Raw genomic sequence first — 141,534 nt, 5'->3', positions numbered from 1 at the left:
ATTTGCCGTCACGATATGACCAAGAAAGTTCACTCGAGTCAACTAAAATTTACACTTACTAAACTTGGCATAAAGCTTCTCCCTTCGTAACGTTTCCAACACAGTTTGCAGATGCCTTCCATGTTCCTCCTCGTTCTTTGAGTATACTAAAACATCATCGATGAACACTAACACGAACTTGTAAAGATACTCATGGAAAACTCGGTTCATCAAGTCCATGAAGACGGCCGGGGCATTGGTCAGCCTAAATGGCATCACTACGAATTCATAATGGCCATAACGAGTGCGAAAAGCAGTCTTAAGTACATCATCTCGTCGGACCTTTAGTTGATGATATCCCGACCTCAAGTCCATTTTTTTTTGAAAATATTCCCGCTCCTCGAAGTTGGTCAAACAAATCATCAATCCTCGGCAGTGGGTACTTATTCTTCAGGTCATCTTGTCGAGCTCACGGTAATCGATGCACATTCTCACCGTTTCATCCTTTTTTTCTTTACGAACAACACCGGCGCTCCCCACGGTGTCACACTAGGTCGGATAAAACCCAAGTCTAACAATTCTTGCAACTGAATCTTCAACTCTGCCAACTCTTTAGGGGCCATTCGGTATGGCGCCTTCGATACTGGCGCAGGCCCTGGTTCCAAATCAATAGTGAACTCTAATTGTCTGTCGGTTGGCGGTTCAGACAAAGCTTCTGTAAAACACATCGAGAAAAAAAATCTAGTACTACTGCCACTTCTTCCACTCTCAATTCATTCCTTTCCTTTCCGTTCAAGTACACAAGATACGCCGGACGCCTTTTCCTTATCATCATGGTTGCTTGCAATGCGGAGATTATAGAGGTTTGTCGATTTAAAGAAATCCCTTACAAAAATAGTCGGCTCGTCGCCAGGGGTTTGAAAATAAATTTGCCTCTAGCTGGTGCATCACTTTTACGCATGTCTGAGTATAGAAACTTATTCCCCCGTGTGCATTCGAAAAGCTCAACCCCTCCCTTTTCTCCAAGTCTAGTATCAAGAACTCGAAAATTGATCATGCAGTCTTACTTGGATATGAACTGAATTCAAAATTGTAGCAACACTGCTGAAGGTGTCTTAATCAGAAAGGTTGTAGAATTAATCAAGAAAACAAGAACAACACTTCTAGTTCGACTCTTTTAGATCTCATCACCAACTTGCAGAAATTGGTTTGAAAAAATAAGGCAGGGTCTAAGTTTCATTGATCTTGATCATGTTCATTCTGGAAATTAAGGTTTCAAATAAACTCATAAAGGTTGAAACTTTACTTCTGACGAGAGCTCGAAAGAATATGAGATAGGCCTTGAAAACAGGATGAAACTGAATCAGGTCTCAAATTACATAGTAGACTGCCAAATAAGATATTTCAATTGTCAAATCAAATTTGCAAAATCAATGAATGATGGTTCACACATGTCATGACACGAGATGGTCAATCGTGGGAGGATTTAGAAGCATAGACAAATGTCATGAGGTAGCACTGATCATGGTTCGACGACATCATGTTATTGAATAATGATGTCACATCAATGGATTCACAGGGTTGCAACCAACGTGAAGTGAACTTTTTTTTTTAGGAAGATCGGCTAGATCAACCACGTTAAGGAAAAAGAGACACAATAGCCTTAACTTGGTGTTGCAGAAAGAAAATCATTGAGCATGAAACAATATGTGTAGTGAAACTGAGCTAAAAAAAATTTCACTTCTGCAAGGAAGAACTTGCCGCATGCATAGTTACGAAATAAAAAGGTGTACAAAAGTTCCAAGAAGAATATTCCATCCTTTGAAGAAACATGTTTGGGAATGGGATCGTACTGAAAGTCATAACTGCAAACAACTTTAGAAATGAAGCTCAAAGGCGGAAGTTCATAAAGTCAAAATATTGTCCTTACAAAAGATGAATCAAAGAAGACTACTAATCAAGATGTCCAAAAATGACGAAGGCAACCACAAATTTTCAAGAACTGAAAGTGAGTCATGACTCGATATAGGAAAAGAAATAACGTGCAATAATTGCGAATTGTGAGTCAAACAAGGTCGTAATTAGACAAAGGCTCACCGTTAATTGAAAGATTCCAAAAAGAATTTCTTATAATCCAAGTAAGTACTGTTGATTAAAATCATTCATTCTAGCTACGGGGTCACACTCTCACGTTCATCTTTCTGAGGCCGAACATGGTAACATCGTTCTACGAAACTGTTGATTCCAAGTTAAGATTCATCGTGTCGTTACAACTAATAACAGTATTCGAAAGCCATATCTTCATATATTCCTTGCACGTGATAATCGTCATTTTCTTAAAGCGTTGTAGTTATACTCGCGCTCTCAACATGATATAACGGTCGTTTTCGCCGCATCGCCACTTTTGACCAAAGATCGGATTTATCTACTAGATCGCAGGTATGATCTCTACATCCGTTGTAGGATTACATCATTTCGCATCTCTTCTTGCCTCGAACATTTCTCGTTTGGAACATCTCTTCAGTTTGCACTTCTTCTTTTCTTAAACTCTTTATCATATGCTACGTCTTTTCGCATTCTCCTTGTTCTCGTCATTCAGGAAAAAAAAAACAATTCTGAATTTGTAATCATTCGATAAAGTTCGAGTTCACACCACATATTTCCATTTGTCCTATCACTCGGAAAAGTGATATTGCAGTTGTCACCAACCAACTTCGATATCATTCAATCTAACATACTTCTTAGGCACTCTATGTTCGCATGCAAGGTTCATAGCGTCATTCCAAGAAATAGAAAAATTTCATGGTCCACTGGTCTCCATCCTCTATCTCGATACTCTAGTCTCATATCTCGATAATTTGGAAATTTCGCCCCACTTTTCATTCTCGTTCGTTTTCATTGCTCGGGAAAGCAATAGGTGAGTTTTCAAATTAGAACTACGGTCCGCGTGGTCAACTAGGTCTACATCTTCGGCACTCTAAGTTCACGACACATTTCATCATCTCGTAGAGAACAAAATATCACAACAAGTACTATAACACACAACATTTTCACATATCAAAGCAAAACACTTTCTCACTTCACATTATCATTCAAAACTTTTGAAATAAAATTTTCTTCAGACTCTCACACTTTCCTCAAAATTTTCACATTTCAATTTCAACTTTAGAGTAAAAGTTTTGACTCAAAACTCAAAACATACATTCACATCAACTTTCATCACTCGTATAAAACACTCCATAGAGTAACGCTTCATACTTCGCACCTCATAACATATATAACATCACACTCCATAGCTAAATTTTCCAATCGAAAAGGATTTTTTTTTTTTTTTTAATTTTTTTTTTTCAAAATTTTTTTTTTTTCAAATTTTTTTTTTCAAATTTTTTTTTTCAATTTTTTTTAACAACTTTCCACAACATAAACATTTTTTTCCTCAATCAAACTTCACTAGACAACGAGTCATTAATATTACAAAACATCAACCACAAAATCCTTTTTCCATTTTTTTTTCTACATATCAAACCATGCAAATCTTTCAAAACTCATAACACATTTGTATTCCAAACAAAACACTCATGCACTTCACATATATGTTTGAAACAACATTCTTAGATTACTCATTTATTTTCTAAAAATTTTAACATTCTCAAAACAACTCATCAACTTTCGTCCTTCATGTAAAACACTCCATCATCCTATGTTGACATGCTCACGTTGTAGTACTTTCACACATATAAAACATACTTAGTCATCATACTAGTCTTGCTCATGCTCCATATAATCACATCATAACAATATCATGATCAACATACCACACGTGCTTAGATCATCTTGTCAATCATGTGCATACTTCACATGATCATACTATCACAACATCGTGTTCACATATATAACACGTGCTTAAATTTTCATGTCAATCGTACTCATATTCCACATAATCATATCATCAAAATTTAGCTTCACGTATAACATTCATTCACATGCGTACACTTGCCAAAACATCCTCATCATATCATCATCAATTTCATACATCGATCTCACATTCTTTCAACAACTTAAAACATACCTCACTTTCTTTAGTTGAGCGTGATGCTTTGGATGTTGAGCCTTCGTGACACTTCCAGTTTAAGGTTTACCATTCTAGACTTAAGGTGAAAGAAGACTCTCGGACCAGAGCGAAAGAACGAAGCTCTGATACCACTCTGTCACGACCGCCCACCCCAGGGGTGTTACAAACGAGGCGATTGTGACCAAGGGACAAACATTTAAGAATATCATTTAAGGATTTTAGTTCATAAGAAAGACTCAAGTAGCTTGAAAGAATAGTATTTTAGTTCAAAAATATAGCAGCGGAAATAAGGTTTTAAAGAGAGTCAAGGATGACGCCTATGTATGAAGACACAACGCATCCATATTCCCTATGCCGACTCAACATCCACCGCAACATCCCGCTCAACCTGCACATAGGGAAAACACATGCAGGGCTGAGTACTTGATGTACTCAATGGGCTCATGCCGAATTTTTTTTTCATAAAAACAGTTATGTCATCCATATCAGTGATCTCGAGTTTTATGTGTAGTTAAGAAATATCACGAGAACACAAAAATATTTCAAAGTCTGGCCAGACAATCAATCTCCCCACTTTCTCATCAATCATTCAATCACATTCTCTTTCCATAGTGCGACGAAAGTGTGGCCACACTATTCGCCCACGAGACCGGCCGACTAGCAAGGACGACTCACGATCCCACTTGTGTACACAGCCTGATAGGGTTTGCGGCCCTATTCAGACCCGAATTCGTTTCATTCATAGCCATATAGCCTAACGGAGTAAACTCATACGAACTAGGCATCAGGCACATAATCTCAATCAAAACAATCCATGGCATGACATAACACTTTTAAACCACCCTTATTACACCATAATCATACTTTTGAAAGCGTAAAAGAGTTTAGTAAAAGAGAGCCCACCTCGTTTGCTTAAACCATTCAACATCCATTTAAGGCAACCCTCGTTCCTCGAGCTCACGTATACTCAATCACCCTTGCCAACGACAACACAAATCAGTCTTTCGTAAACTTATATTATCATGCATGTCCTATTGTTTCTCTCTCATCGTTATTCTCCATTTACCCAACCCAACGTTCGTCACAAAGGTGGAAAAATAAACCATAATATATTTCAACGTATAACACGTGATCGCATTGTTAAACACGTTCCTTGGACATACATGCATCATATAATACTTTTAAACTTGGAAATAAGTGTCATTTTAATAAGACAGAAAACCGGCAGAATTGCGCGACCGTTTTGTAAAAATTACTATAAAATCACCCAACATCAAAAGATGCTAAATTTTGGTCACAATACAGAGGACACATTCAAGTTCATCCATGAAAATTTTCATATCGAAATCACGCCATTTAGTCAGTCATTTCACATATTGAACTCTCTGGTCAGAACATATAGTAAACTTCAAAAATTCACCAAAAATTCATCCTTCCTCATATGATGCTAAAATTTGGTCACAACACATTAGACACATTCAAGTTCACCCAGTTAAAATTTCACACCAAAATCGTGTCATTTGGTCAGTCAAAACATTTATGAAACTCTCTGATCGGAACATAAAATTCTAGCAGCACTGCGCAGTTCATTTGAAAAATTCACCGTAAATTCATACGATGTCCAATTAGGCTGAAATTTTCACAAGACTCAGAAGACACTCCAAATTTTCATCTAGTTTAAGAATCAAATCGATCGGAGGTCATTTGGTCGGTCAAACAGATTCGAAACATTCTGGCCGAGAACACATGTTACTGGCAGAATTGCGCAGTCGACTTCAAACATTTTTCAAAAATTCATTTTTCGACAAAAAGGGCTGAAATTTATACGAGACACAGAAATCACCTTGAAATTTACTCAGTAAAATTTTCGTATCAAAATTCGACCGTTTGGTCAGTCAAATACACGTCGGAATCCACTGTCCGAACACCACAAATTTCATACTCAAAATTTCGAAATTTGAGTTTCTTCCACAATCATCCAAATAAAATTTTCTCATGCTTATAACACACAATCATGCTTGATAAGACTCTCTTAACATGTTTGCACATAAACTTAGATCATTTACCAAGGATTCAAATCAAACTTCACACAACTTAATCAACAATAGCATAACTATCAAAGTTCTCAAGCAAACTCACTTTCCCACCGATTAACTTTGCGATCTATGATTCCTACACCCTCTATATGCATGTAGGATTCAAGAATAAAGTTTCAATGAAGGAGATGAGAAGGAAATCTTAGTTATACCTTCTTGAATCAAGAAAAAGAACGGTAGAAACAAACGTTGACACGATTCGTCCCTCTCCCTTCACTGCTGCCGCCGCTGCCACGAATCCGCCGTCGCGGATCCGCCGCCATCGGCTCCTCCTCTCTCTTCTCTCTCTCGGATTCTCGATTGCGAAAGAAATGAAATGAAATGAAAGGAGGTTGTATTTATAGAAAATATTTTCATAAAAGACAAAAAATTCACGTCTTTTCGTTTCGATGTGACGCGTAAATAATGCGGCGTTGAAAAACGTGCCTGATGTGACGTGGTTCTTATCCACTTGGAAAACGTGCCTGATGTGACGCGGTTCTTATCCAACTTTTCGTCTCGATTTGTTGTCGAAAGTGTATTTGATACGTGGTTTATTCTTTCGTGTAGGTAACGATTTAACGGGTCGTTACAAATTATTTGACAAATGGAACTCTAAAATAGTTATATTCTATACATGGAAATTAATGGATGTAAATCTAAATTCAATTATTACTTTAAACTATGGAAAGTTTCCAAATTATTTTGAGCTTGTCATATACATACTCCCAATCTAATGGGAGTACTATAGTCGTATAATTATACATGTACCTATTTTATTTATTATTTTAAATTTTTATGTGCTATCAAAAAAGTAGAAAACATTAATAATATATAAATTATGCCTACAATTATACATGCCTTTGCTATTTTTTCCTATTTTAAAATTTCTTAAATTTGTTCATGCTGAAAAAAAAGTACTGCTACTATAAAAATTGAAAATAATAATACAGTAACTCAACTACAAACTGAATCAAATTGGGAGCGATATATGCGAACAATTATACATGCCTTCTTTTGCGATTTTAATTTTAAAATTTCTTAAATTTGTTCATGCTGCAAAAAAAAGTATAAAAAATTAGAAATAATTAATACATTAATATGTTAATAAATTTGAAATTAATAGCCACTTCATTATTTATGTAGGATACACGTGATATTATATACAAAAATATATATTCAACATAAATAATAAAGTTTGCCTATTACTTTAAATTGTATTTATATATTATTAATTTTTTAAAATTTTTCTACTTTTTTGATAGCACATAAAAATTTAAGAAAAATTTAAAACAATAAAATTAAATAGGTACATGTATAATTATACTACGAATATATTACTCCCATTAGATTGGGAGTATGTATATGACAAGCTCAAAATAATTTGGAAACTTTCCATAGTTTAAAGTAATAATTGAATTTAGATTTACATCCATTAATTTCCTTGTACAGTTATGCATAGTTGGAATATAACTATTTTAGAGTTCCACTTGCCAAATAATTATTTGTTGGGCATACCAACTCACTAGTCAAATGGTATGTCTAGACTAGGGAATTTTTTTCTCGGTATATAAGTCTTTCGATAGTTTTCTCAACCCCTATTAACAGTGTTTTAAAATCGGGTCGGTCAGGTTCGTCCGCGAACAAATGCTTGGTGCGACTAAATGTGAACATTAAAATCAGTGGATTAATATAGCCATAGAAAATTGAAAAAAATCTAGCGAGTTGACTGTGAACGGATGATCAATTAAAAAATATTTGGAACTTTAAATATATCTCATATTAATGAGCTGCCTCTAAATGAAAAATATTGGACTAAATATTGTGCGTATATACTTCCTACATTGTTTCGGTTGATCAATTGTCAAATTGGCCAGACCAATTAAACCATAAAACAATAGCTTCATCGATTTGCTTATCAGTACGATTTTAAAACATTTCCAAAGTAGTAGTATATTTCTGCTATCAAAAACACCATTTATGATCACATATGGGTAATTCTTTACATAAGTTTAGAAATAATAATAAAAAGGGGTCGAATCTTACTTGGTCGTAATTCCATCAAACCTTAAACTCTGGGCCAAATCTCTATTTGTTAGATTTTTTTATCTAATGAGAAATATAATAAAAATCCTTAAGACAAGAACATTCCCTTCACATGCAGATAAAAATTTCACATTCTACATTACCCTCAAGTTTAAAGATATTTCGAAATATAAATACTTAATTAAATCATAAACACCACATATAAAAAAACATAATCAATAAATCACCCTCACAATCTCCCTCGTATAGAGATCAAATATCATTATCACATTCTCCACATGAAATATCATTTTCACATCTCCACATTATCTCAACTTTTCAATGCGTATCATAAACACTACATATAAGAAAGAATTGGAATTGAAATACTAGTGCTAACTAATTATATATAGTTGGCAATGTTGAAATAAGAAAAATAGTGGAAGCAAAAATGAGACAAAATAATATAGAAATATAAATGATGTTGGAAGAGCATATAACACATGATAAGTTGTTTGTCTAATCAACAAACCATAAGAATGGTAAGCAGTGAGGAAATCAAAGGTGGGTGTTGCCATGTGATTGGCTTTGTGGACCAGTTCCTTTTGCTTCTCCTTTTCGACCACTTCCCCTTAGAGCAACCACAATGGTTAGGCGCGGCTAGCTCGGGGCGGTCCATAGTGGCGGAGGTGTCCGCCCACGGGGCGGACGACGGATAGGCGACGGGGGGCGAGGACGCGGCTGCTCCCCTGTGCGCCGCAGCTATAGCCGCGCCTCCCATATCGGCCGGCGATCGGCGCGGCGGTTGACATTTTGTCGATTTTTTTTACCTCTATAAATACCACTCACCATCCCTTATTTTTTTCACAATTTTCACACAATCCCTACATTCACTATCTACACTTTCACTCTCTAAAAATGGACGGTCGAGTCGACGAATCACCCGGCTCACAGGAATCGGGCTATGGAAGGAATCCTTCACAGCCGTCGACGGGCTATCCTTCACAGCCATCGGGATTTAGTGCCTATGCTTATCAGCCGTCGGGCTTTGGCGGGGCTCCGTCCCAGCCTTGGATTTCTAATTATTTACACTGCGATGATTTTAATTATTCGTTGTATAATTTTACCCGTTTGCAATACAACGAATATTAGTCCCCAATTACCTCGTTTTCTAATTATTTACACTGCGATGATTTTAATTATACCTGATTAAAACTAAAAATATTTTAAAATGAAAATGGATTATAAAATTTGGGGCTATTGGAAGTGTCCACCATAGTGGACGGAAACAAAATTTTTGGGCTATGGACAAAAAAACTGGGGCTATGGACAAAAACTGGGACGGGGCTATTGGGGTGTCCGCCTTATTGTGGACACCCTTACATTTATTTTACTTTCATTTCTCTCTCCATTCCTTTTTCATTCCATCACACTTAATAGAGTACTATAGTAGTTTTGTTTCTTGATTTTGAGTGAGGGCTCTCAATTTAGTAAAATACTATAAAAGTGTATTGTAAACGTGTGTAGTTGTGATGTAAAAGCGTGTGGTTGGATCATCCAAATTTTGAAATAGACAAAGCACTTAATGAAATGAGACAAAGAGAGGAAGATATAGTACTAATTGAATTAGCATGAGCTAATTAAGTAGGTAGATTATATCGATTAGATGTGAATTATGGAATATATATAATCCATATATATAGTGAAACATAAATAGTTGGTTGAAGATGTGAAAAGGGAGACAGTTGGAATCTTTGGGCGTTGAGTGGAAAAGAAAAAGAGCTGACGCCATCTCAACTATACAATACAACTGTTACCTCCACAATACATATATGTAATGTAATGTAATGTAATGTAATGTAATGTAATGTAATGTGTTGAGAGACATGAAGCATCAATAATTTGAAGTCACATCCATCAATTAAACTGAATTAGCTCCACAAACAGTACAAGCCACCCAAATAATTGTCTACTTTAGCCTGTGTTTTGGAAGTACGACGTCGCTTCATGTCCATTTTACGTCGGTGTGGGTGTGCCCATTACTTTTTTTTATTGATTTCCCAATCCAACATAATACAACTCCATGTTCTTTGGCCATACAATTTCAGGCTGGCCTCACAGTCTTCCTACGTAGATATGGCAACCTATGATAAAACAAAAAAAAAATACAAATTTCAAGTCATTTTATGTTCGATAACTCCAAGATAACAATATCTACCCTAACAAACGGACCCTTAATAGATCCGATTCTCAGTATTTTTAATAAACATACCTCGATTAGTAATAATCATAGGCAGACATAATGGTTGGGGCTTAAGGGTATACAGTGGCAGCTTTGAATTCCAGGAAAAACCACATTCCTAAAAGCCTTGGGCTGGAACGGATGATTGGAACATTGTGTCGTGGAACACGATGATTGGGAACTTGACTCGGAATTGGCTTGCAACGGATGCTTTAAAGAGATGCAAGCTCATGGTAAAGTTCCTAATTCCATAACTCTGACCAATATGTACGAATTGCACACTAGATATGTCTGTTTCAGGCAAGTGTTTGAGTTGTCTCCAATGCTTTGACTGACATGTATGCCGAGTGTGGTCAGCTCGATCTTGCTTTAACATATCACCCAGGGATGAGATGTCTTACATCTGCAGCCTAGTGGGGAAGGGGAGGGAACTTTTGATGATATAATGGCTCAAGGCATGCTGCCCTCGGAGAAGATATTTGCAGATATCACACATTTAATTAACTTATTCACACAGAAAATAAAACCTCAAAAATTGGATATATTGGGAGAAAAATATAATTCATCTCATCACTAGATAAGAGGATGAACTCATGGCATGGAGACGAGTTATATCAGTAGATAGCACAAGTTAGAAGTGTGAATACCCGACACACGAATTCAAGCAGAGACAATCGGGTTTAAAACCTGCAGAAACCTATAAACGAATTTACAGAAGCTCGATAGTTGATGGAAACCAGTAAACTGAACTTTCTGGAGTTGCCTATCTTTTTTAATCTTCATTTTCGTCATCATCTTGGTCATCATCATCATCATCATCTTCAGAGCCATCACCGTCCTTGTCCTGCACAGATGTTAACATGACACACAGAACATGACTAACTTGTCTGGAACGATTAGCTGATTTGTTCAGCAATGTGTGATGACATGCTTAAATAATTATTCATTGAAGTCTAATTTGAGAAGGGATAAAGAAATCCCACGCCTGATAAGAAATTGATAGAATCTAATGAAAAGAAGGCAGCCACAGAATATAGCCAATCCACCCTGTAATTTTAGTTGGAGACTCACTAAAATCAATAGCATTCTGGGCATCTGGCCTTTGTATCATTTAACGAACTGTAGAAGTTATAACTGCTGAGCCTAAAGCAAGTCATCTAAGAAAGTTACATTGAGTGCAGGCGAAAGCTTTGCATTTTAGGACACAGTACACACAGGACTCAGCACTACAATGCCCAAATTATCAGGAGACTAACTTTCTACTGACAAGACAATATTTAGTTTCATGTATATCCACTATCCAGAACAGGGCTGACTTTAAGATTTCTTGATAGGTCCTATATCTTTCAATGCATAAAACTTATCTTTCTTAACTACGTGAATAGATTTGGGGGCAATGACTGAGGAGCATCATAAAGCAGTCAAATTCAAGATTTTCAGTCTTCAACATTACGCACTGTTATAGGATCTCTGTCAGTAAGAGGCCTAGGAGCTATAAATATATTAGCACCTGGATAGTAGTAGTACCACCAATGACCACACCAGAGTTCACGCAAGTACAAATCCATAACATTTTCTTAGTGCTAGTGATAGTGATAGTAAGAAACCACTAATAAGGGCCCATTTCCTTGACCAAAAAGTATAATTGTTGGGGAATATGATTGTATTTTGATTTCCGGGAATATGATTCAAGATAGATTATTTATCATGTGTTTGGAAATGATTTCTCAAATTATATTATTTAGTTAACATCGATTGACTAATAGACGTAATAGTCAAAGTAAAATTTTCTTAAATAAATTATTAATTGAGAAAAATAATAATATAATAAATACTACTACAACTTAAAACATGATCCAATAATAATAATAATAATAATAATAATAATAATAACAATAATAGTTAACAACGGAGTACATAATAACAACAATTATCATTTTTATAGTTATTATTGTTATAACAGTATGATCCACAATTTAAAAAAATTACATTAAAATTTGCTTAAGTTATTAACTAATACTCCCTCCGTCCCAAGATAAGTGAAACACTTCTTTTGGGGCACGGGATTTAAGGAATTGATATCTAAAGAATTAAAGTAGAGAGAGTAAAGTATGAGAGAGATGAAAAGTAGAGAAGTAAAGATAGAATAAAGTAGGTGGATAATAAAGTAAGAGAGATGATTTTTTGCTAAAAAGAGAAATGACACACTTATAGTGGGACTGGGACATCCCAAAAAGGAATGTGACTCGCTTATCTTGGGACGGAGGGAGTACAATATAACATAGTTATAATTATTATCATTATAGTTTGTAATAGTTTAATAAATATCTAAATATGTAACCATCCTGAAATGAGAAATGAATACCTGAAAAGAAAGGGAATAACAGTTCTAAAACGTTGCACAACTTCCTTGTTTTCAAGATTCGTATTACTTTTCGTGTTACTTAAAAAAAGTCAAACAAGCATGAGAATTTAAAAATCAGGAATTAGTGCAGAATTCTGCCAAATAAACAGGCCCTAGAGGCTAGATGCATTCAAATCAGCTAACGAACAAACAAATAAAAGCCTAGAACTAGGAAGTCCTAATAAAGACACCAGTTGCAAAAACTAAGCAGTAATTCAAAGGAATCCAGTTCGATAGCAGCAGCAAGCAAATGCTATGACCCTATGAGTTTATAACTTATCTACAGAACCTCCTCCAGAAGAGGCAAGTTGTATAGGGCATTTTCTTACCTCATCATCATCCATTTCAGATCCCTCTTCATCAGCTGCCTCCTAAAGAAAGATCAATTTAGGAAAAAGTGAAGAGTTAGAAAATGGACTAGAAGTATTTGGAAGATGGATGAGTTTGTAAAACCTAAAAAGAAGAAATCAGGGAGCAATGAATACGTTGTTAAAATATCTAAGGGGATTGGGCCATAGATCATCCTTGATAATTTCAGCAACCTGCTGTACAAGGCAAGACACAAAATACATAAAAATGTATTCTTTGTTTAAAAAGGTATGTAAATAGCTTAGGCTCATTCAACAATATGCTTGAGAAGTTAACCTCATCATGTATCTCTTCCAAATTACTACTATGCTGGATGTTGTTGAACCAGGAAAAGAAGCTGCAATTTCACAGTATATTTAATGTAAGAAATAAATAACACAGTGAAAAACTGAGGATAATCACACAATTTTCAAAAAGAAGCTGTATTTTACAGTGTATTTTAAATAATTGTTACAGTGAAAAAGGGGGACACTCATTCAGTACAATCACACAATTTTAATTTTCACAGTCTCCCACAGAACTAATGCTGATATACTTTTTCTTTTGCATCCTTCCACATTTTCCTATCTCATCCTTCTTTCTTCTCTATATTCCCTTTCCAATCATTGCACCAATGGAAGGGGGTGAAAAGAATGGTGAACAAGAGAGGACTGATTGTTTAAAAAAAATGAGGGGTTCCTGCTGCTATCACAAGGGAATACCAGGTTGATGGTAAATGCCGAGGACAGTGTTTATTCTACAGGCTTATGTTTTTCATGCTTATGAAAAAGCCAAAAGGGTTCATATGAAGCTACAAGAATATAGTATTATAACTTTCTTAAACAAAGACTAAGAAGTTATACCATTATCTATATCAGACAATCCATTTATTTTTTAAGTTATATAGGAATCATCTGAAGTGAATAAGACTTTAGATGAGCATATGACAAGTTCTACCAGTTCCCATAAGCATTGTAGAAAATATGAATAATAGAAGAGGAAAATGGAAGGTACCAACCTCTCATCAGCTTTAGGCCGCTTGTTTCCTTTCTTCTCTTCAGCAGCAACACCAATAGGAATGCCCTTCAAATGCCAGAGTTTCACAATGAACTCAATCTGTATGCAAAGAAGAGGGGCATATTATTCAAACTATAAATGGAATCTTACCATGCCTTCTTTCCATGTTATTGCTGTTGCTGAGATTTCGGTTGTTCCTTCCTCAAAGAATGTAAAGGTCTTTGTGAGAATAGCATCTTCAAAGTAAGGATTGGACTCGAAGTGCTGACATAAAAAAAACACAAGGGATTGACCAACAAATTTATATAAATCATACTTTTCAACATCAGACATCATCCAGATCTGGCAAAGATGAAAACTCACAAACGTAATGGAGTAACCAGATTTCACATCTTTGCAATCCTCAACTTCAAGCTTACTCAAATACTTGAATATCTGGCACAAGAAAAAAGGAAATAACTTAAATTGATCATACAAAAGCAATGATTAAATGTAGTCCATTCTTAATAAATGAATGAAAAATATGAAAACCTTTTGGTCCTCATCAGTCAAAAGTTCACTGAGTGCAGGATGACTCATAAACTGCAAAAGAAAATGGAACGTTAGTAAGAAATGAACAAATTTCAAGCAATGGAAGGATTTGCAAGCTTAGAAGCCACACTTAATTAATCCATTAAATCTGATAAACCACTCACAGCAGTCAACCAAAAATCAGGAATGGATTTAATGATGTCATTTCGCTTATCATAGACAGGCTTCCGTATTTCATTGTACTTCTGTTCAAGTTCCAGGACCTTTTCACTTGCTTCTTCATTGACCTGAAAGCATATAGAAAACAGAAAATCATGTTACTATTGTATCCCTTTGGGCTGTATCTCCGTCCAGCAGATCAACAGGTTCAAGTGAATGAATATGAAATCAAATCAAAGAACGAGTTCAGTAATCCCAAGAAAAATATTTCATGCACCACATCAAAATAAATGGGATAAAGCTACAAACATTACCATCTTCATTCATATGAAAAAAGTAGCTTTGCAGCTGCTGACAAGAATGAGCATAATCCCGCATACACAAGAAAATTCTATATACTTGAACCAGGATTCAAAACAGGTTTCAGATAGTCAAAAGTACAACTGAAAAGAATGTCAAACACAAGGAATCTCCCTTAAACCTAATATCATATCAAGATCATCATAAGTAAAGGCTCTAGGTACATGGCCTCTCAATTATTCAATAGGTGACATTCTAAAAAACTGAAACTATAACCTCACTTATCCTTTCAAGTTCGAGAAATGTTCCATTTTCTTGCAGAAAACCAAAAGAAGAACATAATTGAAAGTCTCTCTTCACAACTTTTGCACTTGATAATCGGCTAGGAATTACCAAAGATGAACGTAATTGTAAATAGAAGTTTTGGCTTTCTGAAGCGTAATGCAGAAGGCACATGAAAAACTGTAATAGTGGCGCTAGTACACCTTATGTGTGTTTAGTTTCTCTTATTACTAGCTTAGTTAATTCTACAGTATATTATTTCTCTTTAACCTCACTTTGGAAAGATATGTTCTATGCACTACACCTTGCTCCAGGCTCCGAAGACCTTAATGCACCTTGCACGTTTAATAGCCATGCCTCAAAAGCAAGTAATTAGCCAAAGTCGGAAAAATTGAGTAACCAGCCTTTGTAATACTCCTAAATATATTAAAAAAATGAATTACAAAACCAGCTTAAGAAGGATCATTTATCTGCAAAGTCATTTCCGGTTTCACAGAGCAGTTTAAGAATTTTTAAATTCACAAACAAAAGATGAAGACGTGTATGCATAATCAACACATAGATACACAGAATGCCGCAATTCTCGTATGATTTAATCCACATTCCAAGTGACCAACGAATCAACTCCCCCTAAAGCTAAAACACGTCAAATAACACAGCCATTGAATCATTCCTACTCTCTCCACACCGATTCATCATAAACAAATCATAAAAGATAAAACAATACATTCACAAGAGGAGAATTGTGCCTGAAATCAACATGAGAAATTGGACTCACCTTATCAAGCTCGTCCTGAAATTCCTGAAGCTTTTCGATTGAGAGAACGAGCTCCGCGTCAATCTGCTCGGTTCCATTGTTCTCATTGTCCGCTCCTCCCAGTTTTGGCTTCTTCCCCTTGTCCGCTCCCATTTCTCTCTCAAGGCCTAAAAATTTACAGTTAAACCCAAAGAGAAAGAAGACAGTTACATAAAACACAAAAAGATGAAAATATAGTACGGGATTAGGGTTCGCCTGAATAAACAAAATTAATTATCATCATTTTATAAAAGCTAAATTAAATCAACCCTGTTGACAGTTGACTCTCATAATCAAAACTCTATGTTACCATTTTGTTTGAATTGCATTTTATGCCCTTAATTTCTCATCAACGTCATAATCATTATTTAAAATGAAAAAAAAATAATCATGTTACCATTTTGCTTGAATGCCCTTAATTTCTCATCATTGTCTGTAGTATATTATTTAAATTTAGAACAATAACCATGTGTAGGCGGGATTAAATTCAGTACATCTAGCTACGAAAAATGTTGTCATGTTGTGTAATTGTGTTGTGTAACCTTAGCCACTTGGAAATAGCTCATCAGTATTTATAAATGATTTTTGGTGGATTTCGTAATTTATAGTAATTTAAGTTTGACCATGATTTTGTTTATTATACATAAATAATTATACCTGTTTATATTTTTTTATAAGAATCAAACGCCGACTTTCTTTATTGTATCCTCTCCAATGAATGTTGTTTTTAAAATCTGTCATGAATAGAGTATGCATGGTGCAATTTGGAAGAAGTATGCAAAGAGGAATGACTGTCTCTAACTCGTTGCAAAATTCTAAATTCGATTGTGATGTTGTTTTTATTGCCAAAGGGAGTACATGAGAATACTCTTCGTGACGAAAAACAAGTGTTTACCTATTCTTTGCCTATGGCCTTCTCCACATTAAATAATCAACATCCATCTTAATATAGTAGTATATGAATGAATCAGCGGTTTGGGCTTGCCCGTTGATTCGAAAAGAAAAATAGCCCAAATTTGCTTGGGTCAATAAAGCAATATACTGCATTCAATTTTTTTTTAACATATTGATCCATTGAGCTACTTATATTAATATGCGTCTAATACTTTTAGATGGTGTTCGGTTTCTAGATAAAATAATAGTAAAATATAATCTATAATTGAGTTTTGAGATTATTTTAATCACATGGGATTGGCTATATCTAATTATCTCATGATTATATATCTAGGATTGAATCTCATGACCAAACACAATATATATTTAATTTCGAGATACAATCTTACAAACAGAACACCCCTAATCAGATTAATGTAAGTAACTTCCCTACCCAATTATCGCATGTACTACCTAATAAAGAAGCGCTAACTGTTTAATTGAACTATTTTGACTATTAGATTTATGCAAACAACCACAGTATTACCGACACGGCGACACACTATCAAGAATTCTAGCCATTGAGATTTAGAGCATGCACAACGGTGAGCAGGACGGCGTCCTTCCGTCCTTGCCAGCGGCATGGAGACGCTGTCTGCCGCTGTGCTCGCGCCGCTGGCACGGAGCTGCTCGATGCATCGAGCACGTCCGTGCCAGCAAGCAGGTGACGTGGCAGGCGTTGATTGGGCAACGGCATAGCCGTTGCATTTCAATTTTTTTTAAATCGGTTTTTAATTAAAAAACGATTAAAAAAAATATATTTTCCCACTTCCCAAAAAAATTATATCCGTTTTCTACCCATTTTCAATTTTTTTTTCATTTCCCCCCCAAAAAATACACATTTTCATCTATAAATACCCTCATTTTCACACCCAAAAATTCACACTACACTACACAATTCCCATCTACATTCTCTCATTTTCATTCTCATCTACATTCTCTCATTTCCATTCTCATCTACATTCTTTCATCTCCATTCTCAATCTTTCTTCCACTCCTACAACATAACAATTCTCATCTTGTAATTTGTAATATTATTCCGGGTATTTTTAATGTATTTTAATTTTGTGGAAAGGTTTTTATTTAAATTGAATAATAGAATGGTAGGACTCTTGTGATCGTCCTTGCGGAAGAGCACGACTGTGGGTGTTGTGCTCTTGCCTAAGAGCAGGCAGAAAAAGTAGGGCCAGACCCACAACCGTGCTCGTTGGCAAGAGCACAGTTGTAGGTGCTCTTAGTTCTGACGTGGTCCTAGTATTTAGTGTGTGTTTTGATCAAACCTAGAAGTAACTATATATACCTTCACTATGAGATTGATGTTCCACCTAAATTTGGTCCCTTGAGAAACATTCCATTCCGGGACCTCTTCTTTGAGTTGTTACTTTCTACAATAATAATGTATCCAAATAAAAAATAAGATTATATATCTAAGTATCAATTTCAAACCTCCAATATTGATCGAGTTTGTTTCACAAAGTTTTTACTATTGGACTCTAAGAGCGAAATTTACTTATCTGTTTGTTTTGTGTATCGTGAGAAATCTCGATCGTTTACAAACTATACCACTTGCTATTAGTACAATAATGAATGAATAAAATAATAAGTATAAACAATACCATTTGCTATTACAACAAAGGAATAAAACAAAAAAAATTAAGTGGAAATTACAATGAAAAATACAATAAACCAGTGTAAGTTGACTCAAGAAAAATCCTCGCAAGACAAACGTGAATGCAACTAATGAACTCAAATTGGTGTATGACTCTAGGCACCGGCGAACTTGAAGATGGGAAACTTGGAAGGTCTCGCCATCAACACGCCTCATAAAGTCAATGGCAGCTACGACAACCAAAAGGCCAAAGGTATTGGCATCCGAAAAGCCAAAATTATGCCATCAATCGCATCTTCATTATGTCTCATAAACACGATGACAGTTATGATAATCAAAAAATCAAAGGCTTCATAAAAAATGAAAGGCCAACGATTTCTTTTAATGGCCCATTTCCAACTAGAGCATCAACAACAATAACAATTAGGTTTGTGTCCCTACAACAAATTAATTATTCCATATATTTATCTTTATCTAGGTTTATATCTTTATACAAAAAGTAAATGAATTCCTTATCATATTGTAAGATAAAAGCTAGCTATAAAAATGTAAAAAAGATAAATATGGATATTTTTTAAAATATGGAGTATTATAAGTATTTATGTATGCATAATTAGTTTCTTGTAAATACATACACTATCCATATTCAAATTTTGTTTTTCTAATATAGTCTATTTTCTTGATCAACAAATGCATTAACTTTCAATATTCACCAAAAATGCAATAGAATATCCGAAATTACAACCTTGAGATCATTTTTTTTTTCGATCACTAAACCCATATAATATTAGAAAGAGTATGGTTGACAGTCATATTCACGTATTGGTCATACACATTTTTCTTGTTAAATCAGCACTTTGCTAGAAATGATTCATAGTAGTTGGAGTACTATACATAATATTATAGATAAAACATATAATAAAACAAAATAAAAATGTTGAGATGGCCGAGTTGGTCTAAGGCGCCAGATTAAGGTTCTGGTCCGAAAGGGCGTGGGTTCAAATCCCACTCTCAACAAATGTTTTTAATTTTCTTTTTCTATTTTTACATATGAGTAATATTTCATTTTTAGACTTCTTTTCTCTGTCAGTTTTTACATATGATTAATATTTCATTTTTAGTTTTCTTTTCATTTTACATATGATATGACTAATATTGACAGATTTAGTTTCTATTATGGAGTATAAATTAATCAATGTAACACAATATACGAAAATAGAGATATTAAAATTATAACAGAATTTAAAATGTGGAGAACAATGAGTAAGCATTTATAAATACATAAAATCGTATATTACATAATGGAAACTAGAATTTATACATGTTGGTTCATCTTAGTTCAATGTATAAGTATTATTACATTAATAATTATGGATATATTTAGAACAATAATCTTATTATATGATGCTCAATTGAAAAATCACTTGACAATAATAATGAAGATAAAAAAAATCATTGAACAGTTGAGTCACTTTAGAAAGAAAATAACATTGTTATAAATGTTGTCGACATTTGACTTTTATATAGTGAATAAAAATACTAGTACTACGAATTAAAACCTATATCTACTAGTAACATCATTATACATGGTTCCCACATTCCATGTCAGTACAGTTACGGTATTCAATGATGCACACCAACTTTATCCACAAGACCACAACCCATGCAGTTGGAATTCTTCGTTTTTTCCGAACTACTACAACAAATTTAACCATGAAATATGTGTAAATTCACAATATGAGTATTACTACTAGCATTTAATACACGAATATTCTATATAAGTATTTTCTCATTAAAGAAATACTTCTCCTCATAATTATACTCCTGATTCATGAATCATCTTATTATTGCTCCTATGTATTTTACCTAAATTCAAGCATTTTCTCGAACATGAACTTAATAATCTAAATTTAAACTAGGACCTTCAACATGCAAATTGCAAATATTGGAATTGTTGGTTTCAAAATCAACAAAATACTATTTATGCCATAAAAACAAACATTTTTGGTGACCCCAACTCAAGATCTCCACAGTATTGTAGTAAGAAAAAAAACAGACAAAACTCAAAGCATCAAATCAACGAACTCAGATTTTTTATATCAATTTCCTCAGACAAGAAACGCCCTCTACATATCTACACATGAATCTTTTCAGGCCAAAACACACACAAAAATTAATCAAATTAAACTCTCCGATAATGGCAATCACATACATACACATTGTATTTGATGATTAATTAATTAATTAATTAGGGTTTTTAACCTTAACACAAACATTCTGATTAGCAACATCCACAGCTTTAATGCTCTTGCACCCGAGCAATCCCGTCGGCCTACTTTTCTGCACTTGATTAACAACCTTGGTGCTGACGCTGTCGTTGTTGAACTCCGACAAGGCGGAGAAGTCTGCGGCGCTGGCCGTCACCACGCTCCACTGTATGCTGGCCTCGCTCGGCGCGTACAGCGACGTAGCCGGGCTCATCATACAGCTCGGCTCGTCATCGTCGTCGTCCGCACCTTGCATAAGCGGGTAGATGCTTCCAGAAACTTCCTCGATCTCGAATAAATCCGAGCTGGCCTCGCTCACCACGTCACCAACTCCGCTAGTGCTCCCGATCGTTGAAGTTGGGAGATTTTTATTCCCCCCCTTCGGAATCGCGTCCCACGTCAGCATCGACAGCTTCCGCTCCATGTTCGTCGCTACTTCGCTTCCTTTTGCGTCCTTAATTTTCCTGGATCCGAACACCTCGATCGATTTCCGCGACTCTTCTATGTCTTGGATCTTCTTGATTTGATGATTTTGATGGTGATCTTTAATTTCGTCGATTTGGACGGATTTATTGCCGAAGCAAGGGGTTTTGCAGCCGAATCCGGTGAAGATGCGGGATGCGGTTTTTTTCTGCTTTGATGATTGGTTAGAAGGGAGGAGAGTGGTTTGGCTGTGGCAAGTGGTGGGGGCGGAGGATTCTAAGCAGCGGCGGGGGTGGGTTTTGGTTTGGTACTCGAGCTTCATGTTGAAGTAGCGGTCGGCGCCGAAGACGCTGATCTCGCCGGCGGCGTGTTTGGGGGTGAGGTGGGAGAAGGTGAAGGCGGAGTTGGGGTTGTGGTCGGAAGATCGGGAGGAGAAGGAGTCGACGCGGGTGGGATCAGCCGCCTTGTGGGATAATTTGATGGTCATGTTGGTGTGGTCTTGGGCGGAGACGCGGTGGACTAGGCTCTCTATGCCTTTGTCGATGTAGGACGAGAACGAGGCGACGCGAAGGCTGCTGCCGTCTTGAGTCTCCATGGAAGGGATTGGATGAGAGAAAGAGAGGGGTGGTGAAGTGAAGTAAAGTGAAATTGTGGAAGTTTTGGTATGAGGTGTTTGATGAAAGGGTGGGGTTTAAGTAGGCATGGGGAGGGAGGGGGTAGATAACAGCATGGATCCTACATTCATGCTTGTGAGTTGTGGCTTTACTTATTAATTCATTTTGTTTCTTGTGATTTTTAGGGTTTAAGATTAAAATTTTATCATCTTGTAATATAGATATGTTTCATGTGAAATTGATTGACTCTAAGAGCATCCCCATTGCTGCTCGATGGGGCGGACGGCGTCCGTGCCAACGGCGCGACACACTTGTGTTCGCCGCTGTGCTCGCGCCAACGGCACGACGCTGCTCGATAATAAGAGCACGTCCGTGCCGCTGAGCAGGTCGCGTGGTAGCCTCCTATTGGCCAACGGCAATGCCGTTGGTTTTTTCTATTTTTTTATTTTAATTTAAAAAATCTTTTTTAAATAAAAAATATTTTTCCACTTCACAATAAATTATATCCGTTTTCTCCCCACTTTTACTTTACTTTTCATTTTTTCCCACAAAATTCACATTTTTTATCTATAAATACCCTCATTTCCACCCAAAAAAAATCACACCACACTATACAATTATCATCTAAATTCTCTCAGCTAAATTCTCAATCTTTTTACTCTTGCAAAAAAAATGTCCGGCTCCGGCGATCACTCCTCCGACTCCTGCGGATGAAACCACGAATGGTTCAACCCAACACCATTCCCTCATCCGGATACGGAATTCCCGGCCCCTCCTCAAACCCAAAGTTCTCAAATTTCGAGTGGCTATCGGCCTTATCCGGTGGACGAGCAAGATGCCACCGATGGGCGATACGGGTGGACACCCGAACAAGGATCGGCGGCTCTCGAACTCCGGAGGACAACCCCAGCGCTTCTCGTCCTCGTAGTGTTCCTACTCATAGTCGTGGCGGTGACGTTCACGTCCGCACCTCGTACACTCCGCCGGAGATGGAGAAGATGTTCACAGCCTATTTCGAAATATCTGAAGATCCGGAAATCGGCACGAACCAAACCGGAGAGAGGTTTTGGTGGCGCGTCTCTCACCGGTACAATGCCAACCGACCGGAGGGAACCATCGAGCGCAACGAGAGTATGGTGCGCAATGCCATCTTCAGAGCCAACGAAGAAATACAAAAGTTCCAGGGGTATTACCTCCAGGAACAGCGGTCGGTGGGGAGCGGCATGAGCGAGGCCGACATCATCATGGCCACCATGTCGACCTACCATTCCATGTATTACAAACCATTCAATCACTTCGGCGCTTGGCAACAGTTGCGTAGAAATCCGAAGTATAGAGGAGGCTTATCATCCTCTTCCAGGTCCTCCAGCAAACGGTCGAGGTCGTTATCCCTATCCGACGGTGGCTCCGATGAGGTGGCTAGCCAGCTTGCCGGGGCTAACTTGGGTAGCCCCGACGCCGGCACGAACATTTCCCAACGCCGGCCGCAAGGAAGGAAGAAGGCGACGACCAACCGCCTTCGCGCCGAGACTCCATCCGCCCCCGCTCCCGCTCCCTTAGTGCCACCTCAAACCCCCCCCCACTTACTCGTTGTGGACCCTTTTGGCTCAACTTAATTTGGCCGATAGGTCTCGGATGACTCCCGAGCAACTTGATTCACATTTGGCAATGATACGGGGTCCCCGAAAAATATTGGGGATAGGGCCAGATGACTAGTCTTCCACGGGGGTATTTTTAATTATGTAATTTTTAATTTGTAGGATTTTAATTATGTTATTTTTATTTTTTAGGATTTTAATTATATAATTTTTAATTTTTAGGACTTTAATTAAGTAATTTTTAATTTTTAGGATTTTAATTATGTACTTTTTAATTTTTTTTGTAATTTGTAATAGTATTCCGGGTATTTTTAATGCATTTTTATATTGTGAAAATATTTTTATTTAAATTGAATAGTAGAATGGTGAGACCCTTAAGCATGTCCTTGCAGAAGAATATGGATGTGGGTGTTGTGCTCTTGGGGAAGAGTAAGGAGTAAAAAATGAATAAAAGTGGGTTTGGGTCAACTTCCATGCTCTTGCCTAAGAGCATGGATGAGGATGCTCTAAGTAGCTAGGGACCTTTGAATAGCAATATGCATATATTGTAGTAATAGTAATGAATCAATAGTAACAGAACGTAACGACGAATTAAACAAAATGCGTGTCTACACATACATTCTTTGCACATTTTAAAGTTTCAATTGTAAAGAAAATAAATTCACTTATTTATGCATTGTAGAAATCATGGAATAAATATGTCCGGTCAATGGATTTTGACCAAATAATAAATATGACGAGACATCTAATTTTGTGAAATTAAATGATACAGCGTCGATCTACATTTTACGTAGATAAATGTAGTATATTCACTTTCACAAAATCGATTTCCGGTGAGTGAGAAATAGTGGATTAAAGTTGGACATAATTAGCTTTTAATTAAAGCTTGGAGTTGGAGCTTAGGGAATAATTATTGGAGAAGTGACACATCTTTTAATGTGTTTAAATTAAGTGACTTTATGTTACTTAATAATTATAGTGGACCAAGATGGGTGAAAGAGCTCACACGCGTGCGCCGCCGCCACATGCCCGAGCCCGCGCTCGCGCTCGCGAGCCTCGGGCCCGATCTCGATCTTGGCAATTGGTCTTTGGGTGGTCTTTGGGCTTGGGTCTGGACCAGTAGTAATCTTTTAGACCACCGCTGAGTCAGCAATCCAAGTGGCTTGACACATCATCAAGCATGGCACAGTCTGAGCCTTCATGGCTTGGTTGACCCTGCATGGTAGTTTGGCCTATAAATAGGCTAGTCATTCCACTGCATTAGACACAATATTCACAAGCATTTGCATCATAAGCTCTCTCCCTCTCTCTACATTGTTTTTTCTGTCGAAAGCTCTGCCCTCTCCTCCATCCAGTTCGCCGGAGCTCTGTTGATTGCGGTGCTGCTTCGCCAGAGACGTAGCCGTTTTATCTTTGGGGATGAAAGGCCAATCCGAAGAGCACTACCGGGGCGTATCTCGTCTTGCGGAAAGAGGACTCCTCGACTCGGCTAACAAATTTCACGGTTTAGTTGTTTCGATTTTCAGTTGTAATTTCAGTTCAGTTTTCATTTATATCCCTTCTTTTAGGTTGTATTACGCCCGGTTGTATCTCTTGTAATCCCAGAAACCAACATGCATAAGATCGTGTTTGCTTTCCAATATTGATAATAAGATAGGAGTACATGATTGCCTATATATTTGTATTGTACTTTTACTGGAATTTCTTCAATCTAATTAACTGTTTTAACGGGACATGAATCAAATAACTTTAGTTTAAATAATTGAAACTATCACTTTCATTGGGGTATCACAAAATTCAATTCATCTAAATAATTGTATTTTACTCATTGATGCTAATTCTGAAAAGCAATTGTTACAAAGTACTACTCCCTTGCTTGTATAGAAGATTTAGGACTCTTGTTTAAAATTGTGATTGTGCAAAAGTATATACTTCTGATAAAAAAAATCCAATATTTGGCAAAAATGATTATATACCATTTCATTTTAATGTCACAGCTTGCATATACCTGATCTCTCTTGTCCAATTTGTGAAAATATCAACATCAATAAATGCAAAAGTATAGAAAAGTGGATTAATTGCAAGAATAAAAAAGAATGCAGGCATGCATACTATAGTAGTTAGAATGAATATGATATCTGCATGAGTATTTATTACATTCTATTGAGTTTAGAAGGAGTCATTTAATAGGGAGGGGCTGAAAATTCTGAGGGAGGCTTCAGTGGAAGTGGTGGCTGAAAAACAAGGTTGAAGGGCCTCCATTCATTTAACAAATTGTAGGGACATATATCAGAATAATATTTCTTCATTTAAACCTCCAAATACTTTATTCTCTGAGTATGTCTTGCACAGAATTTGGTGGATGGTGTGTGATCATGCCACTAATTAATTGGAAAAGAACATACATTAATTTCGAATTATATACATATTATATGTGTGTGTGGTTGCACATATATTGTGTTTTTTATAGATAAATGAATTAGACATTTAAAAACAGCCATCAAAGTAGACTCGAACCTAAAACTTTTGATATCGGATATTGCTAGACCGATATACGCACACAAATATTGTGTCTTTTATAACATAGAGTTGTGAGTGTAGATTAGGATCTTCACTCATTGGGCCAGACAATTTTGTCAATTTTGTGAGTGTAGATTAAGGATAGATAGATATTGTTTTCTTTAGTAAATGGAATGAGAACGAAATGACGAGTTTTACGTTACGCTTTCTAATATCGTTGGTCATTACATATTGAGTAGTAGCAATTTACAGAAATGCATCCATGAGTTGATGTATTTGTTAGGATCGTCGACTGCGACATTAGTTTGATATTGTCCGCTTTGGGTCAATCCCGCATAGATTTGTTTTTGGGTCACTCCCAAAAGGCCTCAAACTAATTGGGGTTGGACAGGAATTATATACACCTTCCAACTTCCCCTACTCATCCGATGTGGGATGGGTTTGTACCCCAACAAACCTCCCCTCAAACCGAGACCACATCGGGAACGCAGTCGACACGAACATGGGTCGTTCAAGCCCTGGCCCCTGGGTCATCCTGGGCCCGACTCTAACTTTGAGTCCTTCAGGGCCCGACCCTAACCGGGGCTCATCCAGGCACAACTCATAGCCACCTGGGCTTTGATACCACTTGTTAGGATCGTCGACTGCGACATTAGTTTGATATTGTCCGCTTTGGGTCAAGCCCGCACGGATTTGTTTTTGGGTCACTCCCAAAAGGCCTCAAACTAATTGGGGTTGGACAGGAATTATATACACCTTCCAACTTCCCCTACTCATCCGATGTGGGATGGGTTTGTACCCCAATAGTATTGACACTAAAATATGATTTGTCATTTGTCTTAATAAAAATACCTCTATGATTTGTCACATTGTCCTCTCATGTGAGATAAAAGTGCATGTAAATCTATCTATATGTAGAAATTAAAGAGGTTACAAGTAATTTTAATAATGAATAGTATAACTAAAAGGTAAATATTTTGACCAATGTCAAAAACTTTTCTTGCATCAATAGATTAAATGTATAAAAATAGAAAAATAATTGAGTTGAGCTTTTTTTTGTTGTTGCATATTTTTATAGGCAATAGTAGTAGTATGAACTGTTTTGATTTTTGAACTTCCCATTCAACAGAAAAACTCCATAAACCCCAAAATTCATGAATTATCATCTTCCCTTAGCTCGATTGATTCTTCACAAAGGCTCTTCCAATCTCCTTTCCCCTCTGCAACTCTTTCAGCTCCACTCTCTAGCAATAACCACAGGCCTCCAACTCCAGCATCCCTCGATTCTCCTCTCTCTCTTCAAGCTCTATCTCACTAACCAGTCAACTCTCACTCACGCAGAGACACTTTTCCCCAGAGTTCAACAACCATATAAATGGAATCTCATGATCAGACACGCATCAGCTACCCGCCCTTTAAAGGCTCTATCTTTGTTTCAAAAAATGCGTATTGATGAACCAAGCACCCCTTTTTACAACGACCCTTTTGTTTATGCTTCTCTAATTAAAGCTTGCGGTAAAGCTAGGGCTTTTCGTGAAGGTAAATCGATACATTGCCGGATGATTACGCTTGGATTGGATTACAATGTGAATCTGTCGAATAGTCTCGTTAGCTTTTATTCAGGGTCGGCGAATTTGATGAGCTACGCTGATGTGTTGTTTGATTCGGTTTCGGAGAAAAATGTGGTTGTTGTTAATGGCTTGATATCTGGGAATGTTAGGAGAGGGAATTTTGATGTGGGATTGAGACTGTTTGTTGAGATGCTGCGTGGTTGTTTCGGTTTAAATGTGAAGCCTAATTGTGTTTCTTTCGTGATTTTGATATCCGGTTGTGTTGAATTTGGGGAATTTAGAGAGGGGAAGGCGCTTCATTGTTGTAGTTGGAAGATAGGATTGGGATGGAGTGTTGAAATGTGCAATGTGCTTATTGATTTTTATGCTAAATTAGGGCACATTGGTGATGCTTCAAATGTGTTTGTGGAAATGCCGGAGAGAGACTTGATTTCGTGGAACTCGATAATTTGGGGGCATGTTAAGAGTGGAGAGTATGTGAAAGCATTTTCCTTGTTTAGAGAAATGAGGAGAGAAGGGATTGGAGTTGATAGAGCGTCGTTTAGTTGCTTGTTGTCTGCATGTGCTGCTCGTACAGATCTTTGGTTGGGGAGGATGGTTCATGCTCGTGTAAAAGCTATTGGGATGGAGTGCGATGTCTCTGTAGGGACGGCTTTGATCAACATGTATGCAAAGTGTGGAAAGTTGAACTCTGCAAGGAAACTTTTCGATGAACTACCAAAGCAAGAGATTGAGTATTGGAATGCAATGATACATTCTTATATTGATGCTGGACTTGCTAAGGAGGCTTTGAAGCAACTTGATGAGATCAAGTTTAGGCATTTACGACTAGATGAAGTGACCGTTTTGGGATTGATTATGGCTTGTCGTGATGCAGGGGATCTGCATCGCGGTAGGCTTATGCATTCTATTGTGGAAAACGATGATTTGTTCAAAGGAAGCGTGGTTTTAGGGAATGCTCTTGTAGACATGTATGCAAAATGTGGGAGCACTACGAGAGCTAGGTCGGTCTTTGATAGGATGCCCCGGAGAGATGTGATTTCGTGGACATCTATGATAGTAGGCCATGCTGTTAATGGTGAAGGAGAAGAGTCTCTTGCTACTTTTCAGCAAATGTGTGCGGAAAAATTAGTTCCGAATTCTGTGACCTTCTTAGGAGTTCTATCAGCATGTGATCATGCTGGTTTGATTGATGAAGGGATGAGATTATACAATATGATGAGTGAAGATTACCATATCAAGCCACGGATCGAGCACCATGGCTGCGTGGTCGACATGCTTGCTAGAGCTGGCAAAATCGGAGATGCTCAAATGTTTATTCAGAAGATGGACACAAAGCCTAATGCACTTGTTTGGAGGATGTTGCTGAACGCGTGTAGGGTTCATGGCCACATCGATCTAGGGTTGAGCTTCGTTACTGGCTTAACAGAACTGGATACGCCTCCTGAAGCAGCCAATTTTGTGATCTCGTCTAATGTATACGCGGAAGCTGGAAGATGGAACGATGTTGCTGCTCGTAGAAACACAATGGTTGTTGAGAGAGCTTCCAAAGAAGCAGGAAAGAGCTGTGTTTCTTAGCCGACAGAGTGATGTGGAACTGATTATTCTAAAATGGGTTCCAAATTTTGTAGGCATAATCTTTTTACACATTTTGAGGTAAGTATAAATTATTCTACACACTGAAATAAAAATAATAATTTTCATGACTACCAAAGTTTGAAGACATATTTAACTTGTTGTACTACTTTTCTATATTGAATTACTTTTAAATTTAATTTTAACAACAAGTCAAGATTGCCGAGCGGTCTAAGTATCTAGTTTCAGGTGCCAAACTTAATGAATTTTTATGTTTCTGAATGTATAACTTTTTTGGGGTCTCTGAGATCTACAGAGCTGAATGTTGCTGTTATTGATGGGATAAACCATGTGTGAGCCATTTTCCTTTCGTGCATTTGACAAATATATGATGCTGTTGATGAGCCTGTTGAAGTATGATATATTCATCCCAAACCTTGTTGAATTTGATAGCTTCATCCAAGACCTTGCTATTTAGGTGATTACTTCCCAAAGTTAGTGTATTGCATTTGTTTAGGAGATACTCAAATCAGGCTTGTCCATTGCAATCTGCACTGTGGATCAGTGTCTGCATTTCTGCAAAATGTGTACTAGTACTATTTAGGAATCATGACAATTATCTAGAGTCCGAAAGGTCCGAAGATGAATACGACTAGCCTTTACTGTACGAAGTGGCAATATATGGTTTTTTTTTCTGGGCCAGCTGTTTGTTAGTTGGTATCATGAGTTGGATTAAGAGTGGTGAAATGGAAGGGAAAAGATCTATATAGGACTCAGAGATTACAAGTCATACTAAGGAGACACAAGATTTAACATAAGTTACAATTCAACTATGCGTTTTTTCATATTAAGTTGCAATCAGCAATGTGTTCCCTCTTCTGCAACACAATTTCACCATGTTTAATTTGTATTTGAAATTATTTTTGGTTGATTTCTAGTATTTTTGTTGTGTAATATGTATCTTTGTAGTTAATAAAGCCTCTGAGTTTGAAGGAAGTTTGTCTGTTTGTACTCCTCTATGACCAATTGGTCTCATCGGACCCTGCTTATCTTCACTTCATGCTCTACTAGGCAATTATCCTCTTCTTCAAAATTTGTTAACCCGAAATTGCTAAAACAGAAAATCGTCGTATTTACAGAATTTGAAATTTCATTGTTGCTAACTTGGGGAAATCTATCCACTTGGCATCCACATGTATTTGAAAAAATCCTTATAGTTATATAAGATGGATCCAAAACATGATATTTTAATCTCTTTATAAAAATGAAATCAAGGGCATTGCCGAAAGAATAGGGGCAGATGAAAGCAGGACGTCTAGATCACTGAAGCAGTTCTATAGAGTCTGTCTAACTAGTGATGCAACTTTCCATTTCTATATTGGTTACAGTTTAGAAAGGAAAAGGACCTTAGAAGTGCTAGTTTTAACTTGACCCATAACATTACACCAAACTAATACATCAGATTGTGAAAATGTATGAGTTTGAGTATAATAGGTTACTGAAATAACTTAAGTATTGCAGGTGTATTTACCAAGAATGTACAATCTAGCAGAACCTACTACTAGTACTGACATTACCGTTATAAACGATGCCTTGAATCTTATGTAAGCACATACTAGCATATGGACTGAGAAATAGTCCATACGGATAGACTGATAGTACGCCATCACGAACCAGTCTTAATTATGTGCATGATTGATGGTATTGACTGTGGATATTGGAGTTTGTTTGAATTGATTATATTGGAGTAATGATTAGCTCAATAGTTTTTATTAGAAGCATAGGATCTTTGATTTATCAATTTTCCAAATCCTGTTGAGTTCATGGTGACCACTTTTTTGAAGATATGGTTTGGATTGTCTTGCTGAACATTTTAGAGAATCTTAACCATTTCTCAGAACATGAACATGCTGATGCTGCAATAGTAGTTGTTCGGGATTTTTGAAGCCAGAGGCCGTTGCACCGACCTGGGCTGGCCCCCTTCCTATTGTGTTATGTAAAGATTCCAATACGGAAACCAGGTATAGACTAGCTCCTACACCTTCAATATCTTGAAAACTTATACGAAATATTTCTATTTTGAGGGCATTATTTGTCAACGGTACGTAGTTATACAACAGGACCTAAAATATTCAGCACTTTTATCCACTGATTACAATTCAATTTTAAATGTGCCACTGAATTTGTTTGCTACTTGCAAACAATAAATCTTGTGAAATTACAGGTTTGTGAATTTTTTAATTACCGTTGTAAAATAATGCAAAACTTCACATCTAACACTTATATTTAGTTTTTTTCAATTTTTTATGCAATAATTAAGATACACAATAGCATAGTTACACCATGATTTGATATGTGTGTTATGATGGGAGGGGGGGACACTTGTTGGTTAAGTTAAGAATAGGGACATGTGACCAATTCTTAGTTTAATGAATTTTCTTTTCCAAGTGTAGAACTAAGTTGCAAGCAATGAAGTCGGCCCTCCCTAATTTGTATATGGATTATGTATGTATGCGTATAGATACCACGTGTCTTACTTCGTTATAACCCATACTACTAAATGCTCTATCCATATTGATTTCAGATAACTTTTCTTCAAAGCTCTTATGCTTTCTAGAATTTATAGTCTTATAGATGCATTAATACACAGTCGAGTTTCTTTTACTACTACAAAGAATTCTTAGTAAATAGCACAAAAAATGAACTAGTGCATACTATACTTATATCTGAATAAAATGAAAAGATAATCTGCACTTAGTTAAGAATCTAAAGTTTATTTAGATAAAGTTGTAGTATTTGATGATGATCAGACACCTTTCTCGAAAGAGTCGTTGTTAAAATACGTTTGATGCATTTATGAATGTTGGCAAATTAAAGGTTGATAGCAATATATATTACTCTTCCTCCCTCTGTCCCATTAGAAATAAAACGTTTTCCTTTTTGGATTGTCTCAATAAAAATTAAACATTTCTTAAAATGGATACAACGCTATCTCTACTTTTTCTTCTCTCTTAATTTACTCTCTCTTCATTAACTCACAAAACAACACTGCATAAAATTCCATGCTGGAAACCAAATGTTGTATATTTATTGGGACGGAGGGAGTATATTTTTAATGCATATATGAAAAAATTTCCCCATATCTAACTAACCTCGCTCCTTAACTAACATCCAATAAAAATTTAAGGTTTTGTAAAATTTCAATGCCGCCAAGGAAATAATATGTGGTACATATTTAACATGGCCACACAGAAGTAATTAATACCAAAAGTTGTAAAATATCGAAAACGATTGATACAAATACAATAGCAATATGCATATATATACAAAACATTGTTTGCCTATTTATGTTTCTTGTGTGTATGCAGGTCGACGGTTTCGTTTTTTTTTACTCTGGTTGCCTAAGGCCATCCGCAGCGCTGTCACTTATCCGTTCCTTAAGCGTCGCTTAAATTACTATTTATGGGTCTCACTATACTTTTTTACTCCATCTCTTAACTAAGGAACATGAACCTGCAACCCTCCGTCCCTTAAATTACTATTCATTCAATTTCATTTTTTATTTTTATTTCCAACCAAATTCAATTAAAAAAAAACACACTTCATTAAAAATAAAATAAAATTACAACATAAAATAAAAATACAACTTAATATTCAAAAAAATAAAAAAATACATAATTAAAATCCTAAAAAAATAAAAATGACATAATTTAAAATACAATTTTATAGAAAATAAAAAAAAAAACTACTCGTCCGCCTCCGCCTCCGCACTGGAGCTTCCACCGTCTCGGCCTCCTCCCCCGCCTCGGCCTCCTCCACCACCTCGGCCTTCTTCCGGAGTGGGTTCAACGGAATAATCCTCCAGAATCTGGGATAATCCTTGTGAATTCCTCGGGGCGGAGGGACGGGCTTATGCATCCACATCAAAATGAGGTGGTTGGTACCCCCGGCGTCGATGAACCCTGGGTGCCCGGCGTCGACGAACCGGAACCACCACCGAGGACATTGTACATGCCCCCCAGTCGCCGAACGCGTTGATGTCGAACCCACCGGAGCCGCCACCGCCAGAGTTCCCGTCGCCGGACATTTTGTGATGAGAGGTTAGATGAAAATTGTAGAGGAAATGAAGATAATTTGGGAAGAATAGATGTGTAGTTGTGTGTGAAATGAGGATGAATTAAGAGTATTTATAGAGTAAAAAAAATAAAAATTAAAAAGGAAAAAAACGGTAATATAATGGTAATATTACCGTTTTTCATTTTAAAATTTTTTTTTATTTAATTCAATTTTTTTTAAAGAAATGATTTATTGCGTCAGCGTGACGATGCCCACTCGCGGGCCGACGAGTGGGCGTCACGCATGGCGCCGGAGCGCGCCACATCGCCTCGGCGCGTGGCGAGACGTCTCGACATTCATCACGGCGGGACGGAACGCGGAACGGGCTGGGGACAAGACGGGGCGCTGCAACGCGTCACGCCGCCGTCCCGTCCCTTAGTGACGGAATACGGGCCACCCACGTGACGCGTTGCGGGTGGCCTAATACCAACAATTTAGTTGTGTGCGAATTGTAATCTTTGGCCCTACTATACATTATGTTTTTTGTGATTGTACTTGGCCTATACGATTTTGATGACCAAATTCGAACTATATTTTATGCCGTACAATCTTTTGGCATCATGTTCATTGAGATTACAATTTGTAACTATATACTATTTGGGCGTTCGGTTTGCAAGATTGTATCCGAGATTAAATTTGTAGTGTGTTTGGTTCATGAGATTCAACCCCACAACTCAATACTTAATGGATAATCATGAGATAATTAGTCATAACTAATTTCCTATAAAATAATCTCACAAATCAATCCTAAACTGTATCTTGGTATTATTTTATCTTAGAAACCGAACACTACCTTTGATTCTACATTATTTATTGTGGTTCAATGAGAAAATAAAATACTCGATTGAACTATTATGCGGAAATTTTGAATGGATTTAAACTATACGACATTAATGAAATCACTCGACGAATACGGCAAATTACTTCAACGGATTCGTTCAACTCCATCGATGCACATTTTAAGTTGTACAACCATTTATGGAATATTCTAATTGTGACTCTTAACGTGGGACATACTAAAATGGAAAATCGGGACTCCTAAAGTGAGACGGAGGGAGTAGTATTAATATTTTAATCTTGTATTGTTTATTATTATCTCATCAAAAAATTAAAGTATTACGAATATGATACGAAAAAAAGAATAACTGATTGGGTCCGGAACCATACTGGAGGTAATAAATTAGTCACTGTATATTCTCTCACAATTTTCAAACTATATTAATTGAATTTCGACTAGTACTTAATTAAGTCAACCAGTATAGTAAGTTGATGGATTAAGATATTAATGTTTCTACTACACAATTGGACTCGAGTTCTTCTGAAAGTAAAAGGTTTCAACTTTCAAGGTTTCGGTTGATGGATTAAGATATTAATATAATGATTGAAATTTTCAATCACAGTATTGACAAGTTTTCATTGCATATCTGGATTGCACAAGAAAATGTAGAATTAAATAAAGAGAGCAACATACCGACACAAATCTATTACTATTGTGTATATGTATGCTTACAAATTTTGATATACTTATAGTAATTTTTTACTTATTACAATTATAATTTTTGTCACGCATTACATACCATCGACTAGTGTTTATAATAAAGCCATGAAGTTAATTGTTAATATAGGGATGTCACTGTTAGTGGCTAAATTGCGCGTGACCATTAGATGCATGCATCTATTGTGATAACTTTTTTTTTATGAAAATCAAATGTTATCTATTGTGATACTTTTAAATGTTACTATAGGTGTATAACCTATTAAGTTACCTATGAAGACATATATAAGTGTCACAATAGTTGGCGCCACCACACAAATTCCCTATCTTGCTAGTATTTTTGCTAAACACAAACTCCTCAACTTTTAATTTTTCTAATTTTGTGCTTCTTTTAAAGTTCGCCTAATTTCAATCTGAGTTGGAAATCGAAATTTTCTACTTGGAGACTAAATCGACAATTTGGAAAAACAGCATCGTTTTATAATTAAAATATAAATTGAAAGTTGAAAAATTATTTAGGCTTGCAAGAATTGGATTTAACTAATAGATTTGAGGAAAATTGACGCCTCTTAGCGAAATATGAACCAGAGAAACAAAGTGAGATGGAAGAAGTGACGACATTTTTAATGGGAAAAATTTCTTGTTTTTTAAGATCATCACCTCATGGACCTCACCTGAAACCGCTTCATAGATGGTTATGGAACATATGCCATTTTATAAACAGGACGTATCACATATAGCATGCTCCGTTTAGTATGTTAAAATCACAAAAACTTATGTATATGGTTCGCTTCATCTATTATAACACTTTTATATATACTGTTTTATACCATATTATAACGTTTTTATAAGTATTGTGCATTATCTAATTTGTTTACACATTCTCAAATACTAATGAAAAATTTATCTATCGTCATGACATTTGATTAGTTTTAACTTTTAACAGGAGTATTTGAAATTGGTAGTATCCCATTAGATAGCACACGATAGTCAATTCGAGTAGTACTAATTGACAAGCCAAAACTCTTAGAACCAAAGTAAAAACAGATTTTAAATTTATTTTCATTTAACTATAAAAATAAAATTAAAAAAAAAAACAGATTCAATCATCTATTAATAAATACCCTCAGTCCCATAAAAAATGTCTCATTTTCTTTTTTAGTTTGTCCCACTAAATATGTCATATTTTTACTTTTAGAAAATATTTTTCTTACATTAATATAAAATTATATTTTCTCTATTTACTTAATACACAAATAAAAGCTCCAAAATTCTATATTATTCCACTGGATGTAATATTTGCTTTGGAATGGAGGGAGTAGTTAGTATTCATCTAAATATTTAATGTGGAAACTACTACTATCTTTTCGATGTATTCTTTAAAATAAAAAAGCAAACCTTTTTAAATCGACATCATTGTCGTCTGTCGATAAGATGGGGAAGAAAATCATTTTATTATGTACATAGAATAAATGAATCTAATTTATAAATAATAGTGAACTACATAAATAGTACCTAATCTTTCACTTTCGTACATAAATGATACCTGATCTTTATTTTATATCGTTTTGGTACATGTTAATAACATTTTTAGTACCTGATAAGATTTTCACCCAAAAATGCCCTTTAAACAAATGTATTTTTCAATTTGTGTCATGGAGGATATTTTGGGCATAAACAAAACTAGTACCAAAAGTGATATTATAATATCTTCTTTCATTCTCCTCACTTTTTATACTATTATTATTAATCAATATTAATATTATTATTTTAATATTATAAATTAATAATTAATTTATTTTTTAATATCATTCAAATATACTTAAATATAATTATAATTATATTTTTTTATTATAATAATTTTATTATTATAATATAAAAACTAGTAGTAATTAATAAATAATTATAGTATAATTATTTAAATTATGAATCATGTAATATTATATAATAATAACAATTATTTTTATTATTTATATTAAATTAATAACTAATTAATATAGTCTTAATAAAAATTTAAAATTGTGAATTGTATTCGTAATGATATAAAGAGTTGAATATTTTAGTTAGGTGTTTCAACTCTAAAATGAGTATAAAATAATTTAATAAAAATATTCAATTGATTTAATTACTTTAAATAATTAATTTAATTAGGTGTTTTGATCTTGATTTCTATTATGAATACAATAAGATGTATGCATAAAACACTAAAAAGAAAGAAGAGAAAAGAAAAAAGAGGAAACATAAACTAAGGAGAAAAAAGAAAGAAGAAAGGAAGATAAAATACTAAAAAGAAAGAACAAAATGAAGAAAAAGAACGAAGAAGAAACTAAAGAAGAAAAAAAGAAATAAGAAAGGAAAAAAAAATCACATTTTTAGTACTATTTAATTGAAATTTCCAAAAATGTCATCCATAACAAAAAAATCACAAATTTGGTCATAGGGTTATTTTTGTCACGGAGTACTAAAAACGATATAAAATAAAGATCAGGTACAATTCATGTGCGAAAGTGAAAGATCAAGTACTAGTTAACTCTATAAATAAACATAAATGTAGTTAACTCTATAAATAAACATAAATGTAAATGCATTTATTTTGAACGCCTTACATTATCTACAGCGAGAAACTTGGCGGTTTCTGATTGGGTGAAAAAAGCGGGCCCACCACCGACATACTGTGTAACCTCATATCATATTATACAATGACCATGTAATGAACCAAAACCTTACAGCAGTGCATGATGTTTGACTTCCAATTATACAGTTATTAAATTTTTAATCTTTATTTTTAATTTTCTTCAATTCGTTTAATTGTGAAAGTGATGATATCATCTGATCACTTTCAATCCCAAAATTGTTCACTCTCCAAGTCAACACCGCAGCCTTGTATGTTCACACAGTCATACATGCATAATTTATTGGGATCAAGTCTCTAGAATATAAATATTATTAATATAAACTAAATATATTTATAATTTTGTACTATATGATGAATTAATTATACTAGTATTTTCTTTAAGATGTAATTTGAATCGTTTAGTAGATAGTTTAGCCTTCTACCGTATAAACGATATGCATACACCGTATTTGTATTGTAGATGGCCAAGAATAATTTGATGTTCGTGGAAAATATAAAAAGTAGAGAAAAGAATGACACCACCACTTAATTATGCCCTAATTCTAAGAAGTGATTTTGAAATGTTTTAATAGGAGAATTAATACTAATCACGTTATTATAACACGAATAGATTATGAAATAGTGAGAGTATTGATAAAATGCAAACTCATATATGGTACAAACTTTAAACTATGATCTGGATCATTAAAAAATATCAACATATGACAAAATAGTAACAACAGAAAATGTCAACACAATGTCAACATAATATCAACACAGCATCAACCATTGACATTGTGTTGACATTTTCTATTGCTACTATTTTGTCATCTGTTAACATTTTTTAATAGTCCAGATCATAGTTTGGAGTTTGTACAATATATGAGTTTTGCATTTGATTACGTTCCTTGTGAAATATTTATATGTTTAGATGTTGAAATAAATGGTTTTGGATTGAGTATATGTTTGATGAGGAGTACCAGATAAGTATATATAATACGTGTAGCTATCATTCTTTATACAAAAAATGTATTTAGGGAATTGAAGTACTATTTAATACTAGTAGTGCTAGACTATGTTTTTAAATTATTTGTGCGTATATACATATAATCCAAATTTATGTCACCAAAGTCACTAAAATCTAATGAAACCAAAATGTTATTCAAACATCCACTACATTATTTACATAACAATACGTATATTTTGCAGCACAAATTTATTTGGGTAATCCTCCATTTGCCGCAAAATCTTTGTTTTGCATTGCGTTTGAATTTGATGGCTACTAAATCCAAAAAAAGATGAAGAAGATTGAAAATCATTTTAAAAAAGAAATATGATTAAAGTAGGCATTTAACAATTATATATATGTAACATAATAAACGATTCAGCATTGTAGGAGCAGTCCATCTGCCTCACACAAAAGATCCTAATAGAGTAAAATTTACAAACAAACTCACAAAGAGAAATAAGAACAAAAATTTGAACAAATAATAAGAAAGAAAAGAAAATATAAAAATTAGGGAGTGTGATGAATCAAACCAATTAATGATGTTGAACCCACACTTGTACCTTGGCATTTTCTTTTTTCTTTCTTCCAGAAATTTGACACTTCTAGAAGATGATGATATGACAGTGAGAACAAAACTACTATGTGCAGTGTAAATTAAATTATTTTGAAATTTTGTTTTAAGGTTAATTCTTAATATCAAGCTATATAGTTTCTTAGCTAAAAATAAAAAGACAAAAAATAGCATGATTTACTAGACATCTACATTTCTTAACAACTAAGAGAAAAAAAAATATATCTTATACTTTATTGAATTATATTCATATTCAAGTAATAACATTTATGAAATCATGCCCATCATTGATATATCATTATATGTTACACAATAAAACTGGAATGATCATCGGACTCACCTCCTCATGCCCACAATATGTGAGCCAAAATGATTATCAAACTTCCTCACTTACAACAAAGAAACTCATTATCGATTTGGCTGAAATCATTTATAGAAATAGGTCACTACACCTCAACACACACACTCAATCTATAATTACTATACTAATTTGGTATTAATAATGCTATGCTCAATATGTAAGATGAGCTAATAAAAAAAACAAGCCAACTTTAATGCTCCCCCATGCCTATATTTGGCAGTCGGGCCGGGCTTAGTTAAATATGTGAAAGGAAATAAATAATACAGTGCCTTTTCTATTGTGGGCTCAATGGGGACTATTCATATGAATCATCACCCCCACATTTTTTGTCATCATGTGTGTACGTGCCCATCAAAACTCCACGTGGTGTACCATGTGCCTCAGATGTCGTACATCAAAGCCCGATTAGGAGGGCCCGCGAAATTAAGCATGGGTCGCGGGCCCAATGGGCCCACAATTTGACACCTGTACATGATACTCCCTCCGTCCGTGAATAGGAGTCTCGTTTTTCCATTTTAGTCCGTTCGCGAAATAGAGTCTCGGTTCACTTTTACCATAAATGGTAATAGGGTCTCACCTTCAACTAACTCATTTTACTCACATTTCATTTAAAACTAATATATACAAGTGAGACTCATATTCCACTAATTTTTTTCTACCTACTTTTCTTAATATTTCTTAAAACCCGTGCCACCAAGGAATGAGACTCCTAATGACGGACGGATGGAGTATTTACGATGATTATGCCTCGAATATGTTTAGCACTATCGTTTTCAATTGTGCGTGGCAATGAAAATAGTCCAATTTATTTTGAAAGAATTAATTTTTGGTGACAGCAGGTTCCTTATGGATCTTTGCAGAAGGTTATTTTTTGCCGAAAAAAAAAGAAAAAGGAAATATACATTTATGGGGAAAATTATTAAAATACTGTAAGTGGTATTAATATTGGTGATTGGGTGGCAACTCTAGAGTGATGGTTGGTCTGAGAATTCTACCGAAAAAAAAGGAAGAATGGCAAAATAGTGGAAACATTCAACCAACCAAGACGACGTGAATTCTATAATGCGTAAAAGTATTAAATTATTTATTTATATTTATGGTATACGGCTCATTTTAAAATTTTGTGACATTATTATATTGGCTATCGCCTTTACTTAATTATATTTGTAGTTATGATTGATTTTTAAGATCTAGAAGTTTTCAGTTAAGAGGTTCGGTTTACTATTATCTAAAAGTTGTTTTCGATAGAACTTTAAGAGTGTCCACAATGGGGAGCCGCGGCGCGCGGCCCCCCATTGCAAAGGCCGAGAGCCGGGGCGGTGAGGCGAGAAGCGTGGCTAAGCCACGGCCGCGGCCTTCACGCGGCTGAGCCGTGTGAGCCGCGGCCCTCCCATTGCAAGGGGCGCGAATCGCGGCTGAGCCGCGGAAATTAGTTTTTTTTTTTTTTTCAAAATTTTGTTATAAATATACACTCTCACTTCCATTTTTTCACTTCATTCTACACTTCAAATCCCTTCATTTTACACTCTCAAACACTACAAAAAATGCAAGGTGGAGATGGTAATTCCCCGGGGTATGGAGACTCGGGATACGGTAACTTCCCCAATCAGACGTGGAGTCCGCACTCGCCCCAATTCCGGGTCCAGCCATCCCAGCAGAGGAACTTGGTTCGCCAACCATCGGGGTTCGGGGACTACCGACCGAATATGGACGCGATCAACAACCCATCCTTGCAATTCCAATCCTCCCAATTCCAATACTCCCCGTCTCCTCTGTCTGAATCTGATAGATTCACATGGGAACAGTTGATGGGTACACCGGCGACCCCGACATCCGGTAGTGTGGAGATGGAGGCCCCCACCGGGGGTCGCCGAACCGGCGGTGGTGGGGGGCGAGGTGGCGGCGGTGGGAGTGGGAGGCGAGGCGGCGGCGGTGGGAGGCGAGGCGGCAGCGGCGGTGGAAGGCGAGGCGGCAGAGAGCATGTGCCCACCGGCGGCGGGCGAGGAGGAGACAGAGAGCCGGCCACCGGCGGTGGCCGAGGCGGTGGTGATCGGCGTGGCGAGAAGTACAACGACGACGAATCCCTCGCTGTTGCGCGGGCTTGGGAGGCGGTCACGACGAATCCGGTCATCGGCACGGATCAGACCGACATTTGCTTCTGGAGGCGCGTCCTGACGGTGTACAACGGCTTCAAACCAGAAGGCAGTGCCGGACGTGATGAAGGCCAGATCCGGAAGAAGTTCGGCCGGATCAGTAGCGCTGTGAAGAGGTTCAGGAACATTTACGAGAGACAGCTCCAGAATGCCGAAAGCGGCCGCAGCGAAGGCGACGCACGGGCGTTATCGTATCAGTTGTTTAATACTGAAAACTGGCCCAAGTTCACCTACTGGAATGAATACATGCTTCTCCGAGACTCCCCTCAATTCAAGGCGATCTGCGACGATGAGACCGGTCCTACTGGGAAGCGGACAAAAATCGGGTCCGACGGCACGTACAGCAGTGGTACCGACTCACGTGCATTCGACCTGAATGACGATGTGAGGGATGAGCCCCCCTCGACAATGTCGAGGCGCCAGCGCCCGCAGGGCCAACAATCCGCCATCCGGGAAGCTAGATCCGCTTCCCAAGTCTCTCGGGCGAGCGCGGCGACACCGCACCCTTCAACACCGACCGCGGCGTTGACTCAAACACTGGAGGTGCAGATGATGAAGCAACTCCAGGATAACTTGTCCTTGTACGAGAAGTCGACGGACCCTATCACCAAGATGATGTACTACGACCTCATTCTTAGGTTGAGGTCGAAGTTGGGCTTCTCCGATGGGTCGGCGACGGGCGAAGCAAGCGGCAGTGGGGCCGGTGTCGGCGGCGGTGGAGGAGGTGAAGATGATGTGCCGGATTCCGATGACGCCACCGAGTAGGAAGCGGTGGCGTTTTTTTTCTTTTTATTATTATGTTGTGTTTTTAAAATATTTTCGTTGTAGAATTTTCCCATATTAATAGTACGACGAAAATTTGTCTCTACTTCTCTCTTTATTAAATTGTTTTTATTATCCAAATTATTAATCTACTAAAATTTAATAACATTAAATTAAATTAAAAAATAACATTAAAAAAAAGCAAAAAAAAATTAACATTTTAGAGGGCCACATTTGGTGGCCCTTTGAATTTGCATTGACTTTTTTACATTTGCCATTACAAAGGCCACATGGGAGCCACAATTGGTGGCCGGACCACAAATGATGGCCTTTGAAGGCCACCATTGTGGAGACCCTAAGAATGAAGAAAAGCATGTATATAATCATCTATATATGAAAATTTTAATTATGATAAAAATTAATTGTGTTTTTTTAAAAATAAATGCTCTTAACAAAAAAGTTCAAAACATACAAAAATCCCAAGCCAACAAACAACAAAAATCAACAACACAGAAACAATCGCGCCTAACTTATGCACCATAACATCTTCAATATGTTAGCACATCACACAAATTTAGGTTCGCGACAGAAAAGAAAGGCCAACAATGTGACAGAGTGTCGACTTGTCTAACTCCCCTGGAAGTGAAAGACGAGTCAAGAATGAACTTTGATATCTTCTTTATACATTCTATGATCCATGCCCAATAACGTTACTTCAGGAATCTCAACGAACTACGTCATACTCCCTCCGTCCCATAAAAATAAGATATTTGGGTTTAACACGAGTTTTAATGTGTAATGGTAAAGTAAGTGATGCACTATTTATTAGCACTAAAATACCTACAAGTTTACATGGTAGATCTAATATAGCTAAAGGTCAGTACCGGGATATCGAACACATGGTATAAGATTGCAACTGACTACCATATAGTAAGCGTCATATACTATCTAGAGACGCGGAGTTTTTTTGGTTTTGATTTTATAAACTAGACATAAATATAAACAAATAAAAGGAAGTATAAAAACCAAGAAAAACAAAGCAGGCGAATGAATGTAGAATTTTAGGATCCAACTACTACAACCTAGTGATAAAACCCAAGGTTGAATCTTCAATCTTTAGTCTTTTCTTGCCTGGATCTGCAGAGCTCGGCTCCAATAGACGATGGATGGATTATGTGTGGAATATGGGATGGAAGAATGTGTAGATGTGGAGAAGGATTGGAGGCTCTACGATGGAGAATGATGAATTATGAATTAGGTTAAGAGCTATTTATAGGTGGGAAAAAGGTTTATTTTTATAATTTTCGCGCTCTACAATAAATGGGAGAGATTTGGCAACAATTTATTTTCTTCCCTGAATTTCCGCCTAATTTCTGTCAGCATTGACTACACTACGCAATGTTCGTAAAATAGTCATAATTTCTCCACAGAACTCCGATTGAGACGTGCAAGATATCCAGTGAAGCCCTTTCGAAGATGAAGAGAATGGTATGCATTAATCACTTATTGGACTTCAACACTTCCGGGAAACTCAGCTTGAACTGAGGCTGTTGCACCTTGGCCTTTTTGCACATTTTTCTGTCTTTTTCTATCATTTATCAACAAACATGTCAAAAATACCGAATGTATAACATATGCAATCTAAGAACATAATTTGCATGATTGACATTTAAAATGAGTCAATTATAGTCCTCAAACACATGCAAAATCCATGTTTGTTAGTAAGAGAGAAAGAGAAGAAGTGGTTGAAATGGTATAGTGGATAGTGGGGGCCATAAATGATAAAGTAAAAGAGAAGGAGAAAAAGGTCACATTGTTTTATTTGTTTTCTTTGTAGAAAATCAAACTACAAATCTACTTAATTGGTAGTATTAAAAATGCTCTCTCATATTATACTCCATTAGTTTCCTAAAAATAGAAATTATTTTCTTTGTAGTCTGTTTCTTAAAAATAGAAACTCTTCATTTTAGAAAAATAGACCTTACAATCCACTAACACTAATTTTACATTACTTTTTCTCTTCTTCTCTCTTACTTTATCTATTTTTTTCTTTTTTTTACTCTATCAATTTTGTATTAAAATTTGTATAGTTTCCAAAGTTTATATTTTTAGGGACGTAGGGAGTATATATACCATGAAAAGTGCTCATTTAATTTGGCGGAAGAATTAGCTAGAACGGTAGGTTCATGTGGTTCAACAATTATTATAATTAATTTAGTTAGGTACATTGTTTTATCATTTTGTAGGTCGCACAAATACATTGTTCAGCCTTTTACTTATAACAATTCAAACAATCTCACTAATATCCATAGTCCATTGCACCATATAATGAGTAAATTCGATTTTCTTTGAATTCGTTTCAAATTGTTAATTATATTTATTAGTATGGTTATTCAAAGAGCTAAAGCTATATATTAGTTTTATAGGTATGGTTAATATTTCATTTGTTTTAAATACAAGTTTCATGTTTTGTTCCTCACTTTATCGCTTCCGAAGTAAACTTATTTGGTGGAATTTTAGATGTATTAATTGTATTATATTCTAAAATAATCGCAGTCCACCTAGCTAGGGCGAGGGTGGAAGGTCAAGATTGCTTAAACTTAATTAAATGGGAAATTGATATTTCAGCGATGGATATTTTATACTACTATCCAAGCTAGACTGCTTAAAATTCGAGTATATAAACTTGATTGAAAAATAGTTCATACTCCTTTTTTTATTCAACAAAATCCAGTCAAACTTAACTGAAATATGATTCAAAAAATGAGTAACACATTTTTGAAAATCCAAAAATCTGATAGTTAAGCTTGTGGATCGAGAGACACATTTGACGCTATTATAATATTATTCGAACGACTTACGTAAATGGGTGATTTTGATTGATTTATATTTTGTAATCATGTAATCAGTAAAAGTACATGAAAACGCATTAATAAAAAGTCCTATGATTCCTATCTATTGGTTAAAAAGACAAAATTTCTATCTTTTTCCATCTCAATGATCTCATAATCATGTGCTATATCATTGATTAGCAACGACAGAGAAGAAAGAAAATTAATAGTAGTAGTGTATAATGTGGAGAAATTTTCTGAATATTGGTCTCCAGTCTTAATGCATACTATATAATTAACAAAATAGGAGTAGTAGTTTAGTTTTCGTCAAATTTCTCTTTTTCTTTCTCTTTTCTTTCTTTCTTCTTCTCCTTTTTCTTTCTTTTTTTGTTCTTCATTTTATTTTTGTAACACCCGTAAAAAAATAAAAAAATAAAAAAAATCAAATAAATCTAATTAAATCTTTTCCTAGTTGACTTGGTCAAATATATTTCTCTAAACCATATCACCAAACGATTTCCCCATATCTATACTCCCTAAAATCTCTCCAACCACCAAATCCATCAATATCTATCAGTTTTGTCTATATATATCCAATCAATCCCACGATCTTTCTACACATAAATTCAATACCAAGAAAAACCAGGAACTAAAATTTAGAGAAAGAACCGAGTTGGAGAAGAGAGTTTTCTGCCGCCTAAGAAGGTAATCACCGATCAATTCCCAGCCTTGATTTCCTTGCATTCATTTAGGATAACTCGAATTTTGGAGCATGAAATCTGTAGTATTCGGACAGTAGGTTCCGATGCATGTTTGACCGACCAAACGAACTCCTTTTTATACGATTCTTTTTTCTGAGTAAACCTTAAGGTGTCTTCTGTGTGGTGTGTGAATTTCAACCTATTTGGACGAAAGATGTTTTTTTGGTGAATTTTTGAAGTTGACTGCGCAGTTCTGCCAGAAATTGTTTTTCTCGACCAGGGAGTTACGTTTTCGATTTGACCGACCTAAAAAGATTATTTTGATGTGAAATTTTAATTGAATGATATTTTATGTGTCTACTGTATTGTGGAAAAGTTTCAGCCCCAACGGAGACCGGATGAATTTTAAATGATTTTTACAAACCAACCGCGCAATTCTGCCAGTTTTGTTGTTAGGTGAAAATATCACTTGTTGCTAAGTTTTAATGAATTATATGATGCATGTATGATTTAAGAAGGTATCCTATGGCATGATTATGTGTAACACGTTGAGAAGTATTATGGCATGTTTTTTCTTATGTTGATGAACGTTCGGGAATGGGCAATCTAAGAAAACGATGAAAGGAACGATAGGACATGCATGATAATTGTAATAATGGAAAACCTGATTGTGTGGTGATATTGACAAGGGTTGTTGCACGTACGAGGGTACCAAGAGTAAAAGGTTGCGTAAAGTCGTGATTGTGTGGTATAAGCAAGCGAGGTTGGCTTTCTTTTTAAATATGGGCAATGCCCCAAGTATATTTTTATGTGAAAATGATACGAATATTTGTCATGCCGTGTTTTGTTTTATTCTATGGAACCTATCTGATGTGGCTTTTGCCATCAATGGATAATCGAATTCGGGTCTGTCTAGGGAGTGAGTCCCTATTCAGGCTAGTGTACACCAATGGGGATCGTGAGCCGTCTTTTGGGTCGGCCGGTCTAGTGACTTGGGATGTGGCCACATTCCTTGTCATCAATGGATCAGATATGGTAGACATCTATGGGAAAATGACTGATCAGTCGAGTTTTACGATGGAAATTATTTTAGTGTCTTGGGCAATTTCTAAAGTTAAAACCCCAAGGTCACTCAATGGTGGCATGATAAATACTTTTTATAAAATGTTTTCGGCATGAGTCCACTGAGTGCATCAAGTACTCAGCCCTGCTTTTCTTTTAAAAATTGCAGGTTGAGCGTGACGGGTGCGGTGGGTGTTGAGCAAGACCGTTGAAGAAATTTAAGTGTTTAGAATGTGTCATGTCTTCACACGTGGCATATTCCTTCTCTCAAATGCTTCCGCTAAGTAGTTTTCATTCTTTTGAGCTCTTGTATCGCTAAATATTGTTTCTTTTGAGTTGTTGATCGTTGAGACACTCTGATTTTTTTTATTCGAGCTATTCCCGTTTGTTTCGAGCTATGGTCGAGTTGTGTTGTTTTCCCCCTTTCTTCCCCGCTTCTTTAATCCTCCCCTAGTCGCGATCAACCGTGTTTTCTATCCTTAGAAAATGCGGGCGTGACAAAGTGGTATCAGAGCAAATTTTCTTTCCGCTCTGGACCCGAGAGTCTTTTTCAGTCTTAGTCTAGACTTGTTTCGCTAGACTAAAATAATAGTGATAATAATAATAATGATAATAATAATTATGCATTGAAGGCTCAACATCCCGCTTCGTCACGCTCAATCAAGAAAGAGGTAATTTATTTTTATGAAAAATTTTTTTTTGAGAAAGTTTTCATGAAAGGAGATGAGGAGCTATGGTTATGAAAACAAAGTATGTTTTACAATGGGATAGAAGAGCCATGGTTATTAAAACAAAGTATGTTTTACAATGGGATAGATGAGCTATGGTTATGAAAACAAATTATGTTTTACCATGGGATAGAGGAGCTATGGTTATAAAAAATATATGTGTGTGTTTCGCGATATGTTATGCAATGGGGTGACTTGTCTTTTATGAAAAGATTTGATCAATGGAAAATGTTGTGTTTATAAATTGTTCGAAAATTTTTGAGTTTCGAGAAAAATAGTTTTAACTTTTTCTTTGGAAAATTAAGCTATAGAAGTGTGATGTTATTTATGTTATGAGATGCCAAGTATAATGCATTATTCTATGGAGTGTTTTATACGACGGATGAAAGTTTATGCGAAAGTATATTTTAGTTAGAGTCAAAACTTTTACTTTAAAAGTGAGATGTGGAAATTTTAGGAAAGTGTGAAGGAGTTTGAAGAAAGCTTTTGTGTCAAAATTTTATGAATGCAAATGTGAGGTGCGAAAGTGTTTAGCTATGAGATGTGACAATGTTGTGTGTTTATCTTGTGGTATGAATGACGTTAATTGTGGTAGATGTTGAGATGTGAGATGATTAAGTATGTTGCGAACATTGAGTGCTTATGTTGTAGGTTAGGTTGAATACGCGCAAACCGTAGTTTTAAGTTGAGATAATCTATCACTTTCCCGAGTGACGAAAACGAACGAAAATCTGAAAGTTTGGGAAGAACCCCTAATTTGTCAAGGCACAACGAGGCAAGGAGATCGAGAGTGCGAATGGATGCCGGTGGACCATGAAACTTTTTCTTGGAATTGCATGAAACGTTCGAGCAAGCTTGATGTGTGAACTATTTTACTATTTCCTACGTTTTCCATGAACGACAAAAACAAAAAGAAGACGAAGAAGATTTCAAGAAGTAGAAGATAGCGAAGACGAAATGAAGTTCAAATGCAAAAGAGGGTGCAAGACAAGGAGGGATGATGCGAAGTGCGCATTTTAATTTAATATAGTCTAATCTCGCGTAATTTATTAAAAGTGGCAGCGATGTGACTTTCAACTACAATGTTAATTAAGCGACATGAGGAAGCTGCTTGGAAGACAAGATGATGGAGAAATTCTGTATTCGAAGGACGTAAGCAAATTTCGGGACGAAATTTTTGTTAAGATGGGTAGATTGTAACACCCGTAAAAAAATAAAAAAATAAAAAAATCAAATAAATCTAATTAAATCTTTTCCTAGTTGACTTGGTCAAATATATTTCTCTAAACCATATCACCAAACGATTTCCCCATATCTATACTCCCTAAAATCTCTCCAACCACCAAATCCATCAATATCTATCAGTTTTGTCTATATATATCCAATCAATCCCACGATCTTTCTACACATAAATTCAATACCAAGAAAAACCAGGAACTAAAATTTAGAGAAAGAACCGAGTTGGAGAAGAGAGTTTTCTGCCGCCTAAGAAGGTAATCACCGATCAATTCCCAGCCTTGATTTCCTTGCATTCATTTAGGATAACTCGAATTTTGGAGCATGAAATCTGTAGTATTCGGACAGTAGGTTCCGATGCATGTTTGACCGACCAAACGAACTCCTTTTTATACGATTCTTTTTTCTGAGTAAACCTTAAGGTGTCTTCTGTGTGGTGTGTGAATTTCAACCTATTTGGACGAAAGATGTTTTTTTGGTGAATTTTTGAAGTTGACTGCGCAGTTCTGCCAGAAATTGTTTTTCTCGACCAGGGAGTTACGTTTTCGATTTGACCGACCTAAAAAGATTATTTTGATGTGAAATTTTAATTGAATGATATTTTATGTGTCTACTGTATTGTGGAAAAGTTTCAGCCCCAACGGAGACCGGATGAATTTTAAATGATTTTTACAAACCAACCGCGCAATTCTGCCAGTTTTGTTGTTAGGTGAAAATATCACTTGTTGCTAAGTTTTAATGAATTATATGATGCATGTATGATTTAAGAAGGTATCCTATGGCATGATTATGTGTAACACGTTGAGAAGTATTATGGCATGTTTTTTCTTATGTTGATGAACGTTCGGGAATGGGCAATCTAAGAAAACGATGAAAGGAACGATAGGACATGCATGATAATTGTAATAATGGAAAACCTGATTGTGTGGTGATATTGACAAGGGTTGTTGCACGTACGAGGGTACCAAGAGTAAAAGGTTGCGTAAAGTCGTGATTGTGTGGTATAAGCAAGCGAGGTTGGCTTTCTTTTTAAATATGGGCAATGCCCCAAGTATATTTTTATGTGAAAATGATACGAATATTTGTCATGCCGTGTTTTGTTTTATTCTATGGAACCTATCTGATGTGGCTTTTGCCATCAATGGATAATCGAATTCGGGTCTGTCTAGGGAGTGAGTCCCTATTCAGGCTAGTGTACACCAATGGGGATCGTGAGCCGTCTTTTGGGTCGGCCGGTCTAGTGACTTGGGATGTGGCCACATTCCTTGTCATCAATGGATCAGATATGGTAGACATCTATGGGAAAATGACTGATCAGTCGAGTTTTACGATGGAAATTATTTTAGTGTCTTGGGCAATTTCTAAAGTTAAAACCCCAAGGTCACTCAATGGTGGCATGATAAATACTTTTTATAAAATGTTTTCGGCATGAGTCCACTGAGTGCATCAAGTACTCAGCCCTGCTTTTCTTTTAAAAATTGCAGGTTGAGCGTGACGGGTGCGGTGGGTGTTGAGCAAGACCGTTGAAGAAATTTAAGTGTTTAGAATGTGTCATGTCTTCACACGTGGCATATTCCTTCTCTCAAATGCTTCCGCTAAGTAGTTTTCATTCTTTTGAGCTCTTGTATCGCTAAATATTGTTTCTTTTGAGTTGTTGATCGTTGAGACACTCTGATTTTTTTTATTCGAGCTATTCCCGTTTGTTTCGAGCTATGGTCGAGTTGTGTTGTTTTCCCCCTTTCTTCCCCGCTTCTTTAATCCTCCCCTAGTCGCGATCAACCGTGTTTTCTATCCTTAGAAAATGCGGGCGTGACAATTTTATTTATTCCTAAGATATGAATTTGAAAGAGAAGAAATTAAAAGAAAGAATCATAAACTTAAAAGCAAAAAAGTACTCCCCATGCAATTTTTTGGGGTTGACTGACCTTTGAAAATATTTCGACTTAATTATGCTAAAATGTGATCAAAAAATTAACTGGAGCAAAGAGAAACTGATGCAAAACATGTTTATGATTGATAAAGCAAATTTGTCACTTAGAAATTTAAATAAACGAATTAGAGAAAAAAACAATGAACAAAGCTCATAACTAGAAATATATTCTTCAGATATAAAACTCCCTCGTCTGCCAATAATCATTCCAATTTTCCATTTTCGTATATCCGTGGGTAATTGTCTCATTTGATTTTACTAGTAAGGAGTACTACTATTGGTAATAGACCTCACATTATACTAATTTTATCTTACTTATATTTTATTACTATAAACTAAGTATATAAAAGTAGAATTTACATTTTATCAACATTTTTTACTCATTTTCTATTACATTTCTCAAAATCTGAGCCGAGTCAAATTGAGGGAGAGTAAATCCGTAACAACGGTAAAAGAATGAGAGAAAGTGGAAAAGACAAAAATGACATTTTCATTTAAAAAAAGTGAAAGATGACTTCATATGGTTTTCTATAGCGTAGTTTAGGGATTAATTACTGGGGAATTTTTAAGGGAGTGCAAATTGTGCAACGGTGAGAGCGCGATAATTTAGTAAACAATTATAAAGTTCACTATATTTAATGTAATTTAAAATATCCTAAAATGGTGTATGTTAGCATTTAATGAATACTTTTGTTCCTATAGTAAAAGAAAAGAGCGAAAAATGTAACTTCAAATTAATAAGTATGATTAGCCTTGCGAATTGCAAAATGAGAACACCATTTGTAATTCACTCTTTTAATCAATTACTTCAAAATGTTAATATTGATTGCCACGCGTTTGCATCTTCTCAAATTATGATAATACAAACAAGAATAGAGAGAGAAGGTGCTGACTTTTGCAAAACATGAGTAAATGCAGTTTGCTGTCTGCATTTGACTCTTTTCATGATCAAGATAAAGCCTAATACCCTTTCCATACATCTCCCTTCTCATCATACTCTATATATTCCCTTACACTCATCCCCTTCAGTTAGACTCTTGTCTCCTATCAAAACACAATTGATCCTCCAACCATCTTCTGAAAAAAAAGAAGATTTCAGAAAACCCTTTTTCCCAATTGGAAACTTCAAAAGAAAAAAAATTGATCTCCAAATTTTCTCACATGGGAAGACCACCTTGTTGTGAAAAAATTGGTGTGAAAAAAGGGCCATGGACTCCTGAAGAAGACATCAACCTTGTTTCTTACATTCAAGAACATGGCCCTGGAAACTGGAGAGCTGTTCCTTCTAACACAGGCAAGCCAAACACCAACTAAAAAAGAAATCACTTTTTGCCTTCCCTTTTTATCCTTCCTAAATTTATTTTTGTTTTTGGGTTAGTTGTGATCATTAATACTAGTCTCATAAATATTCCACCCACCCTCTTGAAGAATGCTCCTCTTCTTTTTCCCCCTATTTTTGTTATAGACAATGTTAACATGTTTCTTTGTAATTTTATATTTCAGGGTTGCTCCGGTGCAGCAAGAGCTGCCGTCTCCGGTGGACTAACTATCTCCGGCCGGGAATCAAGCGCGGTAATTTCAACGAGCACGAAGAGAAAATGATCATCCACCTCCAAGCCCTTCTCGGCAACCGGTTTGTATTTTTTTTAATAGATAAATGAATAGAAATTTAAAGGTGGCGTCAATGAACTAGCTAGGGTTTGGTAGCTAAACTGGAAAACCGTTATCTAATTCTAGAGTGGAATTGAAATCGCAGATGGGCGGCTATAGCCTCTTATCTACCACAGAGAACCGACAACGACATCAAAAACTACTGGAACACGCATCTCAGGAAGAAGCTCGGAATCCAAGGGCACGATCACGAGAGTAAAGAAAATGGCGGCGCCGCCGCCGTTTCAAAGGGAAAGTGGGAGTGGAGGCTCCAAACAGATATTCACATGGCCAAACAGGCCTTATGTGAGGCTCTCTCTCTACACAAATCCGACACTACCTCTCTCTTCCCGGCGCCGGCGCCGGCGCCGTCTACCTACGCTTCGAGCGCCGAAAACATCGCTCGGTTGCTCCAAAACTGGATGAAAAAGAGCCCTAAAACGGCGGGATCGTGCGACAGCAGCGATCAGAACGCCTCGGTCGGGCTCAGCTCGAGCCCGAGCGAGGGGGCGACCTTCGCCGGCGGCGGCTTCAATTGCTCGAATTCGGACATCTCGGTGGAGGATGCATCGGCAGAGAATCCTAGCTCTGTGGAGACGGAAATGCCCTTCGGCTTGCTAGAGAAGTGGCTGTTTGATGACGCGGCAGTGCAGGGGCAGGATGGTAACTTCATGGAGATAGCCTTGAGTGAAACTGCTGATTTGTTTTGAGGAAAAATTATAGATATGTGCACTAAGCCTTAGCTTCTTCAAAACAACTCACCAGTTTTTCATTACTAACTAAGATATTATTATGATATCTACTTTGAGGGGGATTTTAATTTGTAGTGCCAGTTTCAAGCTCTTTGTGATAGTATGTCAAGGAAAAAGAGCTAAAAAGTGTAAATTATTTAGTCCTGTAGTTTCATAGTCATCTGGGAATAAGCTCCCCTCCTCTCCTCCTCACTTTCATTGTGGAGCAAAAAGTGTTTGTACGTTGTGCATCATCTGGTGTACATTCCTGATGTAAGAGAATTAGAGTTTGACTTCTTATAATTTGTCCGGGGTTTGGCTGCATGGATTGGCTATGCCTATGCAGGTAAATTTGTGTTGAAAAAGTTCATCTAAAAGCGCCGGCTGTTCCGTCGTCCGCGTGCGCCAGACGGGAATTTTAAAAAAATTAAAATTAAATGCATTATTCTATCTTTAAATACCCCATTCTTCTTCTATATATCATTCTAGTATTTTAATCTATGTTGGAGTATTTGTTTTCTAAAATTAACAATTAAAATTACAACTCACTCCATCCTTGAAAAATATGATTTGGTTCAGCATAAATTTTAATGCACGTTTGGTAAAGTAAGAAAGAGGCAGAGAGAAAAACTAATAAAAGTTTTGTTAGTGGAGATAATGAGTCTAACCTCTTTAGAGAGAAAATACTTTCCACAATTAGAATGTTCATATATATTTTTCAGGGATGGACTAAAAAGAAAATTGTTCATACTTTTCAGGGATGGAGAAAGTATAAAATAAAAATAGTGAAATAAATTGTGGGGCTGGCACTATTGCAGGGTTGAGATTGAAATTTAAAATGATAACATAGCAGTAGAAAAATGAAATGTGGTAGATTTTAGAGCGATTTTTATGTCTAGCACTATAGATGCCCTTAGAATCCTTCTTCTATGAAGATTTCAATTAAAAGGCCCAATCCCAATAGCAAAGTGCCAAAGTAATTCTTCTTGGTTTAGTAACTTTGACTGATTTTATTAGTAATTTTTAATCAAATGCATGCATAGATCAATGATGAGAAAGAAAACTTAGCAGCTGTTGTTAGTGCAGATATCATCACCCTATCGATCGATCTCAAGTTCCCTATATATAAAGAAAAGCTCTATATGTAGTCTTCATCTTCCATTCATTTTTATTGCCAAGTTTTATACATGAACCTTAGTAGTATAACGTAGTACTAAGTTTATAGATTGTGACAAATGTAGTATAGTAGAACAAATTAAATTTTTTAGGGACCTTAGTCGGTTGCTTCATCCCTCTCATGGACCATCCGGCCTTGGGTAATTAGGACCATATGTAATGAGACCTTATAACATACTAGTACTACAAAAAATTTAATAATTAGATAGAATCATTTTGAAAGACATTGAATGCAAATTATAATTTTAGGACAAACTGTCTCCATTGCCAAATATTCTCCAATATTTGTATATTGTCAGTTTGTCATCATATATGGACATGTATGAAGAATTCATTTCCATAATAAAAATAGTTTATTTGTTCGTTTCATTTAATTTTGAATATCTTTTTTACGGGGATTTTATTATGAAGAATTCTTCAAAAAGTAAATATTATAAATCTGAAACAAAATAATTTAGTGCATGATAATGTAGTATAATTGGGTGTTCGGTTGGCAAGATTAAATCTCATGATTAAATATGTATCATGTTTGGTTCATAAGATTGAACCCTTCAACTTAATCCTAGATGGATAGTCTCATGATAATTAGTCATAGCCTCTCTCCTCCAACTATAATAATCCCACAACTTAATCCTAGATGGATAGTCTCATGATATTAGTCATGGCAACCGAACGCCACCTAAGTATCATGTTTGTTTGGCCAATTTGATCTTCAAACATGTTTGTGCAGTCTCGTCATTAATTTTGACCGAATACATACGGCTACACTCTTATAGACCAAACCCCTTTTTCGCTTTGCATATTTCAATTAATAAGCAAAGATAATCGTTTTTCACATTACCTATATATCGTTCGAAAATATTTTTGTAACCTAAAATTGGTCTATGATTTAAACATTTACTCCCTCCTCCGTCACTATCTAAGTGAGGCATTTCTTATTTGACACGAGATTTTAGCAGTGTTATTTTATGAGTTAGTTGAGAGAATAAAGTAGATAGAGTGATAATACTATTTTAAAAAATATGTCATTTAGAGTGGGACATCCAAAAAAGAAAAATGTATTACTTAAAGCGGGATGAAAGAGTATAATATATTACTATAAATTATTTCAATAAATGCTAATGATTGTATTATCTGTGATTCCAACTATTATGTAATATATTGATAACTAAGATTAAAAAAATAAAACATCTGATCTAGAGAATATTCCTTGTATAAAGAATTTATTCATTTTGAAAATATCATACTAAAACCGGTAAGAGTGAAGAAAAAATTTGCAGGGTTGATTTTGAGAGTTATTAAAGTGGTCGTGAAAAATCCAATCTTTTTCCACAATTCTCATTTGAGTGATTGATAATCAATTAATCATCCATGGCTGCAAGTTGAAGAAATGTTAAATAACATTACCCGATTGATGGGGGCGGTGAATATTCAACAATAATAACTCAGCCATGTTGGACCATAAATAAATTAAACGACTATTTGATGCAATGTGATTTTTCATTTTTTATAAAGAATAAATTATCTGTCTCCAGCCACATCGAAATTCTGTAAAGGCATAAAGTTTCTCATGAATAACAACATAACCATCAAACAATTAATACAAGGTTAAAAAAAAAGTGCATGTAAAGATAGCCATTCCTTTTCTTTAGGACAGAATCAGAAATAGTTTATTGAAAACCTGCATTAAAACAAAAGGAATTAAGTTATAATATATCATTTCACAATCTTTAATTACACCATCACATGTAGAAAACTGGCTTATTATCACTCTGTTTTGTTACACTTTTGAACATATTCTGTATACAAATCCTTAATTATCGTATTGATATGAACAAGCTGAGGATGTGTCTTAACTCCTCGCACTCAATGTATTTGAAAGACAAAACAGAAAGACTTTAAAAAAAAAAAAAATTTAGACACCTTTTTTTTCAAGGAACTTTTGTTTCTAAACACAAAAAAGTCATTGTTTGATCTCTTTTTAATTCAAACATCATTTATGATTGTAAGCATATTTTGCGGGAAGAGTGGAATGAAGCTGGCTCTCTATCTACCTCGCTATTTTTCACCGACATTATATTGATTTGCTTTCATATATTCTATTAGTAAATTTTACAAATGATATAATGGTTTCTGTTTTAGCCATCTCTTGGTTGTAATAAAATAAACGCATGTTGTTGTTTAAAAATAATGTGGTGTTTTTGTGATTTTTTGTGGATGGGACATGAGAGATATAGTAGGGTATTTTTGTAGAATTAATGGCGTGACTCTCTTTTGTGGAAAATGCTTGGACATGAATGCACATTGTAAAAAGTAGAAAAGAAGACCAATTTGAGGGAATCATGTGCATTCTGGATGACATTGATTCCAATTTTAAAGCTTGAAATTGTGCAGCCTGTACAAATTCAACTTGATATTACATCTGTAATTCAATTCCAAAAATAAGTCCATATTTTATTTCACTAGAGAATGGATAAAGTAACATGGAGTATGTTATAATGAGAAGCCCAACATGTGTAATTGGGCTTCAACATATCATCCAAAATAAATCCTTTTAATTTCCACAATATACTATAGTAATTTCCCAAACATGATTTGAAGAATCAAGCTATGCCTATGCATATGCAGATATTAACCGGTTTGATATTGTTGCTTAGGGACAAAAGGTGATTCGCTCACCCCAGGCGCCCCCATAACCCGGCCCGACATCGCTATGGAGGGGTTCAAACACGGTACCTCAGCGGCCCATTAGGTGGGAGGAACTTACACTGGTAACCAGCACACAAGGAGCCACCACAGTGGTGAAACTCCCACACTGCGGCTGCCAGCATTCGATCCTGTTTGCTTAGGGACAATCTACCACCCAGGAACCAACTGAGTTAAGCCCGTGTTTTGATTACCATGGTAAATAAATGAAAAAAAAACAGCATACTAATGCCACTATGGATTTGTGGTAAAATTAAGAAATATTGGGTGCGTTTGATTCTTTCATAAATTAGTCTAGTCACCAATCATTCATGTTTCTTTGTCTCCATCAACTTTACGGTTCATTCACTTCTACTATCGATTTTCTAGTTAGGTCAACCACACTCATATTTACCTTTCTTTCTTTCATTATAGTTATGTAGTACCACTTTTTATCTCATTCTTTATTTAAATGCAGCACCTACAATTATGACCCACAATCTTTTTCCCCTAATTATATTTATGGATCCAACTATTTTATTAATTTTTTTTTCATATTTTATTTTAATTGTTAATTCTAATTAAATTGAATTTATAACTGAATTATAGTAGTATGAAATTGATTAAAATCCAAAAATCATTTTTATTGAAAGCCAAAATATATTACTACTCCGTAATTGAAACTATGGAATTGCATATAATTGATAAACCATGTCCAAATATGTTCGACTAGATCGTTTTGGAGTAGATTGTGGGAAGCGACATCGCCGTCACCTCACTTAGTATTTGTAGGAGGGTTTAGAATAACAAATTAATATAATTAAAATTTTGAATTGCGGATGTTGCCCAACGCACAATATAAAAAAACAAAATAAAAACAATTAAAATTTGAACTAAACTAATTGGAGTAGACAACACACCTGCACATAATTGGGTGAGAGCAAGGGGGCCTGGCAGGATAGCCTGCCCCCATTTGCCTCAACACGTGATAACTGTCCCGCCACTCCACCCTCATCGCTTGCTTTTTGCAAGCGTCCCATTATTGGGGACGGGACAGGTGCCTCACATTGGGGATGCCCTTATACGGACTAGTGATCAACAATATTGTGGCACGCATGATGCATATGACATCTTCTCTTTCCGAAATACAATTAAATTGATGTAACTTTTCACCACATCCTATTGAAGGATATATGTCTATCGATTTTCTCTATCTATAAATGCTGATGTACAGCCTATTGCGGAAACAACAAAAGTCTCAAAATTTTGAAACTTTTACCAAATCCTCTTCATAAAATTTCTATCAAATCAATTGGCGAAATGTTGACTGTATGTATGTATACCATAGAAACTCAATTCAAATTCAAATTCTCTTAAAAGATCGACATGCCAAAAAATCAAAGGTAATGCACTTGCAGCCTTCCTTCCACTAATATATGCATGTATAGATTTTTCTAAATCTCCACACGTGGTACATATGATATCAAATTTACTGTACTAAACTGTTGATAAACCCAATGATTAATAGTAGAATTGTTACTTTTTTCAAACATATTCCTACTTTAACTAGGGTTAGGTTTCGGCCTTATCCTATTCAATTCCATTTATCTCTATATAACTAATATGTGTGTGTCTATCTATGTCCAATCCTTTTCATGATAGACACTACACGATCATTTTTATAGTTTGCAACATTAACTCCGGAAAGTTGTTAAGGTAGAAAGCAACTAATGACGAAAAAAGTAGTAGTGATGATCAAGAGAGAATGTTCCAAGAGAAGATGGAGTCGCATTCGCCACCGCGAGTGCATGAAGAACCATGCAGCTAATATTGGAGGATACGCCGTCGATGGATGCCGGGAGTTCTCGGCCGCCGCCGAAGGTCAAGAAAGGCTGGAGGCGGAGCTCACCTGCACCGCCTGCGGCTGCCACCGGAACTTTCACAGGGTGGAAGTAGTGGATTCTTAATTAGATGAAGTGGAGTATTATACTAGCATACTTGTATTTTGTTTAGCGTTATTGGAAATTTATCAATAAGGTTGGATTGATTCTCCATTTAATTTGTAGATGTATCGTGTTTATCAATAAGGTTGGATTGATTCTCCATTAAATCTATTTTACAACATTACTATAGTAACATTTGTTCATCCGAGTTATACATAATTGACATTCACAAAAATTTTTATGATATGAACATCAAATTGGACAAAAATCCGTTAATCTTACTCAACATTTGTCAAAATCACAGCCAAATCGAGGAAAATAAAATTTTCACAACACTAGCTGCACAATTTTAGTTCATTTTTTTAAAACCCTGTAAACACTTTATTCAATCGGTGTTATTGCTGTAAAATTTGAATTAAGTGAATAGAAAAATATGGTACTAATAGAGTTGGTTGATCAGAATTTAGTGGTATTTCACGAATTTGGAGCCTTCAGCTCGTGAAGAAAGGATAGGAACTGTGTGAGAAAGCTGCACTTCAACTAAAATCAGGTTGTTAGTATGCTTTGAATCTGTATAGATTATGTTTCCTAATTAGAATAGGATTATGTTTCCTAATTAGGATACGATTTCATGTGTGCATATTTATATGGGAGTAGGGCACATAATTCTGTGATTTGAGATCCAATCTGAACTATGCCATAGACCGAAAACACTCTGAATAAAATCTGTTATCCGTTTACTGCCAGTGGACGTAGCCAACAACGTTGGTGAACCACATAAATCTGTGTCTTCTTTATGTTTGTTTACCTCGATTACACAATTGCTCTATTCTGTCACAACACAGGTAGCCATCTCTCTCATTCATGGTGATGGAATTTGAATAAATTATATAAATTCCTGATGACCCAGGCGAGAAAAATTGATGCTTAGCTTTTCTCTGTGTGTGTTTCACATTTCCAGGTTGAATTTGGGTCAATAGTTACTGTGCAATGAATTATTTGAGGTGATCAAAGGAAAAAAGAATGAGTTCTAGGGCTTATTGTTTATTTATGCTCTTTATTTCTGAGAGCTGTTGCTTTCTTTTTTTGGAAATTTCCAACATAGACTGCCAAAACATGTGTATATGATTACCAATTAATGAGGTCACTGCATAGAATTGTGGTTTGGCATTGAATCCCGTACTGTTTCCATTTAACTGAATCTGGGAACAAACTTGGAAAAATATCTCAGACCAACTTTGATGTGTTGTTTATCAGTTTCAGAAAATAAGATTCTGCCATCATGGCGATCTTTCTTGCCTTATAGAGTTCCATGACAGTTCTTTGACGCCTAGCTCGGTTTTCCAGTTTATAAATTTGAGCAATGCATCATCAGTTAGTTCGAATTAAGATTGAAAAGGCGGCAGACAGGGTAGTCGTGTTCTTGATGTTCATAGGTTGGAGAATAGGATGGATATAGTTAGTGAGGTCGATTCACAAGGCTCTGAGCCCAAGAAGGCCAAGGAGGAGCTAGAGAGATACTACAAGAGTTCGTCTTGTGACGATTGGCAGGCTCTTCTTCTGGTATATATGTATGATTTGCCTCTTGAATTCTATTTCGGGTTGTCTGGGAATCAAATTTGGCCCGGTGTTGGTGATCGCAGTAGGATCACATCTTAACTTGGGGCTAATTTACAACACAGTACTGCGCATTGGCTAACTCTCGATCTTCTTGCTTCAGATACGAAAAATGTGAGCAGGCCGTGTAGACGTGTAGTGCAATCAGAGTTCATGACTCGAGTAAAGCTGATGTGGTTTTTGTGCCCTTTTTCTTGTCTTTGAGTTACAACCGGCACTCAAAGAGCCAGGGGAAGCAAAGTTTTAGTCTCGATAGGCAGCTGCAGTGGATTTTCTGAAAGGCCAGAGGGAGTGGAAGTATCTGGTGGGAGAAATCATTTGATTTTATCTCATCGCCTGAATAGTGATCATGGTTTGGCCATGTTTGTGCTCGCTGACTATGGGAGGTACCCGCCTGAAATAGCGAATGGTGAGAACAAGCCGGATGCGTATTTTGCCTCTTTCAGGGAAAAGCCGATATTGGCCTATTTTGAAGGAGCAATATATAGGAATGATGAGCACTACTATATCTACTCTTTTGAGTTTCGATATGAAGTATGTGTATTTAATGCTTAATCTCTGCTTCATGTAAAGGTCATTCAGTCATAGAGTTCAAAGTATACAGACGATTTTAGTTTCTTTCATTGGCGTGAGCTTGCCTTTCCGATTGATATATGCAAAGTTTGATGTATATCTTAAGTTAACAGCCTATAATCAAGAATAAACTTACTCCGTATTATGTATTCGTAAATTTATGATGTTTTTCTAGTTTGGTAATCGCTAGAATCTTGACTTATCGTGCATAAACAGCGTTCTTGCTTTCCTTAGGCACATGTAAGGGCTACACGAAATATATGTTGTTTAGCTGAGTTTGCATTTGGTTGTTACTTTAACTTCTTGCATTGCATATATTGTTTTCCTCTAAATACAGGTACTAACGTGTTCGATTTTTCAGGGTGGTGAATAGCTATTCACCAAGAGCTATTCTACCTTTCTAAAAGATAAAGAGTGACGTACACTTCACATTTGGGAGTTTTCAAGCACACGGGGATTAGCAAGGGGATGGCCAGGGCCTCATCAAAGTTTTGCCTAAATATGGCTGGAGACACCCCTTCATACAATCATCAGTGAAGAGATTGAGCTAGCGTGTGGAGATGTTCTCGAGTACTCCGAGTTTGCATATTCGTCCGTGCATCAGATGCAGTGATCAATGGCTACCTCCTGAATCTTCTCAGAGGCATCAAACAAGAGGAGAGTGGCTGGGCAGTTTGAGTACCAGCATCCTTCTCGACCTAATTAATGATGCTGTTGAAACGATTTGCAGACTGTTTACCACAACAAAATGCGCACACAGTTGGATCCACATTGCCGGACTAGGTATCGCAGGTCACAATTTCAATGATGTTTAGAATCTTGAAAAGGTGAGAAGCCAGATTGCCAGTTGGATCCCTTATTTGGCTTCTCACCTTTTCTACTTTATGTTCATAAAGTAGAAAAGGTGAGAAGCCAGATTCACCTCAATCATAAGCAATAATAAGGCTGCTGTATTAGAAGATTTTGACAGGTTTGAACAAAAAGTTGGTTGGAAAAAGCATCAACCTTGAGAAGCCAAGAATCTTTAGCATTGGTTCCCATACACCCTATTCCTTTCCTTACTCTTTAGACCATCATTCAAACCCATCAACTGTCTAAACCCTTATTGGATGCACACAAATTTTTGCATAAGTCTCTACTGCTTTTTCTCATCCAATGTATGAAACCTTCAAATGGGACAAGTGAATTGCTTTTTATTGGAGTTGGAATCACAATTAAAAAAATGTTACTCCAAATCATTAGAAAATGACATGTTTCATGTCACTTTCAAAAGGAAAACAGAGGCTTGCTTAGCTAGCCAAACTTGTGAATAGTGAGTCTGCAAAAACAAAAAGCTAGATAAAGTAGAATAAATGGTGTTAGTACAGAGTAAAATCACTCACACAAATTTACCAAGCATTATTTTGCTTTTTTTTGCTTAATGGATTTCCTTTAGAAACCCAAGTACAGAGTAAAATCACTCACACACATCACTCTCTTACCTTTAGAAACCCCCTCTCTTTGTTTCTTGTGCTTAATGGATTTCCTTTATGCTTTTCTTTACTTCATTCTTTAGATTGTGTGCACTCTTTTCTGTTTCTTTTAATTTATTAGGGGATGGAAAAAAGAGAGAAATTTCACAAATCCAAGACTTTCCTTTTCTTTTCTTATAATCTATTTTGAATATTTTTTATCGTACTCTTTATCCAATAAAATATCATATCAAAAAACAAGTCTATGGTTAGTTTTATCATATTGAACTCAATATAAGAAGCATATCATTTTAAAAAAATTGTTAGAATCAACAATTTGTTATCTTATAGTAGTATAATAAAATTTCTAACATTTTTTTTAAAATTTAAATACAATAAAAACAACTAGTGGGTATGATTCTGGCACCAAAGTGGCCGGAAATTAGTAGGATATTTCAAGTTTTTTAATTATCAATTTAGGAGAAAATAATTTTCTTCTAGCTTTGGTGTAAGGTAATACAACCACCCAAACTCGATTATGTAAATTTGTAGAAAGATTAGTACATATTACACGAAAATGTAATTTCGTTTGGCCATAATATTTTCTTGAGTGCAAATCCAAATTTTTAATGCATAAGAGGCTCAAACCACACGAAGGTGGTTATAAATAGTGGTTAAGTATACTAAAATTTTAGGATGCAAAATCGTCGAATGTACTAAATGGTGTGGCCTCCTATCTTGTAACAAAAATTTAACTATCTATAAAATTAATGCTTGTACCAGGAACGATCCGGGCCTTTCGCTATTGCCCAATGCGCTTGAAGCACAATCCTCGCTCCACGTCTTTCCGTGCAGACTCTTGCCGTTGTGCAAAAAAAACTCTCTTCGGATCCGTTGGGCAAGAGATCGTCTTCAGGAAAACTGGCCATCTCGAGTATATGTCATCGGCTAAGTAGTACCTCATATGATGTTGTCGTCTGTTGGCAGTAAACTCGATAACCGGACCGTTGTTGTTGCATTGCTCGGTGAAGAGACTCGACGTGTTCAGCATGTTGATGTCGTTGTTTGACCCGACCACGCCAAAGTGAGCATGCCAGATCCAAAGACGGTGGCCAACGATGGCTTCAAGGATCATCGTCGGGTGGGTACCCTTATACCCACTTGTGAATTGGCCTCTCCACGCTACCGAACAATTCTTCAACTCCCAGTGCATACTAGCATTCCAGGAAAGCCGTGCACCCTCTCGTGCATCTGCATCAGGAACTGGTAGTCAGTGGCATTCGGCTTGAGCAAATATGTGGCGCCGAAGGCGTCAACCACGCCCTCGCAAAATTTTGCTAGACACTCCCACCCAGTTGTATCCCTAACTTGAAGATACTCGTCGAACATGTCTGCCGGTGGTGCCGTAGGCCAACTGACGAAGCGCAACCGTGCACTTCGTAAGCGGGGATAGACCGATTCTGTGGGCCGCATCTTCCCACTGCTAGAAGTACTCGTCTCGTGCCTCCATCGTCTGAACAATGCGGAGAAACAGTTCTCGGCGCATCCTAAACCGCCAGCAAAAAACCATCGGTCCCCACCGTGGTTCATAGCGAAGTACTCTTCGAACAGACGTTGATGAGCTAGGCCATGCTCTCGGCGGACGGATGTCCGGTGGAGGATGGGCCTCAGGATGGGCCAGATTTGGATCCTCGCCGGGAAACATTTTGGAAGAGTCAATGAGTGAGTGAGAGATATTTGAGAGATGTTGTGTGAGAAATGAGTGAAAATGAGGTGTATTTATAGATTGAAAAATAAAAAAAAATTGAAAACGCGTCACTCGTCCTCGCCCATCATCGTCCGTGTGTCTGCAATGGGCGGATGACGCGTCGGACGATCGAGCTAGACGACCGAAAGTTCGGTCGGCCAACTCGTCCAGACGATCGTCCATCCGCCTGCAATGGACGGACGATCGTTGGACGAGGACGATCGTCCACCATTGTGGATGCTCTTATGTACAATTATACTAGTTATATCTCAATCTTTTCAATTTAGCAATATCTCAATCTTTTTAACTTAGTTTTATCAGAAAAATTAATTCCGATGAAGTTTTGGTAAGTTTTTAGCTGTAATTGTTTTGGTAAGTTCGGTAGATTTGATAAAAAAAAGTTTTGGAAAGTTTCGAACTCTAAATGCAATCGCTATGAGATGAAGTTAATAAAACGAATTTAAGAGAGAGCCCAATATCTCTCAAGCGGCCCATTGTTATGTGATAAAAAAAATCGATACGGACTTGCGGAGTAATATAAATCCGAGAAAAGTGGAAGAACAAAATAGAGCGCACGCCCTTGCTAAAATAACCTAAAACCCTAGACTCACAACTTCTCGATACCTCTCTTCATGGCAGCTTCAGAGGCTTCTATGGAGGTCGAGGAGGTCAAGGTTCTGGCCGAGGATAGCGACAATGGCGCCGCGAAGCGCTCCAGAGAGGAGGATGTGGAGGCTGAGCCGGAGGAGAAGAGAACGAAAACCGAGAATGGCGCTGGAGAAGGAGAGGCAATTGCCGCTGAGTTGGTTGTTGGACCGAAAACTTTCGATACCTCTGTTGCCATGTTTGATTATTTCTTTAAGCTTCTTCATTCCTGGTCTCCCAATTTTAATGTCAATAAGGTATTCACTACTTCTTAATATTGATTTAAGCCATAATTTTGTCTCTGTTTGCTGGAATTTTACGTGGATGTATTTGTGTTTTGGATATTGATTTTTCTATGCAAATCAATTTTATCACTGTGAGATTAGGAGTGTAGTGTGTGTTATCTTGCCTTGGTGACGACGATTTGGAAGAATTGGAGCCGTGTATCATGCATTAACGATGCTACAAGATATGATATTTATTCGACTTCACATAGATTGAATGTTCGATAACATATGCTGTGAATATTATGTGTGTCTGCTCCCAAATTATATGATTGTAGAAAAAAACAGTGCAAGTTTGATGAGTTTTTATTTGTCTCAATATCAAAATGAGAAACTTTGCTAAGCTTACCTTTCTTGCTTGTTTAGTAGCCACAGTCTGCCTTTTAATTTCATTGCATTACCAATGAAAAATGTATAAAGCTCAAGACATTATCTGATAATGATGATTAACCAAGCCATTCACTGGCTCTATACTATACTCATTGGTCTGTGATGTGCCAAATTATTGAAAAACTAGTAATTGTAAGCATTTGACTTGATAACTGAATAGAATCGAATATGGCATGCATTTATTGAATTATTCATATGTAAAATCTAAACGAAGAACTTAAATTCATCACAGTTGGTCCAATAGTAGGAGTAGAGTTCCATTCACTCTTGCTTTCAGTTTCTCAGTTTAGTTTTAAACATTAATTCTATTGGTTATCAAGTTGCCATATTGTATAATGCCTTTGCTGTCCATTTAAGCTTCTACCATTTTCTTCAGCTGTGTATGCTCTGAATTACAGAGATTGATCTCGCTGTCTAATCTGGGTCTATCTCAAACTACTCTAATCCCACTTCTTATCTTTTCGCGCACTCAGTGTATGAGCATCTATAATATACTCTATCTCAACCTATTGTTATCTAACTTCTTAGCTTTTTGTGCATTCAGTATGAGCACTTGGTGTTGCTAGAGTTGCTCAAGAAAGGCCATGTAGAGGCGGACAGAAAAATTGGCGCAGGTGTGAAAGCTTTCCAAGTCCGCTTCCATCCCCAGTTCAAAAGTCGCTGTTTCTTTCTCATAAGGGAGGATGACTCTGTTGATGACTTCAGCTTCAGAAAATGTGTGGATCACATTTCTCCATTGCCGGAAAACATGCAAGTCAAACACGATGCCAATAAAGCATTGCGTGGAAAAGGAGGAGGCCGTGGACGCAGCGGCGGCCGCGGACGTGGCAGAGGTTGGAAGTGAAGAAATACTAATACTAGTATAATTCAAGTACAACGTTTTTCTCAATGAATGTTGTTCTCTACTCTTCTTTATGCTGCAGAATTTTCATTAACATGTGCAATTTATTGATATATTTTTGCTTCAGTTGCGCTTTCATAATTATGTTGATTTGGCAAAGTTTTGTATGTCTATTATCCAATTTGGAGGAACAAAAAATCTCAAAACATTTAAAAAACACTATATCCTCCACTGAATAAATGGGATATATGACTTACATAGAGGCGCCACCAAAACACTCTTTTCAATCCAATTGAGGGCGGATGCTAAAGCTCTCTTCAATACGAACATAGAAGATAAGTCATATTCAACTTCTAACAAAATTCACATCTCCTTTTCTCTTTTATAAAATGAAGAGTGGTGACTCATCTTTATCTTCTCAAAAGAATTGAAGAGTGCTTTGACGTCCGCCACTCACTGCCTTTATTTTAAGGCATCTACCTACCCCATTCACTGGAGTACACAATTTCGTACACAATCACTCTTATGTGCTTCAGACTGTCCTTCACTCACTACTTGTAATAATTCAGTATATTTTATATTTTTTCTATTAGTTCCTACTACTATTATACTTCCTGTTTTGATTTTGTAAATTCTAAGCTTGATCCTCAAGGCAAATAGAGTTGTCAAATGGACTCATGCCCATGCTCGGAGAGGCTCTCCTTGTTTGAGGCCTGAGCCCACACATGAAGCGGCTTAAATTGGGCCGGTTTTTTTTGTATATATCTCTTAGCCTTGTCCAACTTAGATTGAGTTGGATTTTTAACTATTTTTATAATACTATAACTTTATAAAAGTAAGAAAAATTAAAAAGATTTTTACCTAGTACTCCCTCCGTCCCATAGTAGATGTTACACTTGAGAGATTTGACATGAAATTTTAGGAGGTGTTGTTTAATGTGTTAAGTGGAAAGAGAAAATAATATATTTATATTAATGTGAGAGAGAACTTTTTCCAAAAAAGAAAATGTGACATCGGATAAACTAAAAAGAAAAGTGTGACATCTATAAGGCGGAAGGGGTATTAATTATCACTGAGAATAAAATTACATTTTTTAAGACAAGAGATTAACTTTCTAGTAAGCCGTTCACGAGCTAGGCTAGGCCTAATCCCGTCTTGGGTTTGCAAATAAACTCAATTGGATGAGTCAGAATAGACAAGCCCAGCTCAGGCTCGCTGTATTGATTATACTATTTTCGTAAGTCGTAGCATGGTATCTTTATAGTGGCAGATCTACAAAGAAGTGGTAGAATGTTAGTACAAGTATTTTGTAATTCTGACATACTAATAATGTTTGAATTAAATTAAATTCATTCTGACATAATAATGTTATTCAAATAATAGTAAATTCACTTTTCATAATGAAGTTTTTTAAGTATACTAAAAAAATTAACATATTCAACAGGATAAATTAAAATTTGAAATGATTTAATGATCATTTCTCTCCTACGAATCCAGAGATATGCGTTTCTCGTTCGACTTAACGGAGGGCCGTCAATCTCCGACTCCTTCGCCGTCGAGTTCGACTCCCAAGTCAGAGCTCGAATGGTTCCCGCTGCAGAACCACCCGCTCTTCTCCTCCGCCACTGCTACGCCCGCCGCCGCTCTCGATACTTCCGGAAGAAAGCCCCCCAATCTCATGGCCTGGGATGGAGCTTCGCGGCTATACATTTGGGACTTGAAGAAGAAATGCCTCCACCGGCTTTCAATTCGCTTGGGCGAGCCCGACCCCTCTTCCATCCTCGCTGCTTCGCCCTCTAAGGTCTTTCATTCGATTCAGTATTCACGTGCTCTGTCTCTCTCTGTGTGTGTGAGAGAGAGAGGAATTATGAAAAGCTAGGGTTTAAGAGGGGTTTATCAAATTATAATTTCGCATACTTATATGTTTAATTTAGTTGAAATTCTGATAGAATGTAACTTTACTAGCTTGAGATTTGGTTTCCAACCATTAGATGGATAAATTATGATAGCACATTACTTAATTGAGCTTTTTTTTGTGGGAGTTGACATTCTAATCCTTTGGGGAGAGGAGCTATGTTGTAGAAGGGATGAATGTGGACTCCACTCATACTTACATGCTCTCTCATAGGTGTTGCAAGCGGAAACACCAGTCAGTTTTGAGGTGAGTAAGATTTCTATCAACAAAAATGGCTCAGCTATGCTCCTGGCCGGGACGGAGGGCCTATGTGTTATGTACCTTTATGGACGCTCTTCACTAGCACAAAATACCATCATCTGTCGGTATGATATTATTACTATTTGCCAAGTCTCTACCTCTCTGCTTAATGATGTTTTATTTACTTCCGACTGCATCACATGCATATAGCAGTGTACGGATGGTGTAAGTTTGAGTTTTATTCCGTGATTTCATTTGATTACTAGTAGTATTTAGGGTTTGCTGATTTACATGCGAAGTGTCTAATTTTGAATACACCTCATTATGAGCAGCGTCGACTGCAATGGTTGAAACCGTCTCTGCAATCTCCTTAGATGCTGATTCATTTCTATGGCTGGCTCATCCTTCTTTGTATTCCATTAGTCATGTTTGCTAGTTTAGGTGGTGCTCTCCGACCTCCGTGAATGCAAGGACTATGAAACAAGTTGGGTGTTTCATTAGTTATGTATAATAAATCCCGTTCTCTAAGCTCTTCATCAGTGTCTGGCTATGAAACAAGTAGTGTGTGTAGCATATGCCAAGTACTTCAGTTTTTGTGGTAGTCTTTCGATCAATTATGCATATTTCTATACGACTCCTCCGATTAGCTGGATTTCGTTCTACAATATTATACCTACTGGTGTACATGATATATTGGCCTAGTAGACTGACAATACCACTGCTATGACCTAAACCTTTTACAGGACCGCTTCTCTTGGTTCAGAGATTTACTTCCAGAGAAACGACCTCATACGCATTCTACAGATTTGCTGGCACCCATACAGTGATACACACTTGGGAATCCTGTCGTCTGATTCTGTTTTCAGGTATACATTTTTACTGGACGATGGACATAGTTCTATGAAGTTACATTTCTGATCTATTTAGCAAATATTTGTTCTCTCTCAAGCAAGGTGAACGTACAGTGCATTTGTTAGAGGTGAATTTTTTGTTATTCTTGTACTTCTTTGCAAAACTTATTCTGGTAATTCTGAAAAAGAATAGTGCAAAAAAAAAAAAAAATTGACACACATTAAAGCAGTCAAATCAAATAATAAAGGATGTCTTCCTTCTCAGGACTCCTGTTTAACTGTTTTTTGTGTGGCGGAAAGAACTAGATCATTATGTGTGCTCTCAATCGTGAATAATACTATAACTTTATGCTCTAACATAAACATGTGAGCTAAGCTAACATGAACAATTTATTTTGCAGAATTTTTGATTTGTCTACAGATATTGGGCAGCCAGAGCAGGAATATTATTTACAACCGGTAGAGTATGGGAGTAGCCGTAATGCTGCAGCAATTTGTCCAGTTGATTTCTCTTTTGGTGGTGAACATTTATGGGATAAATTCAGTGTAAGGGTGCTCTATTTCACATGCCAGTCTTACATGAATATCTTTGTAATGTTCATATCTATTAGTGACATTTTATTTTGTTGCTGCTGAAACTTGGTACTTGCCCATTTACGCTCTATTGGAATTCTCTGATTTAAATATTTTGTTAGCATTTGCATATTCATTAATATATTGTTTGGCTGAAAAATGACAATTAATTGTCATATATATATGCTCATGACTATTTTCTTGACTCTTAAAAATATATGTTTGTGCTAATTGACCTGAAATTCAGCCTGGTATTGTAATAAAGACTAGAAAGTGCAGTGAGCATATTAATATCAAGTATTAACATATAATGTTTGCTGATGTTCCTCTTTTTACCTGTTTAGCATATTATGATACCTTGACATATGTCAGTTGTCAGCTGCATGCTAAGTGCTAAGTATCTTATCTACTCATGAGAATATTCATGATTTTGTGCAAGGACTGGAGACCACACTGTGAGCAGTTGTTTGAAGTTTTGGCTTCTAATAAGTAACTCAATAGGTTTTGAATATAGTTGTATGTACTGAAGAAAATACTAATGATCACGCTCGTTTTTCAGGTTTTTATCTTGTTTAGTGATGGATCCACTTACATAATTTGCCCTGTTGTTCCTTTTGCAAGGTAATTTTGTTTTGCATAGTCTCTGATTTTTCCTTCGGCTTTTTGGATCAATTTTTTTGCTTATGGTTGTGACCCTGTTTACCAAAAATACTTTGTCGTGAAAATTTTGTTTTGAGGCTTTGCTGTTATTCTGGTGTCTCACTATGTCAAAACTTAATCCCTGTGATGATTCTAACAATGCCTTCAAAAACAAATTATAATGATTTCCGTGTTTTCAACGTTTCCTTCTCAATAAATAACCTCTACATCCTCACATTACCTGTTTTCTCAATTTTGACAATGTCCACCACTTATAAACAGCTTGTATAAATGGGAATCTATTTTGGAGCTTTATAATGACGCTCATACATTTGGGCTAAAATCAGCCGATTCAAAAGCTGTTAGTAATTCGAATATGGCAATCTCATGGCTGGAGGCAACATTTCCTGAGTTAGTTCATCAAGATGGAGGTGGTGGACAGTTGCATTTTGTTAGAGCTCAGCCTTTTGTCCATATGGATGCATCAGTTTCATTACAGGTAAACTTTTTCACTTTCTTTTCATTTGTTTACAGTAGTCTCATCTTGTTTCATGTCCGTTCCTTCCTTTGGTTGTATGGAAACTGTCCTATCTTCGATGTTGAAAGAATAAAATGCTTCTGTTTGTTGTCTAATTTATACTTCTGTTCAAGTAGCTGGAGTTTTGAGTCAATTGTATTAAATGAATTAATGGTATTTGTTACAGTTAATGGTTGAACAGCCTTGTGTTTGATTTTCTTTTACATATCTCTGGATGGATTGTCTTCAGTCCATTGCCAAACTTAATTTCCTTTTGTCAATACAATATTAATTTCAGGGGCCTCTGCATAACATGTGTGATGGTGTGACTGAAGATTCTGATGTTCAGAAAGGCACATGTGAAGGGCGTGCGGTCAGTTTTCATTACAATTTAGTTGGCAAAGACACAATTCTTGTGATTGCTCGTAGTGATGGGCAATTGCAACTGGATGCTTTGGCTGATGAAATTCAGCCAGTTTGGACGATGGGTAGCGCACCTCGTCTTTGTTTCACCTCATCAGATAAGATAGCTGGTGTTGCTATGATATGTGAGTCTTTCTTGAGTAGTCCTACTGTTTTGAAGCTAGATCAGACCCCGTATTCTACTGCTTGGTTGGGCCAGCCGCCTCCTTTGCTGAGGTTAGCCATTGTGGATTTAGCTTTGCCTATCGAAAGTAGTTCTCTGATTGGCATGATTAGTGATCCTCTCTTACCTGAAAGAACATTTTGTATTCATGCTGGAGGGATAGATTCAATTGTCTTGCATTTTCTCCCCTTCACTAACCACTCAACTGGGAAGGAAGAGCCAATTAGAACTCCATCTGTGAATTCTGTACTTAGTACATGCCCTGGCGACTCATCCTCCCCATCACCTCTTCATGGTTTCCTGGCTTTATCAGATTCTTATGGGAGCTCGTGGATTGTGGGACTTACTTCTTCTAATGACTGTATAGTGCTACAGATGGAAACTTGGAATGTATTGCTTACTGATGCTTTTGATAAGATCCAAGAAAATTTAACCACAAACGAGAAAACAAGTACAAAACAAACAGGTTCTAACACAATAATAAGCAAAGAGCTTCTCAGTGGGCCGAAGGCAGTTCTATTGCCCCCTTCTGCACCAAATTTGCGCTCTGTAACAGCTGATTCTATTGAAGGACGATCGATGCTTCATCAATATTTCAAGCTGTTTCATGAAAATTATGTGGAGTATGCACACAAGGTATGGATTATTGTGTCATAAGTAGTGTTAAGTGTTTCCACTTAGATATGTAGTAGTAATACATTAGGTGGACGAAATGTTGTTGGCCACTTATTATTTTTGTGGAATGGAATCTGGTTGATATCAAACAAGAAGCTTATAGAAAAATTTAAGCATGTAGGATCGTACAAACTGCAAACTTGGATTATAGTAGGTTTTGCTATTGGAGACACACGCTACCCCATAAGTTAGATCCTTATTGATATACTCATGAGTAAATATGGCATTTTAATGTTGATAGGTGCACTTTGAGCTCCAGCGTCATGCGCCTCAGTTGAAAAATATAATTGACGGAGAGCATTCTCGGTTGCACAAGATGCAACAGAAGCTCTTGGAAATTGAAACAAACCAGGAAAAATTAGAGGATCGTGTAGATCGTGCAGTTAAGATTCACAGTTCCTTAGAGGAGCGGCTAAAAAGCTTGAGGAGCCTGCCTGGACTGCAGAAAAACCCACTTTCTAAAGCGGAAAGAGAATTCAAGATGGAACTCGGTAATGTTTCTTTTTTCTCCTTTCTAAATGATTACTTAACTGTGGTCTTTCTAGAACTATGGCATGCTTACAGTCTTCCTGAATTATTTCTTCTAAAATTGGCCTATCCTTTTTTTCAATTTTCCTCAGATAAATTTACTGGATTGGAGTTGGATGCATTGCACTCTTCCATTGAAGCTCTGAGTGCAAGAACGAAAAGATACACTCATTCGTTGCAGGCTGATTCCCCAACTCAACGAACACAAAGGCTAGTGAGAAGGGGAAATAGGGTTCCAGATGATGGTGTGTCTGAACTCAAATCTTTACTTGAAAAACTCTCGCTCATAAACAGCGAGAACAGCAAAAAGGTGAAACTCGTTGAATCCGCATTGAAAACCAGGGAAATCACAGATTGACTAAAACCAAACTGCAGCAAATAGTGTTTTGAATGTGTATATGGGACCCTTTTCATTTGTCGATGCCTGAGCTCCATGACCTTACCTTGTCTGTTAGCAGAAGGCGTGCTTACTTTGTTTTGTAAAATGCAGTCATAACCAACTTTGTATCTCTGCATTAACATTACCCTATCTTTTAGTAGTGATTGGTTTCAGAATTGGTCAATTATATTTGTTTGATTTCCATACCTAACTTGCGTGCGATTTGTGCTGAGGTAGTCGTAGTTGTCAAATGTTCAAATATATGGAGTATGTTTGATTTCCATTCTCAACACAACTTTACTCTTATCAAATGTCAAAGACAAATCAAGTATTTTTGACTAGTGATTATAAATGGGGGGATTTTTTTTTTATCAAAACAGCACCTTTTTATTTTGCTCTTAAGGCCATCCACAATAGGAATAGCCCAGCAATAGCACAGCCATAGCCCAGCCACTGCCACATCATTAGCACTAAAAATCTTCCTGCCACATCATAAATAGCCCAGCCATAGCCTAGCCACATCATAAATAGCCCAGCCACATCAATAGCCACATCACTAATAACAATTATATAAAATGACATAATTAACAATCACACAATATACGGAATTTAATTTACGAGACATATACGGGAAACATTAATAATACTATCCACATCACTATTAACAAATATATACAAAATGAAATAATTAATAATCTCACAATATACGGAATTAAATTTACGCCACAAAAACGAGAAAATTCACTAATATTAATAAAATATAAAAAGTACATTAATTAAAAAAATTACATAATTAAAAAAAACTAACGGCGGTCAATCCTCCGTGCCCATAACTCTTCAATTAAATCCTTTTGGAGTCGAATATGAGCCGCCGTTTGGCGCATGTCGGCGTGTGCTTGTAAGAGGCCGGCTTCATCGTGAGGTACCCCACTCCGTACGTTGGGGGCGGCCACGCCGTGGCTTGGACCGGCTTCATTATCGTCGTTGACCCAATTGGTCAGTTCGACACCTTCATCTTCGACAATCATGTTGTGCATGATAATACATGCATACATGATATCAGCAATGCATTGGACATCCCATAAACGCGTTGGACCCTTAATTGCCGCCCATCGAGACTGGAGCACACCAAATGCGCGCTCCACGTCCTTGCGCGCCGACTCCTGCCGTGCCGCAAAGTAGGCCTTCTTCGCATCTCCTGGGCATCGGATCGTCTTCACAAAGACGGGCCACCTAGGGTATATCCCATCCGCCAAGTAGTAGCCCATATCATGTTGGTTGCCGTTGGCGACAAAACTGATGGCCGGACCGACGCCCTGACACTGCTCGTTGAAAAATGGCGACGAGTTGAGGACGTTGAGGTCGTTGTTCGAACCAGCTATCCCAAAATACGCGTGCCAAATCCAAAGCCGGTAATCAGCTACGGCCTCCAGGATCATCGTGGGATTCTTTCCCTTGTAGCCGGACGTGTAGAACCCCTTCCAGGCTGCGGGACAGTTCTTCCAGTCCCAATGCATACAATCTATGCTGCCTAACATACCCGGGAACCCATGCTGACTCCCGTGCATCCGCAACAGATCTTGGCAGTCTTCGGTGGTAGGCTTTCGCAGATACTGATCACCGAATACTTCTATCATTCCCAGACAAAAATCCTTCAGACATTGCAAGGCAGTCGTCTCACCGATGTGGAGATACTCGTCCCACATGTCTGCCGCGCCTCCGTAGGCCAACTGCCGGATTGCCGCAGTGCACTTTTGAATAGGTGTGTGGCCGGGTCTGCCAGACGCATCGTGTCTGAAGCGGAAATACAGATATCGAGACTCCAAAGCGTTGACAATACGCATAAACAGGTTCCTGGTCATCCTAAAACGACGCCTGAAAATGTTGGCGTTGAACCGAGGCTCCTGTGCGAAGTAGTCTTCGTATAGGCGCTGATGTGCAGCTACGTGATCCCGATCAATCACACTGCGGCGGTGGACCACTGGGGGAGGTCGAGGTATCGCCGGCTGCAAGGCCCTTTCCATCCATTGGTTTATCGCGTTGGTCGTATAGGCGTCCAACGCCTCGGCCATTCGACGTGCGTACTCCTCAGCATCCCCTCCGCTACCACCACTACTACCACCAGCATTACTCATTTTGCGTTGTTGATCTTGAACAGAAATTAAGATAGAGAGAGTACTCGTTAAAACAAGCGGTGCGAATGAAAATGACGAACAAAGCGCGTATATATAGTGTTTCGAAAAAAAAAATTATTTTTTCGCGCTAGACGGTGCGCTGGGCGATCCGGGCGCTACAATAGCGCCGAACGGACCGCCCAGCGCACCGCCCAGCGCCACGCGACCGCCCAGCGCTGCGCGGTTTCTCTCTCCAATCGCCCGCTGGGCGGCTGCAATAGATCGCCCAGCGAACCGCCCAGCGCCGGCGCTCGGCTGGGCGGTCGCTGGGCGCCTATTGTGGATGGCCTAACTGATTTATGGCATCATGACAAAATTCAAACAAAAGTTGATACAAACTTCGAACTCCTACTGATAGGTGTTAAAAGTTATAGCTCTAGCCTTGACAGGGTAGTGTTCATTGGCGGATCCAGGTGGGGTCGCGCGGGGTCGGCCGACCCCACCGGCGGTTCACCGAACACTGTCGGAAAACATCACCTTCGACCTTTGACCTGGTGCAGTTCCGTCTCCGACCCCACGGCCAACTTCAACTCTACCCGAAGCCTTCCGCCTTTTCCAAAAACTAAGAGGAGAAAGGAACAACACTAATAAGAATAGAGTAGAGATAGATAAGGGGAGGGGTTGCAGAAGAAGCTGATGTATTCTCAACGAAGAAGATGAACATAGAGGTTAATATTGATTTTTGGGCTGAGGAGTGGTTAATACTCCTATTGATTGTTGGGTTAGAAAATCTATAAGTAAAAAATCTAATTGATTGCCTCTGGTCACTCGCCGCTAATACTGCTTTTTCATTTAATTCGCCTGCCAATAATTTTCTAAGCCATGTAGTATTAACTTTTTTTCTCCTTAATTTTCCCACAAATTTACATAAATTCCTAATTTATTTAAGTTTATTAGTTAAAAAAATCAGTCAATACTGTCCTTTTTAAATAATTTTATCTTTATTACAAGAGTTGCAACTTTCTTTATAAATAAAAATTCTATATTTCTACCCAATTATTATTTTGATTAAAAAGAAAGTTATAGTAGGAGACTAAGATTAAGATTTTTGAGGGGCATAGGCTTTGCACAAAAAAAACTGGTGCGTTATTGATATTCTTTTAATCATGTTTTATTATTTTTTTACTTTTATTTTGTTTATTTGACCTAATTTTTATGAATATAATAATTATATACTTATGTTTTTTTATTATTGATTTTAATTACCATCCATATTTGATAAATTTATTTTAAAAATATCTTGAGTTTGTATCTGTTCTCATGAGTTTTATCTGTTCTTCTGGTGCTAATGTTGAACACAATCAACGACTGGAAGATATGTTTGCAATTATTTCCAATGATAAAATTTCGGCCAGCTTCAAAATATGAATATTCGTAAAAGTTAAAAATATGAACTCGTAAAAGTCAACTATCGTGATAAAACAAAGATAATTTTATTTGTAATGTATTTTTATAATATATATATATATAATATTATTATATTAATTATCTCGCCCGACCCCACGATTTTTAAATCCTGGATCCGCCCATGGTAGTGTTCACCCCAAGGTAAAAGCTAAGTTGAGAGATGTTAACAGAATAAGAGCAACTTCATTTCCATCTCTGCACTGCAATGGTTGGAATAATGTGGTTGAAAAACAAGAAATTCAACTTAGCAGGAAGCTTGTGGCGTCTCCATGAAAAGGTACTGCAACAGAAAAAAATTTCTCAGACCAAGCATACACATACTACTTAAATCAATCATCATAATCTTTTTTGTTCCTTTTTATTACCTCCAAGGATTTTCCTGAATTTTCAAACTCGAGCATGCTGAGAGCAACTTCACAGCTCTGTGAGACGATGGGCTCGGGGTCCTTGGCAAATTCCTCAAGCAGAGCAATCGATTCTTCATCTACAACATAAAAACTGTGTGAACACGAACACAGACAAATTGAAATGCGAAACAGAAAGCTGGTGGGCTCGGTGTTTGTGCTGAAGCGAAGCAGTCTATATAAAGATTTAATTTTTTTTTTGGTAATGAAATCCACATGTTTGTAAACAGATTGTAAATCAATATAGCTTCTATATAAGCATGCAAATTAAAATATAGAGAAGCTGAACCTGCAATAGAACCAAGAGCCTCTGCTGCTTCGTGTCGAACCATAGGATGTTCATTTACATCTCTTAGAACCTGTGAAAGTGCATCTGAAGCTTTCTTGTTCTGCAGTTGGCCCAAGACATAAGCAACCTGGACTCAACCAAAATCAAATAGTTACAAAGGAATTATTCCAAGTCACCTCACATCGAATTTCATGTCAGTTGACAGCATGATCTACGGGACAACAAACTCAACGATTAACCAGAAAATATAAACAAACCTCATGCCGCAGTAGAGCACTATCGGCACCTAAAGACTCCACGATAGCAGAAACAGCTTCGTCTCTCCCAAGGTTTCTAAGAGCAAAAAGAGCAGCAAACCGCTCGTACATGCCCTTGTCTTCATTCAGTAGAACTTCCCTATAAAGTAAAGAAGTTGATAAAGCAACCAAATGATATAAAAACATAAACTTATGGTATTTCTGTAAAATAACTACCTGAGTTCTTCTACAGAAGAGCACGCAGCAGGGTCCACTGACAAGAAAGGGGATGTCTCAGTCACAGAAGTATTCTTCAGCCCATCAATTCGACTCAGAGCTAGTTCACACGTCTCTCTAACTTCCTGAGCTGGATCTGAAACCAAACTTTTCTTAAGAAGTGGGGCATTACGTTCTAAACCAATCGCACCAAGAGCTTCTGCAGCCTGATTATTTACAAATTCACAAATTATGAGACACCGCTTGATATGCTTGAATACAAAATCAAGATTCAAAAGCACATACCTCGTGGCGCACAATGGGATGCAACGAAAGATCATTTAAAACAGCTTGTAATGCAGGGATAGCTTCAGCATCTTGCATTTGACCAAAGCAAATGCCGCCTCATGTGCGAGCAGGTTTGAAGTGTCCCTAGTTGCTGAAGTAGAGTTTACATCAAACTAGTTTAATGAGGCCGGTTTTTTCAGTGTCGAGCAAGAGAGACTAAACGAATGTAACAACCATCCAGGACCAGATGAAATTTATAGCATTTTATCAAACTATATTCTATATTTCATTTACTAAACGAAAGTAAACTGTCATGCAAAAGGACTATTAAACAAATTTTTCCAATTCTAAACTCGCATCAAGCATCTGAAAAGCTGCAGCTTCTCGAACGAAAGAAGGCTTAATGTTTCCATGTTCATATTTATGGTGGAAGCATACTTCACTTAAGAAGAGCATACAGACTAACAAGGTATTGTTTCCCAGAAGTTTCACGCTGAAATAACGCATGCAGTTAAACACTACAAATCAAAAACCTTTGCTTAAAAAGAACAAAGAAAACCCCACAGAACATTTGTAAGTTGATATATGTAAGATACCTTGGATGAGAGCATTACGGGGTGCAACGCCATGTAGGTTGCGGAGTGAAAATAGGACTCTAAACAGCTCGGAGATGGGCTGCTTTTCGTCCAACAACCGTTTGCAGAGAAACTTCTCTGTTTCCGGCAGCACTTTGAATGAACGTTCAGTATCCATTTGGAAATTTTAACGCCAAGAATTGATTATGATTCAATCCTAAACCAAACTCAAAACAACAAATTACTAAAAGTCAACCCAAATCCAACAGAAACAAGAATCTGAAATCCAAAAATTCTAAACTCAATTCTTTTAAAACTATTGCAATTGTCACAAAATATAAATATCATTACATTCATTATAATCAACCAAGACAAATACCATATCATAGCATCCAATCTACATAAATAGATAGAGGAAGACTTTTCTGAGTTATTACACTAATGCCATTTTGGCGGGAAAGCTCATGGAATCATATAAGAGCTTATATTAGTACTTCACTAATGCATATTATAAAATTCTAAGATAAGCTTGTGTTATAAGCTGACAAAAAAATTTAATTGCCTATAGATTAATATAGAGCTGACAATTGGACAATATCTTGCTGCAATATAAGGAAAACAAAAACTCCACATGAAGAAGAACGGCAACTAGATGAAGTACAAAATATAAAAAGTACAGACATGGGAATGAAATATCCAAGACATGCAATATCCATGAGCATCTAGCTGGAAAAAAAAATTACAGCATGGAATTAGGTAAGAATATGTATTAACAGCAGATTAATTGGTGCAGACAAAACCTCAGCAAAAAGCCAATTAATATAGTTATAAGTATCTGGAGGAATCCCAATTCGAACTGTTGTAAAATTTTATTGGCATGAACTCTTGAAACAAGTTTGAGCATCACATAATCCAATCCCAATTCAAACTCATCCCCAAATGACTATGAAATGCTCCTTGTGAATTAAAGACAAAAATTCTACAATACAAATTTGAGCATCGTAAAGCCAAGTAGTATGAAATACTCCTCCCGATTCAAGTCATAAAACAAACCTTCTCCTACTTTAATCTTTCAATTTAATGTTAGAATATAAGAGGTAGTATAAAAAATTCATACCAATTTAAAGCTTCAAGCTGGAAGATGGAGAAGTGATAGGGGATGAGACATAGGCGTGGCCGGATGGAGTTGGACAAGTCCGGCGCCGCGATGGAGGACCAATTCAGAAATTAGGACAATAAACTAGAATAAATTTATGAGTTCTAAGAAATTGAATTTGTAGCAAATTAAACGCTACTTTTTATATTTTCCGGACTAGATTCTGATCTTGGCACTCAAGCTTAATTTTTATCACAAAAAGCGTTCAAATTTTAAATTTTGAAAATTTATGGATGATTATTAATTTATTTTAACAATCAACATAAAACTTCTACACTGCTCGGTAAAATATGAGTTTAAAATTTCTTGGATTTCTTAGTAGTTTTGCCTAACTTTCCTCCGCTCTTATCATTTACAGACACAAAGAAGTGCGGATTTGAAATAAATTGTTAAAATTAGCAGTAATTGTGTATGTAAATTAGTATACAGTCAGTGATATTCTAAATAGAAAACGATAGTTGGAAATGAAACAGTTAAAATAATCCTGGGAATTCCCTTTATTGACTTAATACAAGTTGGTCTTGTTAGGCTTCTGCCGTTGTATCCGAAACCAAATGGTAGTTGCATAGTAGGTCAGAAAATCCAAACATGTTGGTTCATCAAACTTCTCTCTCACTTTCTATCTCTTTAAATCTTAAATCTTTCCCATATCTTCATCCAAAACAAAGAAAAAAACGTAGCCTAATTCAAGAATATGACTACGCCGAAACTCAGAACATTCCTTTCGATCTTCCTAACGTTGTTTCTTGTCCATGGACGATGCTGCAATTGCAAGGTAGTTCAGTTCATTTTCGGCGACTCCCTCTCTGACGTCGGCAACAACAACTATCTCTCCAAAAGCCTCGCCCGGGCGAGCCTACCGTGGTATGGCATAGATTTCGGCGATGGATTGCCTAATGGGAGATTCTCAAATGGCCGTACCGTCGCTGATATAATTGGTAAATCATATTTTCTCAGTATGTACATGTAATAGAATTACATACATACTTAATTAATACATGTCTGTTTCGTGAATTTCCCAGGTGATAAGATGGGGCTGCCTAGGCCTCCTGCTTTCCTAGACCCGAATCTGAATGAAGATACCATACTCGCGAATGGAGTGAACTATGCTTCCGGAGGTGGTGGCATACTTAATGAGACTGGATCATACTTTGTGAGTATGACCGCACATTATTTATAGGTCCGAGTCTGTCACACTTTATCTGAAATAGACCTATGATATTCGTCTTTTGTCTGTTTCAGGTTCAAAGATTCGGGTTGTACAAGCAAATAGAGTTGTTTCAAGGGACTCAGGATTTGATAATTGGCAAAGTAGGTGAGACGGAGGCCGGGAAATTCTTCCAAGAAGCGCGATATGTGGTCGCCCTTGGCAGCAACGACTTCATCAACAACTACTTAATGCCCGTCTACAAGGATTCGTGGAGCTACAACGATGATACCTTCATTCAGTATCTCACTGAGACACTAGAAAACCAACTAAATGTAAGTACGATCACTTCACTCGGTATAACTAATGCTCTTTCCGTCCCACGAGACTCACACTTTTCTTTTTTTATCGTAAATTAAAGATTGGATAATTAGTGTAATTAAATTAGTATTCTAAGTGTAATAAAGGATCACTTAATTAACTCTAATATCTTAATTAAATACTCTAATTCTTACTTAATACTCCCTCCGCCCCTCTGTAGTAGAGACATTTCTTTTTGACACGAGATTTAAGAAAAATTATTTTAAATGAGTTAAGTAAAAGAAGAATAAAGTAGAAAGGAAAAAGGTAGAGAGGTGAAGATAGAGTAAAGTACTTTTTGCCAAAAAAGGAAATGACTCAACTACAGTGGGACAATCCAAAAATGAATACACCTCAACTACAGAGGGACGGAGGGAATATTAAAATAGTTGAGATGATCCGGAAAAAAAAGTGTGAGAGGCTTGGGACATATGTAGTATATCTTATTCTAACTCGACCTTTACAATCATTTTTAAATCCGAAGTTGCTACACTCCTTGGGAGCGCAAAACATGATGGTGTTCGGGTTGGGGCCGATGGGGTGCATCCCGCTTCAGAGAGTGCTGAGCACGACGGGGGGATGCCAGGACAGGACAAACAAACTAGCCCTAGGCTTCAATGAGGCAACTAGCAAGCTAGTGACCAAATTGTCAACCACTTTGCCTAATGCAACCATTAGGTTTGGGGATGCATACGACGTTGTCAACGATCTCATCTCCAATCCCGGAAAATACGGTAAGAATTATTATCTTACCATTTTGGTTCTAACTTCTAAGCATACTTTATTAACATGGGATGAAATTTCAGGATTCAGCAACTCGGACTCCCCGTGCTGCTCGTTCGGGAAGATCCGGCCAGCGCTGACGTGCGTTCCAGCGTCGACGCTGTGCAAGGATAGGAGCAAGTACGTGTTTTGGGATGAATACCATCCATCAGATAGTGCTAATGAGCTCATTGCTATAGAGATGATTAAGAAACTAGGATTTAAGCCTATAAATGGCACCAATTCGCCTTCCCCTGCGTCTCCATCTGCCCATGGAGATTAGATTTTTGTTACTTCTCTGTCAAATTTTAGGCTGTGTGTGATGTACATTTTTCTTCCTATGAAATGAAACTATGTTTTGAACATGATTATATAGTATATTTGTTGCTTTTGTGAGTGTGTATAGTTATTTTTTGTTAGAAGATCATGGAATACAAGTGATGAAGGAATTAAAAAAGATAATTCAAGATTTTCGTTTTTTAATCGAAACATGTTATATATGTGATTTGTTGTATTTGTTACTCAATTAAGCCACCTTCGACATTCGAGTGAATGAACCTGACACAATACCGTAGCCTTGAACAGTGACGGATTCAAGAGTTTTAATTTGAGTTTATTAAGTTATAATATATTTATACATTATTTCACATATAATTTGTTATAATATATTTATATAGTATTATTTAGTTTGTTAAGTGAATAGAGAATGTGAATAAAATAGAGAAATTGATGTTTGTGTATTACGGTTTGAATGTTTATTTTCCTGTATTACAACTTGCTGCTTAATGGGCCAATGCTTCACCAATTTATATAAAATGAGTGCAGGCCCAGGCCCTTTTACTTTCTCTTTTCGTCATAATGAAAGATACTTTGATCCATTTTCTTTCTAGAAGTTTAATCAATTGCTATAATGTATGCATCGTTATACTAGTCTAAAACTCTAAATCATATAAAACCACGATGCTCATTCATAATAAACCACGATTTTAATTTTATCCTTCCCTACTCCCTACAAAGTGACATGATGTGTATCAAAATCAAATTTTAATCTTTGTAATAGTCTCCAATATCATTGCATACCAATCATCGATCTCACAATTTTGTTACATACAGGGACGGATCCAATACATTGGCAGGTGGGGCATATACTCCTCCTTAAATTTTCCTACATACATATACATATCTATGATTTTTGCTAATTTACACCCTTGATTCATTAAATTTACACCCTTGATTCATTAAATGCCCCTTCTTAATTCTTCTAAACTTTCCCTATATATATTTTTGCCCCTCTTGAAATTATTTTCTGGCTCCGTCGTTACCTACTTCACATATTTGCATTATAGTATTTGTAAGTAGAAAATAAGTAATGCTTTATATATTGGCTGCAACTTCTTTAGTATATCTAGTATCTAGTGGACAACAACACTACGATAGGGGGAGAATTCTTTTTTACTTCACTTCTGAATGTGTTAATTAAGTTTTGTTGAGACACGTGGCGATCTGTAAAAGGTGTATGAGAGTTATTAAAGTTAGAATTCTGATTAATTTAGTCTAATCTGGGTTTGTTATTTATTCCCTCTCAAAACGATTGACTAATTATTTTTATCCACGTTTCACCAGCTCACGTTTCCACCTTACAAAGGATAAAATAAAACATTAAATCTTGATGAATATTGTTAGGTTCCAAATATAAAAGCGATAGAGTTTGCATAAATATATACCACATGCATGATATGAAAAGGTAAAACGTACTGTATCTCTCTTTTTTCAGATCCTATATTCTTTTATTTTCTCTCATAAAGACTATATTTTATATTCTTTTATCTTCGCTCGAAAATATTTTATTTCAGCAAATTATTCTATTCTCATATTTATTTTAGATGGGCTATTAACCAATTAATTGATATGTCAAACAGTTAATTATTCTATTCTACTTTTTGACACAATACCTCCATTTTATAAAAATAATTTTCTATATTCGCTTTTTTGATTTAGTTTTTTCAGAATTATATTTCATGACTAATATATTGTTCGAGTATTATTTTGTGTGTAGATAAATCAATGAACAACTAATTATGGTGATTCAGCACCCATGGCCACTATGTTTTTATCTTAATCTTTCTCACCGACAAGTTGGTCTATCGCCTTGTCAGCACACAAGGTCAGCTCTCAAATTGAATTTATTAATTTTTCCTTCTTTTATGCATAATTAATTATCATACTTTAATTAAGTAATTTATCCTAATTTAATCTTAGGCCATACGATGAATTGATGTTTTAGTTATTAGCAGCGTCCCAACATTTAGGCCGCGGATGAAGGTCGAAAATGTGAATTGTGACGGATGTGTTTATATAAAGAGCAAATCAATTGAAACAAATATCATTCAAATCTTAAGATTTTGATTATCATTGGATGGTTAAAAAAATCTTAGCCAATATAAGCCAATCATAAGACTCCACGTCATCCAACACTCTGTATTTATGCAAGTAACATAAAAAATCTCTACACTCAGAAAATATCAGTTTCACGGAGTTTCGGTGCAACTCCGAATCTAGCTTATGTATTTCTCAGTGGTCCCCGCCTACAAAACTTGTGGCTCTAAACTTTCTGCCCCCTTGCCCACGTGGCACCCACGATAATCATTTTCTATAATCTTTTTTTTTCTCATATATAGGAATTGGGGGAGACCAGATATTTGGTTTATCATTGTTTATGGTATAAAAACTGGTAGTAGCTCTCTTTTTGCATACGGATAATGGTATTCATTATTATTTTAATAAAAGTGATATCTTATAAATATTCTGGTGTAGAGAAGACCAATAACTTCTCTTCTATATGGATATACTTCATTTATTCCATTGGGGTTGGGTATTTTCTTCGTAGAGTCACGTTATAGATAAGTCCTCTTCTATATGGATATACTTCCTTTATTCCATTAGGGTTGGGTATTTTCTTCGTACAGTCACATTATAGATAAGTCCTCTTTTATATGGATATACTTCCTTTATTCCATTGGGGTTAGGTATTTTCTTCGTATAGTCACATTACAGTTGGGTCATTCCCTTTTTTTTGCTTACAATAATTTCTTATTTATTTTATGTAAATAAGGTCATTCCCTTTCTCTATAGATTCCAATTTAGGAGTAATTAGAGATTAGAAACTCTACTGTTAAAAGTCTAAAACGGTTCACATGATAGTTTTGGGATGGAACATTAGTGTTTATATGCTTTAAAATTTAGTTTGACGGCGCATCTGTGTGGATATTATATCAATGAGTAGAGATTTTTAACACTTATTTATCTCATCTACGTTGTATAATACACTCTTGAAGTGTTAAGCAGAGAAAGTGAATAAAACAAATGTAATCCTCAATTACATATAATTAAGCTATGGTTTAGTCTAATTACATGTGTCAAAGTAGTTCCATAGCAAGCTAGTTAAAGACATGCTTATTTCGGAGTATATGATTCGCTTTCCCATATATTTACTTTTTGTATTCATAAAATTTCTATCTTTCGATTGCAAACCTATATTGCTCAGAACACTCTTCGAACTTTTTTTAAAAAAAACATGGGTATTTTATATTAAAAGAACCATTGTTAATCATCGTATGATTAAAAGTTGTGCTATTTGGAACAATTAACCCTCAAACTTACACTGAAATTTGAGGAGTATAAAATAGTACTACATTAATAAAGTCGAAAAATTCGTGTGTTCCGACCCCACCAAAGTAGGGCTCAAAATTTAGTTGGGGTGTGGAAGGGAAGGGGTATTTGATTTTAGGATACCAATTTATTCATTAAAAACTTAAGCATTGCCAACACAGCCTTCTTGTTATCTTTTTCTTCTTTGTTATTCATTTCTCCCATTTGTTATCTTTTTCTTATTTCTTGTTCATTTTCAAGATTTTGTTGACCAAATATGAAGGAGCCGGAGATCAAGCTCTTTGGCCGCAAGATCGTCTTACCGGAAAACGCCGGAGCTGTCGCAGCCACCGACGGCAACGGCGACGTAGACCGCTGCTTGGAAGAGCTTCATGATGAAAAGCAACTGCATGCTCATGAGGTAATCAATGACTCTCAAATTTCTCACACTGACACAAACCAATCATATAATATATTCAGATTTTGAGGTGTTTTTTGAAATTTAAATCACCCCAGATGCATAGACATTCACAACATAAATTTCTGCAAATAAAATCTGTGTTTCTAAATATGATTACACAACCTAATTATACTTAATTTTGATTTGGGAATTTTGGAGTTTTCTTCATTATAAATGTACCTTTTTTAGAAAAAGAACCATGACTAGCTTTTTTAGGATGTTAGCAATAGTTTAACATTTTTCCAATTCTTTCTGATTGAATCCTATCTTCTCTCTTCGATTAATCATAACTTGAGAGTTTTTATTTTTATTTTCGTGGTGGGTATTTTTTCATGTTTTCTCCGCCTCAAATTTTAATTGATTAAAGAATTTGATCCCCTGCATCCTGCTGCTCTAGAAGTATTTGATTCTGCTTTGATTTTCTTCTTTTTCAAATCCTTTTGGAACCATTGGTTAGCTTAAAAGGTGATCTGGAAAGTTCCAAAACACTTTCTCTAACATATTCGGATTCCTAGGTTGTTGTCTCACCAAATTGGAAGTATAATCTTTTTCCTAATTGGCTAAACTAAATGCTCCACAATTTTTATTATTTTTGTAATATAGATCCTGAGATAAGTATCTTTGTTCAATCCAAATTATTTAGGATCAGGAATTAGAAGAGTGTGAAACTAGGGATCAAAATGTAGAGGAGCCATCTGTCGCCGGCGTGTCGGGAAACGAGGAAGCCGATGCGGGCAACGGGCAGCAGAAGGAGGCTCTGAAGAAGCCGGACAAGATCCTGCCCTGCCCTCGTTGCAATAGCATGGACACCAAGTTTTGCTATTACAACAACTACAATGTTAAACAGCCTCGCCATTTTTGCAAGAGCTGCCAGAGGTATTGGACCGCCGGCGGCACCATGAGGAACGTTGCGGTAGGGGCTGGCCGCCGCAAGAACAAGAATTCGGCCTCCAAGGCTAGGGTGGATTCGTTTTTTGGGCCGAACGCCACTGTCCTCTCCTTCAGCCCTGATGCTACCTTATGTGAGTCCATGGCCTCGGTTGTGAATCTTTCGGATAAGAGAGCTCCCGATGAGATTACAAACGATAAGAATGATCGTTCGATGAGATCATCCGTTACAATATCCAGTTCTGTGCCACAAGTGGTCCAGAATGGCCTACCACAACTCGTCGTGCCTAATTTGAATGGCGCTCCGTTTCCTATTCCTTACATCCCGGGAGTGGCCTGGCCGATTCCTTGGAATCCCGCCCTACCCTTCCCGGCAATTTGCCCCCCGGGCTACCCAATGCCGGTCTATCCTGCACCGTATTGGAATTGTGGCACGCCTAATCCTTGGGACGTGTCGTGGGTGCCAACAACCCCTCCGGCTACAAACCAAACGACTAGTACCTCCGGCCCCAACTCTCCACTAGGTAAACATTCGAGAAATGGCGAATTGCTTAAGCCAAGCAATTCGCCAGGGCTCGAGCTTTCTGAGTTGAGGGATTCAGAAAGCTCGATCTTGGTTCCTAAAACACTGAGGATCGATGATCCAGAGGAGGCTGCAAAGAGTTCTATATGGGAAACACTCGGGATCAAGTATGATTCGGTTAGTAGGGAAGGTTTGTTCAAGGCCTTGCAACCAAAGGGCGACGAGAAAAAGCTAATGATCTCTACCTCACCGGCACTGCAAGCCAATCCGGCTGCCTTGTCGCGTTCCATTACCTTCCAAGAGGGGGCCTAACGTCGTCATCTACATAACAGTCGCCTAGTGAGTTTGGTAATGTACACTGGGAGATTGTTTTGCAGGACATATCAAAATGTCGATTTTCTTGCAAGATTTCTCCCTTGGAAGAGTGCTGATTTTTTTCTTCTTCAAATTCCACCTTTTCTTGTTGTAACGTTGGTGCACTTCATTGTTTACGTATGATTAGTGTGAATTTATGTACAAAAATTTGTAGAGAGTGCAAATGGGGAGAGTGATAATAAGTGTCGAAATGTGTAGATGCAAATGATAAAACAATGGTAGTACCTAATTTTATTTTTTAAAACAAAAGGGATCCCTTTTTCCATTTTCTTGTGATCTTTCAACATAAAAGATTTTTCCTTCTGCAACTAATTTCCAATTGAGTTCTGGATTTTAGCAAAAAAGCAAGAATCTGAAAAAGATTATTACTACTTTTTATAGTAGAGAGAAAGAAAGATAATCCTATCTATGTACATCCAACCAAAAGGGTGAAACCAAGATAGAAAGAAAATCTATACTAATTGACCCCATCGTCCTATCTAAAAATTATTGTATTTTTGTTTGAATTTTCAACATGCACATGAAATGATACTCAAATGAAAAGCCGAAAATATTTTGTGCTGTTATTTATCAGTTCATGATAATGGATAATTAAGATAATTACTTTACACGGTTGGCAACCAAGCCACCTAAAGGGGTCTTTTTCCTAGATGGCTTTGTGATGTTAACATTTGCGAGTTTTCAATAAATCAATAAATAGTACTAGTAATAACGAATAAATTAAATGTACTGTTTAGGCTTTTTGGGAGAGAAAAGAAAACATGTGAACTGGCTGCATCAGAAAGTTGGGATATTATTCTTGTTGAGCAAATGTAGACCATTTGTATTACACTAATTGTCGTGTATAGGGTCCACAAAATTCCCACCTTCATAAAATGTAAATAACTTATTGTGCCATTTCACATTTTCAATAACTTTTTAAGGTATATATGTATCTTAAAACTAAAAAACGTAAGCGAATTATGGTGGAGTATCTCTCAAATTTGTGACTTAGTCTGGATTATACATGAAACAACTCATTTCCACACTATAATCCTTAAATTCTGACATTGAATAATAGTATGTGTCTAATAGGATAAAATACATTTTGTAGATATTTCAATGAAGAATAACCTGCTATAGGAAATTAACATAAATCTTAAACTTTGTACTAACTTTTAAGATTACTTTTAAAATTCGCCCAAAGTTTATGGTTTTAAGACAATTAGTATGTTTTTTTTTAACGCCCAAAGTTTATGGTTTTAAGACAAATAGTATGCTTTTCTTTAACTATATTAGAGATGCCCAAGGTTTTCGGTTCGGGCGGTTAACCGCGGAACCATAATCGGCTGTTCCGGTTCCTAACCGGAACCGTGAGATTTAAATCGAACTAAAACCGTGGTTCGGTCACTTTTGGAACCGTGGTTCGGTTCAGGTTTCAAAATTTCGGAACCGAAACCGTGCCGGAACTGCTGGTTCCGGGCGGTTTAAGACCGGAACCGCAAAAAACCACCGAAAAACCGTGAAACCATGCCGAAACCGCCGGAAACCTGGCTGTTCGGAATCGTGAAAAACCGTAAAAAAGGAAGTAACCGTAACCGTAACCGCGAAACACCCCCGCGGTTCGGTTCCGGTTCAACAATATCCAAAAACGGAACCGGAGGTTCCGGAACCGTGGGCATCGTCTAGATGTAAACTATCTAGACCAATATGGTTTCGAAGACCAATAAGCCCATAGTTTTCTAGTATTTTCTATTTTGGACAATTAACTTAGTCTAGTGTCACCAACGCTATCCACCTAGCAATAGGAATGTTAGTGTATTGAGCTGATCAAGATCAAGACTCATTTTTGGAGAAAGCACTTCCAGAAACTAGCCGTTGGACTCAAACCGGAAGTGACCGTTGGATTGGCGGTTATAACAGAATTTGGGAAGAGGCTAGCGGTTGAGCTGAATTGATCGAGCTTAACTTCATTTAAGAAGCAACGATTCTTCCATTCAGAAAGGAACAACAAAATTCCAGAGAGATCGAGTGAAGAAGAGAGATTTCCAGCTGTGCATTTGTGCTCTCGGAGCAGGCTGACTTCGAGCAAGTTGAGAATATTTTCACCTGTAAATCTCCGAGGGAATAGAGCGTTCTTGTAAATCTTTCATTGAGTGATCAATAAATACATACACTAGTTTCCTGCCCGTGGACGTAGGCCTAGAGCCGAACCACGTAATCGCTGTGTTTTCTTCTCTTGTTGTTTATCATTTAATCGTGCAATTGGTGTTTCACAACTACTCGGTTGATATTCACAAGGAAAAATGCAAGAAGCTTGCCACTATATATTAGTACTCCATAACTCGTAGTAAAATTCTAATATAAACTCAAAATAATAATAATAATAATAATAATAATAATAATTATTATTATTATTATTATTATTATTATTATTATGTCAAGTGACAAATTATGAATTCTTGCATTTCTCCTAGCTTCATGGTTAACTGTGTTGTTCTATAATTGTAAATTTATTATCTAGGATATGTTCATTACTTATACTTTGTATAGTAATTAGTTAGGAGTACTATTCTATTAAATGTAAATATAATTTGTAAATATTTAACGTAAGTGTCGAGTTCATTTGTGTCAATGCTACTAACATTACAAAAAGTCATCCCGAAAATGTTAAGAGTTTCTTTAGTAATTAAAGCTTTGAGTTTTGAAATTCGTAATTTATTTAACAAACATTGTCAATATCATATTCATTATTTTAAAAAATGATCAAAAATCGGAAGTTCAGACAATAAATACTAGAAACATTGGTTAGTTTTCAAAACTGGATCAACGAATATGCCAATCGATCCAGTTAAAAGTTCCAATTTTACAATTACCGATTCCCGATTCTAACAGCCAAGTCGGAGGCAGAGTGTCGGACCATTACTACTGAGAGCGTGCAAAGGACATGACCACTCCAAGGACGGGGTACAACTTGGATCCCGAACTTCCAGGGTCAGACCTCGCTGGAGAAACCGCTGCAGCCACTCGAAGGAGATTGTCATTTGGAGACAGATCAAGGCTTTTACCATGATTCTGCTCCATCTGCTAAGCAATTTATACACACCAAACTAGTTATTCAGTATGTGTCAGAATTTTTTTCCTAGATTTTCTTTTCCCCTTCTATATGTTGTTTGAATTCATTTCCGAATTTTTATTTTTCCCTTCTAATGCCGTGTTTCTAATGAGTTGCTGTGGGTTGTCACATGGCTGTGGCGCACCGTGAATGGCAACCATTATCTGGCATGCGCGTCATCAAACTTTGCCTCCTAGGGTGGAACTGGATGTGCTATCTTGCCAAAGCATATGCATATATTAACATTCAATAAGAAAAGCTGGAAAAACAGTTTTTCTCATTTGGGAATCGTATCCCCTTCATTCTTATCCTCATCTCCCACATACACACCAGCACTTCCAACAAAATCAGGGGAAGAACGCAAACAAAACCACTATTTTCATATGTTCAAACACGGTGTATTAAATTGACAACAAATTAAGGCGATTCTTGCATACAACCCCATCAAGTTTCTTCACTCAAATCACAAGCACAGACAGTGGGAAAGAAAATGCGTTACCTGAGACATGGTGATAATCAAGAATGTTTAAAAGAAGCCCACTACAAGAGAAAAAAAACATGTATGAATTCCCACAATGGCTCAAGGTGTTGAAACCAGGCTCCTAATGCAGTAAGCTTAGCCACAAACCTTAGACTCTCCATCTCTTTTTCTCCCAACTCTCTACAATTCACCTAAGATTGTTTAGATGGAGGGATGTGGTTGAGAGTGGTGGCGTTGATGTGGAAGGACATTTTCAGTCAGGCAAGAGAGTTCGGATGGTGTTCGTTTTTCATCAAGGCTATTGATTTTTCATGCAACGGAATTGGGTTTGCTGATTTTTTCTGGTGTGTTTGCAGGGGAAGGGCTAAACTATCACTCTTCTTCAAACTCAGCTGAAAATCATGTGGCTACCTACTTAAGAAAACTAGGCCTAAATTTGATGATTTTCTGCAACTGGGGCGAGTTGAAAATCTACTTGAATTCAAGAATAGAGCATCTAAGTAGACAACAATTTGGGTATTCACAATCAACGTCTACTACTTTATACATATAACATGATTTATTCCCAAGTCTTACAAGAACACTCAATTGTTGTTGGCACAGTTTATTTCAAACCAAGATAGAAAATGGAAAGACACACAATAAAGCAAGATAAATGCATATAAATGGTACTCACATAGATAGATAGTCAGAAAACATAGAGTTCAATAGCAAAACATTAACTAACAGCTTACTAAAAAGATGAGTTTTTAACCATAAACATGCTAACACAAAGTCGATGACCATAAACAAGCAAAGGCTTACTAATCCTTGCTTTCCATGGCCGCCAAAACAAGCTTGGTTTGGGCTACTTTGACCTCCAACTGTTTGAGGTAAACCTTGAGCTCTTCCACCTTCAGCTTGTTCCACTCATTCTCCACATCCCCTGATCCAAAAGCGGCTTCCCCATAGATGCAAAGTCTTTCCTCCATTGTCGCCCCACACCGATTCAAGGTCGTCGTCGTCTTCTCCACCTCCCGACTCTTCCCATCATCAGCCTCCTTCTTTCCTACGGCTCTCCTAATCACACTCCCATTAGCTCTCGGACTCCCCATCACCTTCACAACCCCCTTTTCCTCATTCCCCCAAATCGCTTTCGAGAGATCATATGCCATTTGCTCCTGTGGCTTCGAGAAGGCCTTCTCCTTGCCATCCTTCTCCCTGCTCTTTAAGTACTTTCTCTTCAGCCTCCTTATCTTGTCCTGCAACTGCGTCCTCGTGAAATCTGTGAAATCTGTTTGTACACTCTTCTTGATAAAATCGTGATATTGATCCAGATTCGCAATTGGATCGACTTTGAACTTGTTCTGGAACTCTATCATCCCTTCCAAAATCACGATCTCGTCCTCCTCGCTCCACAGCCTCTGGAACATATTCGACTTCTTCTCTGTAGTCTCCGGCTCGGCGGCCTGGCTCTTCTTCGGCTTCTTTGCATCCTTACCGGCCGTATCTTCAACGGGGCGTTTCGCGGCAGCGGCAGATTTCGCCGGAGTGACAGGATCGGCAGCGGGCTTGGATTTGGCCTTCCTGCTTGATTTCGGAGGCTCTTCGACTGGCTTCGCGGCGAGTGGAATAACTTCCGGGGCGTCGGACTCAGACTCCGTTTCAGATCCGGAGTCGTCTTCGTCGGAGGAAGAAGGGGGCGGCAGCGGCTGCGAGGGTTTGGTGGCGGGAATCGGAGGCTGAGGTTTACTTTGGGGAGGGGTGGGGTCGAGATCGGCGTCGGACTCCTCGTCGGAGCTTCCCTCCTCGCTGGAATCCGATTCGGATTCCTCAACTGGCTTCACGGGTTCACGGTTTTTAGGCATATTTTTTTTTCACAGAGAGAAACTAGGGTTTGTGGGGTGGGAGTCTTGTGTTGTGCGCTTTGTTTTACTTAATTTTTTTGAGTTGATATAATAAGCCTATTTATCGTGCCACACCACACGAATACTCTCCATCTAATTCATTGGAAAACAACTGTCGCCCAAAACCCCGAAAAAAATTTAATGTATGTTTCCCAAGTCGAATACACGTAGTTCGAGTGAATAGTAATTTTTTCGAACTTCAAATCAAATTCTAGTAGTAATATACTTTAAATATATTTTTTTATTCATTATTTAAAAGATACATATACATTTTTTTTTAATTTTACTTTTATTATCATAAAAAAGTATTTACAAAAACAACTATATTCTCGCCTTTCTATGAGTTACATGCGTGGAGTAGTTTCGACTTAAAATAACACTTATATGTATATTCATTCATTAATGTAATGGAGTATTAAATTATCAATGTAAATATTGCTCCGTTAAAATGTCATAGAACTATTCAAGTATGCAACTAATCACATTCTAAATTATTTCAAATACTCATTTTAATGAATTAATTACTCATTTATCTGAAACTGATTTTAAATCATCAAATGTAGTAAATCAATCTATTAAAAGATTGATTTCCATTTTAACTAAATAAAAAGACTTAACTTACGCGATCTATTGCATTTACTTCCACTCTGAATTTAGAATAGCTTATTTTGCTTTAATATTTTTGTATTTCACATATACTGGATTAAGAATACATCGACGAATAAGTTCATTTTAAATAATTGTGCTAACACAACACAACCAAATTCCAAATTTAAGCATGTAGTCAACAGTTTCACGCTGTCTTTAGCAGTATTTTCTCGCAGATTTCTCGATCAATATACAGTAGGAGAAACGAAACGAGAATTTCGATCAACTATTTGGTCTAAAGAATACACACATTGTAAGACAGGTAGTGAATTACTTTCCCCATCTGTACGCGAATTCCTTAGCAATATCGTAAGCCACCTATGGCTGCTGCACTACTGAATCTTACATCCCCCGGAATCTTGACCACGACGAATATTACCATAGGACGACAGCTCAAGAAAGTCCATGTCCCGATCTGCACCAATTCATATTAAGCCATCAATTGAATACAAAAGAATAATCTCTGGCACTTGGTTGGTCTGTGGAAATAACATATACTCGAATCTGCTTCTTTCACGCGGCTGTTAATACACTTGCAATTATGATATTTTGCAATCACAATCACAGCATCCAAGATATCTTTAAAACAAAAACTCCAGAGGTCATGTCATATTGCATTCAAGAGAAGAATCTAACATTTTATCGAAATACTATCATGCTTTGGTCATATCACTTTTAATAGTTTCAGAGAAAATGTTACAATGCGCGTGCACATATACCTGACACCCGGCAGTAAGCACTCTTCCGAATAAGCTCACTTTTGGATATCTCTGTCCGGTTTCCCTTGGATCGGTTGACAGTTGCCTGTGCAACAAAAACGATTGCATAAATAAAAAGCATGTTATTTATTGACAGTTACCATGATCAAACTAAACAATGCATTGGTAAGGATACATTGGTTCGCTGGAGGTGACAGTCTTCTCCAAAAACGATTGCATAAATAACTGATTGGTAACATTGCATCCTTACCAAAAAAAATTATTTTGGAATTTCTCCATAGTCTTCTCACTATCCACTATATATAAAATAACTAAGATAAGAAGAGGAAAGAAACTTTAAGATATGAAGGTAATCCGTCACTGCAGGGAATGCATCAGACTCATATTCATCAACATAAGGAAGAAACTGCAGTACTAACTTATCAACCAACTTTTTCCAGATAGAGATACCAAGATGCTTGTTTTGATACATTTATACCCCATGTTTCCTCAAATGTAAACAAAACAGCCAGCGGGAATATTATTCTCCAATAAACTCAAAGAGTATAGATAGAATCACGAAAAGCATTTACTCGAAGATAAAAGGAGTAGAATTCACACACATACCAAGTAGTGCAACATCTTAAGGCAATGAACAGAAGGCGTCTTCTTAATAATTAACAACGAAATCAGAAAAATGTAGAAAAAAAGTTCTGGACAAATTTATGAAGAAGGCGGGAATTACCTGCAACACTTGGCAATTTTCTAAGGTGCTTTTCCCACCCTGCATAAATGCAAATCTTGAATTTCATAAGCAGTATCAAATAGAATAACAATCCTTAAGAAACAAAAAGGATTTGGCAAATATTGATACATACAACAACCATCGAATATACAAGAAAAGATCAAAACTTCTTTCCATGCAAATATACTGTAGTGTTGTACGACAATACGAATATACAAGACAAGAAAAAGATAAAACGACATACAAGTATGACTATGGCCTCATTGGTATAATGTAAATCTATTCTTTCTTCCAAAGAAGTTGCAATTCAGTATGTCATACAGCCAAGCAATACCAGAACATCAGGAACAAAGAAGCAACTGTATTATTTGAAGTTCTCAAAATTTTAGCAATGATTGACTTAGGAACTGTTGCACGCCATCCACAAGGTACAACGAAATTTTTGTTACTGCCGACCACCTACTTGACGGTTACAAGCCCTAATCAACAAACTGGATTACATAAGGATCTTATATCTAACAATCTGAGCTTCAGAGCCTCAGATTCAGCTGAGACAAAGTAAACAAGCAAGATTACAACTTTTACAGATAAGGTTAACCATATGGTGTCACATCAGGTCCTAAAACAAACTAAAAACAACTTAAACAGATGCCTGTTCATCAGGATCCTTTCATAAATCTTGTATATTTGATCTCTTTTTACAGAACGAGGTTAATCTCGATTCCTTTTACTTCATCTCTAAGGGAGTACCAATTTCATTGAAGATTACACACTGTTAGTTATATATACAAAATATCATAATCCTCATATGAAGTCAGTTTCTCAAGCCATTAGCCATCAATCACAGTTTCAAATGAATCAATTGAAATTAATTTACTAGCCATTGCCATTAAAAATGCTAGTACTACCTTAGAGTAAGGAATAATGTGATCATAATCATGGCAGAGGCAACCGGGGCAGCCGACAAGCTTCCTAAACAGAGTGTTGCCCAAGGCGTCGCGGCGCCACCTATCCGGGTGTCGGCCCTTGATTTTCTCGGCCTTTTCCCAGCATTGTTGCTTCACGCTGTGCGGGAAGCTCCTAGGGTTCGAGCTCTCCGGCGACTCGAATTCTCGGAGGAAGAGGTCTCCGTCGACGATTGCAGCTGCGGATGGTGGAGGGGATGACCTCCGGTTCGGGCTGTCGGGCCGGGCCCGTCGGGCGGAGGGAAAAGGGGTGGATTTTTTGGTTTTCCGGCGGTTTTCGGCCGTGGTATTTGTACTCATTGTTTTGGATGAAATATGTGAGCAGCCTTATCATATAACTATTCAAAACAGATGGGAAAAAGATTAATTGTTCAAAAAGGATTAATTTTGAATTTCATTGAAAATTTTGGTTTTAATTAGATTTGGAGCATATAAACATTTACCGTTAATTTTAAGAAGGGATATTGACATCTAATATCATGGAACTTTCAAAAAGTTGAGTTTTTCCCACGAACTTTATAATTGACAAATAATTTCACGAACTTTACCCTGGATTTGTTTTTTCCCACGAATGAAAAAAATTCATGTTATTTTAATAGATTGAAGAACAATTTTGGAGGGTGTGCTTCAAGAAAAACTATCTTCAAATATTGAAAAACTTGAATCTCTCAAAATTATTGTCGAGAAATTACGAAAAAAATCTGTATCATAATATTATTTGTGAGAATTTTGTCATTGGTGGGAAATAACAAACTCGGGGTAAAGTTCATGATATTATTTGTCAATTTCAAAGTTCGTGTGAAAAACTCAACTTTTTGAAAGTTGCATGATATTAGATGTCAATATCCCTTTTAAGAATAACTTAGTTTGATTGTTATGTGCTACTAATAATTGTTTTTTAATGGCTAAATGAATATAAATTTAAAGGTCGCGCTACAGTAGATGCGTACTCGAAATTCTTAGGTATTAACATTCTATCCTTCGGCCAACTCACACACTAATAATCCCTTGTTTTAAATAAATAAATATAAATTTAAAGGTTTAGTTGACATGAAAATAAAATAATTTGCGTTACTTCAGTAAATAAAATAATTTTTTCAACGAAGTTCTCTTATCATTTTGAAAGTTGAAAAGGTACATGTCCACATGAGATCAGCAACCTTAACAATGCATCTCTTCTTAGAGCATCCGCAATGCCGCCCTTCTCGGCGGACGTCGGAGAGGCTTCGGGGAAGGGCGCGCTGGACGTCCAGCATTGGGGCGGAGAGGGGCGGACACGCCCGTGGCTTGCGGACACGGGAGGGGCGCGGTCGTCGCGGGTCGTCCGTGCCGACGTCCGCCATTGCGACGACGCGCGGACTTTCCATTTTTTAATTTTATATATATTTTTTGTACTATGTATATTTTTTTAATAAAGTGGTTGTAATTTCTCCGTATTTGTGTCGAAATTTTAATTCCGTAAATTGTTACATTTGGTGAATTTGTGAATTTTTATTATTGTGGGAAGTCCGTCGGGATGTCCGCCACTGTGCAGTGGAATGTCCTTATGACGTAGCAGTGCGGTGGGAAGTCCTTATGATGTGGCAGAGGGTGTTTTTGAGATGTCCGCGGGGATGTCCGCCGGGACATCCGCACCACTATGAATTGCCCTTACGATAACAAAATGCTAGTTTATATTAAAGGAGTAATGATGAATGAGGAAGGAAAAACCATGATTAGAGTTTACACTAAACTCTAACATTAAGGTTTGGGCTACAGGTTTAATTTGATCACTTCCATTTTTTTATAAAAAATTACTCCCTCTATCCAACAATAAGTATCCCATAATATCATTTTCGTCTGTCCACTAATAAATGTTTCATTTGCTTTTTTTTTACTACTTTCGATGTTAGACCCCACATTCCACTAACTTTATTTCACTCGTATTCAATATAAAACTAATAGGGAGTATATAAAAGTAGGACTTATTTTACACTAATATTTTCCACTCACTTTCTACAACAGTTCTTAAACTCGTGCCTGATCAAATTGGTCTTGTATTAGTGGATAAGTTAGGGTAGTATAAAGGCATGCATTGGCAAGGTACAAATTGAGGTATGCATAGGAGAAAGATTGAGAAAATGTAAATTCAGGAGGCAGAAGCTTTTAGAACTGAGTTTTAGTACATGTTAAACAAAATCATTTGATCAAAGAGTAGGTGAAACAAGGTGTGAATATGAACATGAAAGGAATTGAGACAGTCCAAGGCATCAACGAGAACCATCTACGTACTTTAAAGTAATACTATATAAGTATTTTCATTAGATGGATATTCTGTTTCAAAATTTCTTCCTATACAAGTAGTATATTAATATACTCCTATTAAACATTAAAGAGCAAAAACTTTAGACTGATACGGAGAAACCCGTATCAATGATAATTGGCGAGAATTCGCCGGATATTGAAGGTCCGTTCGCGGGATTCTCCCGTCGAGCAACCGATGAACAAAGACGGAAAAGTAAATTGTAGAAAAATAAAAGACGGAACGATAAAGAAAATTATATTTAGTTCATAATTCCTTCAAAATATAACAAAGACTCATATTTATAATACTCCTATGAATAACCTAACTTGGTGAACAAGATAATAAAGATACGGAAAAGATATGGTAATATATTAATAGAGATATGGGAGATATTTCGGGAGATATAATCGTATCATAGACACACTCAATCTCTTTACTGTGTTTAAGTTGGGGAATTAGGGAAATGACTCTATTTCTATGTGAACCTACAAAATATTATAATCAAGTCATTAGTAGTTGTAACTTCTAGTAAAATTAAGTCTATCTTCGAAATTTTTGTCACAATTTCAGCTCACTTGCCCGTCCGCGTCTTACTTTTTGAACCGTTCAACAATTATTTTTACAATACAATACCACATCCATGACTTTATTATTATTATTATTTACTATTTTCATTATATGGTACATCATCGATTCCACCTAAGCGATATCACCAATATTTTTTTCTTATTTATTTTAAATTTACTTATTTGACGATAAAAATTATAATAATATCAATCAGAATTATTTCCATATCAATATCAAATCACGGTTGAAATTTACATTTATTTTGTGAGGAAAATAATAGTGCATCAACTTATAGAAGAGCGAGGCAATTGGTTGGAGTCTTGGAGATACTATTCTTGCCAGAAGTCATAAGTCAAGTCAATGAGTAGATTTCTCTTTACACATTTCGATCAGACAAAAATAAAAAGAAACACGGTAACTGGAAATACCCAAACTGTGCAATTTATAAAATAAAAATAGGAATTGACTATTTACGTTTTCAGCATTACTCATGCTTCATAGGTAGGAAACAACAATTAATTATCTGATTAACCACTAATTAAAAGTTAATTAATTTAACTACATGTATAGAGTTCCTTCTTCCACAACCTACCCGGAAAGATTCCATAGTAATTATACACTCACACTTCACTTTCAACAAAGCTTACACTAAATTTCAAAGAAACTTCCTAGAAATTATTTTACTCCTCTCCATACCATGTCTATAAATCAACAACATTACCAACAAATAAAATCCATCCAAATATAAATTAGCTCAAAATAATTATAAAAAAAGTGACGAATTCAAAGATGTCATCAACTTCACTCATCGCCAACACTGCAAAAAATCTCATCAATTCCACATCTTTCATCCTATGGTGCATTCCATACAGCTTGTTACTAACATTCCAAGACTTCTCCTCTTGCTCTCGACGCGTGTTTAATCTCCTATGGCATCGTACACGCCTCGACTTCTCTCATAAGTCGAGCCGTGTCTCCACCAAGTGCAACATCTCATTACCTCCTACTCCTCCCGTTGCCAAAATCACTAGCGACGACGTTGAAGTCGTGATGAGGCATCTGCAGCTGCCTCATCACAAGCCGTTTTCCCAAGACTCTATTGAGAATATCGAAGACATGTTTGAGAGGGCGGAGCCGTTGTTGGACGAAGTGAGGGAAGCGTTTAGGGTGTTCGATGAAAACGATGATGGCTTCGTGGACACGGAGGAGTTGAAGAAGGTGATGAGTTCATTAGGTTTGGTGGAGTTGTCTCAACAAGAATGTGAGAGGATGATAATGGTGTTTGATGAAGATGGTGATGGGAGGATTAGTTTTGGGGAGTTTGTGAAACTCATGGAGGAAAGTGTTTGTTGAAAGTTGATGGTTATGAGCCTTGACTTTTTTATTTAATAGTGATTGGCTGATTGTCATTGTGTGCATATTGGAGACTAATTGCGTACTACGAGAAAAAAAATGTTAAACGGCATTTTTTTATTCTGATGGAGACACTAATTTTAATTTCTAAATATATAATTGACGCTTCAAAAAACATTTCTAATCATGGTCTCCCAAGTAAAATTAAGGATATTAAACAAAGTGTTGGTAAAATTGTGCAAAATATAAAGTGTAGTAGGAGTATTATTTAGTTTATCAATGGCTACATTTGAAAGAGATACGGTGTATTATGTGTATGGATTCTTCAATTGAAATTAAATACTACTAGAAATAAAATTAATACCAAACGGGAAAATGTGTTCGAATATCTATGTTAAACCATCTACGTAACTTATTTTCTCAACCAAAAGCTGTAGCAGAAAAGTCATGTGTTTTAATGTTTACGATGATTTGTCAAGTTTTCAATTGACAGTTGTTATATGTTGGTTAATGTAAAATTTCATTCTATGATAATATTGTCATAAAAATATGGATTTTGGAAAAGTCACGCGTTTTCACGTAAAATTGATAAAGTAATACTCCTCCGTCCCCCAAATTTTGTCACAGTTCAATCGGACACAGGTTTTATGTAATGTAATGGAAAGTGAGTTGAAAAAATTGATAGAGTGTGAGTCCTACTTTTAAAGTACTTATTAGTTTTATAATAAAATGTGAATGAGAATAAGTTAGTGGAATGTGAGGTCTACTATCAAAAATGGTAAAAAGTGAAATGTGACAAATTTTGTAGGACGAATGGAAATGGAAAAATGTGACAAAATTTCAGGGAGCAAAGGGAGTAGAAATAAAAGAAAAAAATAATTGGAATATTGTTAGAAAAAAAGAGGTCCACTTAATAACAAAGAAAAACTAATAAAAATAAAAGTGAACAAATTTTATGGGACGGACCAAAATAGAGAACTAAGACTATTTTCTGGATGGAGGAAATATTTATTCATCAACATTTGTAAATCTCACGGCGTTGGAATATGCATACTTAAATAAACTTCAACATGTAAATATTAATGAGTTGATATTGAGTTGTACGAAAATAAATATGGGAAATGAATGATTTAATTGTGACCACAGAAAATAAATTAGTCAATGAATGAAACATTGTTTTTCTTCAAGAAGTGTGACAAGTGTCAATGATCTCATCCTGTACAATAAACATCTCGTTTGCTAACGAATTCGAATCAAATCCCAGTCCAAAGCATCAACAAATATAAATAACATTAACAAAAAAACCATAATCTTTCATTACATCATGTGTATGTCAATCACCCCTTAATTGAATGTCTGAATAATGGTGTTGTGCCATGGATCAGACAGATGCTGCAACAGGTTGTCGAATGGCCCTTTTCCGGTCACGTTGTGCTGAATAATGAATCCCAAAAATGCCAGCATTGCTAGCCTCCCTGCAAAAGAATTACCAAAAAATGTCATTTCTATGTGAATACATGCCACGTGTATGTATAAAATGACATCATGCAGTAGTCATGCTGCTTACCATTGGCAACCTCCTTTTCTTTTGCCTCGAGTGTCGGGGCGAAGTTGAGGGGGTTGAAGATGCCACCCGGGTACCCGACTTCGTTTGGGGGCAAGCTGTAGCTCTTGAAGATCGGGTCCTGGTTGACGCTTCCTGGGTTTTTGATGTCTTGCCACCTCCGGATCTCGACGTAGTGGAATAGGATAAATTCGATCACAAAGAGTGTTGATGACGAGGCGAAGTACTCGGCCTTCCCAGCGTCGTACCACTTTGGGGCGTTGATGAGCCCGACCGAGGTCAGGACTTCCGGGAGCAACATTCCGGCTACACCGAGCATGGCCCACCGCCCGTTAACGAGCTCAGCCTGGATAAACCAACGAAGGTTCTCTGGGTCCTCGGCGAGTCCCAACGGGTCAAACCCGTTGTCTCCTGCGAGACTAACGAGAACATAATAAAAAATATCCTATGTTAGTTTCAGAGAAAACAGATAAGACAAAACATGATAAGAAAAACATATTTTAATTTATTATAGGTCATATGACTCCAAAATAGAGAAGTTATCAACCCAATCAAATTGGCCTAATACGCCAAATATAGCCATAATGAATGCATATCATGCTATGCTCGATTAAGCAAACACACCTGCCGTCAAGATAAGTTGGAGAGGGCAATCCGGGTAGCCATTCGCCTTTCTTGGCTTCAACCTTGAGTGATGAGCTGAAGGATGAGACAGCTGGCCTAATTGACACTTCCCGGTTCAATTTTCCGGACGAGCCGGTTAAGAACCGGGTTTTGGATGAGCACGGCCGGAGAATGGTGATGGAGGCTTGTGTAGTGGCTGCTGCCATCTTCTTTATCCGACTTGCAAGAATGAGATTGAGAAAGTTTTGCTTTGTATTGTTTATTAGGAGGTAGAAATGAATGTTTTTGTGTACGAGTTTATAGTGTGTGTTTGTTTGTGGTGTTAGTTTGTTTGTGAAGTTTGGAATAGCCAATGGGAATCCATTGCTGTTATCCTTATCTTTCTTGGCATATCCATAAATCTATTCATACATGAGTTGGCTATTTTAGATATCATGAGGGACCCTTTTTCTCCAATCTAGATGTGGTTTAGTGTTAGTATTTGATATCTTAGGAAAAAAGATCTTGCACATGTGGAATATACGTATAATTTACCAATTGGTTTGTGACACTTGTCAAATATTGTGGATGATATATGATTGGCTCGTGTCACCAATGTATGTGAAAATTTCCCCAATTTCCATATTTTATTAGAGAATGAAGTAGTATATGTTTTTGTAATAAAACAATAATAGGATTTCAATAAACAAACATTTCTATGGAGTTTTGCATTTATATGTAAATACATAAAAATTTCATATATTCTTTTATATTATTCCTTTCATATTATTGGATCAATTAGTAGCATAATTTCATTTCGATAAAATATAAACAATTGCTAACTTCAAAAAATAATTGCCACTTAGGTAGACGACGCTATAATTTAAACAAATTATGATAAATTTGCAATGTCAATTTTCAGCTCTAAAAAAATATACTGCTCCACAATGTTAATATAGCTATTGGGCCTTGTCCTAAAAAATGAAGCCTATATTTCGGGAAAAAAAAATACGTACCCAAATCATATTTTGAAGCCCACACCACCGAACAATCCTCAACAATCTTCTAACTATTTTTTCCTTCTCAAATTCAGAAAAAACAGATTTAAATATAGTACTATTTAGTAATTTCCACAAACAATTTTCGTTTTCATTGTGGTAGACATGCGACTTTACACATCATGTCAAGGGTGAAACGATGTTTTTGACCCTATTGTGGGACTTTGTTAATGTAAATATTTCAAAGAAGAAATAAATTACATTTAAAACTCTCATATAGTACTATCTATAGTTAATACTACTCCACATATGTAAGTAAAAGTTTGAAATTAGAAAATCAATCAAAAACCCAATCTCCAGGCCAGGGACATCTCGGCAATATATTAATTACATTATTCTACTGGGACATTTTTGCAAATAGTCTTTCTTTTACTGTGGGTATAAAATCCCTCCATTCCACTTGCAAAATCGAAATCCTAAGGTCATCCATCTTCAACCATTTACACTGAACTCAAACTCATTTTTCCAGTTCTATCATATCAAACAGTAATTCTACTATAACTATTTACACCAAACTCAAATCCAAAAGAATATTCTATAATCACCTACGTTTTTTACTTTTTCAATCTTACCTATATATTTATTTAAATTACACATTAACCCACAACACTTTGTCAAAATAATTTTTCAAATATAATTAAATAATTTAATACAATTATTTATAATAATATAAAATATATTATACATTCAATAAAAAATACACTAGTAGTAACTATTAATATTACGATTATATATGTATCAAAAGTTCAGTGTATTACTAACTATTAATATTACGACTTAATCAAAACTTTTATTTCAACTAATTATTTCAAAATTTGCAATTTCATAGCCTAAATGAATCATGACTTGTACAAAAAAACAAATACATAGTATATGATTAGCCCAGCCCATCAATATATTATACTCCCTATTAATTGAATTTTAAACCTAATTTTATCTTCCCCTGCGCCGCAATCTTCTTCTTCTCTATTCTTCTTTCTCTAATTTTTCGTTCCCTTCTCTGGTTCTTTCTGCATCTCAAAATTTTCTGCCCAAGCTCTTCAACAATCAACAATCCTCCATAAACCTGGTAAGCCCTTGCTTCCATTCGAAAATACAAAAGCATGAGGGAGCCAAGTGCAATTTTCAGAAATTTCAAAAAGTGAAATGCAGTAGCAACTGCATCTTTTGTGTATCTCTGTTGAAAAAACGGAAAAACACACAATTTGGGATGTGATTTGCAGTATGGTTGGAGGTGAATTCTACCCCAAGGTCGGTAATGCTAGGCCGCCGCCGCCGCCCAGATTCATACTTTTGGTGATAGGTGATGTTCACTATCTTCGATTATTCTTATTTTAAATTCGATCGTCTCTCATTTTTGCTCAATTTATCTTGTCTAGCTGCGATATAGTACAAACATTCTTGTATTTTAAAGTGATCTTTCTTTGATTTTCCATCCGCCGATGATGGTGTTAAATATACTATGAGTGATGTTTCACAATGTGTAAAGTATATTCATCTGAGCCTTAAATAAATAAAATTCCTAATCCTCTTCATTTTTCTTCTATGATTTGAGGGGTTTCGTTCATTGATCATTTGCTAGTGATGCTAAAACAGACAGGGACATCAGAGATCTTTTAGGGGAATGATTGAATAGTCTAATGGGAATCTCTCTGATGCAATTTGAATTTTTGTTGGGTTTTAAATCTGAATTTTGAGAGCTAAACATTTTATTTTTCGTTTAATCCAAAGTCAGTTTGCCAATGATGTACCAATATTGTCACTACCTCTGAGGCAATCTGCCAATTTAAACCATTTTCAATTTATTTTGTTGGTATCTTTCGAATTTTTTTTATTTTTGTAGTATGATATTATTGGTGATTTGGATTGAGAGTGGCGGCCATTGTCTGATGATTACTAAAAAAGAACGGAGATTTGAATGGTGGTTTTGTTGAAGCCTGGTAATTATTGCTTTGCATTGCATTGCATTGGCTCCAATTCCATCCTTGTAATTAACTTCTACTTCAAATGAAGGCTTGGCTTGGCTTGCTCTTCATCCACTCATTTCACAATCTTTCGAAGCATCTTATAATCTCAATAAATGTTGTGATACGAAATAATCTACACTACTTTATAAAGAAACTATCTTGTATGGGAGAATTTCCTTTGAATTTGTTCTCACAAGAAAAAAATATTTCATTTGAAATCGTTGAATACAAAACAGGTAAGTAAAGTTAACTTCATTTGTCACTTTGGGAATGGGAATTGTTGTAACTTGCTATGATGAGGGAAGATCATATTTTTAGCTATCTTCAAATCAATACACATCATTCGGCCCAGTAAATTGCAGCCCATTTTTTTTGCTAATCCTTAGGCGGCCCGAAATGTTCAAAGGGGAGCCCAATTTCAAATGTCTGTGCGATTGGTACCCTTAAAGTCATTAGCTAGATTATTGGGATAAAGTATGTTTCAAGCTTTTTTGTGTTTATATAATAAACACATTGCGAGTGTTTGGTAGCAATATGAACATAAAATTGGACTTGGTTGAGCGCATCTGATGTGTTTTCTTTCCCACGAGCCTGTCCATGTGGTCCAGAATCTTAGTTGTCATGTTGTAAACGACAGGGGGGGCGGTTCGCGCGATGAAAGGAGGATTCGGATCATTGGATTTGCCCAAAAAAGTTGTACGCGTGAAACTCGGAATGATTTTACCGGGTCATCCTGTTTAATAACAAAGTCATCAAACACATGACTTAAATAGGATACTAAACATCCCAATTATCATGCTTATATTTGGTGTAATGCTTTGATTGTCTCAATTAAAATAATCATGTACTTCATTCTAATAATGTTCTATTTTCTTATTGATAATCGTTTCTAATGATATAGTAAGTTGAGCATTTAGTCACAACAACTTACATGATGTGTTGCGTGACTCCAATGATAATCAGATTTATAGTTCGAATTCCCCACTATCGATATTCATGCATATTCTGATGTGAAGAAGAAATAATTTATGGTACAATAGTTTTGTAGAATAAAGTTAGAAAATCTTTGTAGAAATTTATATCCGAAGTATAATCTTTCTATGTTTTTGTCTTTTCATATTCTCTACACTTGAGCATATACGTAGAGTACCTATCACACAGGCTCTGGCTAATGGGCTTATTTTGTCTTGTAGTATGATTATATTCATTCATAATCAACTATAATTAATTAAGTTATTATCTTAATCTAGTTCAAAATATGATTGGATCTAATATTGTGTGTAATTGTTTTAGTTGTAATATTACAAAAAAAACTTACAGTGTATTTTAAGGACACAAAAATAGAGATGCAATTATATGTATTCGTAAATTTTGAAAAATAACCACAATTTTGGGATGCAAAAGAAAGACTTCCTAAGTTGACAACAAAATATATTAATCTTTTTAGGATGCTTCCCTTTGAAATTGGAGCATAAAAAATAAAGACTCTTTTTAAGCGTTGGTGATATATTTAGAAACACAAATTTAATTATTTTGAAAATTGTCTTTAGCCTTTTTTTTGTTGTGTGCACTGAAAATTTAATATCGATAGTAAATTGAAGCCAAACTAATTTTAAATTGAAGCCAAAAACTATTTAATCGTTTAATATATATATATGTTCCTTGATTAAATTTATGTCAACTAGTATAAAATTATACGTTTAATATCTATACATGTGTCTTCTGTTTCTCATTTTTTTTGTAGAATATGTTCCTCGGTCCATGTTATTATTCTCTCTTTAGAATTTTCCCATTCAACAAAACATGCACAAAATGTGTGTTACATATCGACATTTTGCAGTCAACAATATTTAAATTATCATTTGTTGAGCTTCAAACTTAGGAGGTGTCTTCCTTTTCGTTTTCCTCCTTATTAGATAGTAGGAAGTTTCTTACAACTTGTTATTGTTTCTATTAATAATTAATAATGCTCGACTTTTGTTACTTTTTCGCCTTTTAAGTATACTATAAAATTTTGTTTTATTGAGAAGACGAATCAGATTAACTGTAACATCCAACAACGTTCTAGTTATTTTCTGTACTACTTTTCAATGTGAGACTCACAAGAAAAATAATGACATACTCACATACTACCTATGAATGCGAAAGACGAATATAAAACTCGGTTAAGAATAAGTACTTTTAAAAAATGGATATTGGTCTCTAAAATCATAAACTTTGATCAAATTTTGGTATTTTCCATGAACTTTAAAATTGGTCTAAAATATTACAAACTTTACATTTTGTTTGTTATTTCCCATGGCAGGTCAATCACCATATCTAACCAACTCTCGTGCATTTTTTTTTATTCTACTTGGCACTATTAAATCAACGTGATTTTCCACGTTGATTTTTATCCTACTCGTAACGAACTTAAAAAATAATCTAAAATATCATAAATATTTCATGGTTTCCCACTTATAATAAGATTTTTGCCGAAGATGTCTTACTTGGGTTGCCATGGAAAATAACAAACAAAATATAAAGTTTATGATTTTTTAGACCAATTTTAAAATTCATGAGAAATATCAAAATTTGGGGGCAAGCTGTAGCTCTTGAAGATCGGGTCCTGGTTGACGCTTCCTGGGTTTTTGATGTCTTGCCACCTCCGGATCTCGACGTAGTGGAATAGGATAAATTCGATCACAAAGAGTGTTGATGACGAGGCGAAGTACTCGGCCTTCCCAGCGTCGTACCACTTTGGGGCGTTGATGAGCCCGACCGAGGTCAGGACTTCCGGGAGCAACATTCCAGCTACACCGAGCATGGCCCACCGCCCGTTAACGAGCTCAGCCTGGATAAACCAATGAAGGTTCTCTGGGTCCTCGGCGAGTCCCAACGGGTCAAACCCGTTGTCTCCTGCGAGACTAACGAGAACATAATAAAATCCTATGTTAGTTTTAGAGAAAACAGATAAGACAAAACATGATAAGAAAAACATATTTTAATTTATTATAGGTCATATGACTCCAAAATAGAGAAGTTATCTACCCAATCAAATTGGCCTAATACGCCAAATATAGCCATAATGAATGCATATCATGCTATGCTCGATTAAGCAAACACACCTGCCGTCAAGATAAGTTGGAGAGGGCAATCCGGGTAGCCATTCGCCTTTCTTGGCTTCAACCTTGAGTGATGAGCTGAAGGATGAGACAGCTAGCCTAATTGACACTTCCCGATTCAATTTTCCGGACGAGCCGGTTAAGAACCGGGTTTTGGATGAGCACGGCCGGAGAATGGTGATGGAGGCTTGTGTAGTGGCTGCTGCCATCTTCTTTATCCGACTTGCAAGAATGAGATTGAGAAGTTTTGCTTTGTATTGTTTATTAGGAGGTAGAAATGAATGTTTTTGTGTACGAGTTTATAGTGTGTGTTTGTTTGTGGTGTTAGTTTGTTTGTGAAGTTTGGAATAGCCAATGGGAATCCATTGCTGTTATCCTTATCTTTCTTGGCATATCCATAAATCTATTCATACATGAGTTGGCTATTTTAGATATCATGAGGGACCCTTTTTCTACAATCTAGATGTGGTTTAGTGTTAGTATTTGATATCTTAGGAAAAAAGATCTCGCACATGTGGAATATACGTATAATTTACCAATTGGTTTGTGACACTTGTCAAATATTGTGGATGATATATGATTGGCTCGTGTCACCAATGTATGTGAAAATTTCCCAATTTCCATATTTTATTAGATAATGAAGTAGTATATGTTTTTGTAATAAAACAATAATAGGATTTCAATAAACAAACATTTCTATGGAGTTTTGCATTTATATGTAAATACATAAAAATTTCATATATTCTTTTATATTATTCCTTTCATATTATTGGATCAATTAGTAGCATAATTTCATTTCTATAAAATATAAACAATTGCTAACTTCAAAAAATAATTGCCACTTAGGTAGACGACGCTATAATTTAAACAAATTATGATAAATTTGCAATGTCAAAAATATACTGCTCCATAATGTTAATATAGATAATGGGCCTTGTCCTAAAAAATGAAGCCTATATTTCGTAAAAAAAAAACCTACCCAAATCTTATTTTGAAGCCCACACCACCGAACAATCCTCAACAATCTTCTAACTATTTTTTCCTTCTCAAATTCAGAAAAAACAGATTTAAATATAGTATTTAGTAATTTCCACAAACAATTTTCGTTTTCATTGTGGTAGACATGCGACTTTACACATCATTTCAAGGGTAAAACGATGTTTTTGACCCTATTGTGGCACTTTGTTAATGGAAATATTTTAAAGAAGAAATAAATTACATGTAAAATTCTCATATAGTACTATCTATAGTTAATACTACTCCACATATGTAAGTAAAAGTTTGAAATTAGAAAATCAATCAAAAACCCAAACTCCAGGCCAGGGACATCTCGGCAATATATTAATTACATTATTCTACTGGGACATTTTTGCAAATACATAGTAAGGGTGTCCACTATGGGTAAGGCGGGGCGGTCGGCGTGAAGGAGGGCGGAGGGAGAAGGAAGGCGCGGCTATCATAGTGAAGGGGGTGTCCGCCTCGGAGGTGGACGCGGCGAGGGGGGAGGGAGGCGGCGGATGCGGGATAGCCGCGTGCGGGGCGAGGACGCGGCGGGCGTCCCTATAGCCGCGCCTATAGGCGCGCCTCCTATAGCGGAGGACAACCGCCGCGGCTGGCGATTTTCCGATTTTTTAATTTTTTTTTTTTTACACTTCAATTCACCTATAAATACACCCCACTCCATTCATTATTTTCACACCATTCCAATACAACATCTATACAAATTTCTCTCACTACAAATTTGGGACGGAAATGAACAATATGTGGAGAGACAACTGGAATGCTCTGCTTCAACAGATGCAACACCAGGCCGCCCAGCAGGTAGCGGCCGATTTTGCAGACGAGGCGGAGGCTGCGGAGGATCCGATCCCTCGCACCATTACTCAGCGGCGGACAATCCCACGAGACCACGTCGGTGCTCACCAACGTTTAATGGATGATTACTTTGTGGATAACCCCCGTTATCCACCCGAGATATTCCGCCGGAGATTCAGGATGTCACAGCGGCTGTTCAACTATATAGCGACGAATTTGGCTGAGCATTACCGATGCTTCACTCTCCGGCGTGATGCGGCTGGCCGGATCGGGCTGTCCACACAACAGAAGTGCACCGCTGCAATCCGACAGCTTGCCTACGCCGGACCAGCGGACATGTTCGATGAATACCTACAGATGGGTGAGACGACTAGCCTCACAGTGCTTAGGCAGTTCTGTAAGGGGATCCGGGAAATTTTCGGTGGGGAGTTTCTACGGAAGCCCAAACCGGATGAGTGTCAGCGCCTACTGGATATGCACGGGGCGGTGCACGGCTTCCCAGGAATGTTAGGAACAACGACATCAATGTTCTTCAGTCGTCGCCGCTCTTCAACGAGGAGTGCCGGGGTGAGGGACCAGATATCAGCTTCGTAGCCAACGGTACGCAGTACAATAGGGGCTACTATTTGGCAGATGGAATATATCCTCGGTGGCCCGTATTCGTGAAGACTGTCCGCCAGCCAGTAGGACCGAAGAAACAATATTTCGCGCACAAACAAGAGAGTGCTAGGAAGGACGTTGAGCGGGCTTTTGGTGTCCTCCAATCGCGGTGGGCTATTATACGGTGTCCGGCACGAGTTTGGCACGAAGATGATGTCGCCAATATTATGTTAGCTTGTATCATATTGCATAATATGATAATAGAAGATGAAGGATTTGCGGCAGAGCGATGGGCACCGGAAGAGGGCGCAAGTACAAGTCACGGTGTCGCCTCCGCGCCCATCCAGATGGGCGTACCACGGAGCAATGAATATTTGATCCAACGCTTCGCGGATATGCGCAGGACCACATCACATAACACACTGCAGGCGGATTTGATTGAAGAAGTGTGGGCACGTAGGGGAGGTGGTGGCGTTGTGTAAACTTGGTAGTGATTTGTATTAGATTCAATGTAGTGTGTAATTTTAATTTTAATTTTGAAATTAGTGTGTTTAAATACAAATTTTTATTTTAATTTGTATTTTAATTTAAAGTGAAATTTTATTTTTATTTTTAATTCGTATAGTCGACTTCTTCTACGTACGTATATCCCGATAAATTTGTTCGTAATTACTTGAAACATTAATAAAATGAAAATTGATTATAAAATTTGGGGGCTATTGGAGGTGTCCACTATAGTGGCGGAAATAGAATTTTGGGGCTATGGACAAAAATCCGGGGCTATGGACAAAAAACTGGGGCGGGGCTATTGGGCGTGTCCACTATATACCTTATAGTGGACACCCTAATATGATTAGCCCAGCCCATCAATATATTATACTACTACTAATTGAATTTTAAACCTAATTTTATCTTCCCCTGCGCCGCAATCTTCTTCTTTCTCCTCCTTTTTCTTCTTCTCCTCCTCCTCCTCCTTCTCTATTCTTCTTTCTCTATTTTTTCGTTCCCTTCTCTGGTTCTTTCTGCATCTCAAAATTTTCTGCCCAAGCTCTTCAACCATCAACAATCCTCTATAAACCAGGTAAGCCCTTGCTTCCATTCTAAAACACAAAAGCACGAGGGAGCCAAGTGCAATTTTCAGAAACTTCAAAAAGTGAAATGCAGTAGCAACTGCATCTTTTGTGTATCACTGTTGAAAAAACGGAAAAACGGACAATTTGGGATGCGATTTGCGGTATGGTTGGAGGTGAATTCTACCCCAAAGTCGGTAATGCTACGCCGCCGCCGCCCAGATTCATACTTTTGGTGATAGGTGATGTTCACTATCTTCGATTATTCTTATTTTAAATTCGATCGTCTCTCATTTTTGCTCAATTTATCTTGTCTAGCTGCGATATAGTACAAACATTCTTGTATTTTAAAGTGATTTTTCTTTGATTTTCCATCCGTCGATGATGGTGTTAAATATACTATGAGTGATGTTTCACAATGTGTGAAGTATATTCATCTGAGGCTTAAATAAATAAAATTCCTAATCCTCTTCATTTTTCTTCTATGATTTGAGGGGTTTCGTTCATTGATCATTTGCAAGTTATGCTAAAACAGACAGGGACATCAGAGCTCTTTTAGGGGAATGATTGAATAGTCTAATGGGAATCTCTCTGATGCAATTTGAATTTTTGTTGGGTTTTAAATCTGAATTTTGAGAGCTAAACATTTTATTTTTCGTTTAATCCAAAGTCAGTTTGCCAATGATGCATCCTATATTGCACGTACTGTCAGAATTAAACATGATGTACCAATATTGTCACTACCTCTTAGGCAATCTGCCAATTTAAACCATTTTCAATTTATTTTGTTGGTATCTTTCGAATTTTTTTTATTTTTGTAGTGTGATATTATTGGTGATTTGGATTGAGAGTGGCGGCCATTGTCTGATGATTACTAAAAAAGAACGGAGATTTGAATGGTGGTTTTGTTGAAGCCTGGTAATAATTGCTTTGCATTGCATTGGCTCCAATTCCATCCTTGTAATTAACTTCTACTTCAAATGAAGGCTTGGCTTGGCTTGCTCTTCATCCACTCATTTCACAATCTTTCGAAGCATCTTATAATCTCAAGAAATGTTGTGATACGAAATAATCTACACTACTTTATAAAGAAACTATCTTGTATGGGAGAATTTCCTTTGAATTTGTTCTCAGAAGAAAAAAATATTTCATTTGAAATCGTTGAATACAAAACAGGTAAGTAAAGTTAACTTCATTTGTCACTTTCGGAATGGGAATTGTTGTAACTTGCAATGATGAGGGAAGTTCATATTTTTAGCTATCTTCAAATCAATCCACATCATTCGGCCCAGTAAATTGCAGCCCATTTTTTTTGCTAATCCTTAGGCGGCCCGAAATGTTCAAAGGGGAGCCCAATTTCAAATGTCTGTGCGATTGGTACCCTTAAAGGCATTAGCTAGATTATTGGGATAAAGTATGTTTCAAGCTTTTTGTGTTTGTATAATAAACACATTGTGAGTGTTTGGTAGCAATATGAACATAAAATTGGACTTGGTTGAGCGCATCTGAGGTGTTTTCTTTCCCACGAGCCTGTCCATGTGGTCCAGAATCTTAGTTGTCATGTTGTAAACGACAGGGGGGGCGGTTCGCGCGATGAAAGGAGGATCCTTCGGATCATTGGATTTGCCCAAAAAAGTTGTACGCGTGAAACTCGGAATGATTTTACCGGGTCATCCTGTTTAATAACAAAGTCATCAAACACATGACTTAAATAGGATACTAAACATCCCAATTATCATGCTTATATTTGGTGTAATGCTTTGATTGTCTCAATTAAAATAATCATGTACTTCATTCTAATAATGTTCTATTTTCTTATTGATAATCGTTTCTAATGATATAGTAAGTTGAGCATTTAGTCACAACAACTTACATGATGTGTTGCGTGACTCCAATGATAATCAAATTTATAGTTTGAATTCCCCACTATCGATATTCATGCATATTCTGATGTGAAGAAGAAATAATTTATGGTACAATAGTTTTGTAGAATAAAGTTAGAAAATCTTTGTAGAAATTTATATCCGAAGTATAATCTTTCTATGTTTTTGTCTTTTCATATTCTCTACACTTGAGCATATACGTAGAGTACCTATCACACAGGCTCTGGCTAATGGGCTTATTTTGTCTTGTAGTATGATTATATTCATTCATAATCAACTATAATTAATTAAGTTATTATCTTAATCTAGTTCAAAATATGATTGGATCTAATATTGTGTGTAATTGTTTTAGTTGTGATATTACAAAAAAAACTTACAGTGTATTTTAAGGACACAAAAATAGAGATGCAATTATATGTATTCGTAAATTTTGAAAAATAACCACAATTTTGGGATGCAAAAGAAAGACTTCCTAAGTTGACAACAAATTATATTAATCTTTTTAGGACGCTTCCCTTTGAAATTGGAGCATCAAAAATAAAGACTTTTTAAGCGTTGGTGATATATTTAGAAACACAAATTTAATTATTTTGAAAATTGTCTTTAGCCTTTTTTTTGTTGTGTGCACTGAAAATCTAATATCGATAGTAAATTGAAGCCAAACTAATTTTAAATTGAAGCCAAAAACTATTTAATCGTTTAATATCTATATATGTTCCTTGATTAAATTTATGTCAACTAGTATAAAATTATACGTTTAATATCTATACATGTGTCTTCTGTTTCTCATTTTTTTTCTAGAATATGTTCCTCAGTCCATATTATTCTCTCTTTAGAATTTTCCCATTCAACAAAACATGCACAAAATGTGTGTTACATATCGACATTTTGCAGTCAACAATATTTAAATTATCATTTGTTGAGCTTCAAACTTAGGAGGTGTCTTCCTTTTCGTTTTCCTCCTTATTAGATAGTAGGAAGTTTCTTACAACTTGTTATTGTTTCTATTAATAATTAATAATGCTCGACTTTTGTTACTTTTTCGCCTTTTAAGTATACTATAAAATTTTGTTTTATTGAGAAGACGAATCAGATTAACTTTAACATCTAACAACGTTCTAGTTATTTTCTGTACTACTTTTCAATGTGAGACTCACAAGAAAAATAATGACATACTACCTATGAATGCGAAAGGCGAATATAAAACTCGGTGAAGAATAAGTACTTTTAAAAAATGGATATTTGTCTCTAAAATCATAAACTTTGGTCAAATTTTGGTATTTCCCATGAACTTTAAAATTGGTCTAAAATATTACAAACTTTACATTTTGTTTGTTATTTCTCATGGCAGGTCAATCACCATATCCAACCAACTTTCGTGCATTTTTTTTATTCTACTTGACACTATTAAATCAACGTGATTTTCCACGTTGATTTTTATCCTACTCGTAACGAACTTAAAAAATAATCTAAAATATCATAAATATTTCATGGTTTCCCACTTATAATAAGATTTTTGCCGAAGATGTATTACTTGGGCTGCCATGGAAAATAACAAACAAAATATAAAGTTTATGATTTTTTAGATCAATTTTAAAATTCGTGGGAAATATCAAAATTTGACCAAAGTTATTGGTTTTAGAGACCAATATCCCTTTAAAAAATGATTTTATAAAAAACAAAATTACTTTATAAAAAAATATCTTAATTTGGAACCTTGATACGTAATCCACATGTTGCGATGGATATGGATAATTGTGACTTGTGAGGTAGGGACTTGTGATTGTCACAACTCATAAAATCCTATTTATGCTTTGTTTATTTTCTTTTATTTTTAAATTTTTGTCATTATACCCTAGACAAAAATGCATATCTAACTACTTTCGACTCAGATTTTAGTATATAGGCAGCGGTTTTCATCTCGATGATTAACTAGGAATAGGATAGTAGTATTATGTTATTCACTTTTATTTTGGGACATCATAAAAACTAAAAGTAAACCTTACATATTATAAACTTCATTGTATTTTACCTAAGTTGAAGAAGTTTGAAGCTAAGGAATCTTTAGAAGAATAATTAAATCGCTTTTATCTTTTTACCACATGTAAAATAAATCACAAAATCGTTCAAGTACATAAATGAATTCACCTGGTTCAATTTTTTCCCCTAAAATAAATTAAACAATTTCTTTTGGTACAACATTAAGTGCATGAGAATCAACCCTTGGAGACAAAATTATTTTTTTTTATAAAAAGTAAAAGGCTCAAACCATGAATGGTGAGCATAAGTTTACAAGGCGGCAAAAGATATCCAAGCTAGCAATTTCTCTCAATGTCAAAAAAACACAATCAACGGGCACCCAAAAGCTAACAAGATCATCACACCAAGGCAAAAAGATTATAAAAAAAAAAACCAAACAACCCAAAAGAAGAAATCACCTATATAAGTCTTCGAAAATTGGATCGAACTCTCACCCAAAGTTACTTTTGAGTCATCACTAAAATCATTGTTAAAATCAAAATCAAAATCAAAATCTAACCTTTTGTCTTATTTTATTATGTGGATAATGTGTATAGTAGTATACTAGTAGTATATAATAAGAGAATTGTGAATAAATTAATCATCTGCCATATTTTTTAGTGATCCTATTATCAAGCTGTGATACTTCGGACTTGATTATTTAATGCCAGCTAGTTCACTAAAATAATCTGATTCAAATAGTAGTATTATATTTCTGCGTACAAAATACATAAATAATCATGCATTTAATGGATGTGTGAGTTAAATGGGGCACATTCACTTATATCGAATTTAAGGCAAATGTTGGACAAGATGGACTGCTAATTGATGAATTTGTTCCTTTATAAAATGGGTTTGAGGGGCTTAAGTCTCTATTAATTTTTTCTTAATGTAATTTACCGGAAATATAAAAATAGTGAAGTATACTATCTTTTTTTTTGCTACCTCTGCCATTGAATATGCATTTATATTTGTGATTAACAAGGTCTATTGTTCAGACCTTATATCCTTGAAAAAAGGTGAATTATTCAGAAGGTGACATGCATTATACATTTCACACAAAATTATTACTACGTGACAACATTAAATAATTCAATATAGTCCACTAGACGTGACTAATTAAGTTTTGCATACGGTCTATTTTATGCCTCGGAAATTTCCATGGTTTTGATTGAATTTAGCGACACCTTTTTTTTAAAATTATTGGCTTGTTTTACCAATAGCTAGCCAGGTGGTGTCTCATTTTATTTTTGATTCAACTTTAATGATGATTTGGTGTATTTAGTCAATTTCAATTATTGATTGCATGCTTACAGTGAAGTTTTGGTTTACGTTGATTGACATTAGAAAGAATCAAATTACAATGACTTTTATACTTCAAAAATTCACGAGTAATATAAAATTTTAATTTAGAAGTTGACATATTGGACACCAATAATTATTAAAAACTTAGTTAATTAATTAAAATTCTATAATTAAAAAAATATTTAATACTATGTTAAATTTTAAATAGGCCAAATTTTACTTGCTTCAGATTATTTTGCTAGAGTATTATATAGTATATCAATTTTCTTTTTCAATTTCATAATAGGCTCAATATTTGTTTTAAATTTAGATATTTGTCAATTGAGTTTTGACGCTAAAATGTAGTAGTACTACAAAAATTGACAATGGCGTCTCATAAAGCCAAATGTCGTTATTGAAATCATCTTTATTATGGTGCAATGTCTGTTGTGTCATCCAACAAAAAAGGGTGAGCTACAAAATCCCACGTTTCGCTTCATCAATCTCTTGATTTCTACTTTCACCAATTTAATATTTCCAAAAATGACATGGATATTGAAAAGTCGAATTAATTTTTTCTTCAACCACCTGCTTCATTTCAAGCCAGTAACTTTTTCGACCTTATAATTTTGAAATACTACAGTAAGAGATATAATATGATAATTATTATAAATAGAAACAAATACAAAAAGAAAAGGGCACAAACCAAAAGAAATCCGTGAGAACTTTTTAATCAGGATTTTGTGTACTTCACTAATATAATTGATAATGTACACACAAAAAACTAGATGAGGAAAAGAATTGTATTTATTGCAATTAAAAGCTTCACTTTCCATATAAACCAACAAACTTAACATGACCCAATCATCAGAAGACAAAATCTTTGTGGAAGCAATCTCGTACATACTCAATCTGCTCATCCAAACCAAGATATCAAAAGGGATAAAAATAAATTTAGGTTATTTGGTGAATTAAACAAAAAATGCAAGTATAAATTGAATCAAGTTATAGTTTTCATAAAAGTAAAACACAAATGGAACTCAACACTGCCAAAACAGAAAAAGGGGGAAAACCAAATTAAATTCCCATACTCTAAATTCATTTAATTGCATCTTCAACATACAAATGAGAAATCATAAAACAACACCAAATCAATGATGCTACATTTTGAAACCATTCTCCGAATATTTTCAGGGCTTATATCTAAAACACACAGCCCTGAATTCACAGGAATACACTCAAAATCATGGAAATTATATTTACATCTCCAAACAAAAGTTGAGAAACACACATACATATATATAAACATCATCTGCAAATCTTGAAAAAAACCCTATGCAGCAACCATGGCATTGCCCTCCTTGAGCTCAACCTTGTTCTCATCTCTGCTAAATGAGCTCGATTTCGCAGCTCCAACCAACTCGTGCACCTTCTCCTCCTTCGGCGATGAGAGTGGCACCAAGTCTTTCGGTATAAGATTGATTGATGCCAATGCCATGAGCTCCTTCTCCTCTAAACCCTTAGTCGGGCCGAGGGAGCATCGATCCGTTCCATGCTTCGCCAATGCATCCTTGAATTTCTTGATCTGTACACACAATCACAACCTCAAGTCAAAATCTGCGTCAAAACATCACAAATGGCTGCATTTCTTGATCCAATTCAATCGAAGAAATCGCTTACGGTTGCATTGGTGCAGCTGAAGCTACAGACTTTGCCATCTGCACCTCTATAAAATCTGAAGAAGGGCAATACATGAACGTGGAGGGCATAGCACATGGGCTTGTGTTCTTCATAATTTACAGTGAGAAAAGTGGTATTAGGGTTTGATTCAGCAAGCTGACAGATCTGTTCACACATACATTCAACAAATCAAGATTAATAAATTAAGAATTGCAAGTAAAAATTCAATCTTGATTTGGATAAAGTTTAATAAAACCCCCAAATTTTTACCTTGGGATGCAAAGCTTTACAGCCTCCACAACCAGGAGAGAAGAAGTTAAGAACAACCAATCTATCACCAGCATTTCTCAAATGCTCAACCAACTCCTGAGCTGAATCGATCTCAATCATGTTTGGCTGCAGAGATTTCTCCCACCATTTTTGAGTTTTCCCAAATGAAATAGTAGCTCCTTGTGCCTTTAAATCAACAAGAAACCACAATTAGAAATATGAAAGATCAAAATTTGACCCCAAAATCAAAACTTGAAAAAGATACTCACATAAACAGGGTCCAAATTTGGGGGTTTGCTGCTCCAATTGCTGAAACCCCTCTGATCTGGGAAATCGAGTGTGTTTCCCCAAATCTCCTTCGAATTAGGGCTCCTAAACTGCAAACCCCCAATTGAAGAGCTAGCCCTAGGAAGAGACCCCTTTTCTCGATTGTTGACAATCAAACTGCTCGACCCAGAAACAGAGAAGCCGCCGGCTGGTAGACACGACATAATTTTTCACCGATTTTAATGAAATCGAAAGCAAAAGCAAAAGCAAATACCATGAAACAAAACAAGTTTCTTTTTTTGGATTATTAACCCTCACTTTTCTTGTTTACAGTCAAGAAAAAATCAACCCAGAAACTTGTGTTCAAATAAACACCGCAAGGAAAATGAATTCGATTTAGTTTCCTTGTTGTGATTGTTTCTCTGGTTCACAGAGAAAAAAGGGTCGGATGAATTGAAAGGGTTTGTGATTTCGTGAATTTGAAGTAACGGAATACAGAGCGTAAAGTGGAAGATTGAGGGAGAAATAGTGTTGAGAGAGAGAGGAGGCAAAGCGAAGGAGGTGGGGTCAAAATATTTATCCGTAGCCCTTATCCAAAAAAATTTGCTTTTTTATGTTTGTAATTAATTAATTTCATAATACGATAAAATTTACTGTATTTGATTTCAGTATCTGGCTTATGAGTTATGAATACGATAAATTAATCTGTCATGATAGTTAATTGGATACAAAATGTAGATAATTATTTAAATTTGAATCAATATAGTCCTCGAAAAAGTCAGTAAAAGTATTGAATTTAATTTGAGGATAATTTATAATCAAGAAGTGGATAGAGGAATTAACTTAATTACAGAGACTTTGGTCATGTTTGTGTTTGGTTGTGAACAGTCAATGCGGTTCTGTTCACCGCGTAGCTGACCACCTTATCTAGTCGTACAAAACAAAACATATCAAAGGATATAAATGGAAATCAAATTTTGATGAACCTTTTTTCCCAGTCTTAGAAATAGTGTGTTTTCTCGTTAATAAAAATATACTCCACTGTACTACTTTAAAATTTGTGTTGTTTGTTCATTAAATAAAGGATATTGTTTGTGCATGATATCATGAAATTTTTTAGAATTTGTTTTTTTCTCAAAATCTTTAAAATTAAGTATAATATTATGAACTTAAGTAAGTGTTAGAAATTTTTTTTACCAACGATAAAATCCGGCTACATTTCATTTATTATTACATCACATAAGATATAGTTACCATTGAAAAATGATACTAATGTAATTACAAAGTCGGTAGAAGATAGATAGGCTTACCCGTTTAATTTAATGTAGTTGGATTTTGTTGTCGGTGGGTAAAATTCAACAACTATTTAGGTTGGTGATGTTATATGTTAAGTTAAAAATTTATGGAAAAAATAATTTTTTTGAAAAATTTCGTGATATTAGACGGTAATTTACCTTAAATAAATAAAGAAAGACGAAGAAGATGATACAGTAATATTATTACTATATTTTTTCTGTAAATTATACCATTTGCACTTTGTTTAGCATTCAGAGACCCATGAAGGCAAAACGACATATTTCATCCTTTTAATTTGAAAATTTACAATGTTACGATATTAATTATTGAAACAGTTAAATATGTGTCAGTAATAAAAATAAATTTGTGTGAGAGTATTTGTCTTTTTAGCGATTAATATATATAGCGACTTGTTTTTGTCGCCGACTACTTTTCTTATTTTATTTTTGAGCAATTTTGTTTTTTTAGTATACATATGAGCACCAAATTGTTAGTTTTCACGATATTTTGTATGTGGTTCTAATAAGCACCAATACCTTTATTTCTTTTTATTGAAGTAATATTTTTGTAGTAATATAATCACTATGGTAGCACTTTTCGAAATTTAGAGCATCTCCAATGGCGGCGAGCGAACAGGCTAGTCGATTCCCGGCGCTGGCTGGTCCGCTCGCCGAACCATTGGAACCGGCTAGCGCCATTTCGGCGAAAAAATAGGCGACCCGACGCCGATTTTCGGGCGCTGGCCGATCCGCTCGCCGGTCGACTGGCCGCCATTGCAGGCTCCCGATCGGCGAGCGATCGGCCAACTCAATTTTTTTTAAAATTTTTTGAAACACTATATATACGCGATTTGCACGTCATTTTCATTCGCACCACTTGTTTTAACGAGTTTTCTCTCCATCTTAATTTATGTACAAGAGCAACAACGTGAAATGAGTAACGCGGGTGGTAGTAGTGGTGGTAGTGGTGGGGATGCTGAGGAGTACGAACGACAAATGAACGAAGAGTTGGAGGCCTATACGTCCCGCGAGATAAACCGGTTGATACAAAGGGCCTTGCAGCCGGCGGTACCTCGACCTCCACCCGTTTTCCACCGACGAGCAGTGATTGATCGGGATCACGTAGCTGCACATCAGCGGCTATATGAAGACTACTTTGCGGAGGAGTCGCGGTTTGGGGCGCCTCTCTTCAGACGGCGTTTTAGGATGTGTATGGCAGTGTTTATGCGTATCGTTGATGCTTTGGAGCGTCGATATTTGTGTTTCCGGTTCAGGTACGATGCGGCTGGCAGACCCGGCCACACACCTATACAAAAGTGCACTGCGGCAATCAGGCAGTTGGCCTACGGAGGCGCGACAGACATGTGGGACGAGTACCTCCACATCGGTGAGACGACTGCCCTGGATTGTCTGAAGTATTTCTGTCATGGCATCATTGAAATATTCCGTGATCAATATCTTCGAAGTCATACCCCTCAAGAGTGCCAGGATCTGATGCAGATGCACGGGGAGAAGCATGGGTTCCCCGGGATGTTGGGCAGCATAGATTGTATGCATTCGGAGTGGAAGAACTGCCCCGCTGCCTGAAAAGGGTTCTACACGACCGGCTACAAGGGAAAGAATCCCACGATGATCCTCGAGGCCGTAGCTGATTACCGACTGTGGATTTGGCATGCTTATTTTGGGATAGCCGGGTCGAACAACGACCTCACCGTCCTCAACTCGTCGCCCCTTTTCAACGAGCCGTGCCAGGGCGTCGGTCCGGCCATCAGTTTTATCGCCAACGGGAACCAGCATGATATGGGCTACTACTTGGCGGATGGGATATACCCTAGGTGGCCCGTCTTTGTGAAGACGATCAGATGCGCATCAGATGAGAGGAAGACCTACTTTGCGGAACGACGGGAGTCGACGCGCAAGGACGTGGAGCGCGCATTTGGTGTGCTCCGGTCTCGATGGACGTCAATTAGGGGTCCAACGCGTTTGTGGCATGTTGACTGCATTGCTGATATAATGTACGCCTGTATTATCCTGCTCAACATGATTGTCGAAGATGAAGGTGTACAACTGACTAGTTGGGCCAATGACAATGCTAATGAAGTCGGCCCAAGCCACGGCGTGGCCGCCCCCAACGTACGAAGGGGGGTACCTCACGATGAAGTCGGCCGCCTCAAGGCACATGCCGACATGTGCCAAGTGGATGCCCATATTCGACTCCAAAATGATTTAATTGAAGAGTTGTGGGCGCGGAGGACTGCACTTCATTAGATTTTTTTAATTAATGTAATTTTTTTAAATTAATGTACTTTTTTAAATCTAAATATTATTATTGAATTTTCTCATATCTGTGTTGTAAATTTAATTCCGTATTTTGTGTGATTGTTAATAATTTGTTTTTATAATTTTGTTTATTGTAGCTAGCCTATTACTAGCCTATTGCTTGTCCAGTTGCTTGTCCTGATGATGTGGTAGGATGAGTTTTAGTCCTGATGATATGACAGGAGGAGTTTGTGGCTGGCCTATGGCTGACCTATTACTATGGTGGATGTTCTTATGCCAATTAATCTCTAAATATCAAGATCTACAATTTTAGAATACTAAACAAAATAAGACACGAGAGATATAGTAACAGAATACAAATCATCAAATTAATGTGCAGTTGTGCACAATCTCAATCCTCGATGCAAACAATTGATATACATACTACTTACTTACTAGTAATACTATTGCACCTTCAATTTTTTTTTAAATCATTGTATGGTGATAAGATTACTTAATAATTATTTTATGAATATATCCTTTCCCAGTTTCAAAAGAAAATAAAATCCTTCAAAAAATGGCATTTTGTAGAACTATTAATGATTATAGTAGTAACATTTTGTAGAACATAATGATTATAACATTATGTACCTTCACCTATCTTATCGACTTTCGATTATCCATTTATCCAAATTTGGTGTTAACTGTTAAGAGACATTATATACGAATCTTTTGAGACTTAAATGAATGTATAGGCATGTCCAAAAGAAAAAAAAAACAAAAGAGAGTAATTATATAAAGATATTATTATTGGCCATACACCAAGAAAACATCAAAATAGCATTCACATTTTTTTATGAAATGCACTGGTTTCTATGGTCATTATTGATTTATATTTTATATGGTGCCTCATGAATTATGATCTTATTAGCCTAACTTAACAAATTTGTGTCACATAAAAGTTGAGGCTGCCCATTTCGTGTACTATTTTGTCTTTTTTTTTCCTTTTTCAATTTTGTACGTTAAAAAAATTCGAAGAAAATTGTACTAGCATTTATTGTATTTTTCTAATAATAAAGTTACCACTTGTTTAGTTTGATTTTCGTGGTTGGTTGTGAATGTACATTGAAATAAATTGCAGATTTCACTGTGTTGGCTTTGTCTCTTAAATTAAATGCAAGAGTTTTCTGAATATGCAGTAGAAAGGATTTAAAGTAAAACGAATTAAAAATGGATACCTTTTATCATAAATTAATTCGGAGGGCTTCATATATACAAAAGTTCTTATTTGTCTAAAATAAATGATATTTAAATATTTTTATTGAAGTACACAAGACAAGTATCCTTAGAATATCCGGTAAAGTAAAAATATACATACATTAAAAAATTTAAGAATGAGCCTTCTTTTTATGCAAATGTTAGAGGTCAAATTGTTTGTTACTATGTTTATGCAAATTATCTTAATTTTGTTTGATATTTCCACATTTATGAAATACGCAGATCAGCGCGATACAATTTCATTGTATTTTATTTTATGGAAAGTCTAAAATGTCAGAATTAACAGCCACAACTAAGTATATTTAATTAAATCCTTGCTTAAAGTTTGATGAAGGGCATAATCAACTATGCTTAAACATGATGATGCGCTGTTCAATTAGTATATACTCCCCTTCATATTTTTAAGATTTATTTCCTTCAACCTAAAGAATTAATTAGAACAGTATTATTTGCTCTATATCTCCATATTAATTTCTTCGATATACTCCTATTATGTGGCAAAAAAGTGTCGAGGATCCTTCTTTTATTCTTCTAAAATCATGTACTCTCTATTTGTATTTCAAATGAATTGTTGCGAAAAGTCCTCGTCAAATAATTAAATTCAAGATAAGTTTGATTATAAAAAGTTTGGAATTGAACGTGAAAGATTAATCATTTAATTGTTTTCATACACAATTACACACGTCAGGTCACATTTATACCAGCGCAACAGTCATTGATTTGCAATATCCAAAATTTATGTATGGAAATAATACATCCTTTTCCATAGATTGTTAGTATTTTTCATTTTTGTTGCATATTAACGTCACTATTGACTAGGAGTTTTGAACGCAAGATGATGATAATTCACCGCTAGACTAATCAAAGGATCACGTGAAAATAACGCAAAGACATATGAACTAACAGATTATAATTCATGTAATTTTAAGGTGCTACAAATAAAAATATAAAACTATTCCAAAGTTGGTGTATTTGGTTGACCACATTGGACGTTTGTGTATATTTATACAACATTATAAGTTCGTCCTATAAACTACGTGGAACTGTTTGGATGACATAGACATCCTGATCACCACATATGATTAATTTCGCTAAAAAATTTAATTATTGTAAATTTACTGCAAATTTAAAGTTAGTGTATTTTTTTCAACACATTTAAAATTCATGATAAAAATATGAATTGACCAAATTTTTTCCATTACCCCTATATAATTATGACATGTTGGGGGGAAGGTGAAACGAATATTATGCATTTGTGCACATAGTTTTAGAACATAGTAGTTTGTTTACAATCAAGACTCGTGACATTAAAAAATCAAAGGTTATGATTATTTTTTTAATGGTAAATCTATGGTATTTTCTAGATGGTACTATGTTATTTGTTGTGGGGTATGAGAAATTCTTGTTATGTGGTTTAAAATTTTAGATCACGTGCAACCCTTTCTTGATGAACTCGTATTGGTTCCTAAAATTTGAAATGTTTGTTCATGTTTCCATGTGTGGTGGTGGAGAAACGGTAATTTGTCTACATTTGCAATATTTATTTAAATATTATGTAGCTGGTGTTCGGTTTTCCAGATAAAATAATAACAAGATATAATTTAGGATTGAGTTGTTAGATTATTTTAGTCATAAGGGGTTAGCTATGACTAATTATCCCATGATTATCCATCTAAGATTGAGATGTGTGATTGAATCTCTTAAACTTTTCAGAAAGTAAAAGAGGTTTAGCCATGAGTCTATGACTAAACCCTTTTACTTTCTTTTAGGTCAATCGCTTATTTATTTTCAAGGATTGAAGTTTTGAACTATACCAAGATCCCTAACAACTTATATTATTTGTGTTACTTTTATTTGTTTATATTGCATGTAATTAAAGATGATTAGAGCATTACTCTACTCCTATTTGATAATTCTAGCAAGGTGGGTGGAAAAGCAAAATACCATATGGGCCTAAATCAACATGTTTTGAGCCCAACAATTCCAGCTATTTTCTTTAGGCCCATAAATTTATAGTCTTAATAATAAGTTCAAGCACAAAGCTAAATAGTCCAGTCCATTAACGTGCCATTGTTTTCGATGAAATTCATCAACATGAAATCTTGCTTCCATAAAAATCAATATTTAAATTAAATAAAACCTAGTGACGATGAGTTTCAATTTGATTTTGTTTAGTTAGACTTTCTTAAAATGTGGAAATTAGGTACTACACTCTCCAGTCTCCACCTTAAACAATGGTGTTTATCTCAAAAAACTTTGGTTAGTAATATCTTTTACAACAAAAATCAAACTTAAGCGTTATTTGATTTAAAAAAATATACATTTCCCCATTTGTTTACATGAATTGGCACTTTACACACATGAAGTCGAGAAATGTATATATTATAACACTTAAAAATGAATCAAAACACTGACAGAAAGCTCAAATTAATCATGGTAGTTAAACTCGAACATGATAAAATTTGAAAAAGAAGTGTTGGCATAAGTTTTGAAGTAATAATACATAAAATTGACTAATAATTTTCATTTTATGTCACGATATATTTTGTTGTGCGCCTTATAACATAAGTTAATACTATAATTTTAAGAGGTAAATATACTTGAGAAGTTGGAACATAAGTAATTCAACATAATCTGCAGAATAAACTTTACAAATTTAAAATATTGCTTATGTATTACTATAAACTTAATTTAATAGAAGAATTAGTTAAGAAGCTCTTATTTCTTGCCAGCTTCTTCCAGTTCTCTTAAACCACCAACCTTTTGTTCGATCTCTTCAATCAACTCTTCCTTCCACAGCTCTGCTCTTGCTGATTCCTCTATATCTTCTTGCTGCCAAATTAATCATTCATTTATTATTTTCTCAAATTTATATATTACCACAGCCATTTCTATTTAATATAGGCCTAATTGTTGGAAATAATACAATATTTTTCCAAAATTAATACCTTCTCATAAATCCAATGGCCAGTCCCATCTCCTCCATCACCTCTGTATCCTTCTGAATCGTAGAATGGATCCTAAACCACAAACCATATAATAATAAAACAAAATTACTTTAAGAGTCAGTTCGGTATACGGAATTGGAATTGGAATTGGAATTCTACGGAATTGAATGTGAAAGATTATAATTCAATTCCAAATCCTTTGTTCGGTAAATTGATATAATTGATATGAAGTTGAATTCAAGAAAATTATGCAATGTGTGTATGTGCGTGTGTGTGTGGGCAGGTGTGGGTTGTGTGTGTGCAAGGGTGTGTTTTGTGTGTATATGTGTGTGTGTGCAGGTATGTGTGTGAGTGTGTGTGCGTGCAGCTGTGTGAATGTGTGTGTGTGTGTGCAAGTGTGTGTGCAAGTGTGCGTCTGTGTGTGTCTGTGCAGGTGCGTGTGTGTGTATAGGTGTGTGTCTGTGCAGGTTTGTGTATATGTGTTTTGGTGTGCAGGCGCACGCGTGTGTGTATGTCCAAGTATACTTATGTGTGTGTTTTGTGTGTGATAGTGCAATTTTATTATTAAATGAAATTTGAAATTCCAATTATCTACTTTTCATATGGAATTCAAAATTGTGGAATTGGAATTTGGAAGGAATTGGAATTGTAATTCAATTCCAAATACCAAACATTTTGTTGTACCGAGCATTGGATTTGGAATTGGAGTTCCATGATACCGAATAGAGCCTAACTCAAAACTGGCTATAATTTCCACAGATATATTGAAAAAAGGGACAATAAACTAGGTGGTAATATCACCTTAGTGGAGCCGAAGAAACAGCACCCCCACACAGTGAACATTATGTAGAATGTATCTATACACAAGAAGAAGCAAACGTATCATTTTAATATGAACTTAGAAAATAGAATATCTAATCAACAAACTCACAAACATTCTTAATGGCTTCGTCACTGAGATGCCAAATAGACTTGTGGGTGATGAGATCTCTTTGTCCTTCCGCGTGTTCAACCATAACGGCCATCAACGGCCAGTCAGGCAACGCGTTTGCTCCAACTAAGGACCTTCTTCTCCCACCTTCCATCTATTGTCACGGGATGTTTACTTTTTGCGATAAAATAATCTATTAATAAGCAAGCAAATATCGCCCTAATATCAAATTATTAAAGTAATAAATTACCTTGTGAAACCTTGAACTTGAGCATTGCCTAAGCTAAATCAAGAACATAATATAAATAAGTCATACTAATATCATCAAAGAAAAAGTGAATGGCAGCAAAATGAGGCATGGAATGTATGCTTACTGATTTAGAAAGTGTCCTGAATTCTGCCTTCGTTGTTTGTAGAGAACTCTGTTTGATGCAAGGCTGCAGAAGTGTTAGGGAAGTGAGAGTTTCAGCCATGTTTTCCTACAATTGAAAACTGAGATGTTTATTTTCATTTACATTTATTGTTTGGTTATAAGCAAATGGATAAGACTACCATTTATATCCACCTCTGAATTTGTAAGCACCATGACAAAGTTGGGCTTACTGGATATTTGTTTCTTCTTGTGTCGGAATTGGCGGTATTGCCCTTATAGTCTTGAAATTGTTGTGTACAACTTCCATATTTTACTCTCAATAGTCAAGAATCAAACAAGAGTTTAACAATATAATTTCAAGAAAACTCACTCATCTCAATTCCTAACCATCACAAAATGTAATATACCCATGAGACCTAGCTTCCCTAGTGATATCATCAAGAACATCATATATCAAACTAGCCATCTCATGAGACCTATCGCCAGCCATAAACTCATACACACTCCCTTCAATCTGAATCCAGCTCCGCCCGGGAGGCTTCCTTGTTTTCCCTTCGAGCATTTTCCTCCTCACGGCCACCACATCCTCCCACTTCTCAGCCGCAGCATACACATTCGACAGCAGCACAAAGTAGCCAGCTGCCCTATCTGCTTCAATCCCCTCGGTCAGCAGCTCTGTTACGTCAGAGGCAAGCTCGACACTCTTGTGTATCCGGCAACCCCCAAGAAGGGCGCCCCACACGACGTCATTAGGCTTCATAGGCATGGACCTCACAATCTCATGAGCCTCATCAAGCAATCCAGCACGGCTTAACAGATCAACCATGCACCCGAAGTGCTCGATCCTTGGCTTGATCCCCCAATCCTCGACCATGCTCTTGAAGTAATGGCGCCCCTTGTCGACATAGCCAGCATGGCTGCAGGCACATAAGACACCTAGGAACGTGATCTCATCTGGCCTAGCATCTCTAGACCGAGCGTTCTGCATCCATTCGAACACTGCGAGAGCCTCATTGCCATAACCGTGTTTGGCAAAGCCAGTGATCATACTAGTCCAAGAAACGGCCGTCCTCTGCTCCATCCCTTTGAAAACAGCAAATGCTGCATCAATTTCACCACAGCTTGCATACATATGAACCAATGAATTCTTCAATGTGACAAGAACTGGCTTCTTGGAGTAAGTGAAATGCTCGAAAACATAAGAGTGAATCCATTTCCCTAAATGAAGATCACCCAATTCAGCACAAGCAGAGAGCACTGCAACCAAAGTCACCTGATCAAACTCAACATTTTCCCTCTGCATCTCGCGGAATAATGCTAAGGCTTCCTTTGATCTCCCATTTTGCGCGCATCCAGCAATCATTGTAGTCCACGATACCACATTCCTCTCTGGCATATCATCAAAGATCGCCATCGCCCCATTGACATCTCCACACCTAAAACTCCCCAAAAGCAAGGAATTCCAAGTGACAATGCTCCTTAGAGACATTTCATCGAATACTTTCTTTGCTTTACCTACTCCCTCTCTTCCTCCACCATTCTTGACATAAAAATCAACCAAACTGCTCTGAACGTATAGATTCGAGCTAAATCCGCTCTTCAACACCTTCCCGTGCATCTGCATTCCCTCCCCCAGCAGTCCCCCTTTCGCGCAGCCGTTCACAATAAATGTATACGTGTGCTCATCGGGCGGCGGCGAAGAACGCCGCCCCATGTCGTTGAAAAGCTCCACCGACCTACGGGGGCTTCCATTAAGCTGATAGCCGCGGATGATTTGGTTCCAGAGCGCGGAACTCGGGCTCGGCATTTGGTCGAACAGTTGGTGGGCGATTGGGAAATTGTTGAAGGTTGTGTGGAGGGCCAATAACTTGACGAGAAGGAAGTTTTTGTGGGAGAATCCATTGGTGGTAATGTGCGCATGGATTTGAGCGAGATGTTTGATCGATTTGCAGCAGTTGTGCAGCAGGTAAAAGAGGTGCTGTTGCAGTAAGGTCGGTGGGAGGCTTTCTTCAACAATCATGCATACTCTCTTTGCTAACAATTGGGGATTTCAGTTTTAGGGCAAAATCAATTTCAGTCATTAAAATAAAGAGAAAATTAGGGACTAGTATTGGTATGAATTACTGTAATTGACAATTAAGTTTATTGGGTTAATTATGAATTTACAAACTGAAATTATGATTTTCATGTAATACTGCAAATTTATTGGGTTAAGTTTTAATTTTACTCTTGGGCTTAGGTTCCATACCATGTTGCCCCAATTCAATTTTGGGGTCTTTTGTGGCCCAGGTATTTCCACAGATTTTTAGTAGAGAATTTTTTAACAAGATTTTCAATTTTTTTATTCCCTTCATTTACCATGGCATTATACGACTATTGGCTCTAATGTTTTAAATATTTTAGTTCATGATTTTTTGTAAAAGAAATTGAAATTAGTTAATTTGGTTATTTGTCTATCAATTATTTAGTTTACATGCGCACAGTCGCGGGGAAAAAAATATTCCAAATAGTCCCTAAATTAAGAATATATTAAGTTAATAATGCTTCAAGTTTTCTTTTTCCTTTTCCTTTTCCTTTTCATTCATTTTTTTAATGCAAAATGAATCTCAAGCCCGGAGAGCTATTTTGGAATGTTTCTCATACCACTAACTATATACTACCACTAACTACACGGCTCACAATTTTTCTATATTAATATAGTGAATTTTGTCCTCTTGATGCGTCGTTGGAGATTCGATTATAGTCGCATCATAAACAAATTATAGGACCTTTCGAACATAACGAAAATTTGGAGATAAGCAAAAAATTAATGTGATTCCAGCCATGGCTTTCCTCTAATATGGTTTTTTCCACACATGCCTCATTCCTAGGCTAAGCTTTGGCGCATGAGTGTCCTCCTATCCTAGGCTCGATTTTCAACTTAATTAGCACTCCCTCCGTCTCATAAATGATATCACACTTTTTTTTGCACTCATTTTAGAAAAATGATGATAGATAGTTAAAGTGGAGAAAAAGTAAAGTAAGAGAGAAGACTCTCCACTTTAAATATTTATCATCATTTTCTCAAAACGAGTATAAAAAAGAAACGTGACATCTTTTATAGGACATGTGGAGTAGTATTTGTCTTTTATTATGAGTATATTTATTTAGATTGATGCGCAAGGCCACGAAATCACGGTATTCGTCATAACCTACTTTGGGCACAACGTTCTCGTGCACAAACGATTCTTTTGGGTTTAAGTTTTAATTTTATACTTTTGGGAGGCCCAAAAGAATCTTTTGTGCACAAGAACGTCGTATCAAAAAGTAGGCTCCAAGGGTTGTTAAATCGTGTGGGTTGGGTAGTTATCGGGTCAACCCTCCCAAAAGTATAAAATTAAAACTTAAGCCCAAAAGAATCTTTGTGCACGAGAACGCCGTGCCAAAAAGTAGGCTCCAAGGGTTGTCAAATCGTGTGGGTTGGGTAGTTATCAGGTTAACCATTATCGATCCAAACCAATAAGGTCAAACCCAATCCAACCCGAAATCATCGGGTTCTTATCGGGTTCTAACCCAATGGGTTTGTGTCGGATTCGTGCGGATTATCATGTATCCAAAAAAAACAGCCCTATGTTAATGATAGTAAGTTGACTTGGAAAATAAATAATTCACACTTTAATTCAATAGAACTCGGGAGAGTTGAGGTTTCACGTGAGGTCATTGGTCTTAACGATCTTTTAGGAGTTAGATGTTAGAGATTTAAAGGGGACTTTGATTTCAACACCTAATCTACGGATTTCTCACATCGGGAGAGGGTTTAATCCAGTTAAGTGACCGACTTAATAACTCTAGAGACCGTAATTCAAGAAAGTCGATTGTGTTTTGGATCATAATATTCTACATTCCAATGCATGCTTTGTATCATTGTTTATATGCTTTCTTTTTATTTGTTTATTTATTTTTCAGTCTAGTTTAATAAAATCAAACAAAAAAACATTCGTGTCTTTAAATAGTATATGGCGCTTAGTATATGATAGCCAGTTGCAATCTATTCCCTGTGTTCGATATCCCGGTACTGACCTTTAGCTATACTAGATCTACCATGTAAACTTGCAGGTATTTTTTAGTGCTAATAAATAGTGCATCAATTTCTTGCCCACACATACCTCAACAAAATGGCTTGGCAGAAAGAAACCATAGACACGTCGAAGTTGGTCTTTCTCTTTTGGCAGAAGCTTCGTTACCACAAAGATTTTGGGATGATGCCTTTGTGTCAGCAGTTCACCTCATTAACCTTCTCCCTTCTAAAACTATAGGCAATCTCACTCCTTTTGAAAGGCTACCCAATTCCAAACCCGACTACTCTCATCTCAAAGTTTTTGGATGTATTTGTTACCCTTTGGTTAGGCCTTATAACAAGAATAAATTTGAATATAGATCTGCTCCTGCTACATTTCTTGGTTATAGTCCCTCTCACAAGGGTTATAAGGCACTTCTACCTTAAGGAAAACTCCTTGTTACTCGGCATATTGTTTTCGATGAGTCTTCTTTTCCTTTCAAATCCAGCTCCTCTAACAAAACCTCACATGCTCATCTTTCTGCCACTCACTCTATCTCTCATCCCATTTCTCTTATTCATCCTCTCTCACAAAGTGTAACTACCACATCACACACTTTCACTCATGATGCTGGCATTTCACACACTTTCACTCCTGATGTTGGCTCTTCACCTATGCCCATCCCTGCCTCTCATACTAGCCATCAATCCTCCGTCTGCGTTAATCCATATCCCCAAATAAATCACCAGCATTTCTACCGCAACCACGATTCAGTCCGTCAACATGTCATACGACTACGCCGGCTATCGCCGTCGTCAATACGACTTCCCTCAGGCCACACAGCCATTCCGTCCCTACCAGCCGGCCCAACCTCGCCGTGTAACCAGTTGGGACCCTCCGAGCAGCCGGGTGGAAGTACTTCGTCCGCCATCGTGGCCTGATCCAGAATCACCCTACGTCTCACACCACTTGGATCCACCTGATCGTCGCCCACGACCGAGATACCAGCCGATCGGGTACCACGATCGTGCTCAAGACGCCTGGCCACGACACCGCGGTGGCTACGTCGAGAGGGGTGGCCACCTATCTGATCGCGGAGATCATCAGACCCAATTAGGGTTTGATCGCTACCCGACAACCGCAACGCAGTGGCACCGCCCAACGTGCTGGGACCCACCAGCGCAACAGCAGGACCGCCGCTACCCGACCGTTTACCGGGCCCGACGCTCGGAGACGTGCTGGGACCGACCTCGCCCTCGGGAGGAGGTAAGAGCGCGAGTCCAGCCCGCCTCCCACCAGCCCCGCTACTTCACCGAAAAGCCAACGCGGGACCTGTACAGTCAGCACGCACGTGTGACCAGTCAAACTCCGGAGCAGCCACGCCTGCCGTTAATACGGGTCTCCCAGGCGGAGAAGTCAGAACGGTCCAGGTTGGGTCTCTGCTGGCACTGTCCCGAGAAATAGGTGATGGGACATGTGTGTAAACAACGCATTCTCTGTTATGCGGATGATGGCGAGGAGTTTGAGGAGAACATTCAAGATGAGAATTTAGCCGAAGAAAAAACTGATAATACTCCCACGATAGTATTCGGTGATGATATTCCCAATGACATTACCGATGTTCACAATGATGGCGCTCATCTTGATGTTTCAAACAACGAGTCCCCTGGAGAGTTCGTCAAGAACAAAGGGATTGTCATGAACGACAATGAGTCACCGCAAGTGCTCGTTGGGTATATGATGAGAAGATTGGTGAAAAGGAGGAGACATTGCTAGAAGATAAAGAGGATGATGGTTCTATTGGTGAAGTGGAGAAGATAATCGCATCGTTCAATGTTGCTCAAATGTCATCGACAGAGGTTACGAATTGTTGGTTTAAGAGAGGAATTGTTTGCACCGGTGTAAGGATAATTGTCTATTTCTACGTGGATTTCTTTGATGGCAATGTCCCAAGTATTGTTCATCGTTCGACATCACTTGACGTCGATACACGATTCATCCCTCCGTGCAATGACATGCCATATTTGAGCATTCTTGGAGGCGATAAAGGGAGACATTCAGCTGTTCGATATGTGTTTGATCCAGGAGGAGACGTCTAGCTAAAGCTTTTGCTTTCAACTCTCGCCCTTGGTTCGTGGTTCCCACCTTGAGGACAAGGTGGATTTTAACCGTGGGGGAGTTGATACGAGTCTTATACTATTATTATTTAGTTTAGATATATTAGGGATTTGCATATCTTTTTCTATATCTTTGTTTTCTTGTTCATTAAGTCAGTAGCATTATAAATAGGAGTTATTGTTATCATTTTATTTAGTCAATCAATATATGAAATTACCATTCTTTTGGCTCAATTGAGTAGCAAACAAGAAACATCTCCTAAGGTTGTCGACGAGGCTGATCTCGCGCTCAACCGCCCCTTTTTGCCGTCCAAGTCACGACCCAACGTTGGGCGCTCGACAACGACGACATCTCGTTTCTTGATTTTGTGTGGAAATCGACGTTAAGGATTTAGGTCCTTAACACCCTCACACCTCTTCCACCCGGTAAGAATCTAATTGGGTTTACATGGGTTTTCAAGCTCAAGAAACACGTTGATGGTTCTATAGCTCGACATAAGGCTAGACTTGTAGCCCAAGGATTTTCTCAGCTTCCTGGTTTTGACTTCAATGAAACTTTTAGTCCCGTTGTGAAGCCTGCCACCATCCGACTCATTCTTAGCATTGTTGTTTCATGTGGTTGGGTTGTTACTCATCTTGATGTTAATAATGCGTTTCTGAATGGAAATTTGGGGGAGGATATATACACGAGAGAACCCATTGGCTTTGAACAAGGTGGCCCTCACCTAGTTTGCAAGTTAAACAGGCATCTCGATCTTGGTTCTTTACAGTTCACTCTGTTCTCATCACATTGGGCTTCTCTCAATCTCGATCAGATGCTTCTTTGTTTTTCAGAATCAAAGGGAAGGAGGTGATTTATGTGCTCATTTATGTAGATTATATGCTCGTCACTGGAAACAATTCAGCCACTATCCAGCTAGTAATCTCCCAGCTCAATGATCATTTATCTTTAAAATATCTTGGAGAGGTCAACCTGTTTCTTGGCGTTGAAGTTCTAAAAACTGATAAGGGCCTTCATCTTTGCCAATCAACATACATCAAAGATCTTCTAAAGAGGGTAAATATGCAGGGAGCCAAAGGATGTCCAACACCAATGGTATCAAATTGTGTTTTAAGTCAGATGGAAATGCCTTGCCCGATCCAAAACAGTACAAGAGCGTAGTAGGAGCTCTACAGTATGCAGCAATTACTAGACCTGACATTAGTTATGCCGTCAATAAAGTAAGCCAATACATGTCTTCTCCGTTGGATACTCATTGGCAGGCAGTAAAAAAGATACTAAGATACTTATCAGGAACGATAGATTATGGGATTCTTATACAAAAATCATCTGGTAAGATCGTTGGTTTCTCTGATTCTGATTGGGCTTCCGATCTTGATGATAGATGTTGTGATTTGCGCACACAAGGCTTTCACACACTCAAGAAGATCACACACACACTCACTGTTGTATGAGATCACACAATGCAGAAACACACACACTCACACTTTGAGTATTGAAGATGATAATCTTGGAGAGAAACTTGAAAACTCTTTATTGATTAAACTCCTAAACTACATACACGGTTTTGAGCTATTTAAAGCTCTACAATCAAGTAGCAACTGCTACTAACTAACTACAAGAAGAATCAAGAAAACAAGAAGAATAACCGCTACATCTCAGCAACTAACTGCTGCTCCAACGGCTAGTTCGGCTAGGTTGCTTCTTCCTTCTCGGCTTAAGACCGAACTCCTTCCTCAGCTCAAGACCGAACTCCCTTCTCGGCTCAAGCCGAGCTTCCTTCTCGGCTCACAACCGAACTTCCTTCTCGGCTAGTTCCAGCTCAAAGCCGAGCTTACCGAACTCCCTTCTAGCCGAGCTTACCGAACTCCCTTCTAGCCGAGCTTACCTTCTTTTGCCTTCTTCTTCCAACTGAAATGAGCACTCCATTATTACAATTCTCCACCTGAGGGCTCATCTCAGTTCTTGCACAAACATTGATCAACTTCTTGCAATGATCAAACTTGTCTCTACCTAGAGACTTTGTTAGCATGTCAGCCGGATTGTGCAAGGTGTTAATCTTAATCACCTTCACTCTCCCCTTTTCAATCTCATCTCTAATGAAATGCAACTTTATGTCTATGTGCTTGCTCCTTTCATGAAAACCCGGATGTTTAGCCAAGCACATAGCTGAGCTGCTGTCACAATGAATCACCATTGTCTTTTGGTCAAAACCAAAGTCAGAAATCACTCCCTGAATCCAAAAGCTCTCCTGTACAGCTGCAGTGAGAGCTATATATTCTGATTCTGTTGTTGAGAGAGCAACAACACTTTGCAAACCTGATTTCCAGCTGATTACAGTTCCAAACATGGTGAAAAGATAACCTGTTTGGGACTTTCTGTTGTCCAGGTTTGCAGCATAGTCTGCATCACAATAGCCCTGCACAACCTCCTCAGATTCACCTTCCCAGCCATTGAAGACAATTCCCCAGCCACTGGTTGACTTCATGTACCTCAATATCCACTTAAGAGCATTCCAATGCTCCTTCCCCGGGTCAGCCATGTATCTGCTAGTCACTGAGATAGCATGTGCCAGATCTGGTCTGGTACAGATCATAGTATACATAACACTTCCAACCACACTAGCATAAGGAATAGACTCCATCTCCTCAGCCTCTTGCTTAGATTTAGGGGCCTGCTCCTTTGAAAGCTTAAAACTCTGGGACAGAGGAGTTGATGCAGCTTTTGCATTTTCCATTTTGAATCTCTGCAAAACTTTCTCAATATAATCAGTTTGCAGCATCCACAGCTTCTTGCAGCCTCTATCTCTCTGAATATGTATGCCTAGGATCTTCCTTGACTCTCCTAGATCCTTCATTTCAAAGCTTGACTTCAGATCTTGTTTAACTTTCTGAATTTCTGTCATAGAAGGCCCTGCAAGTAGCATATCATCCACATAGAGTAATAGGTAGGCAATGGGAGTCCTGCCTGCCTTCTTGATGTAAATACAATCATCATATTCTGACTTGGAGAAGCCAATCTTCTTCATCTGTGCATCAAACTTCTTATTCCACTGTCTAGGACTTTGCTTAAGTCCATAAAGACTTTTCTGTAACAGGCACACCTTGCCTTCTTCTCCAATCTTCACATAGCCCTCTGGCTGTTCCATGAAGATAGTTTCCTCTAGATCTCCATTGAGGAAGGCTGTCTTCACATCAAGCTGTTGTAGCTCCCAGTCAAGCTGATTCACCACAGCCAATAGGATCCTAATTGAAGTGTGCTTCACAACAGGTGCAAACACTTCATTGAAATCGATTCCCTCCTGCTGTGTAAAGCCTCTGGCCACCAGCCTTGCCTTGAACCTGACTCTATCCTTATCAGTGGTCTCAATCTTTCTTTTAAACAACCACTTACAGCTTACCAGCCTCCTTTCCTTACCATCTGTACTCAGCTTGGATTTGTCCACCAAAATCCATGTTTTGTTCTTGAGTAAAGACTCTATTTCCTCATTCATGGCTTCAATCCATCTTTCTCTATCTTTACTCTGCATAGCTTCTTTATATGTGAGTGGATCTGCACCATCAATACTTTCAGCTGCACACAGAGCATAATACACAACATCAGAGAACTTTGTTGGTGGCCTTGTTTCTCTTCTAACTCTGTCCCTTGCAAGCTGATAGTCTCTGATAGAGTCTGATATAGACTCACCAGCCTGGTTGCCCTGAGTTGGAGCCTCTTCTTTATCTGAATCAGACTCACTCCCTGAGTCAGTAACTCCACCTGCTCCTAGGCCAACCCCCACAGGCTCCACCTTGAAGAAATCACCCTCATCTTCACTGGAGTCCAGCTTATCTTTCTGGTATGGCATCTGATCCTCCAAGAACACCACATCCCTACTCACCAAGACCTTCTGCTTACCGGGCTCAATACACCAGAGCCTATACCCCTTAACACCCCTCTGATACCCCAACATAATACATTTCAGAGCCCTAGCTTCAAGCTTGCTTTGCCTAGCATGAGCATAGGCCACACACCCAAACACCTTGTACTTTGAGTAGTCACTATGAGCTCCATACCACATGTAATCAGGAGTTTCAGATTTCAGGGCAGTAGATGGGCATTTATTGATGAGATAGGCTGCTGTATACACAGCCTCACCCCAGAACCTGCTGCTCAAACCAGAACCAAGAAGTAGGCACCTCACCCTCTCTAGGATTGTCCTATTCATCCTCTCCACAACACCATTTTGCTGAGGATTACCAGGAACAGTCCTATGCCTCTTCATACCCTTCTCTTTACAAAATAGATCAAACTCAGCAGACAAGAACTCTAGGCCATTGTCTGTTCTTAAGCATTTAACACTTCTACCCTTCTCTAGCTCAACCTCCTTACACCATATCTTGAACTTTGTGAGTGTTTCAGATTTTTCTTTAAGAATATATACCCACAACTTCCTTGTATAGTCATCAATGATAGCTAGATAATACTTTCCTCCACCAATTGAACACACCGGTGAAGGCCCCCAAAGATCACTATGTATGTAGTCTAAAGGGGCTGTAGAAGAGTGAATACCTGTAGGATAGGGTGCCTTCTTTGCTTTTCCAAGTATACACTGCTCACAGGGGTCCATCTTGTTGAAATCTCCAGAGATCAGGCCCTTCTTGATGAGTTCTTTCAAGCTTCCTTCTGCTGGATGGCCCAATCTCTTGTGCCATAGCATTATGGAATCATCTGACACTGCATTGCTTTCTCCATCAACAGCCTTAGCCTTCAGATAATAGAGAATATGCTCTCTGTCAGCCTCCATCATCACTGCATCTCCAGATTTAACAAACAATTTTCCTTGACTCATCAATATGGTGAACCCTCTCTGCTCCAGCATTCCCAATGAGATGAGATTCCTCTTCACTTCTGGAATATACCTCACCCCAGTTAGGATCTTTATAGAGCCATCTTGTAGGCTTAGCTTTACCTTCCCTATTCCTCTGATCTGACAAATGTGATTATTACCCAGCACCACAGTGCCGGCTGCTTCTTGAAGGTCATGAACCCAGCTCCTATTTGGGCACATATGGAAGCTGCACCCCGAGTCCATTATCCACCTGTGACTGACCCCACTGTCACTAATATTCATAAGTTGAGCCGGGGGATCAGCACTCTCCACACAATCAGATTGGTTGTGTCCCTCAGAGGCCATCTTTCTCTTCCATGCATGACAATCTTTCTTCAAATGTCCAGGTTTCTTGCACCAATAGCAAGCTCTGGTTTCCTTCTGAGCATCAGAACTTGAGGGTTTAGGGCCCTCAAACTTCTTCTTGAAGTTCTGCTTCTTGAACTTCTTCACATTCAAGGCCTCTGCAGCTTGAACATTGGAGCTTGCAGAGCCTCTGTTGGCTGTCTTCTGGAGTTCTTTGGCCATCAAGGCTGAATAGACTTCTGCATAGGTGATAGGTTTATCTCTTCCATAGATAATTGCATCACTTAACTGGTCATACGAGCTAGGCAAGGCATTCAATGTGAGAATGGCCTTATCCTCATCTGAAATCTTGACATCAACAGATCCCAGGTCATCAATGATCTTGTTGAACTCCTCTAGCTGCTCAATGATGGACCTATCTCCAGAAAAACTATAGGCATACAGCCTCTTCTTGAGATACAGCCGGTTAGCCAAGGATTTGGCCAAGTAAACTTCATCCAACTTGTCCAAGATCTCCACCGCAGTCTTGGCTTCTTGAACATCCCTCAAGACCTTATCTCCAAGGCACAGAATCACTGCAGAATGTGCCTTGAGCTGCATCTCCTCCATCTTTGCCTGAGCTTTATCATCAAGCACTGGAGCCTTTCCTTTCTCCTCTGGTTTTGCAAGAACTGCGGCCAAGCCTTGTTGAATCAAAACCGCCTTCATCTTCATCTTCCACAGGCTATAATCATTCTTGCCTGTGAATTTTTCTGCATCAA

General features: G+C 36.8%; 16 protein-coding genes, 2 long non-coding RNA genes, 4 other non-coding genes and 2 pseudogenes across 27 annotated transcripts; 14 read left to right on the top strand and 10 right to left on the bottom strand.

The window, feature by feature from the left end:
* Positions 1 to 10,914: 10,914 nt before the first annotated feature.
* LOC121747129 (NAP1-related protein 1-like) lies at positions 10,915 to 16,457 on the bottom strand. 4 transcript variants are annotated; one of them, XM_042141122.1, is made up of 10 exons: positions 16,213 to 16,457; positions 14,858 to 14,980; positions 14,694 to 14,744; positions 14,526 to 14,597; positions 14,313 to 14,426; positions 14,164 to 14,228; positions 13,443 to 13,503; positions 13,283 to 13,339; positions 13,127 to 13,168; positions 10,915 to 11,237 (listed from the first exon to the last, which is right to left on the bottom strand). In XM_042141122.1, the coding sequence occupies exons 1-10, from the start codon at positions 16,342 to 16,344 to the stop codon at positions 11,166 to 11,168; spliced, it is 789 nt and encodes a 262-aa protein (XP_041997056.1). In that variant the 5' UTR covers positions 16,345 to 16,457; the 3' UTR covers positions 10,915 to 11,165. The 4 variants fall into 4 exon arrangements, 2 of the variants coding, with proteins under 2 accessions (XP_041997056.1, XP_041997055.1); XM_042141121.1 differs by having other exon boundaries at positions 13,283 to 13,342; positions 16,213 to 16,456; XR_006039138.1 differs by having other exon boundaries at positions 11,183 to 11,237; positions 13,251 to 13,339.
* Positions 16,458 to 19,708: 3,251 nt separating this feature from the next.
* On the top strand, positions 19,709 to 19,789 carry TRNAL-AAG. The gene has a single exon. It is a non-coding gene; the product is annotated as a tRNA-Leu (tRNA).
* A 1,227-nt stretch (positions 19,790 to 21,016) lies between these two features.
* Positions 21,017 to 22,057, bottom strand: LOC121749119 (protein PHYTOCHROME KINASE SUBSTRATE 3-like). Its single transcript, XM_042143720.1, has one exon. The coding sequence runs from the start codon at positions 22,055 to 22,057 to the stop codon at positions 21,017 to 21,019; it is 1,041 nt and encodes a 346-aa protein (XP_041999654.1).
* Positions 22,058 to 27,322: 5,265 nt separating this feature from the next.
* On the top strand, positions 27,323 to 31,455 carry LOC121746657 (pentatricopeptide repeat-containing protein At1g06140, mitochondrial-like). 2 transcript variants are annotated; one of them, XR_006039058.1, is made up of 2 exons: positions 27,323 to 29,421; positions 31,239 to 31,455. XR_006039058.1 is itself a non-coding variant. In XM_042140569.1 (1 exon), exon 1 carries the CDS (start codon positions 27,349 to 27,351, stop codon positions 29,341 to 29,343), a length of 1,995 nt encoding a protein of 664 aa, XP_041996503.1. In that variant the 5' UTR covers positions 27,323 to 27,348; the 3' UTR covers positions 29,344 to 29,497. The 2 variants fall into 2 exon arrangements, 1 of the variants encoding a protein (XP_041996503.1); XM_042140569.1 differs by lacking the exon at positions 31,239 to 31,455 and having other exon boundaries at positions 27,323 to 29,497.
* Positions 31,456 to 51,848: 20,393 nt separating this feature from the next.
* LOC121748758 (myb-related protein 306-like) lies at positions 51,849 to 53,593 on the top strand. Its single transcript, XM_042143257.1, has 3 exons — positions 51,849 to 52,203; positions 52,413 to 52,542; positions 52,666 to 53,593. Exons 1-3 carry the CDS (start codon positions 52,071 to 52,073, stop codon positions 53,267 to 53,269), a joined length of 867 nt encoding a protein of 288 aa, XP_041999191.1. The 5' UTR covers positions 51,849 to 52,070; the 3' UTR covers positions 53,270 to 53,593.
* A 5,288-nt stretch (positions 53,594 to 58,881) lies between these two features.
* On the top strand, positions 58,882 to 62,386 carry LOC121749118 (annotated as a pseudogene).
* Positions 62,387 to 65,032: 2,646 nt separating this feature from the next.
* LOC121746439 (protein EMBRYO DEFECTIVE 514-like) lies at positions 65,033 to 66,768 on the top strand. The gene is made up of 2 exons (XM_042140270.1): positions 65,033 to 65,384; positions 66,346 to 66,768. The coding sequence occupies exons 1-2, from the start codon at positions 65,115 to 65,117 to the stop codon at positions 66,643 to 66,645; spliced, it is 570 nt and encodes a 189-aa protein (XP_041996204.1). The 5' UTR covers positions 65,033 to 65,114; the 3' UTR covers positions 66,646 to 66,768.
* A 1,343-nt stretch (positions 66,769 to 68,111) lies between these two features.
* Positions 68,112 to 73,729, top strand: LOC121748887 (nuclear pore complex protein NUP88-like). Its single transcript, XM_042143443.1, has 9 exons — positions 68,112 to 68,443; positions 68,771 to 68,922; positions 69,541 to 69,663; positions 70,050 to 70,194; positions 70,781 to 70,842; positions 71,143 to 71,359; positions 71,676 to 72,599; positions 72,880 to 73,129; positions 73,259 to 73,729. The coding sequence occupies exons 1-9, from the start codon at positions 68,144 to 68,146 to the stop codon at positions 73,522 to 73,524; spliced, it is 2,439 nt and encodes an 812-aa protein (XP_041999377.1). The 5' UTR covers positions 68,112 to 68,143; the 3' UTR covers positions 73,525 to 73,729.
* Positions 73,730 to 77,088: 3,359 nt separating this feature from the next.
* Positions 77,089 to 80,505, bottom strand: LOC121747212 (annotated as a pseudogene).
* Positions 80,506 to 80,964: 459 nt separating this feature from the next.
* LOC121747352 (GDSL esterase/lipase At1g74460-like) lies at positions 80,965 to 82,924 on the top strand. Its single transcript, XM_042141390.1, has 5 exons — positions 80,965 to 81,228; positions 81,313 to 81,443; positions 81,533 to 81,772; positions 82,282 to 82,531; positions 82,604 to 82,924. The coding sequence occupies exons 1-5, from the start codon at positions 80,985 to 80,987 to the stop codon at positions 82,840 to 82,842; spliced, it is 1,104 nt and encodes a 367-aa protein (XP_041997324.1). The 5' UTR covers positions 80,965 to 80,984; the 3' UTR covers positions 82,843 to 82,924.
* Positions 82,925 to 86,335: 3,411 nt separating this feature from the next.
* LOC121748918 (cyclic dof factor 1-like) lies at positions 86,336 to 88,702 on the top strand. The gene is made up of 2 exons (XM_042143493.1): positions 86,336 to 86,628; positions 87,311 to 88,702. Exons 1-2 carry the CDS (start codon positions 86,485 to 86,487, stop codon positions 88,388 to 88,390), a joined length of 1,224 nt encoding a protein of 407 aa, XP_041999427.1. The 5' UTR covers positions 86,336 to 86,484; the 3' UTR covers positions 88,391 to 88,702.
* Positions 88,703 to 92,670: 3,968 nt separating this feature from the next.
* LOC121748590 (STOREKEEPER protein-like) lies at positions 92,671 to 93,953 on the bottom strand. Its single transcript, XM_042143046.1, has one exon. It carries the CDS (start codon positions 93,873 to 93,875, stop codon positions 92,832 to 92,834), a length of 1,044 nt encoding a protein of 347 aa, XP_041998980.1. The 5' UTR covers positions 93,876 to 93,953; the 3' UTR covers positions 92,671 to 92,831.
* Positions 93,954 to 94,640: 687 nt separating this feature from the next.
* LOC121749847 lies at positions 94,641 to 97,308 on the bottom strand. Its single transcript, XM_042144499.1, has 4 exons — positions 96,914 to 97,308; positions 96,006 to 96,044; positions 95,282 to 95,366; positions 94,641 to 94,977 (listed from the first exon to the last, which is right to left on the bottom strand). Exons 1-4 carry the CDS (start codon positions 97,268 to 97,270, stop codon positions 94,895 to 94,897), a joined length of 564 nt encoding a protein of 187 aa, XP_042000433.1. The 5' UTR covers positions 97,271 to 97,308; the 3' UTR covers positions 94,641 to 94,894.
* Positions 97,309 to 100,544: 3,236 nt separating this feature from the next.
* On the top strand, positions 100,545 to 101,294 carry LOC121747485 (probable calcium-binding protein CML47). Its single transcript, XM_042141524.1, has one exon. The coding sequence runs from the start codon at positions 100,611 to 100,613 to the stop codon at positions 101,172 to 101,174; it is 564 nt and encodes a 187-aa protein (XP_041997458.1). The 5' UTR covers positions 100,545 to 100,610; the 3' UTR covers positions 101,175 to 101,294.
* Positions 101,295 to 102,328: 1,034 nt separating this feature from the next.
* On the bottom strand, positions 102,329 to 103,714 carry LOC121748215 (chlorophyll a-b binding protein 4, chloroplastic-like). The gene is made up of 3 exons (XM_042142444.1): positions 103,363 to 103,714; positions 102,742 to 103,157; positions 102,329 to 102,649 (listed from the first exon to the last, which is right to left on the bottom strand). The coding sequence occupies exons 1-3, from the start codon at positions 103,566 to 103,568 to the stop codon at positions 102,519 to 102,521; spliced, it is 753 nt and encodes a 250-aa protein (XP_041998378.1). The 5' UTR covers positions 103,569 to 103,714; the 3' UTR covers positions 102,329 to 102,518.
* A 1,629-nt stretch (positions 103,715 to 105,343) lies between these two features.
* On the top strand, positions 105,344 to 107,249 carry LOC121748217. Its single transcript, XR_006039411.1, has 2 exons — positions 105,344 to 105,702; positions 107,004 to 107,249. It is a non-coding gene; the product is annotated as an uncharacterized LOC121748217 (long non-coding RNA).
* On the top strand, positions 105,974 to 106,061 carry LOC121749950. The gene has a single exon (XR_006039752.1). It is a non-coding gene; the product is annotated as a small nucleolar RNA R44/J54/Z268 family (small nucleolar RNA).
* Positions 107,250 to 108,582: 1,333 nt separating the features above from the next.
* On the bottom strand, positions 108,583 to 109,826 carry LOC121748216 (chlorophyll a-b binding protein 4, chloroplastic-like). The gene is made up of 2 exons (XM_042142445.1): positions 109,474 to 109,826; positions 108,583 to 109,272 (listed from the first exon to the last, which is right to left on the bottom strand). The coding sequence occupies exons 1-2, from the start codon at positions 109,677 to 109,679 to the stop codon at positions 108,915 to 108,917; spliced, it is 564 nt and encodes a 187-aa protein (XP_041998379.1). The 5' UTR covers positions 109,680 to 109,826; the 3' UTR covers positions 108,583 to 108,914.
* A 2,936-nt stretch (positions 109,827 to 112,762) lies between these two features.
* Positions 112,763 to 114,780, top strand: LOC121748628. 2 transcript variants are annotated; one of them, XR_006039498.1, is made up of 2 exons: positions 112,763 to 113,197; positions 114,532 to 114,780. It is a non-coding gene; the product is annotated as an uncharacterized LOC121748628 (long non-coding RNA). The 2 variants fall into 2 exon arrangements; XR_006039497.1 differs by lacking the exon at positions 114,532 to 114,780 and adding an exon at positions 113,777 to 114,150.
* LOC121749949 lies at positions 113,469 to 113,556 on the top strand. The gene has a single exon (XR_006039751.1). It is a non-coding gene; the product is annotated as a small nucleolar RNA R44/J54/Z268 family (small nucleolar RNA).
* LOC121749969 lies at positions 113,632 to 113,709 on the top strand. Its single transcript, XR_006039770.1, has one exon. It is a non-coding gene; the product is annotated as a small nucleolar RNA snoR122 (small nucleolar RNA).
* Positions 114,781 to 119,218: 4,438 nt separating the features above from the next.
* Positions 119,219 to 120,918, bottom strand: LOC121749613 (thioredoxin-like 1-2, chloroplastic). Its single transcript, XM_042144191.1, has 4 exons — positions 120,361 to 120,918; positions 120,092 to 120,277; positions 119,822 to 119,986; positions 119,219 to 119,726 (listed from the first exon to the last, which is right to left on the bottom strand). Exons 1-4 carry the CDS (start codon positions 120,580 to 120,582, stop codon positions 119,475 to 119,477), a joined length of 825 nt encoding a protein of 274 aa, XP_042000125.1. The 5' UTR covers positions 120,583 to 120,918; the 3' UTR covers positions 119,219 to 119,474.
* Positions 120,919 to 127,759: 6,841 nt separating this feature from the next.
* On the bottom strand, positions 127,760 to 129,601 carry LOC121747281 (photosynthetic NDH subunit of subcomplex B 4, chloroplastic-like). Its single transcript, XM_042141289.1, has 6 exons — positions 129,444 to 129,601; positions 129,320 to 129,352; positions 129,070 to 129,223; positions 128,940 to 128,995; positions 128,139 to 128,210; positions 127,760 to 128,022 (listed from the first exon to the last, which is right to left on the bottom strand). Exons 1-6 carry the CDS (start codon positions 129,540 to 129,542, stop codon positions 127,909 to 127,911), a joined length of 528 nt encoding a protein of 175 aa, XP_041997223.1. The 5' UTR covers positions 129,543 to 129,601; the 3' UTR covers positions 127,760 to 127,908.
* A 195-nt stretch (positions 129,602 to 129,796) lies between these two features.
* LOC121747280 (pentatricopeptide repeat-containing protein At5g66520-like) lies at positions 129,797 to 131,549 on the bottom strand. The gene has a single exon (XM_042141288.1). The coding sequence runs from the start codon at positions 131,460 to 131,462 to the stop codon at positions 129,825 to 129,827; it is 1,638 nt and encodes a 545-aa protein (XP_041997222.1). The 5' UTR covers positions 131,463 to 131,549; the 3' UTR covers positions 129,797 to 129,824.
* Positions 131,550 to 141,534: the final 9,985 nt, after the last annotated feature.

This window comes from Salvia splendens, chromosome 9 (assembly GCF_004379255.2).
Source record: "Salvia splendens isolate huo1 chromosome 9, SspV2, whole genome shotgun sequence".
In the NCBI taxonomy this organism is placed as follows: domain Eukaryota; kingdom Viridiplantae; phylum Streptophyta; class Magnoliopsida; order Lamiales; family Lamiaceae; genus Salvia; species Salvia splendens.
This window is presented reverse-complemented; position numbering and strand designations above follow the sequence as displayed.

Bases quoted from the DNA above. Each gene is read 5' to 3' on its own strand.
- LOC121748590 (XM_042143046.1), bottom strand. From the start codon at position 93,875: ATGCCTAAAAACCGTGAACCCGTGAAGCCAGTTGAGGAATCCGAATCG.
- LOC121747281 (XM_042141289.1), bottom strand. From the start codon at position 129,542: ATGGCTGAAACTCTCACTTCCCTAACACTTCTGCAGCCTTGCATCAAA. The intron at 129,353-129,443 runs GTAAGCATACAT...TTCTTGATTTAG, and splicing joins TCAGGACACTTTCTAAATCA to CTTAGGCAATGCTCAAGTTC. The intron at 128,996-129,069 runs GTGAGTTTGTTG...TCTTGTGTATAG, and splicing joins CGAAGCCATTAAGAATGTTT to ATACATTCTACATAATGTTC.
- LOC121748758 (XM_042143257.1), top strand. From the start codon at position 52,071: ATGGGAAGACCACCTTGTTGTGAAAAAATTGGTGTGAAAAAAGGGCCA. The intron at 52,204-52,412 runs GCAAGCCAAACA...TTTATATTTCAG, and splicing joins AGCTGTTCCTTCTAACACAG to GGTTGCTCCGGTGCAGCAAG. The intron at 52,543-52,665 runs GTTTGTATTTTT...TTGAAATCGCAG, and splicing joins CAAGCCCTTCTCGGCAACCG to ATGGGCGGCTATAGCCTCTT.
- LOC121749613 (XM_042144191.1), bottom strand. From the start codon at position 120,582: ATGTCGTGTCTACCAGCCGGCGGCTTCTCTGTTTCTGGGTCGAGCAGT. The intron at 119,987-120,091 runs GTAAAAATTTGG...ATGTGTGAACAG, and splicing joins GTAAAGCTTTGCATCCCAAG to ATCTGTCAGCTTGCTGAATC. The intron at 119,727-119,821 runs GTAAGCGATTTC...TTGTGTGTACAG, and splicing joins TCAGCTGCACCAATGCAACC to ATCAAGAAATTCAAGGATGC.
- LOC121748918 (XM_042143493.1), top strand. From the start codon at position 86,485: ATGAAGGAGCCGGAGATCAAGCTCTTTGGCCGCAAGATCGTCTTACCG. The intron at 86,629-87,310 runs GTAATCAATGAC...CAAATTATTTAG, and splicing joins AGCAACTGCATGCTCATGAG to GATCAGGAATTAGAAGAGTG.
- LOC121749847 (XM_042144499.1), bottom strand. From the start codon at position 97,270: ATGAGTACAAATACCACGGCCGAAAACCGCCGGAAAACCAAAAAATCC. The intron at 95,367-96,005 runs GTAATTCCCGCC...TTTGTTGCACAG, and splicing joins AAAATTGCCAAGTGTTGCAG to GCAACTGTCAACCGATCCAA. The intron at 94,978-95,281 runs GTATATGTGCAC...GAATTGGTGCAG, and splicing joins TGCTTACTGCCGGGTGTCAG to ATCGGGACATGGACTTTCTT.
- LOC121748215 (XM_042142444.1), bottom strand. From the start codon at position 103,568: ATGGCAGCAGCCACTACACAAGCCTCCATCACCATTCTCCGGCCGTGC. The intron at 103,158-103,362 runs GTGTGTTTGCTT...TGTTCTCGTTAG, and splicing joins CCAACTTATCTTGACGGCAG to TCTCGCAGGAGACAACGGGT. The intron at 102,650-102,741 runs GTAAGCAGCATG...ATTCTTTTGCAG, and splicing joins AGAAAAGGAGGTTGCCAATG to GGAGGCTAGCAATGCTGGCA.
- LOC121746439 (XM_042140270.1), top strand. From the start codon at position 65,115: ATGGCAGCTTCAGAGGCTTCTATGGAGGTCGAGGAGGTCAAGGTTCTG. The intron at 65,385-66,345 runs GTATTCACTACT...TTGTGCATTCAG, and splicing joins CCAATTTTAATGTCAATAAG to TATGAGCACTTGGTGTTGCT.
- LOC121747485 (XM_042141524.1), top strand. From the start codon at position 100,611: ATGTCATCAACTTCACTCATCGCCAACACTGCAAAAAATCTCATCAAT.
- LOC121748216 (XM_042142445.1), bottom strand. From the start codon at position 109,679: ATGGCAGCAGCCACTACACAAGCCTCCATCACCATTCTCCGGCCGTGC. The intron at 109,273-109,473 runs GTGTGTTTGCTT...TGTTCTCGTTAG, and splicing joins CCAACTTATCTTGACGGCAG to TCTCGCAGGAGACAACGGGT.
- LOC121746657 (XM_042140569.1), top strand. From the start codon at position 27,349: ATGAATTATCATCTTCCCTTAGCTCGATTGATTCTTCACAAAGGCTCT.
- LOC121747280 (XM_042141288.1), bottom strand. From the start codon at position 131,462: ATGATTGTTGAAGAAAGCCTCCCACCGACCTTACTGCAACAGCACCTC.
- LOC121747129 (XM_042141121.1), bottom strand. From the start codon at position 16,344: ATGGGAGCGGACAAGGGGAAGAAGCCAAAACTGGGAGGAGCGGACAAT. The intron at 14,229-14,312 runs GTAAGATTCCAT...TGGCATTTGAAG, and splicing joins TAACATGGAAAGAAGGCATG to GGCATTCCTATTGGTGTTGC. The intron at 13,504-14,163 runs GTTGGTACCTTC...GTGAAATTGCAG, and splicing joins CGGCCTAAAGCTGATGAGAG to CTTCTTTTCCTGGTTCAACA.
- LOC121748887 (XM_042143443.1), top strand. From the start codon at position 68,144: ATGCGTTTCTCGTTCGACTTAACGGAGGGCCGTCAATCTCCGACTCCT. The intron at 68,923-69,540 runs GTATGATATTAT...AACCTTTTACAG, and splicing joins CAAAATACCATCATCTGTCG to GACCGCTTCTCTTGGTTCAG. The intron at 69,664-70,049 runs GTATACATTTTT...TTTATTTTGCAG, and splicing joins TCGTCTGATTCTGTTTTCAG to AATTTTTGATTTGTCTACAG.
- LOC121749119 (XM_042143720.1), bottom strand. From the start codon at position 22,057: ATGGAGACTCAAGACGGCAGCAGCCTTCGCGTCGCCTCGTTCTCGTCC.
- LOC121747352 (XM_042141390.1), top strand. From the start codon at position 80,985: ATGACTACGCCGAAACTCAGAACATTCCTTTCGATCTTCCTAACGTTG. The intron at 81,773-82,281 runs GTAAGTACGATC...TTAAATCCGAAG, and splicing joins CACTAGAAAACCAACTAAAT to TTGCTACACTCCTTGGGAGC. The intron at 82,532-82,603 runs GTAAGAATTATT...ATGAAATTTCAG, and splicing joins CTCCAATCCCGGAAAATACG to GATTCAGCAACTCGGACTCC.